General features: G+C 45.8%; 1 protein-coding gene and 1 long non-coding RNA gene across 18 annotated transcripts; one reads left to right on the top strand and one right to left on the bottom strand.

The window, feature by feature from the left end:
- Positions 1-31,794: 31,794 nt before the first annotated feature.
- Positions 31,795-117,980, bottom strand: LOC140395110 (uncharacterized). 16 transcript variants are annotated; one of them, XM_072482554.1, is made up of 79 exons: positions 117,751-117,980; positions 109,071-109,205; positions 107,914-108,057; positions 105,633-105,776; positions 105,250-105,417; positions 104,261-104,422; positions 103,803-103,946; positions 103,427-103,594; positions 102,477-102,638; positions 102,020-102,163; positions 101,644-101,811; positions 100,691-100,852; positions 100,234-100,377; positions 99,858-100,025; positions 99,385-99,546; positions 98,926-99,069; positions 95,414-95,560; positions 94,568-94,717; positions 94,190-94,354; positions 93,726-93,887; positions 92,636-92,782; positions 92,253-92,420; positions 91,781-91,942; positions 91,324-91,467; positions 90,946-91,110; positions 90,475-90,636; positions 89,377-89,520; positions 88,735-88,905; positions 88,291-88,437; positions 87,834-87,977; positions 87,443-87,613; positions 86,971-87,129; positions 86,522-86,665; positions 86,147-86,314; positions 85,809-85,970; positions 84,234-84,395; positions 83,743-83,907; positions 82,649-82,768; positions 81,876-82,034; positions 81,420-81,569; positions 80,913-81,080; positions 80,229-80,387; positions 77,922-78,062; positions 77,118-77,278; positions 76,959-77,026; positions 75,262-75,431; positions 73,807-73,833; positions 70,928-71,085; positions 70,714-70,781; positions 69,297-69,469; positions 69,032-69,058; positions 68,051-68,199; positions 67,892-67,959; positions 66,324-66,493; positions 65,401-65,427; positions 64,225-64,373; positions 64,066-64,133; positions 62,232-62,401; positions 62,026-62,052; positions 61,012-61,160; positions 60,853-60,920; positions 59,326-59,495; positions 59,112-59,138; positions 58,097-58,245; positions 57,938-58,005; positions 57,538-57,707; positions 57,333-57,359; positions 56,339-56,487; positions 54,256-54,323; positions 49,420-49,589; positions 49,224-49,250; positions 47,176-47,336; positions 47,004-47,071; positions 43,866-44,035; positions 42,084-42,256; positions 41,800-41,867; positions 39,893-40,053; positions 35,669-35,781; positions 31,795-33,218 (listed from the first exon to the last, which is right to left on the bottom strand). In XM_072482554.1, the coding sequence occupies exons 1-79, from the start codon at positions 117,827-117,829 to the stop codon at positions 33,126-33,128; spliced, it is 10,533 nt and encodes a 3,510-aa protein (XP_072338655.1). In that variant the 5' UTR covers positions 117,830-117,980; the 3' UTR covers positions 31,795-33,125. The 16 variants fall into 16 exon arrangements, with proteins under 16 accessions (XP_072338655.1, XP_072338656.1, XP_072338643.1 ...); XM_072482555.1 differs by having other exon boundaries at positions 80,229-80,390; positions 81,420-81,566; XM_072482542.1 differs by having other exon boundaries at positions 80,229-80,390; positions 117,751-117,979.
- Positions 48,957-71,051, top strand: LOC140395111 (uncharacterized). Of its 2 annotated transcripts, none has more exons than XR_011936110.1 (5): positions 48,957-49,137; positions 58,867-59,074; positions 61,231-61,306; positions 68,270-68,346; positions 69,174-71,051. It is a non-coding gene; the product is annotated as an uncharacterized lncRNA (long non-coding RNA). The 2 variants fall into 2 exon arrangements; XR_011936111.1 differs by lacking the exon at positions 69,174-71,051 and adding an exon at positions 68,818-69,071.
- Positions 117,981-144,179: the final 26,199 nt, after the last annotated feature.

Raw genomic sequence — 144,179 nt, 5'->3', positions numbered from 1 at the left:
CAACACTTTCAAATGATTAATATTTGAATTGCTGCATAAATGTGATTTTGTGTGCTCACCACTTGTTGATGGGAGTGACGTAGTGTATGTTGACTCTTCAGTTGTTGATCCTTCTGTAGAGCCCACTGTCGATGTTGAGGCTGTTTGACTTGTTTCGAGAGTAGATGATGCAGAGGTCAGTGCTGCTGTGGTTGTCTGTGTGTTTGTAGTTGACGTTTCTGTCGCTACTATTGAAAGAGGTGATGATTTGATTCAGTTAAACAGGAAGCATGGGTAATATATTATCATTTTTCCACATCGCATGACCTTTATATCTTGTTTATACTCATGTCTAACGGGGTTCACTAAGTAATTTCACATGGGTTTGTTTTAACCTGAGGTCCAGCATGCGAGAGATTTTTTCATTGTTTGTTAATGGTACATGGGTATCGCAGGCTGTGCCAGCATTCCATGCCCATCCCTTAATGGGACATTTAAGAGTTAAGCACATTGCTTTGTGTCTGGAGTCACATGTAGGTCAGACCAGGTGAGGACAGCAGAGTCCCTTCCCTGACTGACACTATTGAACCAGATGGGTTTTTTAGACCATCGTTTTGTTGTCATCCTTCGACATTTAATTCCAGATTTTAAAAAATTAACTTCAAATTTCACCATCTGCTGTGGTGGGATTTGAATTTGTGTCCCCAGAAAATTACTCTGTGTATTTGGATTATTGGTCAGTGACAACAGCACTATGCCAATGCCCCCCTGTTTGATATGAGCACCAGATTGTTCCATGTAGAGCTTTTAAAAAAATAAATGTTTTTTATTGGATTTTTGAACAAAGTATATTTGCCGTTATGTACACAGGATATGATATATATATATATATAGAAGAGAAGGGCACACATAAACAAATCACGAAGGAAGAGGAGAAAAAACAGCAACAACACGAGAGAAGTACAAAATCAGATAATGTAACTGGTGGGGTATAATGCACCCGCCCAGCCGCAGCAACTCTGTACACTTGGCAAAATTATTTACACACTTGAGTAGGCATCTGTTTGTGGATGGGAGGGGGGGAGGGGGGGGGAGGGGGGGTAGATATACAATTGGGTGCCGGAGAGACAATTCTGGAGGGCAATCGTCGAATGGGTCTGGTGCTGGTGTTCTCCCTTGCTTCTCCCGGACGGATTTCGCTGCCGTTGTCGTCTCGTGCTCACTACCGCTTCAGCCGGTCCTCCCGTCTTCTGCCTGTATTCTCCTTTTTCTCTGTACCTGTGGATGCCAAGTTCGTTAATGTTTCCCTGCCCCCCCCCCCCACTGCCCCCCCACCCCCACCCCCCCTCAACCTGCCTCCCTGGCTCTACTCTCTTGTTCCCTGTCTCTTCCCTCTTCCCCCCCCCCCCTGTTCGCCTTTCCTTCCTCTTAGATTTAGCTGTGCCCCCCCCCCCCCACACCATCCTCTCCCGGTCTATCTCTCCCTCTCATGCTTTGGCTGCTTTCCCCTGGTTCTTAGCTACCTGGCTATTCTTCTGCTTGTATGTTGGCCACAAACAAGTCCCGGAACAATTGGGTGAATGGCTCCCACGTTCTGTGGAAGCCGGCGTCTGACCCTCGGATGGCGAATTTGATTTTCTCCATTTGGAGAGATTTGGGTGGTGCTGCTGACCGCCAGGCGAACAGGATTCTAAGGTGGGCGATCAGAGAGGCAAAGGCAAGGGCGTCCGCCCTCCTCCCCAGGAATAGATCTGGCTAGTCTGAAACCTCGAAGACCGCCACTTTTGGGCATGGCTCCACCCTCATCCCCACCACTTTGGACATTGCCTCGAAGAAGGTATCCAGTACTCCACAAGTCTGGGGCAAGACCAGAACATGTGGGCGTGGCTGGCCGGGCCTCCTTGGCACCGTTCACATCCATCCTCCACCTCCGGGAAGAACCTATTCATACGGGTTCTTGCTAAGTGGGCTCTATGTACCACTTTTAGTTGCGTCATGCTGAGCCTTGCACACCTGGAGGTGGAGTTGACCCTATGCAGTGCTTCGCTCCAGAGTCCCTGCCCTATTTCGGTCCACAGGTCCTCCCATTTCATTCTTTTTGTGTCCAGTACGGTGTCGGCCCCTTCTACCAGTCGGTCATACATGTCGCTACAGTTTTCTTTCTCTAGTATGCTTGCGTCCAGTAACTCTTCCAGTAATGTCTGTCGTGGCGGTTGTGGGTAAGTCCTTGTCTCCTTCGTAGGAAGTTTTTGAGTTGCAGGTACCTTAACTCGTTTCCCCTGGCTAGCTGGAATTTCTCTGTCAGTTCATCCAGTGTTGCGATCCTGCCGTCCGTGTATAGGTCCCTGACTGTCAGTGTCCCCCCCGCCCTGTCTCAAACCTTTTGAAGGTGGCGTCAGTCAGTGCTGGTGTGAACCTATGGCTGTAGCAGATGGGAGCTTTGTCCAACATTTTGGTCAGGCCAAATTGCTGCCATAGTTGGTTCCAAGACTGGAGGGTGGCTATCACCACCGGGCTGCTGGAGTGTTTTTTGGGTGGGGTTGGGAGTCCCGTCGTGGCGAGGGCCCGGAGGGAGGTCCCCTTGCAGGAGGCCTCCTCCGTGCGCACCTATTCGGCTTCTGGCTCCTTGATCCATCCCCTTATTCGCTCGGCCGTCGCCGCCCAGTGGTAAAGTTGTACGTTTGGGAGGGCTAGCCCTCCCCTTGATTTTGTTTTTTGTAAGACCTTCTTTGTGATCCTAGCATTCTTCCCCCCCCCCCACCTCCCCCCAAACGAAGGCCATGATTAAAAAGTCAACTGCTTTGAAAAAGCCCTTCGGGATGTAGATCAGGATGGATCTGAATAGGAAGAGGTACCTGGGCAGCACGTTCATTTTGATCGTCTGGACTCTCCCCGCGAGGGAGAGTGGGAGTGTGTTCCATCTTTGCAGGTCCTTTTTTACTTCCTCCGTCAGACTGGTAAGGTTCCATTTATGGATCCCTTTCCAGTCATGGGCTATTTGGATCCAGGTAGCGGAATTTGTGTCGGGCTTGTTTAAACGGCAGTCCCGTTAGTGCTGCCCCCCCCTACTTGTGGGTGTACCTGGAAGATCTCGCTTTTGCTCATGTTGAGTTTGTAGCCCGAGAAGGTGCCAAACTCTTTCAGGAGCACGATGATTCTGTCCATGCTGCTTTGTGGGTCCGAAATGTAGAGGAGCAGGTCATCTGCATAGAGTGAGACACTGTGCTCTCTGCCGCCCCTTTGGATCCCCCTCCAGCATTTTGCTGCTCCGAGCGCAATTGCCAGTGGTTCGATCGCTGGAGCGAACAGCAGCGGGGACAGTGGGCATCCTTGTCTGGTGCCCCTGTGCAGCTGGAAGTATCGGGAGTTGGTGTTGTTTGTCCGTACGCTCGCCATGGGAGCGCTGTATAGGAGTTTTACCCAGGAGGTGAATCCTGTTCCAAGCCCGAACTGCTCCAGTACCTCTATGAGGTATTTCCATTTGATTCTGTCGAAGGCCTTTTATGCATCTAGGAAGACAATCACCTCTGGTATTCTCTCCCCGGATGGAGTCATTATCACATTCAGCAGGCGCCTAATGTTGGAGGTAAGCTGTCTACCTTTGACAAAGCTCGTCTGGTCCTCTGCGACCACCTCTGGCACGCAGTCCTCTATCCTTTAGGCTAGAATCTTGGCCAGCATTTTGGCATCTGCGTTCAGCAGTGAGATGGGTCTGTATGACCCACATTCCGTTGGGTCTTTATCTTTCTTAGGTATCAGCGAGATTGAGGCCTGTGCTAGCATGGGTGGCAGTGTGCCCTTAGCCAGCGAGTCTGTGAACATCTCCCGCAGGTGAGACACTGTGCTCTCTGCCAGCTCTTTGGATCCCCCTCCAGCTGTCGCAAATTCTTTGTAGAAATCCGCCGGGAACCCGTCTGGTCCCAGCGCCTTCCCCGCCTGCATGAAGCTAATGCTGTCCATGATCTCTCCCAGTGCTAGTGGTGCTTCCAGGCCCCGTTTTCTGCCCTCCCCCACGACTGGTACGTCCAGTCCATCAAGGAACCGTTTCATCCCGGCCTCTCCCATTGGGGGCTCTGAGGAGTACAGCACTTGGTAGAAGGCCCTGAAGGCTTTGTTGATCTTTTCTGGCTGTTTCTAATGTGCCTCTAGTATCTCTGATTTGTGCAATTTCTCTGGTGGCTGCCTGCTTTCTCAGCTGGTGTGCCAGCAGGCGGCTGGCTTTGTCTCCGTGTTCGTATAGGGTCCCACGTACCTGCAGAGTTGGTGCACTGCTTTCCTGGTGGAGAGCAGATCAAAGTTCCTTTGTATCTCTTTCCTCTCCACCAGGGGCTCTACGGTCAGGGCCTCAGAGTATTTACGGTCTACCTCCAGTGTGGAGTCAACCAGCTGCTGCGTAGCCGCCCTTTCCTCCCTATCTCTTCGCGCTTTGAAAGCGATGATTTCCCCTCTTTGTACGGCCTTTAGCGCTTCCCAGAACGTGGAGGGTGAGACCTCCCCGTTCTGGTTATTCTCTGTGTACTCTGCTATGGTCCACGATATCTTTCCGTTGAAGGCCTTGTCAGCTAGTAGGGCAATGTCCAACCTCCATGTGGGGCGTTGGGCCCTGCCCGTCTCCAGCCTCACGTCCATGTAGTGTGGAGCGTGGTCTGATATCACAATTGCGGAGTATTCCACTTTGTCTATCCCCGGAAGCACCGTTTTCCCCACCACAAAGAAGTCAATTCTGGTGTATACGTTGTGTACTGGGGGGTAGAAGGAAAACTCCTTCTCCCCTGGGTGGGTGAACCTCCAGGGGTCCACCGCTCCCATCTGTTCCATAAAGTGACCGAGTTCCCTTGCCATGTTTGAGGTTTTCCCCGTCTTGGGGTTTGATCTGTCTGTTGTTGGGTCCTGTACACAGTTGAAGTCCCCCCCCATGATTAGCCGGTGCGTCGCTATGTCAGGGGTTTCTGCTTGATGAAGCTCGTGGCGTCCCAGTTGGGCGCGTACACATTAACTAGTACTACCGGTGCCCCATCCAGGGCCCCGCTGACCATGACATACCGCCCCCCCTGGGTCCGTAACCGTCTTTGTCGCCCTAAACATCGTCCATTTGCGATTCAGTATTGCCACCCCACTGGCCCTCGTCCCGTAACAGGAATGGTAGGTCTGTCCCACGCAGCCTTTTCTTACCCGCAGTCGGTCCTGCTCTCTCAGGTGTTCTCTTGGAGGAAGATTATGTCTGCCTTCATGTTTCTTATGTGGTTGAGGACTCTGGGCTGTTGAGTCCCCTTACGTTCCAGGTGACTATCCTGGTGGGGGGCTTCTGTTCCCCCGCTCATGTGGGATTAACCATAATTACCTGGTGGACGCGCCCTGCCCTCCGGGGATCCCCCTTGTTAGGGGGAGTCCAGGATGGCCGCTGTCTCTCCATGCGGTCGGGCCCCTGCGCTCCGGGGTTTCCCTTCGTCCAGAGACCATACTGGGTGGATGCTTGCAGCGATTCCTTGTTCCGAGCCCTAGGTTGTGGCACTTTGTAGCCCTTTTGCTGTTCCTTTTCTGGCCTTGTTTGTCCCTCTGTCCCTGTGTTCCGCCCCCCCCGGTCCCTCCCTTCCTGTGCCCTGCCCCCCCCCGGTCCCTCCCTCCCCTCCCCCTTTCTCCCCCCTCCCGTATATCCCTCCTTAGTCCCTCTTTCCCCTGCTCCTGTCCCCGTTTTCTCTCCCGCCACTTTTGAGTGGTCCCCCCCCCCACCCTGCCTGGCACCATCCCCCCTGTTGGGGGCGTGCTGCGGCCCCGCTTTTTTGCATGTCCCCGGTGCTAGCTTTCTTGCTAGTTGCTAGTGACCCACCTCTCGGGAGTTACTGTCTCGCTTCTCCCCTGCCCAGCCTCTGCGTTTTTCTGCCCGCTCTTCCCCCATCCTACCCTGCGCTCCCCTTGTTTGCTCTCCCTTCTCTGCTACTCTCGTTCCCTCATGCTGGGGCCTGGACTCCCACCTGTGGCGGTCCCTCGGGTAGTGGTTTGCTTTTTGTTCAAGGTGCGCTCGCCATGGTGGGGGTGGGGGCGGGGGTGCCTGGCGTTGCCTCACCCCCCCCCCACCCCGTCGGCGTGTTGTTGCCCCTTGCCAGGGGATCCGGTTTTCTACCCTCGCTCTTGGTTTTCCAGCCCGTGTTCCTCGATAAACTTGTTTGCGCCAGTTGGGGCTGTGAAGTAATATTTTCTTTCTTGGTACGTGACTCAGAGTTTTGCTGGGTACAGCATACCAAAACGCACATTGTTCTTGTGAAGGGCTGCTTTCACTCTATTGAATTTGGCCCGTCTCCTGGCGAGGTCTGCCCCAATGTCCTCGTAAACTCGAATGAAGTGTCCTTCCCATTTACAAGTTCTGTTTTGCCTGGCCCAGCGCAGGATTGTTTCCCTGTCTTGGTACCGGTGCAGTTTAGCTATAATTGCCCTCGGGTGGTCCCCTGCCCTGGGCTTCGGGCGCAGCGACCGGTGTGCTCTGTCCATTTCTGGTGGGTTGGGGAAAGTTTCCCTCCCCACTAAGTTGCCCAGCATCTCGGCCACGTAGGACGTGGGGTTTCTACCCTCGATCTCCTCTGGTAGGCTCACATTTTGTCTTCTTGAGCAGTTTTCCTGGTCGTCCACCCTGCCCTTCAGGCCCCCTGCGTTGTGCCCAGTCTCGCCATCTCTTTCTCCAGGGCCGTGATCCGGTCGCTCATGTCCGTCGCGGCTTTTTCCAGCTCCTTAATGGTCGCCTCTTGGGCTTCCAGTTTCTCCTCTTGGGCTTCCAGTTTCTTCTCTGCTCTGCCCAGGGTGAGCTGCACCTCCGCCAGGGCCTTGCCCATTGCTGCCTGTACTGCGGCCTCTATGTCTGCTATGTCGACTATTCTGTTGCAGAGGTGGAAATGTGTGTGACAGCCTTATAGAGGCATACAACATAACTGTAACAAGATCCGAACATTGTGGTTGAAAATCCACCTTTTTAACATGATATAAAGTGCAACTAACTAATGGCCATGTTGCAAAGCAGAAATCAAAAGTGGCATTTGCATGTTATTCTACTCTGCATATTGATAGCCAAAATCATGCTATATTCTTCTGTTACATTTCCGTTATGTGTACTTGCAGTCGGTGAAACTGTTCAGAATATTATAACAGAACAGAGAGCACTCATACTCACCACTTGTTGAACTTATTGATGTTATTGTTGTTGCTTCAGTTGTCATTGGTTCAATGGAGCTTGCTCCAGATGTTGGTGCTGTTGTACTTGGTGAGGGAGGTGCTGATGTAGATGTTGGAGCTGCAGTGGAAGTCTGTGTACTTCCTATTGATACTGATGGCTCTGTGATTTAAAAAGTGTGCATTGTTACTGAGGGAACTGGAAGGATGGATCAATAAATAAATGTTTTTATTCCTATTTGTCCTATAGTTTTTGTCAAATGACATGTAAATGGAAATATAATGAGCCCCGAAGGACGTGCTTGTTAGGTGAATTAGACATTCTGAATTCTCCCTCAGTGTGCCCGAACAGGTACCAGAGTTGGCGACTAAGGGGTTTTCATAGTAACTTCATTGCAGTATTAATGAAAGCCTAGTTTTTACAGCAATAAAAATTATGAAGATTGCTGATAAAATAGCCTGGAATTGTGGCTACATTATGGCACCAATTGTGTTTTACATATCATTAACCCTGTGCAATTATGGGAAACAACATATTGCTGAAATCTTCTGATGTTTTTTGCCATGTACTTCCATCTTCCAACAGTTTCAAATGATTAATATTTGAATTGCTGCATAAGTGTGATTTTGTGTGCTCACCACTTGTTGATGAGAGTGACGTAGTGTATGTCGACTCTGCAGTTGTTGATCCTTCAGTAGAGCCCACTGTTGATGTTGAAGCTGTTTCATTTATTGTGGGAGTAGATGATGGGGAGGTCAGTGCTGCTGTGGTTGTCTGTGTGCTTGTAGTGGATGATTCTGCAGCTATTATTGAAATAGGTAATGATTACATTCAGTTAAACAGAGAGCATGGTAATATATTATAATCTTTCCACAGTTGTCCTTTATATCATGTTGATACTCATGTATCATGGGCTTTACTGAGTCATTTAACATGGCTTTGTTTTAGTTGAAGGTGCAGCTCCAAGAGATGTGAGCACCCCATTGTTCCATGTATAATTATAGCCAACAGTATAGTCACTAACATAATACTATAATATTTTCATACTTCCTTTCTGTGTTCCTAACTTTGAGTAATTTTACAGGACTGAGAATGGAACAGGTGCAATGAGTGCTGTCGTATTTTCACCACTTGTTGACCTTTTCCTACAGGTCATCAGAAAGGCAAAATGTCCCCAGTTGATTTACATCTCAGAATATGTAAAAATCTAAGACGAAAGCTAAACCGACTGTGTATGTAAGGCATATCCATTTCCCTTTCCTGGGAATACTTCCATAAAATCATTTGAAACTTGCTGCAAGGGGCAGAGCAGAACAACAACAGTTAATCTGTGTCGGTGTCTTGCTGGAGACAAATGTGTTCAAGGAGACAGAGAACAAGCAGCAAAAACAGGTAAGCCTCCTCAATCACTCCTGTAAAGACAAACGGATGATCTCTCCCACTGGGAATCAGCCAACAAGTGCTTGCAACAGACAGCAAAACTGCTATGGGTAGCTCTTGAGTTCTATTGGAATTATCTAACTTAATGTCCACAGTGTACCACCATCTACCCCTTATGGACAAGCCAAAGACTTCTTTGAATATTCATTTTTATGAAGTAAATACATTTACATTGGGATCTGCCGGGGAAGAAGATGAAACAAACCTTTGCAACCTATGCTTACATTAACACTGCCGTGAAGTTATTGTGAAAAGCCCCTCGCTGCCACATTCTGCGCCTGTTCGGGTACACAGAGGGAGAATTCAGAATGTCCAATTCACCTAACGAGCACGTCTTTCTGGACTTGTGGGAGGAAACTGGAGCACCCGGAAGAAAGTCTCGCAGAGATCGTGCAGACTGTGCACAGACAGTGACCCAAGCCGGGAATCGAACCTGGGACCCTGGTGCTGTGAAGCAACAGTGCTACGCACTGTGCTACCATGCGATCCATAAATGGGAGCATTTTTTATCAAGCTAATTTATTTGACCTAAAGGTGTGAAGGCACCGCCGAGATGCAAACTCAGGATTTCATGTTTACTCGACAGGCGCTTTAACCATCTAAGTCTCCCCCCTCATCCAGTCTAGTATCCTTTTGGTCAGAAAACCTGCCATCCTTCCCTGCTCTGGCCTGCATGTGACTTCAGACCAGCAGCAATGTGGTTGATTCTTAAATGCCCTCTGAAATGGCCCAGCATGTTACTCAGTTTAAGACATTTAGGGATAGGCAGCAAATGCTTGCCCAGCCAGCGATGCTCACTTCCCATAACTGAATTACAAAATCAAAACACTGGATTAATCTGGTAGGTAATAGGATTTCTGATGGTGTGTTGTACGTTGACCAAAGTAAAAGCCAATATAAAATGCATATTCCAATCCAAACTTATAAATTCAGTAATGTGAGGATACATTAAGAAAGAGCTAACTTCCTTCGTGCCTCTTTCATGTGCTCTAACATGGTACTTCCTCGGTGGTGGCAGCATGATTGATGGAACTGATCTTGTGTTAATGTGACCGCAGATATCCTTGGTGAACATCTGCATCATCTCAACTGGCAGGCAGCAGTCTGAGCTGGCTGGCTGAAAGGCAACCGCAGGAGGGGGACTACCAGAGTAACATGAGTGGGAGCACAAATTCTGTCACCTTGGAAGAATCATGCAACATGGGCCACTGCCACTCCCCTCCACCTCAGCAGTCCCAGTAATCTGTTGGAGGACAGATTATTGAATGGCTGCGCCACACTTTAAATCATGTGAAGACTGGCCTTCTGAAACATGAAGGCAGCAGCTGGAGCGTGCGTGGCAACTAAGTGAACCTCCACAGGAGCACTCACACTTTTAGTGGATTCTGCACGGCCCTCAGAAGCTATCTTGCGATTGACCCCAAAGGTGTGCTGACATCAAGCGCCCACTTATTCCACATTGAAAAGGATGGGTTTCAAATGCTGCACAACGTCACGTGACAACTGATATTTGGATTCCTCTATCTTCCTGATCCTCAGCCCAGGCTTTTTGGCTGTCTTTCCAGAACAGAAAACATCAGCCTTTGCCTGCAGTCTGGCCCAAAGACGTTCTCATCGGAGTCCTCTGCAGCAGAGTGAGAATTGAGCTCTGCCTTCCCCTGAGCTGGTACCTGCACTATTCTTTTTGCCAGCTCTGCCTTTGGATCCAGTGTCTAACCACATGCCAATCCATTCTCTATCCTAGCTCCTAAAATACATGCAATGAATTGATGCTGGTGTCGATGACCATATCGTCAGGATTAGTGTAAAAGTGCAGCCATGCTAAATATGTAACTGTGAAGTAAAGTATAAGAACATTAGCATTGAGTCCTGATTATTTTTTAAAAATTTAGAGTACCCAATTCATTTTTACCCAATTAAGGGGCAATTTAGCGTGGCCAATCCACCTCCCCTGCACATCTTTGAGTTGTGGGGGCGAAACCCACGGCAACACGGGGAGAATGTGCAAACTTTACTCGGACAGTGACCTACAGCCGTGATTGAACCTGGGACCTCGGCGCCGTGAGAGGGCAATACTAACCACTGCGCCACCCTGCTGCCCTTAGCATTGAATCCTGGCTGAGAGAGATTCTTGGTGGGTGAGAGTGTAGTGAATTAAGAAGTGAATAAGCTAGCGGTGCATTTTGTATGATATTGCATTTCAAGAAGAGCCCATTGATCTTGATATCTTGTGTGAGATCATTGTATTTATTCATAGAATGTGTGTATCAATGTCAAGGCCAGGATTAGTTGTCCATCCCTAATTGCCTTTGTGAAGGTGAACATGAGACAATTTCTTGAACAATTGCTGTTATGTGGAATAGATAACCCACTATGCTCTCAGGGAGGGAGTATCAGAATTTTATCCCTGAGATCATGAAGGAAAACTGATATATTTCCAAATCAAAATGGTGTGTGACTTGGAGGGGGCCTTCAGGTATTGGTGTTCCACATGTCTGCTCTTCTTGTTTTTCTTGGTGGTAGCGGTCATGGTTTTGGAAGGTGCCCATCAAGGAGCTTTAAAGAGTTGCTACATTGTATCTTGTAGATGATGTGCTCTGATGCCACTGTGCGCTGGAGGTAAAGGGAATGAATAAGGGTAAGGCGGTGGATAGGAGACCAATTAAGTAGGCTGATTTAACCTGGATGGTGTCAATATTCTTGAACGTTGTTCGAGATGCACTCATCCAGGCAAGTGGGAAATATTCCATCACACCTCTGACTTGCACCTTGTAGATGGTGAATAGTCTTTGGGACGTTAACAGGAGGGTAACCGGCTGCAGAATTCTCAAGCTCTGGCCTGCTTTTGTAGCCACAGTATTAATGGATGTCAAGCAGTTACGTTTCTGATCAATACAACCCCCAGGATGTTGGTGGTAATGCCGTTGAGTGACAAGAGGAGACAGTTAATTCCCTGGGAGACGGTATACACAAGTATACTTGCCATTTATCAACCCAAGACTAAATGTTGTCCATCGCTGGCATAGGCTACTTTATTGTCTGAAGAGCGATGAACAGAACAGTACACAGAATGGTGAATATCCCCACTTTGGACCTGATAAAGGAGAAAAAGTCATTTGTTGAGCAGCTGAAGATGGTTGGGTCAAGTTTACCACCCTGAGAATTTTCTGCAGTAATGTCCTGGGGCTGAGCAAATTGGCCTTTGTTATGGACAGAGGAGGGATTAAGATAAAACAGCTCCGAGTTCTCCACTCAATACCTGTCCATGAACAGAAAGGTGTTTTTTGATTTCTGATTTTCCACTTTATAATTTGTCGCATAGTTTCCAAAATTTTTCAATTTGGAGTGATCCAATCCTCTATTAATAACCAAACAGCAAACTCAAGATCTGGTGAAATAAGCGGCTTGGTTTACTTCACACACACAAAATGTATAAAAGGGTTTTTGCGAAGTCTGTCCCATTTGTACTCGTACAATAAGGGAGGGATAAGGGGAAGAAAGGGATATAGGACAAAATCATGCTAAAATAAGAGTTATGGTTTCTTGTGAGTCCAGAATCAAAAATCCAATAGAGTATTCCTTCAGAGGTTGTCAAGCTGAAACCTTTGCAGGGTGATCTGTCTTTCCATGCAGAGATGTATTAGTCTATTGGCAGCAGTACAGGAGTTCTGATATCCTAATCGTGCAGAATATAGATGAGGGCACAGCAATTTAGCTGGACAGAGCTCTCTGCTGCAGCCTGTTGGGTGGCAAAATGGTACACTGCCTGGGTCCAGTTCCACATGGCAATATTGCAGGTTCTAGCAGTTTGGGGGAGGGGATGCAAAATACTTCCCTCTTCTTCTCCTGGGTGTTGGATAAAGGATGTATTTTTCTTGGTCTCGAATCTTGAGAAGGTTAAAAGAGGAATCAGGGTCGCTTTTGTCCTTGTAGACATACTGATTGGAATTCTCCTGCCGTTCGCTAGTTCTGGGATTCTCTGGTCCCGCAGCCAGCACACCCCCGCCTGGGGGGTTTCCGGTGACGTGGGGTGGTTTCAGTGGGAATTAGTTTCAATGGGAATTCCCATTGACAGTGGTGGGAGCAGAGAATCCACTGGCGCCGTCAGCGAACGACACACCGCCTTCCGCCACTGAGGGGTTAGAAAACCCAGCCCACTGTCTTCATTGGTCAGGGCCTGGCCTTGGAAAGGTAAAGGGTGTTGGTGCATTCCTACAGCCACATGGGGCATGAATGCCTCTTCAAGGATAACAATGTCCCTGCTAGTTTTCCAGAGGCTAGAAATTCTTCTGGAATGTGTCTTGGCTAGTTAGACATTTCAGGGCAAAGCCTTTGTCCATTTCTAAATTAAACAAATAATTTTATAAAGTAATCAGGTTGCCACAGATGTATATTTTCCTTCCTGCCTTCTGGATGGGACACCTCTAGCAATGACAGCCATCTTTCCTTGGGTTAGGTATAGCCTAGTTCTCAAACACAATTTTTCATCACCGTAGCTGGGACATTGTCAGGACCAATAACCTAGTTTCTTGATATCATGTAAAGTGAATCAAATTGTCTGAAGACTGAAATCTGTGGCAAGTTCAGGAGGAGACTGAGGTGGAATATCCATGTGGCTCAGTGAAGATGACCTCTGCTACTATCTCGACCCAGAGCAGTCTCAATTTGACATCCTGCCTACACCTCAGTGAACAAGGAGGAGTCAACTGCACATTGTCGTTCCTGTGCTTTGGTTAGTGGGGTGCTGGGGGGTATCTTGTTTAGCCATTTATTGGCTGAATTTTCCTGAAGGAGTATGGAAGTGACTTCAGGGTCATTTGTGTGTCCTGAGCCTCCACATTCGTCACCCAATTAAGGTTGTCAGGTGGGACATGGGCATGGGACATGTCTGTTTTGGGGCAGCACGGTGGCACAGTGGTTAGCACTGTTGTTTCACAGCTCCAGGGACCCCGATTCAATTCCGGCCTTGGGTGGCTGGCTGTGTGGAGTTTGCACTTTCTCCCTGTGTCTGCGTGGGTTTCCTCCGGGTGCTCTGGTTTCCTCCCACAGTCACAAAGATGTGTAGGTTGGGTGGATTGGATATAATAAATTGCCCCTTAGTGTCCAAAAGGTTAGGTGGGGTTACTGGGTTATGGGGATAGATTGGAGGCGTGGGCTTAAGTAGGGTGCTCTTTCCAGGGGCTGGTGTGGAGTCCATGGGCCGAATGGCCTCCTTCTGCAATGTAAATTCTATGATTCTATGCCCACAGAGTATTTGCAAAACTGGTAAGTGGGTGTTCATGTGGCAGAACGTGAACATTAGGGCACGTTAGATTGCCGACTCTTTGGAAAGGCTGCATAAACAAAACATGGTCCAGAGCTGTAATAGATAGAACATTACAGTGCAGTACAGGCCCTTCGGCCCTCGATGTTGCGCCGACCTGTGAAACCAATCCAAAGTTCATCTACACCATTCCATTATCATCCATATGTTTATTCAATGACCATTTAAATGCCGTTAATGTTGGCGAGTCCCCTACTGTTGCAGGCAGGGCATTCCACGCCCTTACTACTCTCTGAGTAAAGAACCTACCTCTGTCATCTGTTCTATATCTATCTCCCCTCGATTTAAAGCTATGTCCCCTCGTGCTAGACATCACCATCGAGGAAAAAGGCTCTCACTGTCCACCCTTACTAATCCTCTGATCATCTTGTATGCCTCTATTAAGTCACCTCTTAAGCTTCTTCTCTCTCACGAAAACAGCCTCAAATCCCTCAGCCTTTCCTCCTAAGTTCTTCCCTCAATACCAGGCAACAGCCTGGTAAATCTCCTCTGCACCCTTTCCAATGCTTCCACATCCTTCCTATAATGCAGCGACCAGAACTGCATGCAATACTCCAAATGGGGCCGCACCAGAGTTTTGTACAGCTGCAACATGATCTCATAGCTCCGAAACTCAATCCCTCTACCAATAAAAGCTAACACACCGTACACCTTCTTAACAACCCTATCAACCTGGGTGGCAACTTTCAGGGATCTATGTACATGGACACCGAGATCTCTCTGCTCATCCACACTGCCAAGAATCTTACCATTAGCCAAGTACTCTGTCTTCCTGTTATACCTTCTAAAATGAATCACCTCACATTTTTCTGCATTAAACTCCATTTGCCACCTCTCAGCCCAGCGCTGCAGCTTATCTATGTCCCTCTGTAACCTGCAACACCCTTCTGCACTGTCCACAACTCCACCCACTTTAGTGTCATCCGCAAATTTACTCACCCATCCTTCTACGCCCTCCTCCAGGTCATTTATAAAAATAACAAACAGCAGTGGCCCCAAAACAGATCCTTGTGGTACACCACTAGTAACTGAACTACAGGCTGAACATTTCCCATCAACCACCACCCTCTGTTTTCTTACATCTAGCCAATTTCTGATCCAAACCGCTAAATCACCCTCAATCCCTTGCCTCCGTATTTTCTGCAATAGCCTACCGTGGGGAACCTTATCAAACGCTTTACTGAAATCCATATACACCACATCAACTGCTTTACCCTCATCCACCTATTTGGTCACCTTCTCAAAGAACTCAATAAGGTTTGTGAGGCACGACCTACCCTCACAAAACCGTGTTGACTATCCCTAATCAAATTATTCCTTTCTCGATGATTATAAATCCTATCTCTTATAATCCTTTCCAAGACTTTACCCACAACAGAAGTAAGGCTCACTGGTCTATAGTTACCGGGGTTGTCTCTACTCCCCTTGAACAAGGGGACAACATTTGCTATCCTCCAGTTTTCTGGCACTATTCCTGTAGACAATGACGACATAAAGGTCAAAGCCAAAGGCTCTGCAGTCTCCTCCCTAGCTTCCCAGAGAATCCTAGGATAAATCCCATCCTGCCCAGGGGACTTATCACACTTTCCAGAATTGCTAACACCTCCTCCTTACGAACCTCAATCTCGTCTGGTCTAGTAGCCTGTATCTCAGTATTCTCCTCAACAACATTGTCTTTTTCCTGTGTGAATACTGATGAAAAATACTCATTTAGCACCTGTGCCATCTCCTCGGACTCCACGAACAACTTCCCACTACTGTCCTTGACTGGCCCTACTCTTACCCTAATCATTCTTTTATTCCTGCCATACCTATAGAAAACTTTAGGGTTTTCCTTGATCCTACCTGCCAAGGACTTCTCATGTCCCCTCCTGGCTCTTCTTAGCTCTCTCTTTAGGTCCTTCCTGGCTAACTTGTAAATCTCAAGCGCCCTAACTGAACCTTCACGTCTCATCTTTACATAAGCCTCCTTCTTCCTTTTGGCAAGTGATTCAACTACTTTAGTAAACCACGGTTCCCTCGCTCGACCACTTCCTCCCTGCCTGACAGGTACATCTTTATCAAGGACACGCAGTAGCTGTTCCCTGCAGTTTCCTTCCCCATCCTATGCATCCTAGGTCTTGCCTAATCGCATCATAATTGCCTTTCCTCCAGCTATAACTCTTGCCCTGAGGTATATACCTATCCCGTTCCATCACTAAAGTAAACGTAACCGAATTGTGGTCACTATCACCAAAGTGCTCACCTACATCCAAATCCAACACCTGGCCTGGTTCATTACCCAGTACCAAATCCAATGTGGCCTCGCCTCTTGTTGGCCTATCTACATACTGTGCCAGGAAACCCTCCTGCACACATTGGACAATACCTGACCCATCTAAAGTACTTGAACTGTAGCGTTTCCAGTCAATATTTGGAAAGTTAAAGTCCACCATAACAACTACCCTGTTACTTTTGCTCCTATCCAGAATCATCTTTGCAATCCTTTCCTCTACATCTTTGGAACTTTTCAGAGGCCTATAGAAAACTCCCAACAGGGTGACCTTTCCTTTCCTGTTTCTAACCTCAGCCCATGCTACCTCAGTAGACAAGTCCTCATCAAACGTCCTTTCTGCCACCGTAATACTGTCCTTGACTAACAATGCCACACCTCCTCCTCTTTTACCACCTTCCCTGAGCTTACTGACACATCTAAACCCCGGCACCTGCAACAACCATTCCTGTCCCTGTTCTATCCATGTCTCCGAAATGGCCACAACATCGAAGTCCCAGGTACCAACCCATGCTGCAAGTTCACCCACCTTATTCCGGATGCTCCTGGTGTTGAAGTAGACACACTTCAAACCACCTTCCTGCCTGCCGGTACACTCCTGCGACCTTGAAACTTTACTCATGACCTCACTACTCTCAACCTCCTATACACTGGAGCTACAATTCAGGTTCCCATCCCCCTGCTGAATTAGTTTAAACCCTCCCGAAGAGCATTAGCAATTTCCCCCTCAGGATATTGGTACCCCTCTGGTTCAGGTGTAGACCATCCCGTTTGTAGAGGTCCCACCTACCCCAGAATGAGCCCCAGTTATCCAGGTATTTGAATCCCTCCCTCCTGCACCATCCCTGTAGCCACGTGTTCAACTGTTCTCTCTTCCTATTCCTCGTCTCGATATCATGTGGCACGGGTAATAACCCAGAGATAATAACTCTGTTTGTAATGGCTGTGACTGTGTCCAATTCAGTCTTACGATAGTCTTTCGGGGCATGGAAAACAGACACTCATGGCCCTTTGTTCTATCACCTAAGCCATCACTAGATTGTCATTGAGCTTCGGACCCAGCAGTGGATGACTTTACGGCAGTGGGAAATGTACAGCCTTAAGTGGAGCTTCAATTGTACTGATAGCTGCCTGCTTCTGGGGCAATCCGCCATTTACAGGAAGGAAAGTGTCAGGAAACCACTCCAAAGGAATTGACACAACTTTCCTGCAGCATTTCCACCTCCAAACCCACCATAAGGTGATGAGGAAAATCCAGCATTATGTCTGCACGCCAGGGCAGTTAAATAGTTAGATCCCCATTTTACGCGTAAAGGCATAGCTGGAAAATGATGCATGAATCATGTGGGAGCAAATGTATTTGATTCAAAAATATTAATTGAGCTCATATTAGGCTCATATTGAGCTCCAGCACCACCTATTCTTGTTTTCCCAGTTTCTAAGGGATAAATCAGTGTGTGAACCTTCAGATCCAATTACCCAATCTGCAGTTGTTGGTTCTGTGCTACTATGGCAACCTTGTAAAGGTTATGCACCAAGGTGACAATATACTCCTGCAGACACTGTGAACTCAGAAGTATGATGACCTTTTAAAAATGTGCACATGGTGGAACCACCTAAAGGAGTAATTTACAAAATCAAAGAGGGTTGCAATGGAATTTTCATCATCTGCAAAGGCAATTTCGCAGAACACTATAGAAGCAATAATGTTTTTGACATAAATACGTGTTTTCGATTTGGTTTTATGATCTGCATGTCTGATCACAATATTAGAAAAGAGACTTCCAGTTGTTATTGGAAAATGCATCAATTGGCACAGAGCCCCCAAGTTTCACAATGCAAGTCTTCAGATTTAAGTGAGCTTTTATTATTATATTGCCTTGTCATATATAGAATAGAATATGCCAGCACAGTGGTTAGCACTGCTGCCTCACGGCGTCGAGGACCCGGGTTCAATCCCAGCCCCGGGTCTCTGGGTAGAGTTTACACATTCTCCCCATGTCTGTGTGGGTCTCACCCAACAACCCAAAGATGTGCAGGGTGGATAAATTGGCCATTATAAATTGCCCCTTAATTGGAAAAAAAATTGTTGGGTACTCTAAATTTATTTTAAAAATATATAAAATAGAATAAAATAGTTAGGATTTCAATGATCATCATTCCAGCATGACCGTCATGGTTAAATTTACAACTAGAATTCCAAATTCTATCAATTTCCGATGGTGTTTGGTCATTATTAAACCAGAATGATCCATGTTACGCTTGATCAATATTCAGAAAATGAAACTACTGTCTATAGCAACTTGGTAGTTTCCCTTCCATCCTGATCTTTACCAAGTGTCTTACGTTCTCTGACATGTTACTCAAAGATCAGTTCTAATTAAGATACAGTTTGTGGCATCCAAGATGATTGGGTCATTCTTCAAGAACAATCCAAGTGTTCCACCAATATTTGCTCCTCAATCAACATCACCGAAACACATTGGGTGGAATTTTCCAGCCGTTCCCTCCAGGGGCATCTTTTGCTCCCGCCGACCGCAACCCCCACCCCCCACCCCAATCGTGGGTTTTCCGGAACTGGAGGGCGCAAACAAATGAAAACCACGCTGACAGTGGCGGAACTGGAAGATAATGCTGCCACCTCCACCACCGCAAAACAGGCCGCAAGGAGGTGGGGGAGAAAATCCAACCCAATATCCAGTCATTATCACATTGTGCAGCAATCAGCTGTCCTACATTACACTTCAAAAAGCACTTCATTGGTTGTAAAACATCCGAAAACATCTGGTGGCCATGACAAGCACTATATAAATGCAAATCTTTATATTTCTCTTTTTTTTCTTTTAGACCTGATAAAACAAACAGACCATCAATCAATGACCACTTCTGTGAGAAATCGATATGAATTTTCTAAAAACACCACCCACATGTGCATTTTACTTAAAATCCAGAGAAGATCAATGACGTGCTTAAGGCTTTCCACCAGGGGTTGTCTCAAGCAGAGCCCGTCGGGGAGGTGGATGATATGGATTGGTTTCTCGATGGGTTGGAGTTCCCAGAGTTGGAGGAGGGGAAGAGGCAGGCATTGGAAGAGCCATTGGGGTTAAGGGAGGTGATGGAGTGTATTAGTAGGATGCAGTCAGGGAAGGACCCAGGGCTGAATGGCTTGCCGACGGAGTTTTACAAGCAGTTTGCGACAGAGCTGCCCCCCACCTGGTGGGTATGTTTAATGAGGCAGTGGAAAAGGGGGAGTTGCTGACAACATTAGCGCATGCGTCAATTTCGTTGATCCTGAAAAAGGGAAAGGACCTACTGGAGTGTTGTTCCTACAGGCCCATTTCATTGTTAAACATAGACATGAAAGTCCTGGCGAAGGTGTTGGTGTGTAGGTTGGAGAGGTGTGTCCCGGAGGTGGTTTCTTAAGACCAAACGTGTTTTGTGAAGGGGTGGCAGTTCTCTGGTAATATTAGAAGGTTGCTGATTCCGTCAGGGGCACGGGAGCCAGAGGTAATTGTGTCCATGGATGTGGAGAAGGCATTTGACCAGGTAGAGTGGAGGTACTTGTTTGAATTTCTGGGAAGATTTGGTTTTGGCCTGAAATTGGACTCGCGTGAACGAGACGAGTTTGGGGTATTTTGGGTTGCATTGGGGACAAGGCAGAGGTGCCCACTGTTGCCATTGTTATTTGCATTGGTGATCGAACCCTTGGCGATGGCCATTTGAGCGTCAGCTGAGTGGCGAGGGATTGTGAGGGGGGGGGGGGGGTAGGGAGCACCGGGTATCACTGTATGAGGACGACTTGTTGTTGTTTGTGTCGGAACAATTGGAAAGTATGGGCAGAATTATGGGCTTGTTGGAGAGGTTTGGCACTTTTCCTGGCTATAGGTTGAGCGTAGCAAAGAGTGAGGTGTTCCCAGTGGTGGGGCGGGGGTCAAATCTGGGCAATACCATTTAAAGTGGTAAAGGAACAGTTTAGCTATCTGAGGATTCAGGTAACCCATGATTGGATCACTATAGGTGGAAGTTGATAGGATTAGTGAAAGAGGTTAAGGGGACTTTAAAAGACAGGATTCATTCCACTTGACATTGGCAGGGAGGGTGTAGGTGGTAAAGATGAATGTGCTGTCGAAGTTCCTGTTTGTTTTTCTGTCCCTCCCAATCTTTCTCCCTGAGGCCTTTTTCCGGAGGGTGGAGGCGCTGGTCTCAGAATATGTGTGGGCAGGGAAAGTACCGAGGGTGTAAAGGGATCTGCTACATAGGCAGAGGCAGAGACGGGAGTTGGCGCTCCCGAACCTGATGCACTACTATTGGGCAGCGAATGTGGAGAAGGTGAGGCATTGGTGGGGTATGGGGGAGGGTAGGACCGGGGATATATTTGGGTGGTTGGGAGAGCAGGGTATGACGGTGGTGGAAAGGATTAAACGTAAGTGGGACGGGCAGTTGGGGAGGTAGATAGGATATGGTCTCTGGTGTGAGGCGAAGTGGCGAGTGAACTCAACCTTCCTCTGTGCTACAATGAGCTTGACTCAGTTTAAAGTGGTGCACAGGGTCCACATGCCTCGGGCTCGGGTGAGGGGGTTCTTCCCGGGGGTAACAGATGGATTTGAGAAGTGTGGGTGGGGGCCTGCGATTCATGTTCACATGTTTCCGGGGTGCGAGAAGTTGGAAGTTGGAGAGCTTCTGGGAGGCGGTGTTTGGTACCTTATCGAGGATAGTGGGACCAAGGTGAAGCCGGACACTATGGTGACGATCTTTGGGGATTCGGAGGTGCTGGAGGGGAAGGGGGTGAAGTCACAGCCTTCACCTCTCTAATTGCCAGGCAACGTATTCTTTTGAATTGGAGGTCAGATACGCCACTGGGGGTTGCTGCTTTGCTGGGAGACCTGTCCGTGTTTCTCCAGTTGGAAAAAAATTAAGTTTTCCTTAAAGGGTCAGAAGAGGGCTTTGAGGTGCGGTGGAGATATTTGAGGAGATGTTCCTCAGCGGGGCGGGGGATCCGGATGGGGAGGGAAGAAAGAAAGAAAGTAATCTTTATTCTCACAAGAATTAACACTGCAATGAAGTTACTGTGAAAAGCCCCCGGGCACCACATTCCAGCGCTTGTTCGGGTACAGAGAGGGAGAATTCAGAATGTCCAAATTACCGACAGCATGTCTTTCGGGCCTAGTGGGGGGAAACCGGAGCACCCGGAGGAAACCCACGCAGACACGGGGAGAACGTGCAGAGAAAAATTTACAAACTGTTCACTCTGTTTTGTTGGAATGTGGTTTTGTTGTTATTGTTTACATTTGGAATATAATATCTTAAAAAAAAGATAGTTAATCTAATTGATTTCATAGTCATTACAGAATCAAACCTGTTTTGAAATTACACATTGAGCAGCGAAGGGACAGTGTTCAAAAATATAAAACTACTTTTTCTTGAACAATGAGATGCCACAGCAGTTTTTCTGAATTTAGTTCGCTGTTAAAAATAGGACCTGTTTCAACTAGGCATAACTACACAAAGATAATTTACAGTGAGATCAATAGCGTGCAAGGACAATTTCTTGTCAGTTCAAGGAGAAAAGGATCTCTGACAGCAACTTCTGAATTTCTACATGTGAACTCCAGAGTTTGATGTCAATTTCAGAAGAGTACCCATGGTGAACACTGACAGTTTCACTAACATTACTAGGCAAGATCTGGGCAATCAACATTGGTGATGAAATAATTGCCTGCATTTTTTTTCCTCTGGCAAATTTGAGGCATAATTTTATCAATATTACACAAAGCAATGCTGGCCATTTCCTATTCTTTTGAGACAAACATAGAAGACAGACACAATGCTTTACAGCATTTCCTTCATCACTAATATTACATGAATGAGTCTTAGAAGCCTTTATATTTATTGATTTTGTAATTATCTTAATTTTTCTACCAAATGTATCCTCTCATCACTCTGAAATAAACTATTTTGCAGATTTTATATCTAGCCTAATTTTAGTCATTGAGATTCCAACCAAAAATTCTATTGCAATGTCAGAAACAAATAATTTACCTTAAGCATTCTCGAGAACAAGTATTTATTCATAATAATCTCTGTTTCACCTCAACAATTAAGGAACATTTACAATACAGTAATTTCCCAAAGGAAGTACTTGAGCAAAACTGTGCCAGGTCAGGTTATTACCTAAATATGAATGGGGCTGAATGAAATAGATTGAGTTGCATTCACACCAAATGCACCATCAGGGACTCATGTTACTTTTTTCTAACATTTAACACATAACTCAGTTTTATTTTCTAATTTAGGGGCAATTTAGCGTGGCCAATCCACCTGACCTGCACATCTTTGTGTTGTGAGGGTGAAACCCACACAGCCACAGGGAGAATGTGCATACTCCACAGAGACAGTGACCCAGGGCCGGGATAAAACACGGGACCTCAGCACTGTAGGCAGCAGTGCTAGCCACTGCACCACCGTGCCACCTACTCAATTTGCTGCATGTGTCTGTTCCTGAGGATTTACCTATAATTTAATACATTTTAAACAATTTCCAGCATTATCAAATTGACTTTACCACTTTTAATAGTAAAAATAGCAATAATTTACATATAGCATTCTAATATACAACTCTACACATTGCCAGGATTGGCTAAATTACATTTATTTATCATTTGTATTCTTACCTGACAGACAGAGGCAACACAGAATTATATGCCCAAATAACATCATTGATTTAATTCTTTTGCGATTCATTTTCCACTCATGTAGCCTTCTCATTGCAGGACTTGAGTGTGCACTGTCTCAAGGAGAGTGCCTCAGGAGTATCTGAAACCTTTCTCAATTGAAGCTCATTACACCTCCAAATTGTAAGTGTTTGGACATGCCCGACGTTTCTGAAGACCACACCTTGCTTTGTTTGCTGGGTAGCAGTTCAGGTTCAACATGTAAATAATAGGTATCAACTTTGCAATGGGCTTAAAAGACCATTCACATCCAGGTTCGCTCCTTTAGGTGTGTTTTTTTGTACACACCAAGTTTCATTGCTGACTAATTTTGAGTCATTTTCCTCAGTTCCATACCTGCTCATAGATGAACAATTATTACTTCAATCTGGAGCAAAAAATAAACAGTTTTGTCTGTTGTGATTGAAGCTTTGCAGTCTTGGGTAAGAGCTCACAGTGCAATATTTTGAAAGCCCAACTGCAAGCAGGATGATCCAGTTGGAAATACATATACTGTTCTGATCCCAGGTGGTGTTATTACTGGATGGGAAAGTGCCAGAGTGGAATTCTGGCTCAGAAAGCCGCAATGTTTCACTTTTTTTCACAAAACATGGAGGAGCAGAGTCACAAGCCTGCCAATTAATTTTTAACAGCAAGGAAAAAACAGTTATTAAACAAGAAGAGGAGGGGCGGGGGGGATTTCCGGCTGCATTGCGCCTAGCGCAAATCCCTCTATGTCGGGAAAATTCGTCACAAGGCCAAAAATGGGATTTCCACCGGGCACACAAGGTTTTGCAATCTTCCCAGGCCCTTACTACTGGCGCAAACCAGATCAAGCTGCTTTGCATGCATCTACATGCATTTTCATATGATTCGCAAGTTTAATGTCTGATCTTCCGGCTATAGGTTGAGCGTAGCAAAGAGTGAGGTGTTCCCAGTGAACGCGGCAATTCACCCGGGACCAAATCACTACTGCTCAAGAAAAGCGGGGGCTCTGCTCCCTGCTTGCTTCAAAGGCTTTATGGTTCCCCATGGCATTTAATTTCACATTAACTTTTATATGCCCCAGCTTTAGCAGCTGTTCCCTCATGCAAAGGAGCTTTTCCGATATTGTACCTCACGATCCATTAACCTTGAAATGCTTCCTAGAATGTGCAGCTGTTCTGCTTGAGCTCATTTGTTTTCAACGGGATTTCTTTCAAGCATTTCGGTCTGAAATTCATGCATTTCCTAGAAGCTGGTTTTCACTATAAAAGCAGGTGGCACCACTCAGACATTAGAGTGCAAGGTGTCCTCAATGAGGACCTTCTCATAGCTACCGTTATACTCTACATGAGCGCCAGAGAGCAGAGCATAATATCCCACATGTTGCTGCCAATGGCCTGGGAGATCAGGGCTCCTGATATGGGTGGAAGGGAGCCTTAAGACTGAAAGCTGCCAACCCAAGGGGCTGGCTGTATGTCACTCAGAGAGTGAAGGTTGGACAGTCGTGTTAAGGGTGGAGGAGGGGGGCAATATTTGTCTCCCCAATTTTAAGTCACAGGTCATGCGCTGGCTCCCCAGGTGCATTGCGGTTTAGGGCATGACAGCAATAAGATTGCGAGATGTGCAAGCCTGAGTAAACACGTTGCATATTGGTCTGGCTCTTGTCTGCTTCTGAAAGGACTTGTGCCCTTCCTGTGAGTCACACTCGTCCAACCAATGGCCATCATCATATATCCTTCACCATTCTCAGCTGTTCCACTGTCCAAGTCAGGGTTAGTGGGTTAGTGGATTAATGTTTACATTTTAGCTGTGACAGATGGGACTGATGCCAGGAGGATTCAGAAGGTCTCTCATCCTTGCAACTCGAATGAGGTCATTCACTTTCTTGCACTATTAGATGCCGGTCCTCCCTCTCTGTCTGCTGGCTCTGACTGTTAAAGCCTCCACATCTCAGCCTGGATTAGCCTTGCTGCTTCCGGGTCTTCTACCCACTCGGGGATACAGGGCGACCCGCCTCTCCTCCACTGCGTCTAGACTGATAGTGAGCGCAGAGGAACTGTTTGAATGCAGCTCCCCCATGTTAACTGTGCACAGCTGGGCCTCTGTTCAGGCGAGTCAGATGCCTGGAGACTCCAATTTGGCGTGATTCATGTGGGAGTTCACTAAGTGAGGGAAGATCACAATCAGGTTCTTGTACGACCAGTCGGTACGAATCACACGGGTTTTCCCACCCATATGACACTTTGTCATTTTTAGGGAGAATTGCCTCCAGAAAGTTTCATTATAATATAATGCACCTTCACTACATTCAGATATGTACACATATTTCCTTCTCTTCAGGTATGTATACAGATTTCAAGGATAACACACTAAATGGCAAATGCCACTCAATCTGTAGATCTTTCCTCAAATTGCCCCCAAATGATTGTCACGTGAATGTTTCTAAATTCCTCTCTCAAAAAAGCACACTTTAAAATCTTCTTTTAAACATTGCTTTCCATTTGAGATCCAAACACCGATTGCTCCACAATTATTTCACTTGTCGCTTCATAGTTTGTGGTAAGATATCACGCGCCTTTGAACCACCTCCAATATCTTTCTGGCTTCTCACTAGCCAACTCCTTGTCAGTTTTGTCTGTGGCTTCAGTGAACAGTACCCAGTTCTACTTCCAGTTTCCTCTGTTCATTGAACTTTAGACTTCCTGGAAACTTTACACCAACCCATATAAAAGGACACAGCACACATGAGAGACACTTAGTGAGTACAGACTGGGTTGATTGAAACACATCACACCCACCACGTGGATTGTAGCAGACTGGTTAGTTAGTCTGAGTAGCTATAGCAGGATTAACAGGAGAGTCAAATCCACGTAGGAGAATTGTTAATAGTTTAATAAATGTGTTAAAGCTATCTCCAAGTCTGAACCTTCCTTTGTCAGAGTGCACATCAAGGAAGCAGCTTATGCTATGTCAAGAGCATAACAAATCACTTACTTTAATCTCTGAAGCTACTTTTCTGCACTTTCACCTTGAACAGCTCTTTTGTTTTATTTTCAACTTTCTATTTCAATTAGAAGAACCATTTGGAGCTGCAACTTGTAATCAATTCAACTCAGTACTCTGTATTTGCTTGGATAAAACAAACTTTAAAAAGACTCTGCATTATAAGTGAAAAGTACTGATCAAGAGATATCTGAATCAGCAAAAAGCTCAGTTTCAACATCTGTCGAGTAATATATAAACTGCGGCGACATTTAAAATATATTAACCAATGTACAGACATATCAGGATGTTGATGTGAAAAAAAGGATTTTTATTTCTCCTGGACACTATTTGGAAAAAGAGTTATATTTAAACAAAATATGCTCACACAAATTTTCATAATGTGGAGTTGCTGCCGTTGGACTAGGATGAGTACAGTAAGAAGTCTTACAACATCAGGTTAAAGTCCAACATGTTTGTTTGGAATCACTAGGTTCCGGAGTGTAGCTCCTTCATCAGGTAAATTTTTACAAGCACAGAAGGTGGTTTAAATATCAATGATCATTGAAGTTGTTTCCCCAAAAATCAAGAACGTATCTTAGCAATTAGTGAACCTGAAGTATTTGGCTCCACACCACTGTATGAGTTGTCTGAATAGGCTCATGCTTTCATTTATGAACATTGGATCAAAAACAGCCTCAACATAACTTGAACCCGAACGCACTGACAATCAGGTTTCTTAAGCATTAAGCTGCAAGGATAGGCTTTGCCCAGAAGCAGAAGACCATGGGCGAAATTCTCCTACCCGCCCCGCCACATTTCTGCCCCGACCGGCCGGCGGGAGTCTCCGTAACACCGGCCGGTCAATGGGGTTTCCCATTGTGGGGCAGCCCCACGCCGTCGGGAAACCCCCGGGCGCCGGCAAAACGGAGACTCCCGCCGGCGGAGAATGACGTCCCATGACTCAGGATGGTAGCTAAGAATCAATTGGTTCAAGCAAAGTATGCTCGTTGAACTAAAAGCAAAATACTGCAGATGCTAAAAATCTGAAATAAAGACAGAAAATGCTGGATTGGTTCAGCAGGTCGGGCAGCTTCTGTGGCGAGAGAAACAGAGTTAACGTTTCGAGTCCCTATGACCGTCTGATTGCGAAGACCTTGGTTATGCTATTGCATAGTTTGATATTGGGCACACCCTCCCTCCGCACCCCCCACGCCCCAGCCCTGGCTAATTGTTTCATATGGCATCAATTATGGCAATTAGCAGCACCATTACTGTGCACAAGACTTTGTAACAAGAAAAGTCATAGATTCGATAATGTACTTGTCCACTCATTGGACCAAACGTAATCTGAAGTAACAGCTAGAGAATTGCTGGAATGTATGATATTTGAAAACGTCACATTTATGTTGAGTTTAAAACTGGTTTTAAAATAACTTTAGTGACCTTTAATAAGGTGGTAACTCAGTAAGAACTCACTTCGCTCACCCTAAAGTATCCTGAAAATTGTTTGTTTTCTTTCTTAAATGTCATAAGCTGGTGGGACCATGTGATGTGGGTGCAGGAACAGCATGCTTTTCCATGGGCTCTGGCACCTTTCGCTTTATATCTGCCTTTTACTCTGATGCCTGCCATATGCTTACCTAATCTGAGAGTTATTATTTGGTAGTACGTCCCGGGAAGTTTTTTGGATAAGCATTGGGAAGAAAATTCTGAAAAACATGAAGAAATCTGGCGATGAAATGGCGCAGCCGGATTCTGCGCCTTTTCAAAATGGCGAATGGACCCTCGAGCAGTCTTTCAACCCGGCGCTTTGTGAGATGTGCTCTGAGGTGCTGAAAATGATGATCAAATCAGAATCCAAGTAATAGATCAGAGAAGAAACTTCATGAAACGGAGGAAGGAATCCTGAACATCAAAAGTATTGTGTCTTCAGATGAAGCTCATATTCAATTCTTGGAAAACCAGCTTTGTGGTATGTCAGAAATCATGGAAGATTTGGAGAACTGAGGTCGGAGAGAGAATGGGCGGGTAGAGAATCACGTGTGAACTGAAAATTATGGCCGGGCACCTGCCGTGATATGCTCCATTGCTTCAACAGCAGTGTCAATGTGTTCTACTTTGCACGTATAGTAAACGGCAATGGCATATCATTAACGGGCTCGACCAGGTATTCTCCGGGGCTCCCGCGATGCTCTGCCTCTGCCAGGCGGATTACTGACGGAGAGTTTCACTTTACAAATCGTGAAACAGGCACTGTGGCTGCTGAGGGAGAGAGCTGAGGTAGCTCATATTCCCCGAGGTGTGACTGTGGGCTGTCGGTCCTGCCATTGGCAGGGCTGGCTGAGGCAGGGGGAGATCTTTCAGTGCTTGAGTGGGGACGAAGCTGGGGGGTGACAGGGGGTGACCAGGGAATTAGCAATGACCCCCCCAGTGCGACCAGGCTTGGACCGCCATTGCTGCGGTCTGCAGGGCAGCAATCCTGCTGCACACTCCACTGACCGCCCACCGTGGCTCGTGGTTGCGCAGAGTGACACCGGCCCTATCGGTGGACCCACCCCAAACCCCTCCCTCCGCCCTACCTCCCCCCCTCCTCCTACCCAAGGGCAACATCCATGGTAACCCCTAAAGGAGGGCACCAGACGGGCATGGGTAGGGCCAGCCACTGGTACCCCTTCTGGCCGGGACGGGTGCCAGGACCAGTGGCCAAAGGTGTACTGGGCACCAACAGGGCCAGGGCTGCCGTGTGGAAGGCAGAGTGCCACGGGGAACGGCAAGGGGATGGGAGAGGAAGGTGGAGGGAGTGGTGGTTGAGAGGGACATGCGAGGGCAGGGGCTGCAGTGCAGGCCGGTGCCACCGTGTAGCCCATTGGACCTGGTAGGGCATGGGGGTACCCACCATACTAACATGTCTGCCTTTCACCCTCTGCAGACTATGAACTTTGGAATCCAATCAGGAACAATGGCCTTTATCCTGGCCGATGCAGCTCTAGGGGATGCTCTGAGGTTGTACAAGCAGGAGCTGCTCAGGGAGGAAGCTTCAGTAGTGGAACCTGCCCCAGAGGAACAGGAGGCAGCCATGAGAATGGAGAGCCAGCCGCCCAACAGGCTGAGGAGGCGCCGCATAAGGCCTCGTGTGTACCGGCAGCACCTATTGTTGTGTTATGTACTCTGGGATAACACAGGCTGCAACTCGATGCAGCTTTGACCAAATGATACTGTAGACTTTGAAGTAAGTTCAATGTGATTTATTGAACCACTTGCACAGTTCTCTATGAGTTCAACTCTCCTGCTAATCTTGCAATAGTAACTTAGCCTAACTAACCAGTCTGCTCTAAGCCACGTGGTGGGTGTGATGCTTCTGATCTGCTCCTGTCCTACTCTGTGTTGCCTGTGAAAATAGACAGAGCATGTCCTTATATATGGGTTGTGTAATGCCCCCTTGTGTTAGTGTCATCTCTGCCCATTGGTCGTGTCCTATTTTATGTGTTCATTAGCTGTATGTCTGCATGTCATGACGTCTCTGGTGCTCCCTCTCGTGTTTGCTTAGTCATAGTGTATTTACAGTGATGCATATCACCACACCTATCATTCGAAGACCTGCCTGACTGGGCATGTCGTTCTGGCTGAACAGGGGATTGCATGACATGCCTGCCGGAGAATGGTGCACGTGGAACCGCGGTGGCCGTGAAGGTGATGGATACCATGAACATTTACACCATTGGGCCTTCCAAGCACCGAGTGGGGACTGGTTTGGGATATCACAGACCTTGGTGCACAGTTGCATCGGCACCGTAATGGAGGCCCTGTATGCCTTGTGCTCGGCACAATATATCAAATTCAATGTGGATTGAGCCCTTCAGGATGCCCAGGCTGTGGGCTTCACAGCCATCACTGGGATAACCCAGGTCCAGGGGGTGATCAACCCCCGATGAGCACCGGCCCATGGTTGGCCGATCTTCACAAACCAAAAGGGATTCCACTTGGTGAACGTGCAGCTGGTGTGTGACCATTGCTGCAGATTGTTCATGTCTGCCCCTGGTACCCAGGCAGTGTGCACAACGCCTTCATCCTGGCACACTCGATGGTTCCTTACACCTTCGAGGCACACCCTCGGCTGAGGGGTTGGCTTTTGGATGACAGGGGTTATCCGCTGCAGTCGTGGCTGATGACGCCTATCCGGAGGTCACAGATTGATATGGAGACCCACTACAATGATGCCCATGCCGTGACCAGGGGCACGATCGAGCAGTGCTTCGGCATCCTGAAGATGTGGTTCAGGTGGCGGGACCACACTGGAGGGGTCCTGGTCTGCTGCGTCCTCCACAACATCGCACAGCAGAGGGTGATGTGCTGGATGAGGGGAATGAATGCCAGGCCTCGTCTGATTAGGGGGATGCAGAAAAGGGCCAGGATGGGCAGGGCAGAGGGTACGGATAGGCATAGGAGGCTGCACAACATGTGCGCCTGTGCCGGCATGCATGGGATGCTCTAATCGCCTCCAGAGTCACCGACTAGGGGGATGGCTGACAGCACAAACATCCCATCCCACCCCCATACCACCAACCCCTTGCCGCCCCCCCCACAGCCGACAACCCCCTCCCAAGACCACCCGTCCTACCCACCCCTGCAACCCCCGCCATGATTCTTCCATGACAATGTCTGACTCCTGCCCGTGGTAGCACTTTCCACTGTCCACATGGGAGATCCCTGCATGCAAGACCCACCAAGCCCTTGGGATAGATGGGATGCGGGGTTTGGGCGAGGGTGAAAGGTGGGGTACCAGGGAAATGTACAGGGCCTGGCCCATGACCCCCCCACCATCTGCCCATTGCCCCCCCCCCAACCTGCCCCAGCACCCTGTGTGCACCCAGCCCAGCCCATCCCTCCCACCCTGCTTTTAAAAATCGTGAAACTGGCGTGGCGGCTGTTGAGGGAAAGAGAGGGGGTACGGAAAGTGTCCAACATCACCATATAGCTGTGCCGCTGGCCAGGAGACTTCTGCCATGGCTGGTGGAGTAGTGGGGGTGGCAAGGAGGGGAGGTGTGGCTCATGGTGGACGGGCATGGAACACCATTGCCGCAGCCAGAAAGGCAGCCATGCAGCTTCTGCATACTGCTAACAGCCCACTTTGAACGTAGTGCCACGGGTCGTATAGGTGTCCCCGTTGGGTGGCTTCTGAACCCAGCTGACCTATCAGTGGGATGGACGCGCTCCAGCACAACCAGTGCCATCTTGTTGGCTGGGATAGGTGTGTGTGGGGATTGTAATGCGTATATGCGGCTGCAGCTTGTCAGCGTCCCTAGTGTTAAGCACGGACCCAACGAATCCCGCAACATTTTTCATTAGAATCGATTGTGTCCGAACGGCACTGGTCCTAGCCTTTCAATGGTAGCGAAGTTGGTCCAGGTGTGGTGCCAATTTTTCGTTGTGAAAGTTCACGAATTCTACATTGGCATCAACACTTATTCTCAGAAACGGAGAATCCCACCCATGGGCTTTTATGTATACTTAACTTCAAGTTTGAGTTGTGTAGCACCATCGATCTCACACGAGGCGCGACGTAAAGAACTTCAATCGAGGCTTTATTGAGCAGACTTGTTCCCCAGCAGCTCAGTCACAGAATGCAGCTGCGGGGATTAACCCAGGTTCTTATACCCCGCCTATCTGGGTGGAGCCCAGTAGGCGGCAGATCCAATCGGGACCCAGCATTTGTCCTCCAATAGCTCCTCGGCATTCATGGTGTACCGTATTACCCCTAATACATACCACCACAAGTTGCATTGACATTAATTATTACCTGTTTCACAATCAGGATTGTCCATTTATCTTACAATTAACACTTTATCCTCCAACTTAAAAGTTATATACCTGAACCTACAAGTTATTCTCTAAGACATGTGAATTATGAAATCGATATTTGCAACAAAAGAAAATAAGAAAATGCTACAAATCATAGTTTATTCTTGGATTTCATTATGTCCAATGACTTACAAAAATAGCCATGATGTGGAGATGCCAGCATTGGACTGGGGTGAGCACTGGGGTACAAAAATAGAGCACTTTGTAAATGTTAAGCTCCCAGAAAAATAAAGTTTATAAATACTTTCATCTATTTATGTCATCGAAATTATTTTAAATAGTTTGTTATAAATATATAATTGAGCTAATGGATCACAACATTAATAGTCATTTTCTTTGAAGATTGTGTAAAGATAATAGATAACTATGACATTTCAAATAATGTGGAAGACATCAGACTGGTGGCAATAAGTTAATGCAACTGCTGCACATGAATGAGCTAAAATTCAGAAACATTCAAACATTTGTCACTGTTGACAGTATCTAGCTTAACTTTAAGAATTCTATAATTCCTTGTGTGCTGTACTCCAAGTAAACTTTGAAATGGATCCCTGTAGAACGTAGAAGATCTGAAGTCTGTGTTCTTTTATTGGAATATGCCAAATAAGGAAAGTGAAATGAGCAATGACAGCACAACAATAAAACACCTTAGTTGATTACTTCCTGGTTATAAGGTAGTTTACACTGAGTCAATCAGCAATACATAAAAGAACCAAGACAAATCTTTGAATAGTATAACAAGTGGAACTTTACTTTTGTGAGGCAGAGTTGCATGGGCAGTAAAGCATCATTGAAGCCGCTGAGCCTAATGGTGGGTTTCTCCGCCGTAATGCTAGCAACTGAGAAACAGAATCCAAAGGGTAGGAGGTCCCATAATGTCATGCTGGCAGGGTGGGCACAATTAGAACAACTTAGTTTTTTTAAACATCGAGGCGCCACTTTAAAAAAATATCTTGGTCCACAAAAGTAAAAATAGGAACCCCCAACCTCACGACAACGCCCCCCCCCCTATCCCGGCACTGCCCCCAGTGCCAGGTTACTGCCGGGCATGACCCTCTCCTCCTCCCCCACCCCGAGCGATGCGCTCACCTGTGCTCCTACAGCACGTCTGCCCACCAGGGGCACACTGTGGGAGACCAGTTGTAGTGGATTATGTAACGGGGGTAAATTATCAAGCGCAGAGGCGTGATAATTAGATGTAAGTTTATTCTAATAGAACGTCGGGAATCCCTTTACAACAGTGGTAGCTGGCATGGATAATCGGAACGGGATATCCTGCTGACAGAACTCTGTTTATGTTTTATTGTGCATTTTTCTTTTACATATCCTCAATTTTGAACCTAATACTACATAAAGACGGTCATATTTTTATACTTTAAGCACTCTACATTTTGTATAGGTAATATTTTTTGATCAGTAGTATTTCTGATGTGGTAAGTAGGTTCCAGCAGGGTTTTGTAATGTGTTGTAGGATCCATGATACTTCTTTTTCAGACATAATGCAATCTGAAAGATTGAAATGTTTATGTTAAAATATCAGATATTGTCACTTATTACACAACACTATATAAATTCAATAGATATTATTTTGTGATGGTACAGTTCTTTTTTTAACAAAGATTATTGTGCTGTATTCTGCAGGTCAGATTTTTAAGATTGTATGGTTGAATTTACTGTGACATAGGCGGCATGTAGTGCAGTGGATAGCACTGGGACTGCGGCGCTGAGGACCCGGGTTTGAATCGCGGCCCTGGGTCACTGTCCGTGTGGAGTTTGCATATTCTCCCCATGTCTGCGTGGGTTTCACCCCCACAACCCAAAGATATGCAGGATCGGTGGATTGGCCACGCTAAATTGCCCCTTAATTGGAAAAAATATATATAATTGGGTACTCTAAATTCATTTTTTAAAAAAGTATTTACTGTGACACAAAATACATAGGCTGAATTTTACCATTGCCTTCAGGACCCTGGCATTAGGTGAATAACAGGACCCAAGCTCACATTTGCAGTGGAACCGGCTAAGATTTTAATTAGAGATGATGGACAAGCTCCTGATGCTCCTGACCCGATCAGGGGACCAGCAGTCCTAAATCCTCAGCAGTGCATCCAGGAAAAAAGGGCACTGCTTAAGCAGGCTGGAGGCTTTGGGATGCCTCAAAATAGAGGTGCACTCAGCCATGTGTTGGGGTAAATGCATAGATTTAGTAAAAGGAGGGCTAGAGTTAACAGTAAAGAGTGCATGCTACTTAAATATTTGTACCCTGCGGAAACTTTACACATCCTGAAGCATCTGAGAACAGCTAGAACCCTCCAGCAGGCCTTGGTTGTTTGTGTCACATCATAAGTCTCTAGCTAGTTATATCAGATAGCAGTCCTGCTTTTGGGTTTAATAATAAACCTATGTTGACAAGATCGGAATTTTAAACAGTGTTCTGTGTACTGACTAACTGTATAAACAGTGTGTATCTGTGACTTCGAGGAGAGTGCAGTATTAGAGCACTGTATTAAGGGAGAGTGTTGCTTTTCAGGTTTCTCTGGGGTAGTACACTCCATGCTTGAATCATGAATAAACTATTGTAACCTGTCTCTGAGTCCCCTGTGGTTGGTTGGAAGAGGTCCACCACAACACAGGGAAATAAAAATAAAAATATAGATGGCCAAGGGGGAAGGCCCTGGCAATCACATTACAAACTCTGCTTGGGGGAATCAATAGGGTGGCACTGGCAGAAGGCCCGGTTGCCAGGGTGAGTACCAGGGTTCTACCCTGCCCGGCCCCAACCACCCTGCAGACCCCCTGAGCTGCCAATGTACCTGATCCATGCTTGTGGAAACCACTGCTAATTGGCACTCAGCTGAGGCCTTGTAGGCATGGCTGTTGTCTCCTGGGTGCCAAGTGAATGCGGCAGCAAGATATTTAAATGAGCCTAATGGCTCTTCACTTCTGAAATAAATTTCTTCCTGGAACAAAGACCTTTACTCTTCACAGGCATTGACTGACCTTTTCAGCACTTTCTTTTTGTTTCATATTAAGAACACGCTTTTCTTGACATAACCTGGGGGCGATTCTCTGAGCCCCGCGCCGGAGAGTCGCTGCAACCACGCCACGCCGCCCCGACGCCGGCGCGCGATTCTCCGAGGTGCGGAGAATCGGCACCATTTGCGCTGGCGCGTTTGGCACGCTCTGGTCGCGGGCCGCTCTCCGCGGCTGGGCCGTCGATTTACCGGCCCGAATGGGCCGAACGGCCGCGCAGAAACGGCAGAGACCTGCCGGCGCCGTTCACTCCTGGTCGCTGCCGGCGGGAACTCTGCATGAAGGGTCGGGGGGGGGGGGGGGGCGGCCTGTGGGGCGGGGAAAAGCGCTCCTTCACCGGGGGTGGGGGGCGTCCGATGGGGTCTGGCCCGCGATCGGGGCCCTCCAATCGGTGGGTCGGCCTCTAGCCCCCCCTGGGCTTACTTTGTTGTGCGGCCAGCCCCTGAACCCCCATGCCATGTTGCGTCGCGGCCAGCACACTGAAGAAGTCCCCTGCGCATGCGCGGGTTGGCGCGGCCCAACTGCGTATGCGCGGGTTGGCGCGGCGCCCATTTGGCGCTGGGATGGGAGGCTGGAGTGGCGTGAACTGCTCCAGGACTGTGCTGGCCCCCTGTGGGGGTCAGAATCGCTACTGCCTGCGGCCGCTTCGCGCCGTCGTGAAACGCGACGGCATTCACGACGGCGCGAACACTTAGTCTCCATTTCGGAGAATTCCTTTGTAAGAACAACCAATGGATTGTCATGTATGGAACGCAATGTTCAAGTGTGACCCTCGTGACTAATTTGATCCATGATCTTAAATACCATGGCTCCACACTGGCCTTGGTCATACACTTGATTAAATAGTTTGCATTATCTGTTGCACATGGACCCCAGCACTGCAGTGAGAATCTGCACAATACTGAAAAATCAGATCTACTTACCAATAAACCGAAGACGAAGATCAGAAACAGAACGATCAGTATGCCCAGCACAATCAGTAGGATTCCCCAATATGGTATTTCTATGTTGTCAGTGGAGACAGGTGCTTTAGCTTCTGCAAAAAATAAATATAGAACAGTGAAATATAACTGAATAATCCCTGTGGTGTATCAGAATTTATATTAATGTGCGATCTTTAGCCCAGCTACATAACGATTTGGAAAAACCTGAGGGAGTTCTGCAATCTTGAACTTTCAGCGGGGCCAGTTTAAAGAATTTGGGGTCCGAGACAGAGGGCAGCATTCCCAATTTGGGTCGAGATAACCTCCCAAAGCAAAGATCACAAGCAGGTCCCGACCCTGCACGATGTCGGGAGCAGACATTCAACATTGATTTTGACTGTTTAGCTCAGTGGGCTAGATAGCTGGTTTGTGATGCAGAACAGGGCCAGCAGCGTGGGTTCAATTCCCGTACGGTCGAAGAATTCTGAATTCTCCATCTCTGTCCCCGAACAGGCACCGGAATTTGGCGACTAGGGGCTTTTCACAGTAACTTCATTGCAGCGTTAATGTAAGCCGACTTGTGACAATGAAGATTATTTATTTATTTATTAGTAGTCAGAGAGCTGGCTGCCCATTCAGTCAAGAATACTGGCTGGGCTCTTGAAGCAGGAGGATCAATTGGAGGCCTCTCCATCTTGAGGTGCTGTCTCAGCTCTTCAGAAGTATTTTAATTTAAAAAGCTGCCAAAGTCTAGTCCTGATTCTCTGTGCAACATTTTCCACTGAAAAGTTGGTATTTAATGGAGACGACAGGGATCGCGCAGAGATCCTTGCCACTTCTTTCAAAAAGGTACTCAGGTATTTCCCTGGAATCAAGGACCAAGGCGGTGCAAGTCTCGCCTTCTGAGAGCTGCTACCCAATCAGAGGCCAGCCGCTCTTGCAGGCAGTACCACTGGGGAGGAAGTAGCTGCTGTTGGTATTTCTATTTTTGATATTCGTTCTTGGGATGTGGGCGACACTGGCTAGGCCAGCATTTATTGACCATCTCTAATTGCCCTTGAGAAGCTGGTAGTGAGCTGATTTCTTGAACTGCTGCAGTCCATGTGATGTAGGTACACCCCCAATGCTGTTAGGGTGAGAGTTCCAGGATTTTGACCCAGTGACACTGAAGGAACGGCAATATATTTCCGAGTTAGGATGGTGTGTAGCTTGCAGGTGAACCTCCAGGTGGTGCTATTTCCATGTGGCTGTTGACCTTCTAGAGCATAGCTGCTGTGGGTTTTCAAGGTGTTGTCTCAGAAGCTTTGATGAGTTCCTGCAGTGTAGATGACACTGTGGGCGGGATTCTTTCAGCCCTGGGCCGGGCTGGAGAATCCCCGCGAATGGGCCACGCCGCCCCGAAGCCGGCACGCGATTCTCCGCAGAGCGGTGAATTGGCGCCATTGGCGCCAGCGTGGTTGGCGTGGCGCCGGTCGTGGGCCGCTCTACCCGGCTAGCCCGCGGATTCTCAGCCCGGGATGGGCCAAGCGGCCGTCGTGGAAACGCTGAGTACCGCCAGCGCCATTCTAACCTGCTCTCAGCCGGCGGGAACTCAGCATGGAAGGGTCGTGTGGCGGCCTGTGAGGGGGGGGGGGCTCCGACCCCAGGGATGGGGGGGGGGGGGCTGGGCTCCAATGTGGCCTGACCCATGATCGGGGCCCACCAATTGCGGGCCAGCCTCTCTGGCTGGGGTACTCATTTCCTACATGCCGGCCCCTGTAGCCCTGCGCCATGTTGCGTCAGGGACGGCGAGTTGAAGGAGGCCACTGCGCATGCGTGCATTGGCGCCGCCGCCACTGCGCATGCACGGATCCCGCGACGTCCAGTTTGTGCCTGGATCGGTAGCTGGAGCGGCGTGAACCGCTCCAGCGTTGTGCTGGCCCCCTGTAGGGGCCAGAATTAGTCCTGAGAGCGACCCGTTCATGCCCTTGTAAAATGCGACGGCGTTTATGACGGCGTGGACACTCTGCCGCGGGATGAGAGAATTCCGCCCTGTGTGTTTGTGATGGAAGGAATGAATGTTTGTGGATGGCACGCAAATCAAGCTGCCTGCTTTGTCCTGGATGGTGTCAAGCTTCTTGAGTGTTTTTGTAGCTTCACTCATCCAGACAAGTGGAGAGTATTCCATTAGACTCCTGACTTTTGCCTTGGAGATGGTGGACAGGCTTTGCAGAGTCAGGAGGTGAGTATGGTATTTGCACTTTCTCCCCTGTGTCTGTATGGGTTTCCTCCGGGTGCTCCAGTTTCCTCCCACAGTCCAAAAATGTGCAGTTAGATGGATTTGCCATGCTAAATTTACCCCTAAGTGTCCAGGGATGTACCGGTTAGGTTACAGGAGTAGGACGGGGGTGTGGGCCGAGGCAGGGTGTTCTTTCAGAGGGCCGGTGCAGTCTCAATTGGCTGGTCTGTAGGAATTATATGGTTCTATGGTACTCCCTGCAGATTTCCCAGCCATTGAGGCTGAGGGCAGAATTAGGAAAAAGGGCACGGGGATGGATCTCAGCAGGCCCCACTTCTAAATGCCAGGTCCCTTGATCGTACACTGAGAATCTTTGAATGAGGGACCTTTCTGGATGGCCACAAGCAACCACGGAAAATTTTGGACTCCTCTTATGGTGAGTCACCTGCCCGCAACTGCATTAATAACAGTTGATGCCCTAAGTGGGCATCAATTGCCCACTTAATGGCCTCAACTGGTAGCAGGGCATGAAGGCTGTCCATGGGCCTTCCCGCCATGGGCCTTTATTGGAACAAAGAAGGGGAGGCAGTGGGATTCCTACCTGCCACCCTCCTCCTGCATGATTAAATGTCCCTGCTACTGAACCCACCACAGGGGAAGACGTTAAATTCTGACAAAAGAGCAGGGGGTTCACGAAATATCCTCATGATCTTGCGGGAAGCAAGAAAAGTAAATCTGTGCAGCCTGTTTGTTATCTCCAGAGGGAGTGGTGGCCACCTCCCCAGTGATGCTGCTGAACTAATGGGCTGATGGCAGCTGATTGGCTGGCAGCATTTGGTGGGTGTGACCTCTGCTCCTGGGATCCTGATCCTTGGGGAAGACCTGCCCCTTGTCTATCAACTGCCTGATTAGCTCGTGGTGCCATCCCAAAAGAAGCAAGTGGGTCTCTCACGAGCTCTCCAGCTGGCTGGTTACACCCCCTTAATTCCACAGGATTTAACCTAAGTTTTGTAAAAATTAAGTTACTTTGATGCCATTGTGATTGATTGGCAGTGATGAAGATTTATTGCACCATTAAAAATGAACCTTTTGTTTTTTGCTGAGTGAGTGTCCGTCATGTAAGGACCCCTATGTATTTGAATGCCAAGTTTCTCAATGCGATACCAGCTTGTGGAGGAGCAGGGAGATCGGACTTCTTGATTTCTGCATTTAACTGCACATATGCAACAGCTGTAAGTTGCTGTTTAATGACAGTGTCTGCTAATAGCCTCACCATTGTTTCAAAGCTCAAAATCTGGGCAAAACCCACAAAAGAAAAAAATCATTTTGGTGCAAAGTCAAAGCTAACTGCACCTGATGTGAACCCCGAGTAGCCTCATATTACCTCCTGGATGGGGTTCTCACACTTCTCATTCTCAGTAGGTGAGGAGTTAGATCATCAACCTGACTCCTGCTGTACACTGCTGCTGGATTGCAGATGCTCAGTTTAAAATAATTTTGGATTTGTTTTTCCTCAAAATAGTAGCACGGAAAATACATATTTTCTACTATTAAATGTAATTCAACATTTTGGGCATCCCACCACTGTCAACGGAATTTCCCATTTTTAAAAGCTTGTTGGCAGGCTCGATATTTAAGAGATAAAGAACAAAATTTACAAAATAAATGTTCTTTGCTAATTCCCATGAACCCAAAACTTGAAAAGCTAAAAGATATTTTTACCAATGATTATTGCTGGAATCTTTCCTTAGAATCTCACCCTCAGTGACCAAATGTGCCTGTACGAAGAATCTATAATCATCACCTACGCTGTAAAACTCATTAATCAGGGCCAAACTCAAGATTTGGTCCTCTTGACAGGAACAATCCACTTCAACACCACCACCCCCAAAGAGAAAATGATTTCTGTCCACTTTCTGTACAATAGTGCACCAGCCTTGATTATTATTAGTTAATGTTTGTGATGAAAACTTTGAAAATGAATCCAAGTAAAGTTGATACTTTACCCACTGCCAAACTGTTACTTCGCAACTGGTAGGTGTTTCCAAGCAAGTTTGTCCCATTTGTTCCAGTGGCAAATTCTGTTTTGACTTGTTCTGCCGTCACTGCTTCACTTGCAGCAGTTGGGTCAATGTAACAGTTGCAAATAACTTTAACTGATCCAATTCTATTGGGAAGGAAACCATTCATTATCTAAATGAGCAGTATAACTTGAGCTGACTCATAATGATCCAATGTACGATTTAAGATTCAGGGATTCAATATATGTTACCAATATCTATATATCAAGTTGTGTTTGAATCACCAGAACAGTGGTTAGCACTGTTGCCTCACAGCGGCAGGGACCTGGGTTCAATTCCAGCCTTGGGTGTGGAGTTTGCAGGTTCTTCCCCTGTCTGCATGATTTCCTCCGGTGCTCCGTTTTCCTCCCACAGTCCAAAGATATGCAGGTTAGGTGGATTGGCCTTGCTAAATTGTCCCTTAGTGTCCAAGCAGGTTAGATGGGGTTATGGGTTAAGCGGAAAGGACGGAGGAGTGGACCTAGGTAGGGTGCTCTTTCAGAAGGTCGATGCAGAACCGATGGGCAGCATGACCTCTTTCTGCACTGTAGGGATTCTATGATTCTGTGAACATATCTCATTGATTTGAAAATGTTTGAACATTTTCAAGAAGTATAATAATAATTTATTTGTAATGTGCATAGTTTTATTATGCAGGAATCCAGAACACTACAGCACAGTAAGACATATTCCGGATCTAATTTTGACGATTCATACTACGGCTGGAATTCTCCAGGAATTTGCTGGCGGCGGGATTCCCTGGTCCTTGCCAGCAGTGCACCCACAACCGTGGGTTTCCCCCTGGCGTGGGGTGGCTTCAATGGGAATTCCGATTGACAGCGGTGGGAGCAGAGAATCCCGACGCCAGCGAGAAACAAGCAGCTGGGAGGCCAGAGAATCCCTTCCCACAGTTGACACAGATCACAGGGCATACTGAATCAGAAACTATCTTAAGCTCTATACATCTGTGGAATTGTTTAACTGCAAAAGGTTGTCACTTTGTCATAATCACTATGATTGAATTTAGCTCCACGCTCATGTTCAACAATTGTATAATAAACATAGTTCAGGGGCGGGATTCTTCGCAATCGGCGCGATGTCCGCCGACCGGCGCCAAAAACGGCGCGAATCAGTCCGGCATCACGCCGCCCCAAAGGTGCGGAATCCTCCACATCTTGAGGGGCCGAGCCCTCCATTGAGGGGCTAGGCCCACGCCGGACTGATTTCCGCCCCGCCAGCTGGCGGGAAAGGCCTTTGGTGCCCGCCAGCTGGCGCAAAACTGACTTTGCTCTGCGGCGCATGCGCGGGAGCGTCAGCGGCCGCTCACTGCATCCCCGCGCATGCGCAGTGGAGGGGGTCTCTTCCGCCTCCGCCATAGTGGAGACCATGGCGAAGGCGGAAGGAAAAGAGTGCCCCCACGGCACAGGCCCACCAGCGGATCGGTGGGCCCCAATCGCGGGCCAGGCCACCGTGGGGGCACCCCCCAGGGCCAGATCGCCACTCGCCCCCCCCCCCAGGACCCCGGAGCCCGCCCACGCCGCCTTGTACCGCCGGTAAGAGAGGTGGTTTGATTCTCGCCGGTGGGACAGGCATTCCAGCAGCGAGACTTCGGCCCATCGCGGGCCGGGGAATCGCCGGGGGGGGCGGCCCGCCAACCAGCGCGGCGCGATTCCCACCCCCGCTGAATATCCGGTGCCGGAGAATTCGGCAACCGGCAGGGGTGGGATTCACGCCAGCCCCCGGCAATCTCCGACCCGGCGGGGGGTCGGAGAATCCCGACCCAGATTTGGATTCTGAAAAGGTGCTCAATCCAATTCTCCATAGTGCCTAACAGGCAAAGAACATCATCTCACCTCAGTCCTGTAACTTTACAGATGCGGTAGCTATCCTTTAATGAGCTTTTTCTATACAATTCCTCAAGCTGAAAAACATTAACAATAATAATGTACAGATTGCATGGCTTTCAAAAAATGTGCTATCAATCTAACAAAGCATTGAAGATTCGTAAAGATGATTTTTAAGAAAAATACAGCTATAAAAAAAATAACAGTTCACTCAGAATATACAGTAACTATTGCATTTGGTTTTCTGTACAACAAGTTTAAAGTTCAAGCAGTGACTAGAAACTAATCCTTACCATTTTGGTAACATTGGCACTAATTCTTCGATATTCTGGAGAATTTGGGTCATTTAATGCTTCAGTAAAATTTCTGTTTATTATTGTGAAGTTAAGCTCAAAAAGCAAGTCTCCTTCTCGGACTAAAGGTAAAGGTATAGTTGGTGTTGTAGTTGTTTCCAATTCTTGATAACCTGAAATTAAATGTGAAATGTAAATCTCTTCCCCAGAGTTTCACTTACAATTGAAGATCGTAATTTTTTTTTACATATACTTGCTCGGAGGATGTGGCATTTTCTGTCTGGGCCAGCATTTATTGCCCATCGTAACTGCGCTAAAGGTGGGGCTTGTTTTAAAGCATTGGAGTCCATGTGTTGTAGGAACACCCACAGTGCTATGAGGAAGGGAGTTCCAGGATTTTGACCAGGCACCAGTAAAGGAAAGGCAATATAGTTCCAGGTCAGTGTGTGACTTGAAGGTGAACTTGAACGTCATGGTGTTTCCATGTACCTTCTGCCCTAGTCCTTCTAGGTGCTGTTGAAAGAGCCTTGATGAGTTTCTGCAGTGCATCTTGCAGATGGTACACACTGCTGGCACTAGAGGGAGTGAATCATGAAGGTGGCAGCTGAGGTGGTAGTCAAGCAGGCTGCTGGATGGTGTTTGGCTTCTTGAGTGTGGTTGGAGCTGCACTCATCCAGGCAAGTGGAGAGTATTCCATTACCCTCTTGTCTTGTGCCTTTCAGACGGTGTTCAGATTTTGCGAGTCAGGAGGTGAGTTTACTGTTGCAGAACTCCCACCCTTTGACCTGCTATTGCAGCCACAGTATTCATATGGCTAGTCCAATTCAGGTTCTTGTCAATGGTGAACCGCCAGGGTGTTGATAGTGCAGGTTTCAGTGATGGTAATACCATTGAATGTCAAGGGGCAATGGTTAGATCCTCTCTTGTTGGAGATGGTCATTGCCTGGCACTTGTGTAGTATGAAAGTAACATGCTAGTTGTCAGCCCAAGCCTGAATATTGTCCTGAATTTGCTGAATATGGACATGGACTGCTTCAGTATCTAAGGAGTCATGAATAAGGCTGAACATTGTGCAATCATCAGTGAACATCCCCACTTCTGATTTTATGATGGAAGAAAAGTCATTGATGAAACAGCTGAAGGTTGGGCCTTGGACATAATCCTGAGGAACTACTGCAAAGATGTCCCGGGACTGAGATGATTGACCTTCAACCACCACAACCGTCTTCCTTCGTGCTAGGCGTGACTCCAACCAATGGAGAATTTCCCCTCATTCCCGTTGACTTCACTTTTGGTAGGGCTCCTTCATGCCATACTCAGTCAAATGCTGCCTTTACATCAAAGGCAGTCGCTCTCACCTCATCTCTTGAGTTCATCTCTTTTGTCCACGTTTGGACCAAGGCTGAATTGAGATCATGAGTTGAGTGGCCCTTGTGCACCAAAACTGAGCATCAGTGAGCAGATTATTGTATTGCTTTCAAGATTACAAATGAATTCACAATGAATTCACTTTTCCAAAAGTGGGAAACTGACTGTCTTTTTATTTTCCAAATGTAACATAACCTTTATTTTTCTGCTCTCATGATAATCAAGATGCAAATTCATTAAAATATTGAGGATTTTCTTCTGCTTTTGTCACATTGGTGGCTACGGGCTTTGCATGTGTCATAACTATTGAAAACTATTTGGATGCAACTAATTTTAAGTTTAAACTGTGAATAAATTGCAGTGTTTGTTTTGCTTTTCAAGTTCAATCATCTCTTGGTTTGAATCAGTGCATACCATTCACATAAAGGCTGTTTTTGTTCAGTGCATATGGTCCTAATGCAGAGATTTTCGCAGTATTGTCTCTGAACTCATTGTAAGCAGTGACTTTATCAATTTCAGGAGTAGTCAGATTATTTTTAAAGGAACACCGTGTTTCAACTTTAGTACTTCCTTGATTTGCAGGGCTGTTGAAAGAAAATAGAAAGTGAAAATCATTACAAATACATCACTAATATATTAGCACTGAAATATTAGTTTTTCTACCCATTTTGCATTAAGAATACATAGAGATCTTTTGAAAAGTATCGAAGATGACAAATTGTCATGAAGATTACAGAAAAATGCTGAAGAAAATGTAGATAGATTAAAAATGGCCTGTTGAAGTGAGTATTGTCTACTTTTCTATTGAATTTTCAATTGCATATGAATTGCAAATTGTGTCCTCTGCTCGTTGGTCCAAGGGCATAATTCTCGCTTAGGGTCTTTTGTTGAGTTCGTTTTTGAGAGTTCCTGGGTTCCAATCCCAGACGAGCCTTCATTTGCCATCTGAGACCCCGTTAACATTTTTCTTCTTTGCTCGGCGTTTTGGCTAAAATCAAGCATCAGATCAAACCCAAAATAAGGTTCAATGCCTTTGATCTTGTACGTCTCTCTTGTGGAGAACATGGGCGGGATTCTCCACTCCCGCGCCGAAATGCCCACGCTGTCGTGAACGCCGTTGAGGTTCACGACGGCGCGAAACGGCCCCGATCCCGAACGATTCAGGCCCCGACAATGGGCTAGGATCGGGGCCGTGTCATCTACACGCGCCAGGCCTTGTCGCCGTGTAAAGGCGGCGCATAGATGACACGGCCGGCGCCGCATAACTGGCATCACCCGCGCATGCGCGGGTTGGCCGGTGCCAACCCGCGAATGCGTGGCTGCCATCCTCTCTATGTCCGCCCCGCAAGAAGATGGCGGACGGATCTTGCGGGGCCGCGGAAGGAAGGAGGTCCTCCTTCAGAGAGGATGGCCCGACAATCGGTGGGCACCGATCGCGGGCCACCCCACATTTGAGGTACCCCCGGTGCAGGATCCCCCCTCGCCCCCCCGCATGCAGCCCCCCCCCAGCGTTTGCGCGCTGTTCCCGACGGCAGCGACCAGGTGTGGACGGCGCCGGGGGGAACCCGCCGTTTTGGCCTGGCCGCTCGGCCCATCCGGGCCTGAGAATAGCGGGGGTGCCGGAGAATCGCCATTTTGGGTGTCTCCGGCGATTCGCCAGCCTGCGGCCCGTGGAACTCGACCGGGCCATTCCCGCCGCTTGGGAGAGTCACGGGAGGGCGTCGGACCGGCGTCCCGGGAAATTTTGGTGGCCCAGGCGATTCTCCCAACCGGCGCGGGAGTGGAGAATCTCGCCCCATGTATTGGTTTTTGGAGCTAGCAATGAGTTGGATTAATGGTTTGCCCTGTCCACTCTGCGCATTAGCTTTATAACTTTAAGAATGGGATAAAAAATGTAAATACAAATCGCTATGATGAAGTGATCTTCCCCTGAGGTAGAATTGGGAAAAACGAGCAAAAGTTAACATAATTTGCAGCTTCAAGAGTAGAAACTAAATCAGCCGTTCAGCTACATCAGCAGTCTTATTACAATTTCTCTGTTAAACATTAAGATGCATACAATTTCTTTTCATATATTTGAACAGTTTAGGTAGCAAGAGGAAAGTTGCTTTGAAAATCTTTTCCTGACACTGGCTTAAGGATTCTTTCCAAAGATACAGTCCTGAAAACCCACAAATGTTCCTTCCAGCAGACTCCCACATAAGACTTTGCATTTACCCGTATCAGGCCACCAATGTAAGGGTGTGGTTAATTAGGACAGAGGATCCCTAAGGTAGGAACTTCAGGGGTGGCACAATAGCATAATGGTTAGCACTGCTGCCTCACGGTGCCGAGGACCTGGGTTCAATCCCAGCCCCAGGTCACTGTCCGTGTGGAGTTTGCACATTCCCCCATGTCTGCTTGGGTCTCACCCCCACAACCCAAAGATGTGCACCTTAAATTACCCCGTAATTGGAAATTTCTTTTAAAAAAAAAAGAAATTGCCTTCATTTGGAACCTGGTGTAACATTAACAGAGTATGCAATTTTCACTCGCACAAATTCTTGTCAGGGTTAGCTGCAGGGTTAGTGGCAGGCATAAGTGTCATAAGCATATCTTCATAGATCTTCAAAACCTATATTCATCATTAGATGGATACATTACACATGTGGCTACATATGATGCAGTTGCCATTCAAACAATTACACTTATGTTGAAGGAACATTCATTGCTGAGAATACTAAACAGCAGATGAACTCTACATCATTTTAACCAAAAATATCTCTTGTGCGGATTTTATGGCACAGTAAGCAACTCAGTATGATATACACTCAAATCTGATTGTGAAAGGCAAATAACCAACATTAATTTTCTAAACGATAGTCCCGGACTGTTTTTATTGGGAACATTTAAAAATCTAGTAAATTGAAACTTTCAATTGTAGGTGATCATGTTGCTGAGCACTTCCATTCTGTGGAGTGTATCTCTGAGATTCCTGTCCCATATCATGTCCCTTCTTCTTCCTGACCTCACAGCTCTGTGCAGTTGGCTTTTTTCACTCCCAGTGAAGCTCCACATAAGTTTGAAAAGCACACTTTAATCTCCTGCTCGGCTTTTTACAGCAATCAAGACTTTAGTACCTTTGAGATTTGATAAATATACCTCTTGCTTTCACATTTCCTGTATTTTGTAAATGTGTTTAATTTCTTTTGTTACTTTCATAATTGCTCCTACTGTCTCATGTTAATGATGTTTCAGTTATTTAACCATCTTTTGTTTATCTCTTGAGCACTTCTCAAGTTATTCCACTTCTCTTGTTTGTTTGCGTGTTTCTGTGTATCTTTTAAAGGCTGTTCATCTGTGATATATTATGTCTGACTTAGTCTTTCCACCTTAACGACCAACCTATATCTGTCTTTGTAATATAATGACTACCCTCCTAACTTCCAGAATTTTCTGTTTTTTCCATTTAAACATTTTGAAATGTTAATTAAAGGAACCGCAGTCCTCAAAATATGTCCCTTCAGAAACATCCTGTGCAGGCAATGGGCAGTCAATAGAAAATTGTCTTACCTGAAAGATACAAGTTCACAATTAGTAAACGTTTCCTTTATCTTGCTGTTTCGGTACAGATTGTTGAGCTACAGGAAGAAAATCCACAGTAACTTTTTTAGATGGAGGAGCACATGATCAAAACTTTCTGATTCATATCAATCAATAATACATGATTCTGCTGTAGACTTACCGAACTAATGATATTGCCCGATGCAGTTGTATACTCAGGGGAATTGAGATTTTGTAAATTTGGTGTAAATGCCAGATTATCTACGGTAAAAGTGACATTAAAATCACTGGGTTTTGTCCTTTCATTTGGTTGTAGTGTTACCACCACAATGGGTGCTTCCGCTGTAAGAAAGAGCAAATAATTACACCGGGAATACAATACATGGTTATAAAACATTTCCTAACTTTACAAATTACTTGTAAAACAAATAGTTGTGTCATTAAAATCAGAGATCTTCTCAATTAACCTGTAGCATTGCCCTGCAAACTATTGTGTTAAAAATCTAATTTTGCTTAATCCATCCATCGGAGGATGTGAGAAAAGACAACTTCCCGGAATGCATTTAGTTAAAGTTAAAATATGGGTTTTGCTTTATTTTAAATTTGGACACCTTGGTTGTTATTTATTTTACTAAATAACACAGCATCATTGAGTTTTATGCAAATATCCACAAGGACATGCACACAAACATATGCACATACAGAATTATTGCTCCAGTAGTGAAAGAACAATGATTATACAAAGAGCTGCATAATTTTTATTCCTGATTCTATTAAATCATCTGGGAAGTAGGATAGTTATTAATGAATTTGGAAACACAGTCATTTAATCTAGACTGTTAATAAATCTGGCTTCTTTGTGGATTCTGTTAAATCCATGACCCTCAGCCTGCAGAGGTTTATGATAAACTGCAGCGCATAGAATCTCCTCAGTCTGTTGAAGCTGGGTGAGGCATCAGCAGAACATCTGTTAAGCAATTTAAAGTAGCACAAAGCCAGATTTCTCTTCAATTTTGTAGTGGAACACAGATAGGTTGAGGAACCATTCTTCCCCTCAACCAATGCCACTTTCGGGATTTTCAAGCAGAGGTGCCGTCCGTCCATTTTGGGTGGAGTCAGAAAGAAAAATAGGCACAAACAAAACTTCCAGTCTCTGTGCCTCAGCATCACTGGGCGCAAGGGACGCAATGCTTTTTTAGTGTCCAGGATTGCGAGAGGTGATTTATAAATGAAAGGACTGCTTTGTCCAGTGCAATAGATCGTGGATCAGATGTCTGAAATAAGTTGAGACAGGTCATCTACTGGTATTGGACAAGGGCTGGACAGGGGCTAGGGGCTGTTTAGCACAGGGCTAAATCGCTGGCTTTGAAAGCAGACCAGGGCAGGCCAGCAGCACGGTTCAATTCCCGTAACAGCCTCCCCTAACAGGCGCCGGAATGTGGCGACTAGGGGCGTTTCATAGTAACTTCATTGAAGCCTACTTGTGACAATAAGCGATTTTCATTTTCATTTCACATGTGGCCAGAGCAGGCAAATTAATGAAATTACTTGGGGTCGAGATTGCAGGATGATGGTAGATAGAGGTCCTGCCCCACTAAAGTCCTACTGTCATTGATTTTCACATTTGAATCTCAGTGGATATATGCCAGAATTTTAAAAGAAATGAAGATAAAATAGCAAAAGTTCATGTGAATGTTTAAAGGACCTGCAGTAACATTGAAGTTATACCCACAATTAGCAACAAAAACCCAATCATCTATAACCGTGGCTCAATTAACTTGCCAACACTTTGTGAAATACCATTGATGATAGTCTAAAGGGAGGGCAGGAGGAGTATTCATGAGAACATATCAAAAATGAATTGGAACCGACCAGCATCATATGCATTAATAATTATCCTCTAAGCTTGCAATATTTAACACCACCTTTGTTAAAAGATCATTTTCATTTAATCCAGTGGCATAACATTATGAGGCCTCAGAATAAATAAAAGCAAGATCACAAGGCTATCAAGTGGATAAAAAAGTGGTCTGTACAGATGGCTTCCAGCTCCTGACACTATTGCAACAATTCACTTCCAGGTCTAAGTACTAACCAATTGGATAGTTCATCAACAAATGGCTGGCTCTGAACAACTAATAAGGTGAACGCATTTTACTACTTATGAATGGTGCTCCGTAAATATTTGCAATGTTACTACGACTGTAATGAAACAGAATTCATACTCACTGACTAAAGGAGCTGATTCATGGTAACCTGAAAAATCAAAAATATGTTTTAAATCAAATGAGCCAGATGGAAAGTCATTATTAAATAGTGGAATAAAATTATTTGTTTGCTTAAATCTTTTTGATTCAATAGGATCAATGCATTCAATTAAAATTAAATCGATTGGAATAGAACATATCCTTTAAATGTTAAATACCATTCACGTAGAGGCTGTTGCTATACAGTGAATATGTCCCTAAAGTGGAAATGTCCTTTGTGTTGTCCTTGAACTCATGGTACACAGTAACGTTATTAACCTCCTGAGGTGTAGAATCATTTCCAAATGTGCAGATTGAGTACACGCTGGTGCTGTCAACATTTGCTGATCTGAAAAACAAACAAATGGTTCATTAAATGAGTTAGAAAACATTGGAGTAGAAATAAATTTCGGATGATGCTGCCAAATAAGCATTATTGGATCAGCCACCTGTAATACTCAGCATCTGATGATCAGGACTATTGCAGTCAATGGAATTATATATCAGATGTTACGTATAATGAGTGGATGACCTGATACCACCCATTTTGCAGCACTGCCTCAGGCAGGTTTTTATCCCATCATGTCAAAATTAGGTTAGCAGACATCAGTTTTCAGGTCTTACTGGCATCAATTTATGATACTGGGGATTGGGGTAAAATTGTGATGTGTTGCAGCTGAAATCAATGCCAGCTGAGAGTTCTTGATGAAAAATACAACAACTGCAGTATACATTATGATCTGCAGGAAGCAACTGATTTCTGAGCATCCTCCAATTGATTGCTTGTCCCATCAGATTGGCAAATTTGAAGCAAATGGAAAGGTTTAATCTCATGGTTAGTCTTCAATCTTCCTGAGCTGTATGCTTTATGGCGGTTTAGATAATTCCAATACATGGGGTCTTCCAAAAACATGCGATGTAAAATTATATGTTCATGATTGGAAGAAATGATAACTCCGATTTAAGGCACTGCCTGAGAGCAAGAACAATTTCAACTTGCATGATCTGTGTTGAGATAATAAAACAGCATCACAGAGCATTACATTATCCTTCCCTCCAGTTTTGTACAGTTTGTTGCTCTCTTCACATTTTAATCTTTCTCTATCTTTTTTGATGCAAGCTGAGGTATTTAGCACTGGGCAATGGAACCCCCACATTTTAAGCACTGACTATATCTTTCAGTTATTCCCAAATCATTTATAATATAAAACCTCCCTCTGTTCTGGTCCACAAATATTCCTCAAGCCCAACATCAGAATAACAACATCCACATGTTCCCTGAAGTATGATCTTGCTTCGAGTTTTACGGTGAGAATGCTATAGAAGGCAGACAGGAATTTTTGTAGACCAACGAGTATATAAATTTCAAATCCTCAAATATATTTTAAAAATATTGGTCATAACAATTTATCTCCGTGAACATATCAATTGGCTCGTTATCGATTTCAGGAAATTGTTTTCGGTATGTGCACAGTAAAACTTCTTCTACTGCTCCAGAGAATGAAGTGTCGGCAGGAAAACGGGATCGGTGCCGGAGGGCAGACACATCCCCAGTAGGCGCTCCCATACTGCCTCCCACAGCGGGCTATTCGTCCCGGCGGGAAAATGCTAATTACTAATTGATCAGCATGCAATTAATGGGCTGGAAGCCTGATTTTACCCCCCTCTTCACCCCCCACGGGTTGCAGCGACCTCCACAGTGGAAATCCACTGCTAGCTTTGGTGTAGATATGGCCAAGCGCAGCTCTGGCATGGTGGACCACAAGGGGTCTCAAGAGGGTTATCAAGGGTGAAGAATCAATGCAGGAATACTTTCCCTTCACGAACATTTTTTCCTTCAGCTATATGCCTTTAAAACTGCAGCATTTTGAAGTGACAGAAGCTTCCTCAAAAGCCTCATGGCACTGAGATCCCCTGAGATCCTTTGAAATTCAAAGCATCCATTCAATTTCACAGAGACCCTTTCACTGGCCTGTAATTGATAGCTTAATAGTTCAGACACAGCTGTTAGGGGGCTTGCTTATTTATCTTTTCCCTCAGGCTTGAATACATTTCAAGTACCCTGCTTTGATGCTAACCCCAATGTTTACAAATGTTCTTGCTATGGTTGACAGCTCCTGACTACATCAAAGCAGCTAAGTGCTTTCTGCTGTTAGAAAAGAGGAAGTGAAACCACTTAGCTGAGTTGACTTTTCACTGGACTGCCTGGACTGCTCATCAGCAGTCATGATGTGGCGATGCCAGCTTTTGACTGGGGTGGGCACAGTAAGAAGTCTTGCAACACCAAGTTAAAGTCCAACAGGTTTATTTGGAATCACTAGCTTTCGGAGCGCAGCTCCTTCATCAGCAGTCATACAGAGCAGTTCAGGGTGAGGAGGCCACTTCAGAGTTTAAAAAGTCAGATCAGGAGGTTGTTTTTGAGCAGAGGACTGCCTGAGATCACCATGCCAAGGATGATGTTCAGATTGCCCAGGGCTGGAAGGGAAAGTCCAGACACGGGATCCCCATTCCGATGGAGGGTCCAAGGTACAAACCCTCACTCATAACCCAAACCCACCCAACCCCTTTTGGGGGTCACCTTTGGCAGCAGCAGAGGGGCACATTAGCTGTGGATTGACCCCTTTGACCCCCCTCAGAGCCCACCATGCCAGTCAAGGGTGCCACTAATAGGTTGTAGGTGCCATGGGTCAGGGTGCACTTGCGGTGTTGGGCCGAGTCACCCTCATGCATGCGAGGTGTAGCGGTGGTGCCCCATTATTACTGTGGTGGAATAGCGAATGCCCCTCCTTGATGAAGGGTTGGGGGTTCCCTCCTTCTCATGGGGGTGTTGGGGAGGGTCGACTTGCATTGTGGGGGGGGGGGGGGGCTTTCGCTGGATGCTGGACTCGGGTTGCCCGCTCAAACTGACGGCCCGAAATTGACACTTTGATAGATACCAGCGATCTCTCCGTCCTGCATAAATTTGCATGGCCAAGGATTGTGACCCGCACATGAGCACCTCTCTTAGCACCAGCAGGAACCAATCTCGAGTATCCGCTGGTGGACGCACTTACTCTGGTATGGAGAATCCCAGCCCATGTTTTCCTGGAAATGTTGGAAGAGAAGAAACTAAAATGTCCAAGGAGATCTAACACTATACTAGAAGTACTGTTAGATCGCACAGGGTGGCACAATGGCTAGCACTGCTGCATCACAGCTCCAAAGACCCAAGTTGAATTCCGGCCTCAGGTGACTGTCTGTGTGAAGTTTTCACATTCTTCCCATGTCTGCATGGGTTTCCACTGGTACCCTGGTTTCCTCCCACAGTCCAAAGACGTGCAGGTTAGGTGGATTAGCTATGCTAAATTGCCTCTAGGTGGGGTTACGGGGATAGGGTGGGGGATAGGATGATCTATAAGAGGGTCGGTGCAGACGCGATGGGCTGAATATCTTCCTACTGCACTGTTAGCATTCTATGATAACACTACCCCATGTGACAGAACAACCTGAACTCACATTTGTTGCATGAGGTGGTTCTGTCAAAGAAGCCACAGGGAAACTGAACCTTCTCTAGGATGATAAACTATTAGTAGGAAAGATAATTGTGGATATATTGGTCCTTTTGCCACATGAACTGTCAGGACACTCAGCAAAGAATAGTAGATTGTGGCTACAACTCCAACATCCTAGTCACAAATTGACTGGCTTATGAATGTAATGATATCTGTGTCAGTTTGGAGGCAACAAAGTGGTTATCAGAAATTTCAATATTTTTCCAGGACATGGGTTCCATTGTCCTGTCTTGTCATTCATGCATCTGTGCAAAGTCCTAACATTTTAAAGAACAGAAAAGATTTCAAGGAAAGAATAATTGACGCATATCCATGCGTCAGTACCTGAACTTCCAGAAAGTGCATGAGAAACAATTCATGAGTTTACAAAAATGGCAGAAGCTGAGACTTCTTCTTAATTGGCTGTTTATGTGTAAGCCTTATTCCACTCACAATCTGTTTGTTTTCATAAGATATATTGCTACATTAACAGTCACTATAGTATTCATGATTCAGAGTTTGAAAATTCATACATTGTTTAAACTTTCTGTAACCTTTAGGTGAGGGATTTTAGTACTGGCGAAGCAAATTTCCAATAATCAAATGCAATTTATATTCAAGCATAGTTAGATGCTGAGGTTACCTCTCTTTAATCTGCGGCACCGATGTGGCTCAAACCCAACCTTAGAATAACATCATGCACACATTCACTAAATACATACAAGAAGCAGCTTGCTCAATGTTTAAAAGGGAGTCTATTAAAGAAATAATCCACTGTTAATTGTATCATTAAAGTTAAGGATATACAGGTGGAAGGCATTGATTGATTGATTCAGTACATTGAGCATTTATAAAGCGAGACTTCCATTTAAGGGGCTGTCAGTTGGTTAAATAGTCTACTTTATTTTGTTTCTATACTTAAAAGAGTATAGAATAGCCTGGGACATTCTGGGACATTGTGTTTTGGGTTGAACGGAGGCCAGCAATGTTGTATTCTGTAAAGAAAATCTAGCATGAAGTCAGAAGATTGGCATTTGGCTTCCTGCTTCACCAGCTAAGTTAAGAATGAATTAACGTATTTTCTGTCATCTTACACAAGCGGACAAGGAGCGTAAAAATGACACATTCTCAAACATATAGGACAAATATCAGTCACAGTTATCGAACCACTTTAATCTTCAGTAAATATATCAATGGGATCAAAACATTTTCTTCAGACTGTTTGCAGGAAAATCTGTCCCATTAAACTATTAATTGATTTTAGGTCTCAGATCCCAAAAAATTGACAAGAAATCCGAGCTAGTTGTGGCAGCAGAATATCGAACATTAATGATCTGAGCACTTAAGCAATAATAAAAATTCTGAAGATTACCTAGAAGCTTTAACCATTTTGTAATAACAAATATTTTAATAAACCTAGAAATAATAAATTTTGAAATAATCTTGAAACAGATACGGATTGTGTTTAATGTCAACGTTCCTTACCTAAAAGAAAGAACTTTGCAGCCTGAGAATGTTCTGTTGATATTGCTGTTCCTAAACGAGTTGTTCAGCTGAAGGAAAGGAACAACCACAGTATTAGAGAGAATGTTCTAGAATTAACAAAAGAAAATATTTGTATTTTTAAAAAAATATATTTTTATTCTCCTCCTTTTTCACATTTTCTCCCGCATTTACACCCACCAACAATAAACAATAACCAGCAACAGATATGTCAATCCCCATAACAATAACAACGATCCTATCCTCCCACCAACCCCCAAACATCAGCCCGCATGTTTACATAAACAAATGACAAAAGGAATCAAGGATTACCCATAGTCACCCTTAATAAGCACAGCCCCCCCCAACCCTCCCACCCACCCCACCCCCAACTAATGTTCGATGTTATCCAGTTCTTGAAAGCGCATAATAAATAGTGCCCATGACTTGTAGAACCCCTCCGAGCTTCCCCTCAGTTCGAACTTAACCTTCTCAAGGGTCAAGTATTCCAACAGATCCCCCCGCCACGCCAGGGCACTGGGTGGAGAGGCTGCTCTCCATCCCAGCAGGATCCGCCTTCGGACAATCAACGAGGCGAAGGCTATGATATCTGCCTCTGCACCCATTTCCAACCCTGGCTGGTCCGACACCCCGAATATGGCCGCCCGGGGACCCGGGTCCAGTTTCATGCGCACCACCTTGGAAATTACCCTAAACACCTCCTTCCAGTACTCCCCTAGCTTTGGACAGGACCGAAAAATATGAACGTGATTAGCGGGCCTCCCGCCACAACGCTCACACACATCCTCTACTCCTTCAAAAAATCGGCTCATCCTCGCCCTCGTGAGGTGCGCTCTATATACCACCTTCAGCTGTATCAGCCCCAACCTCGCACATGAGGTGGAGGCATTCACGATCCGGAGCACCTCTCACCAGACCCTCTCCTCTATAACCTCTCCCAGCTCTTCCTCCCACTTTGCTTTGATCACTTCCAGTGGTGCCTTATCCTCTTCCAAAATAGCTCCGTACACCGCTGACACTGCCCCCTTCTCCAGTCCCCTTGTCGTCAGCACCCCCTCCAGCACTGTGGAGGCCGGTTCTTCTGGGAAGCTGTGTATCTCCTTCCTGGTAAAATCCTGAACCTGCATGTACCTAAACACTTTTCCCTGCTCCAGCCGATACTTCGCTTCCAGCTCCCTCAATCTTGCAAACCAACCCCGAAGAAACAAAACTTTTAGCGTCTTAATCCCCCTCTCTTCCCATTTCTAAAAACTTCCATCCCACCTCCCTGGCTCAAATCTGTGGTTCCCCCGAATCGGTATTTTCCTTGACCCTGCCCCCAACCCGAAGTGTTGGCGAAACTGCCTCCAGATTTTCAATGAAGCTATTATTACCGGACTCCCTGAGTATTTCCCCGGAGCTATCGGGAGCGGCGCTGTTGCTAGTGCTTTCAGCCCCGACCCCCTGCACAAACTCTCCTCCATTCTGACCCACTGGGAATCAACCCCTCTGACCCAGCTCCGCACCTTCTCCACATTCACCGCCCAGTAGTAGTACAACAGGTTCGGGAGACGCAAACCCCCTGCCTGCCTTCCTCTCTGTAGCAGCACCTTTCTCACTCTGGCCACCTCCCCATCCCATATGAACGAGGTAATCCTTCCCTCAATCTCCCTGAAAAAAGACTTTGGCAGGAAAATCGGTATACATTGAAAAATAAACAGAAATCGCAGCAACACATTCATTTTAACCGCCTGTACCCGACCCACCAGTGGCAGAGGAAGGCCATCCCACTTTGCCAGATCGGCTTTCACTCTCCCCACCAAACTAGTGATGTTGTACCTGCGAAGCCTCCCCCACTCCCGGGCAACCTGCACCCCCAGATACCTAAAGTGAGTCCCTGCCCTACGGAATGGCAGCCCCCCACCCCTGCCCCCACCCCCGGCCGAGACAACACAAAATACTCACTCTTGTCCAGGTTCAGCTTGTACCCCGAGAAAGACCCAAATACCCGCAGTAGCTCCAATATTCCTCCTATCGACGCACTCGGTAGAAAATATTTGTATTAATAATTAAACTGTCAACTCACCTGGTAAGCGATAATAATTGATGCAGAATTGAACAGTGCAGAACTGGAAGATAGGAGACTTGCTGTCGGGACCAGGTTAGTGATAATGAAGGTCACATTAAAGTCAAAGGGCTTTGTTTGCAGGTTTGGCGTTGTGGCCACAAATGGTGCTGCAATGAAAAATTAGATAAACAATGACCGGAGAAGAAATAATCTCTAATTGCATCATTTGCATTCCAGAGTGACGGCAAACTAAACCATGAATATTGAAACCACAGCAGAATATTTCATAGTGGTTTTTGATTTGCTATGAAAAGATAAAAATTAGCTTCTTTTCCCAAGGAACAATTATTCCTATCATATGTGCAATTGAGACACTTAACTACCCTAACAAGTGATCCTGTAACTGACTGCTCCTCTGTTTAGAAGGTTCTCCCAATTTTGTTGAGTCTGTTACTGACTTGCTTATGTCTAAACTCAAATGACAGATCGAAATTCAGATGCTGTTAGCTGCTTCTTACAGGTTACTCGCACTATGCTATCAACATCTGAATGCATGCCTCAAATGAAGGAGAGGAGATAATATAACACATACAATATCGCCGTTAAAAATGCACCATTAATTCATAGACATTCCCAATTTGAGAATTTACCTGAAGGTCAATCAATAAAAATAAGTGTGTGCCATTTCTAAAGGGGACACATTGCATCTCTACCGCAGTAGGCACATTTGACATTATATAAATAGAGTTTAATAAAGATTGATTTTGTTATTTCCCAATGCAATAAAAGGAAATCTTAAGAAAAAATAGATTAAATTTTCCGGCTATTCATGCCGGCGGGATTATCCGGCCCCGCTGATGGCGCAGCCATGCCGCGATGGGTGCATTCCACAGGAAACCCGTTTACAATGGTGGGACCAGAAGATCCCATCTCCCACGATGATGCCTCCGCTAGAAAACACAATGTGGGTTGCTCAGTAAATCCCACTCATAGAAACAGAAACCATACTCACGGGATGAAGGAGCTGGTTCATGGTACCCTGAAAAATGACAGATGTATCTTAAATAAAATGAGTCAGGGGGAAATTCATCATTAAATAAAGAAATAAGACAGGTGATAGGGTTGGCTGAATTTTCCTCAATTTGATCACACAGACACAGTTAAGATGATTAAATGAAAAGCAATAGAACAGAACATGTTCTTTAAATGATAAATACCATTCACGTAGAGACTGTTGTTATCCAGTGTATATGTTCCCAAAATGGAAATGTCCTTTGTGTTGTCCCTGAACTCACGGTACACAGTAACTTTATTAACATCCTGAGGCGAAGAATCATTTCCAAATGTGCAGACTGAGTACACGTTGGTGCTGCTAGCATTTGCCGGACTGGAAAATAAAGAGTTTTTTAATGAGGAAACGTTATGGTTTAACTGGCAGATCACTACTGTTATGTGCATCAGTTTATAGTATAGGGGCTAAAATTCAACATGTTGGAGCTAAAATCAATGCTGGCTGAGAATGATTGTTTAATAACACTTCCCACCCATCACTGATGGTTTGCATTTGAAATAATATTGAAGCACGTACTGCTTATGACTAATATAAGTTTTCCATACCTGAAAGAAAGAACTTTGCAGCCTGAGAATGTCCTGTTGATATTGCTGTTCATAAATGAGTTATTCAGCTGAACGAAAGGAACAGGCACAGTATTAGAGAGAATATTTTAGAATTAGCAAGCAGAAATATTTGTGTTAATAATGAAATTGTCAACTGACCTGGTAAGCGATAATAATTGATGCAGATTTGAACAGTGCAGAACTGGAAGATTGGAGACTTGCTGTCGGGATCAGGTTAGTGATACTGAAGGTCACATTAAAATCAAAGGGTGATGTTTGTAGGTTTGGGCTTGTGGCCACAAATGGTGCTGTTATGAAAAGTTAGATAAGCATTAAACGGAGAATAAATAATCTCTAATTGCATCATTTGTATTCCTAAGTGACGGCAAAATAAACCATGAATATTGAAACCACAACAATATTTCATAGTGGTTTTTTGAGGTTGGATGAAACGTTAAGAATTAGCTTCTTTTCCCAATGAATAGTTATTGTTATCCAATATGCAATTAAGGCACAAACTACCCTCACCAGTGATCCTGTAACTGAATGCTTCTCTGTTTAGAAAGTTCTCCCAATTTTGTTGAGTCTGTTACTGTCTTGACGTCTTATGCTTATGTCTAAACTCAGGCGGCAGATCTAAATTCAGATGCTGTTAGATGCTTCTTACAGGTTACTCGCACTATGTTATCAACCTCTTAATGCTTGCCTCACATGAAGTAGAGGAGATAACACCGCACATGCAAAATCCCCGTTAGAAATTATGCGTTACGTCATAGACTTTCCCAATTTGAGAATTTACCTGAAGGTCAATCAAGCAAAATAACTGTGCCATTTCTAAAGGGGACACATTGCATCTCGAAGGCAGTAGGTGCATTTGACAAAACATAAATAGAGTTTAATGAAGATTCCTCTTGTTGTTCCCTCTGCAGTAAAGGAAATCTTAAAAAAACATAGGCTGAAATTGTCCGGCTGTTCATGCCGGCGGGTTCTACGGGTAATACTGACGGCGCCGCCCTGCCACGGGATTCCCAATGGCAAGGGATACATTCAACAGGAAACCCATTGACAACGGCGGGACAAGAAGATCCCACCTCCCGCAATGACGCCTCCGATACAAAACACAAAGCAGGTTGCTCGGTAAATTCCACTCATAGAAACATGATTCCATACTCACGGGATGAAGGAGCTGGTTCATGGTACCCTGAAAAATGAAAGTTGTGTCTTAAATAAAATGAGTCAGGTGGAAATTCATCTTAAATAGTGGAAAAATAAAGAAATAAGACAGGTGATAGGTTTGGCTTAATTTTCTCAATTTGATCACACAGACACAGTCAAGTGGATTACATGAAACGTAATAGAACAGAACATGTTCTTTAAATGATAAATACCATTCACGTAGAGACTGTTGTTATCCAGTGTATATGTTCCCAAAGTGGAAATGTCCTTTGTGTTGTCCCTGAACTCACGGTACACAGTAACTTTATTAACATCCTGAGGAGAAGAATCATTTCCAAATGTGCAGACTGAGTACACGTTGGTGCTGCTAGCATTTGTTGGACTGGAAAATAAAGAGTTTTTTTAATGAGGAAATTTTATGGTGAAACTGGCAGATCACTGCTGTTATGGGCATAATTTTATAGTATAGGGGCTGAGATTCAACGTGTTAAAGCTAAAATCATTGCCGGTTGAGAATGATGCTTAATAACTTTTACCACTCCATCACTGACAGTTTACAATTGGCTCTGCAGGGGGCAGAATGAAGTTGACTTGATGCCTGCATTATATTGGGTTGGCTATGACTTCATCACATGTTGAAATGTTGCGATCCATGTTTGGAACCACACTTTAGGAAAGAGGAAATGGTTGCAGGGATAGAAGTTCTCAGTTATGTGGCGGGGGTGTGGGGGACCAGAGAAACTGCATTACTCTCCTCAGAGCAGAGGAATTTGAGGAGAAATATGATGGAGGTGCTCCAAATCACGAAAGGTTTTGGCAGAAGGGTCGCAATACAGATTTAATGTAATTAGCCAAATAATTAGTGGTGATATGAGAATAATTTTTTTAAATATTCTGGAATGCATTGAAAGGTCAATGGCATCAGATCCTATAATAACTTTCAAAAGGAAATATTGAGTTGGACAAATTTACAGGGCTATAGGAAAGAGGAAGTAAGGGATTAATCAAATAACTGTTCCAAAGGGCTGCCACAGGTCAGTTGAGCTGAATGATCTTCTCTGTGCTGAATCGTTCTATGGTTCAATGACTACTGTACAATTTTAGTGCCATTACACTATTTTTGGCTTCAGAGTCATGCTGTTTGTTAATTAATAGTTTTATTTGTGACACATTAAAGCTCAAGTTGAGTGATTTTATTACTGGGCCATTATATCCCGGGCGGCTTATCAGCCTTTAGTCCCATTTGTTTTCACAGCACATTTTCTCTAGTGATCAAGATTGCTTAAGTTCCTCCCTCTCTCCCTATTTCCCCCTGCTTTTATACTATTCTGGGAATGTTTTTTGTCTCTGCTACTGTGAAGACAGATACAAAGTACTTGTCCAAATACTTGGCCATTATCTTGTTTCATTATTAATTTCCCAATCTCATCCTCCAAAGGACCAACACTCATGTTGGCACTCTTTTCCTTTTTAGGTATTTGTAGAGGTTTTTAACCAACTGTTTTTATATTTCTTGCTTATTTTCTCTCATATTGTATTTCCTTTTTTTTGCTAAATCATCAACAACTAACTTAGAAGAATCTCCAATTGCAATTATAATGCTCTGTGTTTGAACCAGTGATCAAAATTGTATAGAACATGTGGGAATTATCAACATTTATTCAACATTAAGTACTTACGCTAAACCTGAAATAATATTGAAGAACATACTGATTAGAATTAAAATTATCTTTCCATACCTGAAAGAAAGAACTTTGCAACCTGAGAATGTTCTGTTGATATTGCTGTTCATAAACGAGTTATTCAGCTGAAGGAAAGGAACAACCACAGTATTAGAGAGAATGTTCTAGAGTTAGCAAACAGAAATATTTATGTTAATAATTAAATTGACAACTGACCTGGTAAGCGATAATAATTGATGCAGATCTGGACAGTGCAGAACTGGAAGATAGTAGGCTTGCTGTTGGGACCAGGTTAGTGATAATGAAGGTCACATTAAAGTCAAAGGGCTTCGTTTGCAGGTTTGGGGTTGTGGCCACAAATGGCGCTGTTTTGAAAAATTAAATAAACATTAAATGGAGAATAAATAGTCTCCAATTGCACTTTTTGTATTCCAGAGTGACCACAAAGTAAACCATGAATATTGAAACCATAGCAGAATATTTAATGCTGGATTCGATGTGCGATGAAATGGTAAGAATTGGCTTCTTTTCCTAAGGAATAATTATTACTATCATATATGCAATTGAGACACAAACTACCTTAACCAGTGCTCCTGTAACTGACTGCTTCTCTATTTAGAAGGTTGTCCCGATTTTTCTGAGTCTGTTACTGACTTTGCAGTCTTGTGCTTTTGTCTAAACTCAGGTGGCAGATCTAAATGTAGATGCTGTTAGATGCTTATTATAGGTTACTCGCAGTATGTTATCAACCTCTCAATGCATGCCTCACATGAAGGAGAGGAGATAACATAACACATACAAAATCCACATTAAAAATTACCAATTAGGTCATATACATTCCCAATTTGAGAATGTACCTGATGGTCAACCATTAAAAAACCAGTGTGCCATTTCTAAAGGGGACAAATTGCATCTCTAACATAGTAGGTGCAGTTGACAATATATAAATAGAGCTTAATAAAACTATATAGTTGTTTCCACTGCATTAAAGGAAATCTTAAGAAAACATAGACTGAAATTATCCGGCTTTTAATGCCAGCAGGATTATCCGGCTCCTTTGCCGGCGCCGTCCTGCTGCGAGATACCCAGTGGCAAGCGGTGCATTCAATAGGAAACCCATTGACAATGGTGGGACCAGAAGATCCCACCTCTAGCGATGACGCCTCCGCTACAAAACACAAAGCGAGTTGCTCTGTAAATCCCACTTATAGAAACAGAAAGCATACTCACGGGATGAAGGAGCTGGTTCATGGTACCCTGCAAAATGAAAGATGTGTCTTAAATAAAATGAGTCCGATGGAAATTCATCATTAAATAGTGGAATAAAACAGATTAACAGGTTTGCCTTAATTTTCCTCAATTTGATCACACAGACACAAGCAAGCTGATAAAATGAAAAGTAATAGAACAGAACATTTCCTTTAAATGATAAATACCATTCACGTAGAGACTGTTGTTATCCAGTGCATATGTTCCCAAAGTGGAAATGTCCTTTGTGTTGTCCCTGAACTCACGGTACACAGTAACTTTATTAACATCCAGAGGAGAAGAATCATTTCCAAATGTGCAGACTGAGTACACGTTGGTGCTGCTAGCATTTGCCGGACTGGAAAATAAAGAGTTATTTAATTAGGAAACTTGATGGTGAAACTGGCAGATCACTGCTGTTGTGGGCATCAGTTTATAGTATAGGTGCCAAAATTCAATGTGTTGTAGTTAAAATCAATGCCTGGTTAGAATGATGCTTAATACCTTTTTCCCCCCAATCATGATAGTTTGCATTTGGCTCTGCAGGGGCAGAATGAAGTTGACTTGCTGCCTGCATTACATTGGGTTGGCTATAACTTCATCACATGTTGAAATGTTGCGATCCATTTTGGGCACCACACTTTAGGAAAGAAATCAACGCCTCAGAAAGAGGGCAGAGAAAATGGCGGCAGGGATAAAAGATTTCATTTATGTGGCGGGGACCAGAGAAACTGCATTGTTCTCCTCAGAGCAGAGGAATGTGAACAAAATGTGATTGAAGTGATCCAAATCATGAAGGGTTTTGCCAAAGTAAATAAGGAGAATCTGTTTCCAGTGGCAAAAGGGTGGCAATACAGATTTAATGTAATTAGCCAAATAATCAATGGTGATATGAGAATGCATTATTTTTAATATTCTGGAATGCATTGAAAGGACAGTGGCATGAGATCCTATAATATCTTCCAAAAGGAAATATTGAGTTGGACAAATTTACATGGTTGTAGGAACGAGAAAGTAAGGGATTAATCAGATAACTGTTCGAAAGAGCTGCCACAGGTCAGTTGAGCTATGTGATGAATCGTTCTATGGTTCAATGACTACTGTAAAATTATAGGACCATGACACAATTTCTGGCTTCAGTCATACTGTTTACTAATTAATAGCTTTATTTGGGACACATTAAAGCTCAAATTGAGGGATTTTATTACTGGGCCATTATACGTTCCTCCCTCTCTCCCTTTTGCCCCCCTGCTTTTCTACTATCGGGGAATGTTTTTTGTCTCTTCTACTGTGAAGACAGATACAAAGTACTTGTCCAAATACTTGGCCATTTTCTTGTTTCCCATTATTAAATTCCCAGTCTCATGCTCTAAAGAACTAACACTCAGACTGGCAGTCTTTCCCATTTTATGTATTTGCAGAGGTTATTACCAACTGTTTTTATATTTCTTGCTTATTTTCTCTGATATTGTATTTCCATTTTTTGGTTAAATCATTCTTAGAAGAATCTCCAATTGCAATTATAATGATCTGTGTTTGAATCAATGATCAAAATTATATAGAACATGTGGGGTAGCACGGTAGCACAGTGGTTAGCACAGTTGCCTCACATTTCCAGGGTCACAGGTTCGATTCCCGCCTTGGGTCACTGTCTGTGTGGGGTCTGCACGTTCTCCCTGTGTCTGCGTGGGTTTCCTCCGGATGCTCCAGTTTCCTCCCACAGTCCAAAGATGTGCAACGCAGATGGATTTGCCATGCTACATTTGCCCTTAGTGTCCAAAAAAGGTTAGGTGGGGTTACTGGGTTATGGGGATAGGGTTGCGACGTGGCTTAAGTAGGGTGCTCTTGCTAAGTGCTGGTGCAGACTCAATGGTTCGAATGGCCTCTTGCTGCACTGTAAATGTTATGATTCCATGGTTCTATGTGAGAATTATCACCATTTATTCAACATTAAGCATTTACACTAAACGTGAAATAATATTGAAGCCCATACTGATTAGGATTAATATTATCTTTCCATACCTGAAAGAAAGAACTTTACAGCCTGAGAATGTTCTGTTGATATTGCTGTTCATAAACGAGTTATTCAGCTGAAGGAAAGGAACAGCCACAGTATTAGAGAGAATATTCTAGAGTTAGCAAACAGAAATATTTATGTTAATAATTAAATTGACAACTGACCTGGTGAGTGATAATAATTGATGCAGATCTGGACAGTGCAGAACTGGAAGATAGTAGGCTTGCTGTTGGGACCAGGTTAGTGATAATGAAGGTCACATTAAAGTCAAAGGGCTTTGTTTGCAGGTTTGGGGTTGTGGCCACAAATGGTGCTGTTATGAAAAATTAAATATACATTAAACAGAGAATAAATGATCTCTAATGCCATCATTTGTATTCCAGAGTGATGCCAAAATAAACCCTGACTATGAAAAAAAAATGAAAATCGCTTATTGTCACAAGTAGGCTTCAAATGAAGTGACTGTGAAAAGCCCCTAGTCGCCACATTCCGGCGCCTGTTCAGGGAGGCTGGTACGGGAATTGAACTGTGCTGCTGGCCTGCCTTGGTCTGCTTTCAAAGCCAGCGATTTAGCCCTGTGCTAAACCAGCCCCTATTGTAACCACAGCAGAATATTTCATACTAGTTTTTGATGTGCGATGAAGTGGTAAGAATTGGCTTCTTTTCCCAAAGAATAATTATTACTATCATATATTCAATTGAGACACAAACTACCTTCACCAGTGATCCTGTAACTGACTGCTTCTCTATTCAGGAGGTTGTCCCAATTTTTCAGAGTCTGTTACTGACTTGCTGTCTTGTGCTTATGTCTAAACTCAGGCGGCAGATCTAAATTCAGATGCTGTTAGATGCTTATTATAGGTTACTCGCAGTATGTTATCAACCTCTCAATGCATGCCTCACATGAAGGAGAGGAGATAACATAACACATGCAAAATCCACATTAAAAATTACCCATTAAGTCATAGACGTTCCCAATTTGAAAATTTACCTGAAGGTCAATCAATAAAAATAACTGTGTGCCATTTCTAAAGGGGAAAATTGCATCTCTAACACAGTCGGGGCATTTGACAATATATTAACAGAGGTTAATAAAGATATATTTTGTTGATTACCACTGCAATAAAGGATATCCTAAGAAAACATAGACTGAAATTAACCGGCTATTCATGCCGGCGGGATTATCCGGCCCCATGCCGGCGGCGAACTGCCGCAGGGTTCCCAGTGGCGAGGGGTGCATTCAACAGGAAACCCATTGACAACGGCGAGACCAGAAGATCCCAAAACATAAAGCGGGTTGCTCGCTAAATCCCACTTATAGAAGCAGAAATCATACTCACGGGATGAAGGAGCTGGTTCATGGTATCCTGAAAAATGAAAGATGTGTCTTAAATAAAATGAGTCAGGTGGAAATTCATTATTAAATAGTGGAATAAGACACATGGGGCTGGATTCTCCGCAATCGGCGCGATGTCCGCCGACCGGCGCCAAAAACGGCGCGAATCAGCCTGGCATCACGCCACCCCAAAGGTGCGGAATTCTCCGCATCTTGAGGGGCCGAGCCCTCACCTTGAGGGGCTAGGCCTGCGCTGGACTGATTTCCGCCCCGTCAGCTGGTGGGAAAGGCATTTGATGCCCCGCCAGCTGGCGCGGAAATGACTTCGCCGTGCGTCGCATGCGCGGGAACGTCAGCGGCCGCTCACGGCATCCCCGCGCATGCGCAGTGGAGGGGGTCTCTTCCGCCTCCGCCGTAGTGGAGACCATGGCAAAGGCGGAAGGAAAAGAGTGCCCCCATGGCACAGGCCCACCCGCGGATCGGTGGGCCCCGATCACGGGCCAGGCCACCGTGGGGGCACCCCCCGGGGCCAGATCGGCCCGCGCCCCCCCCCCGGACCCTGGAGCCCGCCCGCGCCGCCTTGTCCCGCCGGTAAGAGAGGTGCTTTGATTCTCGCCGGCAGGACAAGCATTCCAGCAGCGGGACTTCTGCCCATCGCGGGCCGGAGAATTGCCGGGAGGGGGGAGGGGGGGGGCCGCCAACCGGCGCGGCGCGATTCCCACCCCCGCCGAATATCCGGTGCCGGAGAATTCGGCAACCGGCAGGGGCAGGATTCACGCCAGCCCCCGGCGATTCTCCGACCCGGCGGGGGGTCGGAGAATCCCGCCCATGATAGGTTTGCCATAATTTTCCAGAATTTGATCAATCACAATCATGTTAAAAAATAAAAAGTAATGGAACAGAACATGTTCTTTAAATGATAAATACCATTCACGTAGAGACTGTTGTTATCCAGTGTATATGTTCCCAAAGTGGAAATGTCCTTTGTGTTGTCCCTGAACTCACGGTACACAGTAACTTTATTAACATCCTGAGGAGAAGAATCATTTCCAAATGTGCAGACTGAGTACACATTGGTGCTGCTAGCATTTGCCAGACTGGAAAATAAAGAGTTATTTAATTAGGAAACTTGATGGTGAAACTGGCAGATCACTGCTGTTGTGGGCATCAGTTTATAGTATAGGGGCTAAAATTCAACGTGTTGTAGCTAAAATCAATGCTGGTTGAGAATGATTGTTTAATAACTCTTTTCACCCCATCACTAACAGTTTGCATTCTGCAGGGCGGTAGCATGAAGTTGACTTGCTGCCTGCGTTACTTTGGGTTGGCCATAACTTCATTGCATGTTGAAATGTTGCGATCTATGTTGGGCACCACACTTTAGGAAAGGAATCAAAGCCTCAGAAAAAGGGCAAAGGAAATGGCGGCAGGGATAAAATATTTCATTTATGTGGCAGGGGACCAGAGATACTGCATTGTTCTCCTCAGAGCAGAGGAATTTGAACGAAATGTGATTGAGGTGATCCAAATCATGAAGGGTTTTGCTGAAGTAAATAAGGAGAATCTGTTTCCAGTGGCAAAAGGGTCACAATACAGATTTAATGTAATTGGCTAAATAATCAATGGTGATGTGAGAATAAAAAATATTTCAAAATATTGTGGAATGCATTGGAAGGACAGTGGCATCATAGCCCATAAAAACTTTCAAAAGGAAATATTGAGTTGGTCAAATTTACAGTGCTGTAGGAAAGAGGAATTAAGGGATTAATGGGACAACTGTTCCAAAGGGCTGCCACAGGTCATCTGAGCTGAATGATCGTCTCTGTGCTGAATCATTCTATGGTTCAATGACTACTGTACAATTCTAGTACCATTACACTATTTCTGGCTTCAGAGTCATACTGTTTATTAATTAATAGCTTTATTTGTGACACATTATAGCTCAAGTTGAGGGATTTTATTACAGGGTCATTATATCTGTGGGGGTTATCAGCCTTTAGTCCCATTCGTCTTCACAGTACTTTTTCTCTAGTGATCAAGATTGCTTAAGTCCCTCACTCTCTTCCTATTGCTACCTGCTTTTATACTCTTCTGGGAATGTTTTTTGTCTTTTCTACTGTGAAGACAGATACAAAGTACTTTGCCATTTTCTTGTTGCTCATTATTAATTTCCCAGTCTCATCCTCTAAAGGACCAACACATATGTTGGCACTTTTTTCCTTTTTATTCATTTGTCGAGGTTTTTAACCAACTGTTTTTATATTTTCTGCTAATGTTCTCTCATATTCTATCTCCTTCTTTGTCTTGCTAAATCATCAACAACTATCTGAGAAGAATCTCCAATTTCAATTATAATGATCTGAGTTTGAACTTGTGATCAAAATTGTATAGAACATGTGGGAATTATCACCATTTATTCAGTATTAAGCCTTTACACTAAACTTGAAATAATATTGAAGCACATACTGATTAGAATTAATATTATCATTCCATACCTGAAAGAAAGAACTTTGCAGCCTGAGAATGTTCTGTTGATATTGCTGTTCATAAACGAGTTATTAAGCTGAAGGAAAGGAACAGCCGCAGTATTAGAGAGAATATTCTAGAATTAGCAAACAGAAATATTTATATTCATAATTAAATTGTCAACAGACCTGGTGAGCGATAATAATTGACGCAGATCTGGACAGTGCAGAACTGGAAGATAGTAGGTTTGCTGTCGGGACCAGGTTAGTGATAATGAAGGTCACATTAAAGTCAAAGGGCTTTGTTTGCAGGTTTGGGCTTGTGGCCACAAATGGTGCTGTTATGACAAATTAGATAAACATTAAACAGAGAATAAATGATCTCTAATGCCATCATTTGTATTCCAGAGTGACAGCAAAATAAACCATGAAAATTGAAACCACAGCAGAATATCTCATACTGCTTTTTGATGTGTGATGAAATGGTAAGAATTGCCTTCTTTTCCCAAGGAATAATAATTATTATCCTATATGCAACTGAGACACAAACTACCCTCACCAGTGATCGTGTAACTGACTGCATCTCTGTTTCGAAGGTTGTCCCAATTTTGTTGAGATTGTTACTGACTTGCAGCCTTGTGCTTATGTCTAAACTCAGGCAGCACTTTTAAATTCAGATGCTGTTTCTTAAAGGTTACTCACACTATCAACCTCTTAATGCATGCCTCACACGAAGTAGAGGAGATAACACCGCACATACAAAATCCTGGTTAAGAATTCCCCATTAATTCATGGGCATTCCAAATTGAGAATTTACCTGAATGGTCAAACAATGAAAATAACTGTGTACCATTTCTGCAGGGGACGAATTGCATCTCTAAGACAGCAGACGCATTTTGCAACATATGAATAGTGCTTAATAAAGGTTTATTTTGTTGTTTCCCACTGCAATAAAGGAAATCTTAACAAAACATAGGCTGAAATTATCCAGTGGTGGGATCTTCCGGCCCCATTGATGATGCAGCCCTGCCACGAGACACGCGTTCAACGGGAAACCCCAATGACAACGGTGGGACCAGAAGATCCCGCCACCCGCGAAAGATGCCTCCGCTACAAAACACAGCGGGCTGCTCGGTAAATCTCACTCATAGAAACAGAAAGCATACTCACGGGATGAAGGAGCTGGTTCATGGTACCCTGAAAAATAAAAGTTGTGGCTTAAATAAAATGAGTCAGGCGGAAATTCATCATTAAATAAAGAAATAAGACAGGTGATAGGGTTGGCTGAATTTTCCTCAATTTGATCACACAGATCAAGTGACACAATCAAGTTGATTGAATGAAAAGTAATAGAACAGCACATCTCCTTTAAATGATAAATGCCATCAAGAATGAAATTCGATGGGACGGATTATTTCCTTTAAATAATATGTACCGTTTACATAGAGGCTGTTATTGTCCAGTGAATATGTTCTTAAGATGGAGATGCTCCTTGTGTTGTCTCTGAACTCGCCGTACACAATAACTCTATCAACCTCCTGAGGTGCAGTGGAATCATTTCGGAAAGTGCAGATTGCATACACACTGATCCTACCAATATTTGCTGGACTGTTGAAAACAAAGTAATAAGAGGATTAACTAAATGACAAATGTTGACATATCAAGGTTACTGGTCATTGTATTTATCATTGCGATTTTCATCAATTCTGTACATAATTAACCAAAGTTGCAATCAGCCTGTGCCCTGGTAATTCAAATACAGTACAATTAAATTAAAGTTGATTGAAATGCATCAGTGTAAAAAACAAGTATGAAACAATAGAATCAGGAAATAGTCATCAGCACACACAAGATTTAACCACTCAACAGTTATTTGTTATATGACCAGTTGCTATTGAAAACATAGAAACACAGAACCATTAAAAAGTTACAGCACAGGAGGAGGCCATTTAGTCCATCTTGCATTCATGCCTGAGGACGCCCAGGTGCCTTTCGAATCCCACCTTCCTGCGCCCAGCCCATAGCCCTGTAGCGTACAACACTTAAGTTGCAGATCCATGTACTTCTTAAAAGAGTTTTGGGTCTCTATCTCCACCACCAACTTGGGCAGCGAATTCCAGACACCCACCAACCTCTGTGGAAAAACATTTCTTCCTCAAGTCCCCTGTTACCGAGCCGACTTTTTATCCAGTTTGGTACATTACCCTGAATCCTTTCACTTTAATGATCAACTTGTCAAATGCCTTGCTAAAATCCATGTACACAACATCCACTGCATTACCTTCATCAACCCTTCTTGCCACTTCCACAAATAATTCAATCAAATTTATGAGGCAAAACCTTCCTTTAACAAATCCCTACTGACCATTCCTGACAGGTTCATGCCTTTCTATGTGACAGTTAATTTGATCTCTCAGGATTGATTCTGCTAACGTGCCCACCACCAACATAAAACTAACTGGCCTATAATTGTTTGGCATTTCCTTTGAACACTTTTTAAACAATGGAACTACCTTTGCATTTCTCCAGCATCCCGCTACTTCCCCTGTATCTAGTGGATATTGGGAAATCATCCTCAGAGGATCTTCTATCTTCTCCCTGACCTCCTTCAGCAGTCTCGGAAACTTTCTATCTGGCTCTGACAACTTACCATCTTCGAAGGATTCCATCCCTTTGAGTACTTTCTCTCTCTTTATGATTATCCTGTCCAATATGTCACAGCTTTCCTCCTGGATTATGTACATCTTACTTCATTTCAATCATTATTACCTTCTAACCTTTAATAATGCCGTATTTTATCTTCAATTAACCTTCATACTTTTCACTATATATACTGTAAAAACATCACTGACCTGAAGGAAACAGTTTTGCAAGCTGAAAATGTTGCATTGATTTTGCTTTTGTTGTACAGATCTGTGAGCTGCAAATAAATTCACAATTGCGCTGTTAAAGGAAAAAGTTCTCAATGATAGGAAATATGTTTCTGTTAATCACATACTTCAGTGAATATCATAACATTTCTGAAAAGTAACTATTATTGGTATACTATTGTAATCTATTTGTTACCTGGTGAGAAATACCAAATGATACAGATTTGTACAGTGAGGAGTTGGAATCTTGTAGAGGCTGTGTGAACTCCAGGTTTGTTATAATAAAGGTCACATTGAATTCAATGGGCTTCTCTTCCCGACTTGGTGCTTGTGTTGTCACTGTTGGTGTTATAGCTATCATGAGATAGAAGGAGAGATACAATAAACATTAATATTTTTGTATGAACATAATTTATGAGCCTGAATTAGTCTCCTTGGAGCAAAGGAGATTGCTGGATGATTTGATAGAGATTATGACAAAGAAAAGAGGCTCCATTATCTTATGGCACATGGAATAGGGGATATCAATTTAAAGTTTTAGGCAAGAGTTGCACAGGGAACATGAAGAAGAGCATTTTTACGCAGCAAGCGGTCATGACCTGGAAACCACTGCCTCGGAGTGTGGCAGAAGTGAAGATGATTTCAAAAGGAAATTAGGGGCTGGATTCTTCACCAGCAGGGCAATTTGCAATCGGGCGTAGATTCCAGATTGGGTGAAAAATGGGCTCGCTGCCTGTTCTGATGCTCCAATCCCCCGCAGGCATCGGGATAGAAGTTCGCATCCCATACCAGTGGGAGGCTGCAAATGAATCATTAAGACTCATTTGCATCCTATTCATGGGCCCACGTGATTCTCCGGTTCGCTGGGCCGGGAATCGCGTGGGCGCGAATTGGTGCAGGTTTTGACAAACGTGGCGCTGATGCGGTGGACCTCATGGTGGGTCAATAGGGTAACTCTTTAAGGCATTTTCCCCCAAAATCCATTGGAGGACCACGTTCCCTCCCAAAATGCAAGACCTGCCCACTCCACCCCCACCAGACACCCCCCACCGTCTGCCCCCATCAGAGGCCCCCTAAACTAATGGAAAGCACTTAACTCTGTTTGGTGTGGTTCAGGAGCTATCAATCATAGCTCGATGTTTAGAAACATTGTTGTTAGTTTAAAACCTGAGTTCTTCAAAGCCACTGAAGCATGAAGGGAGATGAATGAAACCATGCAGACAGCTGGTGTGTGTGGAAGTTGTAAATTACAGCTTAGTGAAAGCAATTTCACAGAGAAATCAATGAAAGGCTTGCAGATCAAAGATCTGAGGGGATTTAAACCCAGCTGACTGGTTTTCTCTTTCCAGGAGTTGACAGGTGCTACATCCTCTGCCTGAGCCAGCAGGTGTATTGCATAGGTCAGTTTTAAAGCAGTGATTTTTTTTTTCCTTACCTCTGCCGGACTGTTCTTTAGCTTCTTTTATGGGGGGTTTCCAGGCAAGGATTCTCTTATTGGGGGATTCCATACAGGAGCCTCTCTTATGGGGGGCTTCCAGGCAGTGGTATCTCTTATGGGGCCTTCCAGACAGGGTCTCTCTTATGGCGGGTTTCCAGGAAGAGGACCCTCTTACAAGAGGGGAGGGTCTCTGGTGGGGTCTCTCTAACTAGGTGGTCTCTGGTGGGAATCTCTCTAATTAGGGGGTCTCTGGTGGGAGTCTCTCTAATTGTGGGGTATCATTAATTAGGAGCTCTCTGGTGGGGGTCTCTCTAATTGGGGAGTCTCGACTGGGGTCTCTCTAATTTTGGGATCTCTGATTGGGGGTCTCTAATTCTGGGGGTCTCTCTATGTGGAGGGTCTGTCTGTTGGGATTTTATATAATTAGACAGTCTCTGGCGGGGCTTCTGTAATTAGTGGAACTCTGGTGGGGCATCTGTAATTAGGGGTCTCTGGTGGTGGTGGTGGTGGGGGTAGGGGGCGGGGTTGGTTACGAGGGGGGTAACTGTGGCGATAGCTGGACCTCAATATCGGGCTGTCCGCTCAAAATAGTGGCCCGATAGTGGGAATCCCTCACAATCCTTGCCATGCATAAATTTGCATGGCAAATGATTGGGACTCGCTTCCTGATTTGCACTCTCAGCATGAGCGCAAATTAGGTGCGATTCAGCTCCGACGGGAGAAGACAGTCTCCCAAACAGAGAATCATGCCCCAGATATGCACTTGCAGGAAATAAAGTTGCACGATGAATGCAACACATTGGGGACGCTATTCTCCCCCCCGGGGCACCGCGCGAATCGCGCCACGCCGCCCCACCCCCCGCACACGATTCTCCCACCCCCCCACCCACCGGAAACCAGCGGTGCGCGATTCGCACCGGGCCGCTCGGAGAACCGGCGAGCGGCGATTCTCCGGCCGGATGGGCCGAGCGGCCGCTACGACATGAAAGGTTCCCCCCGGCGCCGTCCACCCCTGGTCGCTGCCAGCTGGAACTCTGCGGGCCTGTGGGGGGAGGGGGAGGGGGGCTCCTTCACCGGGATGGCCTCCGATGGGGTCTGGCCCGCGATTGGGGCCCACCGATCGGCGAGCCGGCCTCTCCCCCCCCCGGGCCTACCTCCTTCCGCGCGTGGCCCCAGAACACCGGCTCCATGTTGGTGAGGGGCCGGCATGCGTAAAACGTTCCCCGCGCATGCGCAGGATGACACGGCCCAACTGCGCATGCGCAGGATTGGATTCCCAACTGCGCATGCACGGGTTGGCGGGGTGCCGGCGTGAACCGCGCCAGCGCCGTGCTGGCCCCCTATGGGGCCAGAATAGGTCATGTACAGGCCCTGTTTGCGCCGTCGTGAAACGCAACGGCATTCGTGACGGCGCGAACACTTGGTCTCAATATCGGCGAATCGCCCCCTGGATTTTTCTACAGGGAGCTGGCGTGTATTGATGGCAGAATGTGTGCCATAATGACTCTGTGGGCTAAATTTATTTGTTGGGGTTTTGGCATGATCCACAGCAGGAGAACCAGTTGCAACTGCCCCAACAATATTTAAATATGAAAGAACAGTATTAACTGATTTGAGAGATCAACTATTATACTTACTTGTTAAAACAACTGATTCATGATAATCTGCAAAACAAATATATTAGGAAAAGATGACTTAAGCTTATTCAAAAACATTATGATCATCTAGAATTAATTACGAGTTTGAAATAAGTGCTGTTACCAGTGTAGCATATAAGTAATCACATAAGATGTTCCACATTTAATCAGAAATTGAAGATTTTAGAATGTTAAAATGGAGTCAAATGAGTAGGATTCTTATTAAAAATGAAAGTTTCAATAAAATGGTGTTGAGCAGGAGCCATAAGATGAGGGATAAATGAGGAAGAATCCGTTGGGAAAGATAAATCAACAGACCAGGAGTGAACATTAGTCAGCAGGTCAGGGATGTGAGGCTGGAGATCAGGGCCGCAAGAGAGGTAGCCATCCAGGGATGAATGAACAAGAGCCAGCAGAATAAAAGCAAGAGAAATCACTGCAGCAGGAGTAAGTCAGAAGCTTAGGAGCAGGATTCTCTGACCCCCTGCCGGGTTAGAGAATCCCCGGGGGGGGAACGTGAATCCCGCCCCACCACTCTGACACCAACTGCCGTATTCTCCGGCGCCGGATTTTGGGTGGGAGCGGGGATCACGCCACACCGGTCGGTTGGTAGTGCCCCCCCCACCCCACCCCCCCTCCCCCCCCGGCAATTCTCCGGGTCCCGATGGGCCAAGCGACCGTCAGTTTCTGGCCAGTCCCACTGGCGTGGATTGGACATGGTCCCACATGGCGGGACCTGGCAGGTACGTTGGCTGGTGCGGTCCTCGGGGGGGTGCGGGAGGATCCGCCCCTGGGGGGGGGGGGGGGCCAAGGTGGCCTGGCCTGCGATCGGGCCCCACCGATCTGCGGGCGAGCCTGTGCCGTGGGGGCGCCAAAAGGAATGCGTGAGTTAGCGCATATACAGAACCGCCGGCGTGGTTCAGCGCATGCGCAGACTGGCCGGCGTATTCTGGCGCATGCGCAGGAGGATGTCTTCTCCCTCCCCGGCCATGACTGAGCCCTACAGGGGCCGGCGCAGAGAAGACACCCTCCTGCGCATGCGGCAGAATACGCCGGCCGGTCTGCGCATGCGCTGAAGCACGCCGGCGGTTCTGTATATGCGCTAACCCGCGCAGTCCCTTCGCCACTGGCCGGCATGGCGCCAACCCCTCCGGCGTCGGCCTAGCCCCCGGAAGTGCGGAGAATTCCGCTACTTCTGGTCGGCCCTACGCCGGAGTGGTTTGCGCCGTTTTTTATGCCGGTGTCGGACCATCACACCGATTCGGGAAAATCCCGCCTCCGGAATGTGAAAGGGAGTAGTCCACGAATGGCTGGCAACTAGCAGTGAACACAGTGTGACAGAGAAACACTTGTTTGAAAGATAGTGGCAGGATCATAGTGGAACTGGCAAATGCCTGTAAAATAAAGGTTACAGTGTATAGAAAAATAATTTTTTTAATGGAAGTGAATATATACCATTCACAAAGAGGCTGTTGCTGTCCAGTGAATATGATCCCAAGGTTGTGATGCCATTTGTGTTGTTTTGAAATTCACGATAAAGTAGAGCTCTATCAACTTGCTGGGCACTAGCACTCTTTGTGAAATCACAGAATGCTTCAACTGTACTGTTACCATCACTTGAAGGTCTGTCATATACAAATAGCAGGTGGTTAATTTGTTGTAAAATAGAAACATAGAAAGTAGGTTCAGGAGTAGCCATTTGGCCCTTTGAGTTTGCTCTGCCATTCATTATGATCATGGTTGATCATCCAACTTAGTAACCTGTTCCCGCACCATTAACATAATACTGAACATCTGGTGACATTAATTTAACCTGATTGAAGAACTGGGGCGAAATTCTCCCCCAACGGCGCGATGTCCGCCGACTGGCGCCAAAAACGGCGCCAATCAGACGGGCATCGCGCCGGCCCAAAGGTGCGGAATGCTCCGCATCTTTGGGGGCCGAGCCCCAACATTGAGGGGCTAGGCCGGCGCCGGAGGGATTTCCGCCCCGCCAGCTGGCGGAAATGGCGTTTGTTGCCCCGCCAGCTGGTGCGGAAATGCGGCGCATGCGCGGGAGCGTCAGCGGCCGCTGACAGTTTCCCGGCGCATGCGCGGGAGCGTCAGCGGCCGCTGAAAGTTTCCCGCGCATGCGCAGTGGGGAGAGTCTCTTCCGCCTCCGCCATGGTGGAGGCTGTGGCGGAGGCGGAAGGGAAAGAGTGCCCCCAGGGCACAGGCCCGCCCGCGGATCGGTGGGCCCCGATCGCGGGCCAGGCCACCGTGGGGGCACCCCCTGGGGTCAGATCGCCCCACGCCCCCCCCCCCCCCCAGGACCCCGGAGCCCGCCCACGCCGCCTGGTCCCGCTGGTAAATACCAGGTTTAATTTACGCCGGCGGGACAGGCAATTTCTGGGCGGGACTTCGGCCCATCTGGGCCGGAGAATTGAGCGGGGGGTCCCGCCAACCGGCGCGGCCCGATTCCCACCCCCGCCCAATCTCCGGTACGGGAGACTTAGGCGGGGGCAGGGGTGTGATTCACGGCGGCCAACGGCCATTCTCCGACCCGGCGGGGGGTCGGAGAATGACGCCCCTGATTTCTCAAATCAACTGTGTGGATACCGCTTTTTCTTTCTTGGATTAGACTGCATGCCATTCACCCAGTATTACACACAATTCTGTACATTTCAAGTTAAGGTTGTTCGATGACAGGACGTTTACTCCAGAACTCAATGTCAATGATGCCCACATCCAATGAATGAGTGAAAGGAAAGGTGAGAAGTTTGGATAATTCTAATCTTTATTAGTGTCACAAGTGGGCTTACGCTAACACTGCAATGAAGTTACTGTGAAAATCCCCTAGTCGTCGCACTCCAGCGCCTGCTCGGGTACACTGAGGGAGAATTTATAATATCTAATTTATCTAACAAGCACGTCTTTTGGGACTTGTGGGAGGAAACCGGCGCACCCGGAGGAAACCCACGCAGACACGGCGAGAATATTTGGGGGTTACAACAATGCGGTTAAGGAATTACCTCAACAGCATACATCAACAGGGCTTTATTTATGTAATTAGATTTTTTTATGTAATGGAACAAAGTACAAGTCAATTGAAGTTGATATACATTGTGCATTAATTTTAACTAGGGAATCCATTGTAAGATCTAATTTCTTACCTGAAAGAGACAGATCGGCATTTTAAGAATGTTGAATTTACTTTGCTGTTGGTATAGAGTTTATTGAGCTGCAGAAGATTAAAGTGCAACATTTTATGACAAGAAGTGCAATGAAATGTAACATTTTTGTTCCTATTCAGTTAGATATATCATGATTACCTCGTCAAGAATGTTGCTCGAATTGTTCAAGTACGATGGGGAAGTGAGATTTTGTAGATTTGAATTGAATGGAAGTAAGAGCACAGTGAAGGTTACGTTGACATTTTCTGTTTGAGTTTCTTGAACTGGATTGTTAGTTACAGGCACAATAGGGGGTTCAACTGTAATATAAAGAAGAGTAAAGCAAAATGGGATTAAAGCACTTAGATCCATCCAAATAAGGATGACAACATATTAAGAGAGATCTTTCTGCAAGGCCTCTTAGGTACGCTGAATATCAGAAACTGGATTACTTGGAGCATATGCCCATAGAGATCCTGCCTTCTAAATGCCCTGGAAATGACATGATTGGAGATACATTTCTGTCCCCTCCAGGATCTACAAAACCAGCAAGTGCCTTTGCCGCATTGGCTACCTCTGCTAAGGTAAAGACCCTTATACACACCCAGCTCAGAGGATGACTGGATCATACGATATTGAGACTGCCTAGAGTAGATGGGTTGGCCGACTGCTCCCCCAGCTAACTGACCGAGTGCAAATGAGGACCAACCCCAAAATGCTCCAGGTTCATTCGGCACTAAATGCATTCCATCAACTAGATGCACTTGGTCTTCCTAGGGAACACATCAATCCCCATCTCTCTATATGAGCAAACATCAGGGATATTTCAGTGTGCATTTAAAATGATAGTAGATAAATATACCTTTAAAGCCTAAAGATCAAGAGATTTGACAGAATTTCTGTACACACATAAATGGTAATCAATGTTTTTATTAATTATCCCTCAAATATTTTTGTCTGTACCTGTCAGAAGTCTGGTTGTTCTTGTGGTGGACGCTTCACTGGAGGTCATGAATGTGACTGTGCCTGTAGCAGGGGTATTTATGGAGGTTTGAATCAATGTCGGAGTTTCTGTTGCTGATGGTGTAGGACTTGACGATGATTCTGTTGCACAAAATAGAACATTTAGACTATTACACCCGTGTTCCTGGAATAATCTTTACTTTGTTGATAGATTTCATATGATGTTATCCAGGATTTAGTGATATTTATTGCCAAGATGACTCCTGGACATCACTCCATGTTGTATCATCATTGTGTTGCTTAGCACAACCTCAGCCTCCTCCATTAGGTTAACAATCATTTTCACCTTGGATTTGTTGTTGTTTGTTATCTAAAGCAAGGGTACTGGTGCATTAGGTGAGTGTGTGGTATAATTTTGATGTTGGCACAATGCACTGGAGTGAAGCACACTCCAGCTCAGCGAAATTCAGACACAGTAAACTCAGGGAGGGGGATAGGGATGGATTTATCAGGGGGAGTAAGGGTGTGTTTCTGATACTGTGTACCGATCAGCATGTCCTGACTTCAACCTAGGCTGCACTGAAATCCTGCTAGATATGCAAGTGTGCTAATCTGAGCTACAAACCAGCACCACAAAGAACTGATTGGATGGTATTTGGCTTGGGAGCATGTTTACAGAGTGTGGCAGCACTATTCTCCAGACCTCAGGTTCTCTGTCACAGACCAACAGCTACTAAAATCATACCAGATATGCTGGGTGGGTGCCTCTATAGAACCACTGCCCAATAGCTGCCCCATCAACTAACTATTAAAGTAGTTGATGTTAGCAATCCAAACAGCACATTTCTAACAGGTAGTATGATTTGTGCATTCAAGGTAATCTGTGATGTTAATGTTTAGCCATAATGCTTATCTTAATAAGATAATGTTGCAACAACAACAAATGTTATGCCACATGTTTCTCTCCTGCAGAATTGTAGCCGACTCAAAGAAAGAACAATTTCAATGATCATGGATGTGATTTAATGCTCTCATCGCGCCCAACTTGGTGTCGTGACGAGGCCATTGAACCTCGTGAGAGACGTCTCGCAACGTTCTGGATGTCTCACGTGATTTATCCTAACCAACAGTGTAGGGGGGGGGCGAGGGGCGGGGGCCAGGGACCCTCCCATAGTGCATTCGGGCTTGGGGGGGGGGGGGGCGGTCAGGGGTCGCTTTTGGGACCTCGGAGATCAGGACTCCATTTAAAAAGGGCATCCTGGGCGGGATTCTCCCAGTTCTGGGCAGGGCCGAGAGAATCATCGCAAGCGGGCCACGCCGCCCAAACGCCGGCATGCGATTCTCCGCAGAGCGGAGAATCGGCACCATTGGCGCCAGTGTGGTTGGCGCGGCGCTGATCGCGGGCCGCTCTATGCGGCCGGCCCGCCGATTCTCCAGCCCGCATCGGCCGAATGGCAGTCAGAAAAAAAACGATTTCCGCTGGCACCGTTCTAACCTGCTCTGAGCTGGCAGGACCCCGGCGTTGAAGGGTTGGGTGGCGGGCTGTGGGGGGGGTGAAGGGGGAGTCCGACCCCGGGGGGGGGGCCTCCTATGTATCTGGCCCGCGATTGGGGCTCACCGATCGGCGGGCCGGCCTCTCTGGCTGGGGGCCTCCATTCCTACGCGCCGGCCCCTGTAGTCCTGTGGCATGCTGCGTCGGGGCCGGCAGGTTGAAGGAGGCCACTGTGCATGCGCGGGTTTGCGCCGGTGCCACTGCGCATGTGCAGTGGCGCAGGCGCCAACATGCACATGTGCAGTGGCGCCGGCGCCAACGCGCGCATGCACAGTGGCCTCCTTCAACCTGCCGGCCCCGACGGTGCCCAGTTCACGCTGGGATCAGCAGCTGGAGCAGCGTGAACCGCTCCAGCACTGTGCTGGTCCCCTGTAGGGGCCAGAATTAGGCCTGGCAGCTGCCCGTTCACGCCGTTGTAAAACGCGACGGCATTTACGACAGCGTGGACACTCTGCTGCGGGATTAGAGAATCCTGCCCCCACATTCTCTCACTACACTGGGGTGGTCCGGTGAGGAGAGTTCCCAGTGTACAATATGGGGCTATTTGTAGCCTCTGCCACGGTTTTCCTGCTGAGGCCCCTTATACAACACATGTCGCGTTGTATAGTCATGTGTTCCTCGGGTGCTGCAAATGCATGATTGTATTTGTATCAATAAAACTAAAAGATTATTATTGCATTACATATTCATAATCTTGCATTAAATGTAAGGAATCAGAGTTGAATTGCTGATAACAAATGTAGTAGGAGACTCACCACTTGTAATGAATTGTGTAGTTGTGATTGTCACTGATTCAGCTGTAGATGCTAGAGCAAAGTTGCTTGTTATTATTGCTCCTGTTGTTGATGCGAAAGTTGATGTGGAAGTTGGTCCTGCAGTACTGGTCTGTGTGCTTGCCAACAAGGTTCCATTTGCTGCTGTGAAGGTAGTTAAAAGCATAATGAGGCTAACCAAAAATTCTGAACATCAAGCTGAGAAATCTGTATTAAAATGTGATTTTCTATGTTTTTCCATCACTTTGGTAATACTCAAAAACCTCAGTAGGATAAATGTGTTCATCTTGAAACGGCAAGAAAGTTACACTTGATATTTCCACATGGCCCGCCCCAGCATTATTGCAGGTGATGATGTACCATGTGATCCTATTTTGTGATATGTTTCTAATCCGGTTTTGGATTGAAAACATTCAGAATTGAATATTCACATTGAAGGCATGTTGGGGTGGGAGGGGTTGCCTGCCAGCTGGAGAGCCAGCAGGAGCACCGCACTGCCTCCTTTGGGGAAGGCCTACCATAATAAATGCCAACCTGACATTATTATAGACATTAGAAAGGAACAGGAAAACAAATGAAGCTCATTTCAGTGTGTAGTTATAATCCTGGTTTAAATGGGAAGCAATTACATTGGAGTAACAGGTAAAATTTTACTCGGATAATCACCATTTGTAATAGCTTGCGCAGTCGCGATTGCCGTTGATCCGGCTGTCAATGTTGGAGTGGAGTTGCTTGTCATTGTTTGTGCTGTTGGATTTGATGATGTGGTAGTTGATGTTGAGCTCACTGCTGCGGAGGTGGTCTGTGCACTTGCAGTCGAGGTTTCAGATGTTGCTGAGAAAAGAATTATTGTCATCACCACGACAAACAGGTGAACTCGAATCAAAAACAGAGATTCAAATGCAAACTTACATGTTAAATGTTAACATTTTGTAAGAACACAAATTATTTAGTCAGCTAAATATATCTTTGAAAAAGCAACAAAGCAGCGCCAAGAGACATTTGCACATGATTCTCTGCTGCATTATAATGAGTGGTGAGGTAGGAGTACGATATCTTGAGGCTATTTCCTGATTTGGTTGAAATACTGCGCTGGATTGAAAAGAATCATAATGAAATGCTTTAAATTTCAAGGCATCAGATTGGAAAATAAGAATGTTGGTTAATTCTCACCACTTGTAATACCTTGTGGTGATACGATTGTTGTTGATTCAGTTATTGATGCTGAACTGGAGCTGCCTGTAGTTGTTGATTCTGTTATGATTGTAGATGCAGAGCTCGATGCTGCGTTGTTGGTCTGTGCACTTGCAGTTAATATTTCTGCTGTTTTGGCGAAAATAAATAATGGCACCTTTGAATCAAACCGGTAACATTCAATATTATACTCAGAAATGTACATTAATATACAAATGTCTCTGGTTTGTTTACAAATCCCCCAAAACTCAGCACAAGCATGTTGTAGCTGAAGCAAAGCAGAGGTTAAATTCACAAATATTTCTCTGCATTGTTATAGACATAATCGGTAAAACTTCAAGACTTGGACTTTATTTTAGTGTGCTGCCAAACACATGATTAAAATTGAGAACAATTACATTGAAAGACCAGATGAAAGTGTGCTTTGATACTCACCACTTGTTGCAAAGCCTTGAGTTGTGATTGTCGTTGATTCAGTTATCGACACAGGGTTGGAGCTACCTGTTGTTGTTTCTGCTACTGGACTTGTTGACATTGTTGTTGATGTAGAGCTCACTGCTGCTGTGATGCTCTGTACACTTGCAGACGATGTTGCTGTGAAAGCGAAACATGGTGTTACAGAGAGAAAAAGGCCACTTAGAATAGAATAGAATCAGTACAATGTAGAAGGAGGCCATTCAGCTCATCGAGTCTGCACCGACCCTTCGAAAGACCACCCTACATAGGCCCAATTCCCCACCCTATTCCTGCAATCCCACCCTCAAGGGCAATTTGGCATGGCCAATCCACCAAACCTGCACATCTTTGGACTGTGCGAGGAAACTGTTGCACCTGGAGGAAACCCACGCAGACACGGGGAGAAAGTGCAAACTCCACACAGACAGTTGCCCGAAGTTGGAATCAAACCCGGATCCCTGGCACTGTGAGGCAGCAGTGCCAGCCACTAGGAATGAGATACACAGAAATCTAAATTAAAATACTAACTGCAGTGTTCTGTTAACACTTTGTTGGAACTAAATTACTCAGTTGGTTAAATGTTTCCATGTGAAAACAGCAAATAAACACCAGTTAACATTCACACAAGGTGGGCAAGGAAGTATGAGTATGATAGCTCGTCACTTAAATTTCCTGATGTGGATCTGATGTTGCATCGGATTTAAAAAGAAACACAAATGAAACGGATGATCAATGTTTACTCGGATACTCACCACTTGTTGTAGTGAGTGGCGATGTTGAGATGCTTGTTGATGCTGGAGCAGAGCTTGTTGTGGTTGTTGCTTCTGATGCAGGGGCTGGTATTACAATGCTGTTGCTGGCATTCAAGATTTCTGTTTTTGCAAAACAATTATGGAATATTACATAATAATTAATGACATATATCATGCAAACTAGCAATTGTGAATACCACACGCAGAAATTTGAATGAAAAAAACAAACTTCTATGACCAGAGGGCGCAAAATAATAGTAAGGGATCACCCATTTAAGACAAAGATGAGGAGGAATTTCTTCTCTCAGAGGGTAATGAGTCTGTGGTACCACAGATGGGCAGCATGGTGGCATAGTTGTTAACACTGCTGCCTCAGAGCACCAGAGACCCGGGTTCAATTCCGGCCTTGGGTGACAGTCTGTGCGGAGTTTGCACTTTCTCCCTGTGTCTGCGTGGGTTTCCTCTGGGTGCTCTGATTTCCTCCCACCGTCCAAAGAAGTGCAAGTTACGTGGGTTGGCCATGCTAGATTGCTCCTTAGTGTACAAAGATGTGTAGGTTAGGTGGACTTGTGGGGTTGCAGGGATGGGACGGGGGGGACATGGGGGGGGGGGGGGGTGCTCTTTCAGAGGGTCGGTGCAGACCCGATGGGCCGAACGGCCTCCTTCTGCACTGGAGGAATTCTATGATTCTAGGGCTGTAGAGGCTGGGTCGTTAATTATGTGCAAGGCTGTGATAGACAGATTTTTAATCAGTAAGGGAATCAAATGTTATGGGGTAAAGGTGGGAAAGTGAAGTTGAGGATTGTCATATTGAATCAGTCATGATCTCATTGAATAGCAGAGCAGATTCCATGGGCTGAATTGCCCTCCGGTCCTATGGATTTGTTAACAATTGGAACATATTACAAATCACCCACAAATATTTGCAAAAGACACAAATCAGCAGATTAATTTTGCAAATGTTTCCCCCATGCATTATTCTAATTATAACCAGAACAACTGCAATATTTTCCATTTGCTTCAGTCGTGAGTCACAATTCTGTTTTAAATTCGACGGAATAAGGTTGGAACATAAAAAGAACTAAGTTACTTACCACCTGTTGTAATGCCTTGTGTAGTTGCAATTGTCACGAATTCAGCTGTTGATGCTGGACTGGAGCTGCTTGTGGTTGTTGACCCTGGCGTACCTGTTGAGGTGGGAGTTGCTGCGAAGCTGGTTACTGCAGTAGTGGTCTGTGCACCAGCAGTTGAGGTTTCCGCTGTTTCAGTCAAAACAAAAATTTGCATATTTAAGTCCAACCAACAACTTGCAACAACATACTCCAAAATGAGCATTAATATACTGGTTTGTTAACAAACTTCCCCAAAATACGTCACGGGCATGTGGCAGCAGGCGAAAAGCAGAAGGGAAAGATTACCTGCTGCGTTATTATAAACATTAAAACTGTAATACTTGGAGTTAATTTTAGTATGTGGCCATTCTTCTGAGCGATTACATTGGAACAGCAGATAAAAGAGTGCTTGGACCCTCACCCCTTTAGATTTGAAGGAATCTGAGTGGAAAAATATCTACCAATGTACTCACCATTTATTGTAATGCCTTGTGTTGTGATTGTTGTTGATTGAGTTGTTGATGCTGGAGTGGAGATGCCTGTAGTTGTTAATTCTGTTGCACTTGTTGATGTGAGAGTTGAGGCAGAGTTCGGTGCTGCACTGGTGATCGGTTCAGATGCTGTTGATGATTCCGCTGTGTCAGTGAAAATAAATAATGACACAATCGAGTCAAACCAGCAACTTAACATACGCAACAACATGGAATATACAAATGGCTGTTATTTGTTATCAAGTTCACAAACAATACAACATAGGCATGTGGCAGTTCAGGCAAAGCAGAAGGTGAAATTAGCAAATGATTCTCCCCTACATTTCTATGAATTTAAACCATAAAACGTCAATCTTAGTTTTAGTATGTGGTCAAACTCATGAGGTGCGAATTAACGGGACAAGTTCAGAGTGCGGTAGCGTGCAAGGTTTCCCATGAGCTCCTCGACTCCGCGTTGGCGAGCTCACCACTTGATGCAGTGATTAGTACTGTTGCAATTGTGCTTGATTAAGCTATCAGTGCAGGAGTGAAGCTGCTGGTTGGCATGAGCATTGATGGCAAGATCACTGCTGTAGTGGTGGTCTGTCTACTTGCAGATGAGGGGCGGAATTCTCCGACCCCCGCCGGGTCGGTGAAACGCCGGGGCCGTGCGAATTGCGCCATGCTGCCCCGATGCCGGGACGCGATTCTCCGCAGAGCGGCGTATTGGCGCCACTGGGGCCGGCGTGGTCGGCGCGGTGCCGGTCAGGGTATGCGCCGATTCTCTGGCCTGGTTGGGCCGAGCGGCCGTCAACAAAAAGCCAAGACCTGCCGATGCCGTTCTAACATCCTCTGAGCCGGCAGGACCTCGGCATTGAAGGGTCTGGGGGCGGCCTGTTGGGGGGGGAGGGGGCCGACCCTGGGGGGGGGCCTCCGTAATGGCCTGGCCCGCGATCGGGGCCAACCGATCGGTGGGCCGGCCTCTCTGTCGGGGGGCCTCCTTTCCTCCACGCCGGCCCCTGTAGCCCTGCGCCATTTGGCGTCAGGGCCGGCGCAGGGAAGAAGGCCATTGCGCATGCACTAGTTGGCGCCAGGCCAACTGCGCATGCGCGGACCCCACGGCGCCGGGTTCACGCAGGGATCGTGCTACCCCACTGTGGCCCGGAGAATCGGGTCTCGGAACGGGCGATGACGCCGAAGTAAAACACTCCCGTTTTTACGCCGGCTTCGGCACTTAGCAGCCCGATGGGAGAATCCCGCTCGAGGTTTCTGTTGTTGCAGTGAAAATAATTAATGATATATACGAGTTAAACTAGCAACTTTGAATTCCGTAATTCGAAATGTGAACTAAAACGCAAACTTCTGTGATTTGTTAAAAATGCAACATCATCCAAATTATCCACAATCATATGAAATAGACACTAAGCCGCACGTGAATTTTACAAATGATTCTCCCTTGCATTTTGTAAGTGTGACCAGCAAAATGTGAATATGTTTGAATGACAGTATATAGTCATACGTCTGCTTTAAATTTAAAGGAATCATATTAGGTTCAGAAAAATGTACAATTATATTTACCATTTGTTATCATGCCTTGTGTAGGAATTGTTGTTGATTCAGTTGTTGTTGCTGGAGTGGCGATGCCTGGAGTTATTGATTCTGTTGCACTTGATGATGTGGGAGTTGATGCTGAGTTTGATGCTGCACTGGTGGTCTGAGCAGATGCAGTTGATGATTCTGCTATTACAGTGTAAATCAATCAAGACATAATTGAGTCAAACCAGCAACTTGCAACACCATACTCAAAAATGCGCATTAACATACAAACGGCTCTGGTCTGTTCACAAATGCTCCCATGATTTAAATTGAGAGCAATTACATTGGAGCATCTGATAAACATGTTCCTGAATACTCACCACTTATTGTAGAAGCTTGTGTTGTGACTGAAGAAGATTCAGTTATCGGTGCAGGAGTGGAGCTGCTTGTTGCTGTTTTGGCTACTGGACTTGTTGACATGGGAGTTGAAGTTGAACTCACTGCTGCAGTCGTGCTCTGTGGGCTTGCAGTCAAGGTTTCAGATGTTGCTGTGAAAGTGAAGAATGACATTACTGAGAGAAAGTGGCAACTTGCAGGGAAATACACAGAATTTTAAATGAAAATAGAAAGTGCTGTCTTTTGTTTACACTTTAGTGGAATACAAATTACTCCCTTGATGAAATGTAACAAACAGTGGAATAGCAAAGGTATAAATAAACATTAGATTGGAACATTAATTTCACAATGATACTCACCACTTGGTGAAGTGAGTGTTGACATTGAGTTGCTTGTTGATGCTGGAGTGGAGCTTTCTGTGGTTGTTGCTCCTGATGATCTTGTTGATACAGGAGTTGGTGAAGAGGCTGATATTGCAGCACTGCTACTTGTGGTTGAGATTTCTGTTGTTGCAGTGAAAATTATCAATGATATGTACGAGATAAACTAGCAACTTTCAATTCAGTATTCAGAAATGTGAATTAAAATATAATCTTCTTTGATTTGTTTAAAATTAAACATCATCCAAATTACCCACATATATTTGCAGTAGACACAAAGCAGCAGGTGAGTTTTACAAATGATTCTCCCATGCACTTTTGTAAGTGAAACCAGCAAAATTATAATATTTTGTTTGAATTTCAGTCTGAAGCCACTCGCCTGCTTTAAATGTCTAGGAATTATATTGGGACAATAAAATTATACTTGCCACTTGTTATAGTGCCTTGTGTTGGGATTGTTGGTGATTCGGTTGTTGGTGCTGGAGTGGAGATGCCTGTACTTGTTGATTCTGTTGCACTTGTTGATGTGGGAGTTGATGCAGAGTTTGATGCTGCAGATGTGGTCTGTACAGATGCAGTTGATGATTCTGCCGTTTTAATGAAAATAAATAATGACATAATCGAGTCAAACCAGCAACCGGCGATACCATACTCAAAAATGTGTATTAACATACAAACAGCTCTGGTCTGTTCACAAATGCTCCCAAAATACAGCACAGGCATTTTTCAGCAGACTCAAAGCAGAAGGTGAAATTGCAGATTGGTTCACCCCTGTATTAATATGATATTGAACTATTAAAACTGCTATATTTTATTTTTAACTTATTATGTCATCTAACACATTTTGAATTGAGAGCAATTACATTGGAACATCTAATAAATATGTTCCTGAATACTCACCACTTATTGTGGAGGCTTGTGTTGTTGCGATTGTCGTCGATTCAGTTATCGGTGCAGGAGTGGAGATGCTTGTTGCTGTTTCGGCTACTGGACTTGTTGACATGGGAGTTGATGTTGAGCTCACTGCTGCAGTGGTGCTCTGTGAACCTGCAGTCGAGGTTTCAGATGTTGCTGTGAAAGTGAAGAATGACATTACTGAAAGAAAGAGGCAACCTGGAGGGAAATGCCCAGAATCTCAATTTAAAATAGAAAGAGCTGTCTTCTGTTAACGCTTTGATAGAATAGAAATTACTCAGTTCATTAAATGTATCAAACAATGCAATAGGAACAAGTACCAAGGATCATTTACACATGAATTAGATTGGAACATTAATTTCACGATGATACTCACCACTTGGTGAAGTGAGCGTTGACATTGAGATGCCTGTTGATGCTGGAGTGGAGCTTTCTGTGGTTGTTACGCCTGATGAACTTGTAGATACAGGAGTTGATGAAGAGGCTGATATTGTAGCACTGCTACTTGTGGTTGAGATTTCTGTTGTTGCAGTGAAAATAATTAATGCTATGTACGAGGTTAACTAGCAACTTTCAATTCCGTCTTCAGAAGTGTGAATTAAAATACAAACTTCTTTGATTTGTTAAAAATTAAACATCATCCAAATTACCCACAAATATTTGCAATAGACACAAAGCAGCAGGTGAATTTTGCAATGAATCCTCCCATGCACTTTTGAAGAGTAACCAGCAAAATGGGAATATCCTGTTTAAATTTCAGTATATAGTCGTATGTCTCACTTTAAATTTCAACGAATCAGATCGGAATGAGAAAAATGTACAATTATACTCACCACTTTTTGCAATGCCTTGGGTCGTGATTGTTGTTGATTCAATTAATGGCGCTGGAGTGGAGATGCCTGTAGTTGTTGATTCTGTTGAACTTGTTGATGTGGGAGTTGATGCGGAGTTCAATGCGGAAGTGGTGGTCTGTGCTGATACTGTTTCAGTGAAAACAAATAATGACATAATCGAGTCAAACCAGCAACTTGCAATACTACACTTGAAAATGTGCATTAATATACAAATGACTCTATCTGTTCACAAATTCCTGAGAACAGGGCACAGGAATTTTGAAGCAGACTCAAAGCTGAGGGTGAGATTACTAATTCGACCCCCCTGTATTAATATGACTGTAAACCATAAAACCGTGTTTACCTTATTTTATCGTAAACTGGTGATTTAAATTGAGAGCAATTACTATGGAGCAATCGATAAATATGTTCTTGAATACTCACCACTTACTGTCGAAACTTGTGTTGTGATTGTCGAAGATTCAGTTATCGGTGCAGGAGTGGAGCTGCTTGTTGCTGTTTCTGCAACTGAACTTGTTGACATGGGAGTTATGGGAGTTGATGTTGAGCTCACTGCTGCAGTGGTGCTCTGTGTACCTGTAGTCGAGGTTTCAGCTGTGAAAGCGAAGAATGACATTATTGAGAGGAAGAGGCAAATACACAGAAATCTAAATGAAAATAAAAGCTGCTTTTTCTGTCAACAGTTGTTAGAATACAAATTACTCAGTTCATTAAATGTATCAATATTGGTTAAGCAAAAAGTATCAAGTATTATTTACATATGAATTAGATTGAATTTCTTTTCTTTTAAAAATTGAATGCACCCAATTCTTTTTTTCTGATTAAGGGGCAATTTAGCTTGGCCAATCACCTACTCTGCACATCTTTTGGGTTGTGGAGCAGACAACTTGGAGGGAAATACACAGAAATCGAAATGAAAATACAAAGTGCTATCTTCCGTTCACACTTTAATTGAATAGAAATTACTCAGTTCATTAAATGTATCAAATACTGGAATAGGAACAAGTACTAAGTATCATTTACACATGAATTAGATTGGAACATTAATTTTACGATGATACTCACCACTTGGTGAAGTGAGTGTTGACGTTGAGATGCTTGTTGATGGTGGAATGGAGCTTTCTGTGGTTGTTGCTCCTGATGAACCTGTTGATATGGGAGTTGATGAAGAGGCTGATACTGTAGCGCTGCTACTTGCAGTTGACGTTTCTGTTGTTGCAGTGACAATAGTTAAAGATATATATGAGGTAAACTAGCAACTTTCAATTCCGTCTTCAGAAATGTGAATTAAAATACAAACTTCTAGGATTTATTAAAAATGAAACATGATCGTAATTATCCACAGATATTTGCAACAGGCACAAAGCAGCAGATGAGTTTTAAAATTGATCCTCCCATGCATTTTGTAAAGTGTAACCAGCAAAATGGAAATTTTGGGGGGAATTTCAGTGTATAATCATACTCCCATTTTAAATTTCAAGGAATCATGGGCGGGAATCTCCCCTCCCGCGGCAGAGTGCCCATGCTGTCGTAAACACCGTCGCGTTTTACGGCGGCATGAACGGGCCGCTGCCAAGAGTAATTCTGGCCCCTACAGGGGGTTAGCAGGGTGCTGGAGCGGTTCGCGCCACTCCAGCGGCCGATCCCGGCGCGAACTGGGCGCCGCAGGATCTGTGCATGCGCAGTGGCATCCTTCAACGCCGGCCCCGACACAACATGGTGCAGGACTACAGGGGCCGGCGCGGAGGTAAAGAGACCGGGGGACAGAGAAGCCTGCCCGCCGATCGGTGGGCCCCGATCGCAGGCCAGGCCGCATCAGTGGCCCCCCCGGGGACGGAGCCCCCCCTACATCCCCCCCCAACAGCCCGCCACCTTACCCTTGCACCCAGAGTTCACGCCGGCTGCGAGAAGGTGTGGTCGGCGCCGGCGGGACTCAGCGTTTTAACTACGGCCGCTTGGTCCATCCCGAGAATCGGCGGCCGCGTACAGCGGCCCGCGACCAGCGCCACGCCAACCACGCCGGCACCAATTCTCTGCTCCGCGGAGAATCGCATGCCAGCATCGGGGGGGGCGTGGTCCGGTCGCGGCATGTCACCGGCCTGGCCCCGGGCTGAGAGAATCCCACCTCATATTGGGATGAGAAAAATGTCCAATTTTACATACCACTTGTTGCAATGCCTTGTGTTGCGATTGTTGTTGCTTCAGGTGTTGGTGCTGGAGTGGAGATGCCTGTAGTTGTTGATTCTGTTGCACTTGTTGATGTGGGAGTTGATGCAGAGTTTGATGCTGCACTGGTGTTCAGTGCAGATGCAGTTGATGATTCTGCTGTTTCCGTGAAAATAAATAAAGACATAATTGAGTCAAACCAGCAACCGGCGATACCGTACTCAAAGATGTGTATTAACATACAAATGGCTCTGGTCTGTTAACATATTCTCTCAAAATACGGCACAGGCATTTGCAGCTGACTCAAAGCAGAGGGTGAAATTGCTGATTGGTGCACCCCTGTATTAATATAATGTAAACCATAAAACTGCCATATTTTGTGTTTATCTCATCATGTCGACAAACACATGATTTAAAATGAGAGCAATTATATTGGACCATGTGATAAACGTGTTCCTGAATACTCACCACTTGTTGTAGAGGCTTGTGTTGTTGTGATTGTCGAAGACTGAGTTATCGGTGCAGGAGTGGAGCTGCTTGTTGCTGTTTCGGCTACTGGACTTGTTGACATGGGGGTTGATGTTGAGCTCACTGCTGCAGTGGTGCTCTGTGAACCTGCAGTCGAGGTTTCAGCTGTGGAAGTGAAGAATGACATTACTGAGAGAAAGAGGCAACTTGGCAGGAAATATACAGAAATCCAAATGAGAATAGAAAGTGTTGTCTTCTGCTAACACTTTGGTAGAATAGAAATTACTCAGCTAACTAAATGTACCAAATATTGGAATAGTACCAAGTAACATTTACACATGAATTCGATTGGAGCGTTAATTTCACAATGACACTAACCGCTTGGTGAAGTGAGTGTTGACGTTGAGATGCTTGTTGATGCTGGAATGGAGCTTTCTGTGGTTGTTGCTCCTGATGAACTTGTTGATACAAAAGTTGATGAAGAGGCTGATATTGCAGGGCTGCTACTTGCGGTTGAGGTTTCTATTGTTGCAGTGACAATAATTAATGATATAAAAGAGGTAAACTTGTACATTTCAATTCCGTATTCAGAAATGTGAATTGAAATATAGACTTCTTTGATTTGTTAAAAATAAAATGTAATCCAAATTACCCACAAATATTTGCAATAGACACCAAGCAGCAGGTGAATTTTACAAATGATCCTCCCATGCACTTTTGTAAGTGCAAACAGAACAATGAGAATAGTTATTTGGAATTTCAGTATATAGTCATACGGCTGCATTAACTTTGAAGGAATTGTATTGGAATGAGTTAAATATATAATTATATTTACCACTTGTTAACGTGCCTTGTGTTGGGATTGTTGTTGATTCAGTTGTTGGTGCTGGAGTGGAGATGCCTGTAGTTGTTGATCCTGTTGCAGCTGTTGATGTGGGAGTTGATGCAGAGTTTGATGCTGCAGATGTGGTCTTTGCAGATGCAGTTGATGATTCTGCTGTTTCCGTGTAAATAAATCAAGACATAATTGAGTTAAACCAGCAACCGTCGATCCAATACTCAAAAATGTGCATTAACATACAAATGTCTCTGGTCTGTTAACAAATTCTCTCAAAATTCGGCACAGCCATTTTGCAGCTGACTAGAAGCAGAAGGTAAAATTTGTGATTGGTTCACCCCTGTATTAATATGATATTAAACCATAAAACTGCCATATTTTGTGTTTACCTTCTTATGTCGTCAAACACACAATTTAAATGAGAGCAATCACATTGGAGCATCTGGTAAACCTGATCCTGAATACTCACCACTTGTTGTAGAGGCTTGTGTTGTTGCGATTGTCGTCGATTCAGTTATCGGTGCAGGAGTGGAGCTGCCTGTTGTTTCTGCGACTGGGCTTGTTGACATGGGGGTTGATGTTGAGCTCACTGCTGCAGTGGTGCTCTGTGGACCTGCAGTTGAGGTTTCAGATGTTGCTGTGAAAGTGGAGAATGACATTACTGAGAAAAAGCTGCAACTTGGAGGGAAAGACAAAGAAATCCAAATGAAAATACAAAGTCTTCTGTTAACACTTTGATGGAATACAAATTACTCAGTTCATTAAATAGGTCAAATATTGCCATAGGAACAAGTACCAAGTAACATTTACACATGAATTTGATTGGAACATTAATTTCACGATGATACTCACCACTTGTTGAAGTGTGTGTTGATGTTGAGATGCTTGTTGATGGTGGAATGGAGCTTTCTGTAGTTGTTGCTCCTGATGAACCTGTTGATATGGGAGTTGGTGAAGAGGCTGATACTGTAGCGCTGCTACTTGCAGTTGATGTTTCTGCTGTTGCAGTGACAATAATTAATGATATATACGCGGTAAACTAGCAACTTTCAATTCCGTCTTCAGAAATGAGAATTAAAAGGCAAACTTCTCGGATTTATTAAAAATGCAACATGATCCTAATTATCCACAGATATTTGCAACAGACACAAAGCAGCAGGTGAGTTTTAAAATTGATCCTCCCATGGACTTTTGTAAAGTGTAACCAGCGAAATGGGAATATTTATTTGGAATTTCAGTGTATAATCGTACTCCCGCTTAAAATTTCAAGGAAGCATGGGCGGTATTCTCCCATCCCGCGGCAGTGTCCACGCCGTCGTAAACGCTGTCGCGTTTTACGACGGCATGAACGGGCCACTGCCAGGAGTAATTCTAGCCCCCATAGGGGGCTAGCACGGTGCTGGAGCGGTTCGCGCCACTCCAGCTGCCGATCCCGGTGCGAACTGTACACCGCGGGATCCGTGCATGCGCAGTGTGGCCTCCTTCAACGCCGGCCCGGATGCAACATGGCCCAGGACTACAAGGGCCGGCGCATAGGAAAAGAGGCCAGGGGACAGAGGGGCTGGCCCGCCGATTGATGGGCCCCGATCGCAGGCCAGGCCGCATCGGAGGCCCCCACCGGGGCAGGAGCCCCCCCCCCCCCCCGCCCCACATGCCGCCACCCGACCCTTGCACCCAGAGTTCATGCCGACTGTGAGCAGGTGTCGTCGGCGCCAGCGGGATTCAGCGTTTTAACTACGGCCGCTGGGTCCATCCCAAGAATAGGCGTGCCCGGTGCCACGCCAACCATGCTGGCGCCAATGGCGCCGATTCTCTGTTCCGTGCAGGATCGCATGCCACCGTCGGGAGGGTGTGGTCCGGTCGCGGGAATTCACAGGCCCGGCCCCGGGCTGAGAGAATCCCGCCCCATATTGGGATGAGAAAAATGTGCAAATTTACATACCGCTTGTTGCAATGCCTTGTGTTGCGATTGTTGTTGATTCAGTTGTTGGTGCTGGAGTGGATATTTCCGTAGTTGTTGATTCTGTTGCACTTGTTGATGTGGGAGTTGATGCAGAGTTTGATGCTGTACTGGTGATCAGTGCAGATGCAGTTGATGATTCTGCTGTTTATAAATAAAGACATAATTGAGTCAAACCAGCAACCGGCGATACCATACTCAAAGATGTGCATCAACATACAAATGACTCTGGTCTGTTCAGAAATTCTCCCAAAATATGGCACAGGCATTTGCAGCTGACTCAAAGCAGAGGGTGAAATTGCTGATTGGTGCACCCCTGTATTAATATAATGTTAAACCATAAAACTGCCATATTTTGTGTTTATCTCATCATGTCGACAAACACATGATTTAAAATGAGAGTAATTATATTGGACCATGTGATAAACGTGTTCCTGAATACTCACCACTTGTTGTAGAGGCTTGTGTTGTTGTGATTGTCGAAGACTGAGTTATCGGTGCAGGAGTGGAGCTGCTTGTTGCTGTTTCGGCTACTGGACTTGTTGACATGGGGGTTGATGTTGAGCTCACTGCTGCAGTGGTGCTCTGTGAACCTGCAGTCGAGGTTTCAGCTGTGGAAGTGAAGAATGACATTACTGAGAGAAAGAGGCAACTTGGCAGGAAATATACAGAAATCCAAATGAGAATAGAAAGTGTTGTCTTCTGCTAACACTTTGGTAGAATAGAAATTACTCAGCTCACTAAATGTACCAAATATTGGAATAGTGCCAAGTAACATTTACTCATGAATTCGATTGGAACATTAATTTCACGATGATACGAACCGCTTGGTGAAGTGAGTGTTGACGTTAAGATGCTTGTTGATGTTGATGTTGGAATGGAGCTTTCTGTGGTTGTTGCTCCTGATGAACTTGTTGACACAGGAGTTGATGAAGAGGCTGATATTGCAGTGCTGCTACTTGCGGTTGAGGTTTCTGTTGTTGAAGTGACAATAATTAATGATATTTACGAGGTAAAGTAGCAAATTTGAATTCCGTATTAGAACATAGAACATAGAATTTACAGTGCAGAAGGAGGCCATTCGGCCCATCGAGTCTGCACCGGCTCTTGGAAAGAGCACCCTACCCAAGGTCAACACCGCCACCCTATCCCCATAACCCAGTAACCCCACCCACCACTAAGGGCAATTTTGGACACTAAGGGGAATTTATCATGGCCAATCCACCTAACCTGCACATCTTTGGACTGTGGGAGGAAACCGGAGCACCCGGAGGAAACCCACGCAGACACGGGGAGGATGTGCAGACTCCGCACAGACAGTGACCCAAGCCAGAATCGAACCTGGGACCCTGGCGCTGTGAAGCAATTGTGCTATCCACAAGGCTACCGTGCTGCCCGAAATGTATTCAGAAATGTGAATTAAAATATAAACTTTTTTGATATGTTAAAAATGAAATGTAATCCAAATTACCCACAAATATTTGCAATAGACACAAAGCAGCAGGTAAATTTTACAAATGATCCTCCCATGCACTTTTGTAAGTGCAAACAGAAAAATGGGAATAGTTTTGATGGAATTTCAGTATGTAGTCATACTGCTGCATTAAATTTGAAGGAATTGTATTGGAATGAGTTAAATATACAATTATATTTACCACTTATTGTAATACCTTGTGTTGCGATTGTTGTTGATTCAGGTGTTGGTGCTGGAGTGGAGATGCCTGTAGTTGTTGATTCTGTTGCACTTGTTGATGTGGGAGTTGATGCAGAGTTTGATGCTGCAGACGTGGTCTGTGCAGATGCAGTTGATGATTCTACTGTTTCCGTGTAAATAAATCAAGACATAATTGAGTCAAACCAGCAACCGGCGATACCATACTCAAAGATGTGCATCAACATACAAATGACTCTGGTCTGTTCAGAAATTCTCCCAAAATATGGCACAGGCATTTTGCAGCTGACTCAAAGCTGAAGGTGAAATCTGTGATTTGTTCATCACTGTATTAGTATGATATTAAATCATAAAATAGCCATATTCTGTGTTTACCTGCTTTTGTCGTCAAACACACAATTTAAATGAGAGCAATCACATTGGAGCATCTGATAAACCTGATCCTGAATACTCACCACTTGTTGTCGAGACTTCTGTTGTTGCGATTGTCATCAATTCAGTTATCTGTGCAGGAGTGGAGCTGCTTGTTGCTGTTGCGGGTGGGGGGGGTTGCTGGGGGAGGTCTGTATGAAGGGTTTGCCGCGATCCCCCATGGGGGGGGGAGGGGGCTGGAGGTGGCATGGGGAGGGAAGGTGGATGTGGTTGGGGGAGGGGAGGGGAGTGGGGAAGGGTGACGTGGTTGGGGGGGTGGAGGGGGAAGGTTGGACGTGGTTGGGGGGATGGGGTGGGGGGGGAGTGGGGAAGGGTGGACGTGGCTGGGGGGGGAGGGGTGGAGTGGGGAAGGGTGGACATGTTTGGGGCGGGGCTGTGGAGGGAGTAGGGAAGGGTGGATGTGGTTGGGGGAGGGGGGGTCTGGGATGGGCGACGACAGGGCTAAGGAGGATGGGTTGTGTAAAGGAGTACAGGGAAGGGGGGATGGCGTGGGAGAAGGGGTCGGGGGTGGGGGATTGAGAAGCGGGGAGGAGGGAGCGGGGCAAATGATGCCACCATCCTGCCGGGTTGGGGGGGTGGGCCCTTCACGGTTGCCCGCGGGACCGAGACCCCCAGCTGGAGTGCAGTGGCAAAAAGGTGCCGAAGACACCCTTCCAAATCGAGGGCATGGTGAAGGGCTGTGTCTGCTGGCGCTGCAATGAGGAGGGGCGGGTAGAACTGTGCGGGATACGGATACTGTGGGCTGGTTGCATGGTGCAAGCTTGAATGAACAGTGACCAGGCAGCCGGGGCACCCATTCATCCAAAGGGTCCTGGCTGCCTACGTGCCAAAGCACCCTCCTAACAAATCTCGTTGCCTCTCCCTCCCAAACCAACCTTCAAGTTCATGATATATTCGCAGCAGCCATCGACGATCACCGCCATGGCAGCAGCGGCACGGTGGCTCAGGGAGGGTGCTGCAGAGGGAGTGGCTGCGGAGGGCCCCGTGCCAGCCGCTGCTGCTGCAGGCCATCACGCCCAGACAAGTCCAAGAGGGGGCAGAGGGTGCGGATCACCTCCACGTCATTGGCCAGGAAGAGGGCGACGACACCGATCCTGATGGGTCACCAGGGGATGAGCACGAGCAGTTGGTCGTGCCAAGAGGGCGGAGGTGTCCCATGCATCACCGTGTGTACAGGGACCGCATTTCCTTCAAGGACCTAACAGAGGCGGCATGCAGGAGGAGACTCCGATTGAGCCGTGAGACAGTTGGCCATATATGCCACCTGATGGCGCACCTGGAACCACGTGGAACTGGGGGAGGACATGCCCTCCCAGTGAGGGTGAAGGTGACGGTTGCCCTGAATTTCTTCGCGACCGGCTCCTTCCAGTCGCCGAGCGGGGACCTTTGCGGTATCAGTCAGGCCTCGGTGCACCGGTGCATCCAGGCAGTCACCGGTGGCCTTTATGCAGTCGCGGCACGATACATCAATTTCCCAGAGGACCACGTGCACCAGGCTGCCAGGGCATCGCAATTCGCCTCAGTGGCTGGCATCCCGATGGTACAGGGCATCGCGGATGGTGTGCACGTCAACCTGCGTGCACCAATGCGGGACAGCGACATCTTCCTAAACAGGAAGGGGACATATTCGATGAACGTCCAGGTGGTGTGAAACCAGGGAATGAGAATAATGCACGTGTGCACCCAGTACCCGGGAAGCGTGCATGACAGCTTTATACTGGTGCAGTCCTACATCCCCGCAATTTTCGAGGGTCACTCATCCCGGAGGAGAGGCTGGTTGCTGGGCGACAGGGGTTATCCGTTGTGGCCGTGGCTGATGATGCCCATGCTGAGGCCACAGACCAACGCGGAGCGCCGGTACAATGAGGCCCTTGCAGCAACCAGGGGTGTAGCGGAGAGGTGCTTAGGCCTCCTTAAAATGAGGTTCTGGTACCTGGACCGCTCAGGGAGCCACTCTGCAGTACGACCCTGATAGGGTCGAAAGGATCGTCGTCGCCTGTTGCGTGCTGCACAACATCGTCCAACAGAGGGGCGATGTGATGGAGGAGGAAGAATCAGGTGAGGCTGAAGAGGCCAGCGACTCTGAACAGGAGGATGAAGAGGAGGAGGAGGGGGAGAAGGAGGAGGAGGGGGAGGATGGGAGGGCGGCGGAGTAAAGACACCATCGGGGCGCAGGATATGGCCGGGAGGCCGCACGACACCACCGTTTGGGACAGCGGGCATGCGATGCGTTGATCGCCGCATGATTTGCACACTAGGGGGAGGGCATCATTGTTCAGGGCACTCGCACCATTGACCGCGCGCACTGGCACCACCCAGCACCCCCCTCACCCACCTCCTGTACCATCGCACAACCCTACTAGACACAGCACACACCTTGTTACTGTCGGTACACTGTTACTTCCGTAAGCGGTGTGAACAGTGCCATGTTGGATGATAACAGCCCGCTCTGCGATGCGCTGTGAGCTACTGATCGCTACTGACTGTCTGACTCATGGCCAGATCTGAACACACCTACCTTGGTGCCCCCTCTGTGCGTCACGGACACTCCATCACATGTCCATGTGGGGCAGCAGGCATCGGAGCACTGAGGACAAGGCGTGTTTGGTGTCGGGGAGGGGGGCACCCCCGGCCTCACCCTTGCGATGATCCTCGAACACCACCGTCACGTGCTCTCAGCGATAGCCTGCTGAGACTGGGCCAGAGCCCAGAGCACGGCAGTAATGTCCTTGTGGCTCTGGAGCATGGCTGCTTGTGAGAGGGCAGCCCTGTCATAGGCCACGGATGATGCGTGCACACTAAGCCCCACACCCTGAAGAACCTGAGCCATGGCTGAAACCGTTTCCCCTATTGCCTCCATCGCAGACGCCACCCGTGCAGTGTCAGCCTGGGTTGCAGCCATGACCGGCAACACTCCCTGCTTGTGGACGCCGATGGAAATGCGACGGCGTTCGCAACGGCGCGGGCACTTAGTCCCGCGATCGGAGAATCACCCCCCAAATATTGCAATAGGATCAAGGATCAAGTAACACCTACACAAGAATTTGATTGGAACATTAATTTCACGATGATACTCACCACTTGGTGAAGTGAGTGTTGACGTTGAGATGCTTGTTGATGCTGGAATGGAGCTTTCTGTGGTTGTTGCACCTGATGAACTTGTTGATATGGGAGTTGGTGAAGAGGCTGATACTGTAGCGCTGCTACTTGCAGTTGAGGTTTCTGTTGTTGCAGAGGCAATAATTAATGATATATGCGAGGTAAAGTAGCAACTTTCAGTTCCGTTTTCAGAAATGTGAATTAAAATACAGCAAACTTTTTTGGCTCCTCAAAAATGAAACGTGATCCAAATTATCCACAGATATTTGCAATAGACACAAAGCAGCAGGTGAGTTTTACAATTGATTTTCGAATACACTTTTATAAGTGTAACCAGCAAAATGGGAATATTTTGATGGAATTCCAATGTATAATCATACGCCACTTTAAATTTCAAGGAATCATATTAGGATGAGAAAAATGTGCAATTTTACATACCACTTGTTGCAATGCCTTGTGTTGTAATTGTTGTTGCTTCAGTTGTTGGTGCTGGAGTGGAGATGCCTGGAGCTATTGATCCTGTTGCACTTGTTGATGTGGGTGTTGATGCAGTGTTTGATGCTGCACTGGTGGTCTGTGCAGATGCAGTTGATGATTCTGCTGTTTCCATGAAAATACATCCAGACATAATTGAGTCAAACCAGCAACCGGCAATACCATACTCAAAAATATGTTTACATACAAATGGTTCGGGTCTGTTCAGAAATTCTCCCAAAGTACGGCACAGGCATTTTGCAGCTGACTCAAAGCAGAATGTGAAAAAATTTGTGATTGCTTCACCCCTGTATCAATATGATATTAAACCATAAAACAGCCATATTTTGTGTTGACCTTCTTATGTCGTCAAACACACAATTTAAATGAGAGCAATCACATTGGATCATCTGGTAAACCTGACCCTGAATACTCACCACTTGTTGTAGAGGCTTGTGTTGTTGCGATTGTTGTCGATTCAGTTATCGGTGCAGGAGTGGAGCTGCCTGTTGTTTCTGCGACTGGGCTTGTTGACATGGGGGTTGATGTTGAGCTCACTGCTGCAGTGGTGCTCTGTGGACCTGCAGTCGAGGTTTCAGATGTTGCTGTGAAAGTGGAGAATGACATTACTGAGAAAAAGCTGCAACTTGGAGAGAAACATACAGAAATCCAAATGAAAATACAAAGTCTTCTGTTAACACTTCAATGGAATACAAATTACTCAGTTCATTATATATATCAAATGTTGGAATAGTATCAAGTGACATCTACATATGAATTTGATTGGAACATTAATTTCACGATGATACTCACCACTTGGTGAAGTGAGTGTTGACGTTGAAATGCTTGTTGATGCTGGAATGGAGCTTTCTGTGGTTGTTGCTCCTGATGAACTAGTTGTTCCTGGAGTCGATGAAGAGGCTGATATTGCAGTGCTGCTACTTGCAGTTGAGGTTCCTGTTGTTGCAGTGACAATAATTAATGATATAAAAGAGGTAAACAAGCAAATTTCAATTCCGTATTCAGAAATGTGAATTAAAATACAAACTACTTTGATTTGTTAAAAATGAAACGTAATCCAAATTACCCACAAATATTTGCAGTAGACACAAAGCAGCAGGTGAATTTTACAAATGATCCTCCCATGCACTTTTGTAAGTGTAGACAGAAAAATGGGAACATCTTGATGAAATTTAAGTATATAGTCATACGGCTGCATTAAATTTGAAGGAATTGTATTGGAATGAGTTAAATATACAGTTATATTTACCACTTGTTATAGTGCCTTGTGTTGGGATTGTTGTTGATTCAGTTGTTGGTGCTGGAGTGGAGATGCCTGTACTTGTTGATTCTGTTGCAGTTGTTGATGTGGGAGTTGATGCAGAGTTTGATGCTGCAGATGTGGTCTTTGCAGATGCAGTTGATGATTCTGCTGTTTCCGTGTAAATAAATCAAGACATAATTGAGTCAAACCAGCAACCGGCGATACCATACTCAAAGATGTTCATTAACATACAAATGGCTCGGGTCTTGTGGTGATATATATCACTTTAAGTACACAAAGGGTTAATGTACATACACTACACCTAGCTAGACACTAGAGGGAGCACCAGAGACATGACACACAGACATTCAACCAATAGGTCAGTAAGATGGGACACGACCAATAGGCATTCACGATACACACAGAGGTGACACTACCACAGGAGGGCATTACACCAACCCATATAAAAGGACACATCACACATGCTCAGTCTCTTTCCAGTGGGGACACTCAGTGAGTACAGACACAGGGTTGATTGAACATCACACCCACCACGTGGATTGTAGTAGACTGGTTCATCAGCCTGAGTAGCTATAGCAGGATTAACAGTACCGTCAAATCCAAGTAGGAGGATTGTTAATAGTTTAATAAACGTGTTAAAGCTATCTCCAAGTCTGAACCTTCCTTTGTCAGAGTGCACATCAAGGAAGCAGCTTATGCTACGTCAAGAGCATAACAAAACAGGTCTGTTCAGAAATTCTCTCAAAATACGGCACAGGCATTTCGCAGCTGACTCAAAGCAGAAGGTAAAATTTGTGATTGCTTCACGCCTGTATTAATATGATATTAAACCATAAAACAGCCATATTTTGTGTTGACCTTCTTATGTCGTCAAACACACAATTTAAATGAGAGCAATCACATTGGAGCATCTGGTAAACCTGATCCTGAATGCTCACCACTTATTGTAGAGGCTTGTGTTGTTGCGATTGTCGTCGATTCAGTTATCGGTGCAGGAGTGGAGCTGCCTGTTGTTTCTGCGACTGGGCTTGTTGACATGTGGGTTGATGTTGAGATCACTGCTGCAGTGGTGCTCTGTGAACCTGCAGTCGAGGTTTCAGATGTTGCTGTGAAAGTGAAGAATGACATTACTGAGAAAAAGATGCAACTTGGAGAGAAACACACAGAAATCCAAATGAAAATACAAAGTCTTCTGTTAACACTTCGATGGAATACAAATTACTCAGTTCATTATATATATCAAATGTTGGAATAGTATCAAGTGACATCTACATATGAATTTGATTGGAACATTAATTTCACAATGATACTCACCACTTGGTGAAGTGAGTGTTGACGTTGAGATGCTTGTTGATGCTGGAATGGAGCTTTCTGTGGTTGTTGCTCCTGATGAACTAGTTGTTACAGGAGTTGATGAGGAGGCTGATATTGCAGCGCTGCTACTTGCAGTTGAGGTTCCTGTTGTTGCAGTGACAATAATTAATGATATAAAAGAGGTAAACAAGCAAATTTCAATTCCGTATTCAGAAATGTGAATTAAAATACAAACTACTTTGATTTGTTAAAAATGAAACGTAATCCAAATTACCCACAAATATTTGCAGTAGACACAAAGCAGCAGGTGAATTTTACAAATGATCCTCCCATGCACTTTTGTAAGTGTAGACAGAAAAATGGGAACATCTTGATGAAATTTAAGTATATAGTCATACGGCTGCATTAAATTTGAAGGAATTGTATTGGAATGAGTTAAATATACAGTTATATTTACCACTTGTTATAGTGCCTTGTGTTGGGATTGTTGTTGATTCAGTTGTTGGTGCTGGAGTGGAGATGCCTGTACTTGTTGATTCTGTTGCAGTTGTTGATGTGGGAGTTGATGCAGAGTTTGATGCTGCAGATGTTGTCTTTGCAGATGCAGTTGATGATTCTGCTGTTTCCGTGAAAATAAATAATGACATAATTGAGTCAAACCAGCCACCGGCGATACCATACTCAAAGATAGGCATTAACATACAAATGGCTCGGGTCTTGTGGTGATATATATCACTTTAAGTACACAAAGGGTTAATGTACATACACTACACCTAGCTAGACACTAGAGGGAGCACCAGAGACATGACACACAGACATTCAACCAATAGGTCAGTAAGATGGGACACGACCAATAGGCATTCACGATACACACAGAGGTGACATTACCACAGGAGGGCATTACACCAACCCATATAAAAGGACACATCACACATGTTCAGTCTCTTTCCAGTGGAGACACTCAGTGAGTACAGACACAGGGTTGATTGAACATCACACCCACCACGTGGATTGTAGCAGACTGGTTCGTCAGCCTGAGTAGCTATAGCAGGATTAACAGTACCGTCGAATCCAAGTAGGAGAGTTGTTGATAGTTTAATAAATGTGTTAAAGCTATCTCCAAGTCTGAACCTTCCTTTGTCAGAGTGCACATCAAGAAAGCAGCTTATGCTACGTCATGAGCATAACAAAACAGGTCTGTTCAGAAATTCTCTCAAAATACGGTACAGGCCTTTTGCAGCTGACTCAAAGCAGAGGGTAAAATTTGTGATTGCTTCACGCCTGTATTAATATGACATTAAACCATAAAACAGCCATATGTGTTTACCTTCTTATGTCGTCAGACGCACAATTTAAATGAGAGCAATCACATTGGAGCATCTAATAAACCTCTTCCTGAATACTCACCACTTATTGTCGAGGCTTGTGTTGTTGCGATTGTCGTCGATTCTGTTATCGGTGCAGGAGTGGAGCTGCCTGTTGTTTCTGTGACTGGGCTTGTTGACATGGGGGTTGATGTTGAGATCACTGCTGCAGTGGTGCTCTGTGAACCTGCAGTCGAGGTTTCAGATGTTGCTGTGAAAGTGAAGAATGACATTACTGAGAAAAAGATGCAACTTGGAGGGAAACACACAGAAATCCAAATGAAAATACAAAGTCGTCTGTTAACACTTTGATGGAATACAAATTACTCAGTTCATTATATATATCAAATGTTGGAATAGTAGCAGGTGACATCTACATATGAATTTGATTGGAACATTAATTTCACGAAGATACTCACCACTTGGTGAAGTGAGTGTTGACGTTGAAATGCTTGTTGATGCTGGAATGGAGCTTTCTGTGGTTGTTGCTCCTGATGAACTAGTTGTTACAGGAGTTGATGAAGAGGCTGATATTGCAGGGCTGCTACTTGCAGCTGAGGTTTCTGTTGTTGCAGTGACAATAATTAATGATATAAAAGAGGTAAACAAGCAAATTTCAATTCCGTATTCAGAAATGTGAATTAAAATACAAACTACTTTGATTTGTTAAAAATGAAACGTAATCCAAATTACCCACAAATATTTGCAGTAGACACAAAGCAGCAGGTGACTTTTTACAAATCATCCTCCCATGCACTTTTGTAAGTGTTGACAGAAAAATGGGAACATCTTGATGAAATTTAAATATATAAATTTAATTTTGCATTAAATTTGAAGGAATTGTATTGGAATGAGTTAAATATACATTTATATTTACCACTTGTTATAGTGCCTTGTGTTGGGATTGTTGTTGATTCAGTTGTTGGTGCTGGAGTGGAGATGCCTGTACTTGTTGATTCTGTTGCAGTTGTTGATGTGGGAGTTGATGCAGAGTTTGATGCTGCAGATGTGGTCTTTGCAGATGCAGTTGATGATTCTGCTGTTCCCGTGAAAATAAAAAATGACATAATTGAGTCAAACCAGCAACCGGCGATACCATACTCAAAGATGTTCATTAACATACAAATGGCTCGGGTCTTGTGGTGATATACATCACTTTAAGTACATAAAGGGTTAATGTACATATACTACACCTAGCTAGACACTAGAAGGAGCACCAGAGACATGACACACAGGCATTCAACCAATAGGTCAGTAAGATGGGACACGACCAATGGGCATTCACGATATACACAGAGGTGGCACTATCACAGGTGGACATTACACCAACCCATATGAAAGGACTAACTCAAAGCAGAACGTGAAATTTGTGATTGGTTCACGCCTGTATTAGATCATAGAATTTACAGTGCAGAAGAAGACCATTCGGCCCATCGAGTCTGCACAGGCTCTTGGAAAGAGCACCCTACCCAAGGTTCACAGCTCCACCCTATCCCCATAACCCAGTAACCCCACCCAACACTAAGGGCAATTTTGGACACTATGGGCAATTTAGTATGGCCAATCCACCTAACCCGCACATCTTTGGACTGTGGGAGGAAACCGGAGCACCCGGAGGAAACCCACGCACACACGGGGAGGATGTGCAGACTCGGCACAGACACTGTGTCAAGTCAGGAATCGAATCTGGGACCCTGGAACTGTAAAGCAATTGTGCTGACCATAATGCTACCGTGCTGACCATAATATGATATGAAACCATAAAACTGCCATATTTTGTGTTTACCTCATTATGTCGTCAAAAACACAATTTAATTGAGAGCAATTGCATTGGTGCATCTGATAAACCTGTTCCTGAATACTCACCACTTATTGTAGAGGCTTGTGTTGTTGCGATTGTTGTCGATTCAGTTATCGGTGCAGGAGTGGAGCTGCCTGTTGTTTCTGCGACTGGGCTTGTTGACATGGGGGTTGATGTTGAGCTCACTGCTGCAGTGGTGCTCTGTGGACCTGCAGTCGAGGTTTCAGATGTTGCTGTGAAAGTGGAGAATGACATTACTGAGAAAAAGCTGCAACTTGGAGTGAAACACACAGAAATCCTAATGAAAATACAAAGTCTTCTGTTAACACTTTGATGGAATACAAATTACTTAGTTCATTATATATATCAAATATTGCAATAGGAACAATGATCAAGTGACATCTACACATGAATTCGATTGGAACATTAATTTCACGATGATACTCACCACTTGGTGAAGTGAGTGTTGACGTTGAGATGCTTGTTGATGCTGGAATGGAGCTTTCTGTCGTTGTTGCTCCTGATGAACTAGTTGTTACAGGAGTTGATGAAGAGGCTGATACTGTAGCGCTGCTACTTGCAGTTGAGGTTTCTGTTGTTGCAGTGACAATAATTAATGATATATACTAGCAACTTTCAATTCCGTATTCAGAAATATGAATTAAGCAATACAAACTTCATAGATCATCATAGAATTTACAGTGCAGAAGGAGGCCATTCGGCCCATCGAGTCTGCACCGGCTCTTGGAAAGAGCACCCTACCCAAGGGCAACACCTCTCCCCTATCCCCATAACCCAGTAACCCCACCCAACACTAAGTGCAATTTTGGACACTAAGGGCAATTTATCATGGCCAATCCACCTAACCTGCACATCTTTGGACTGTGGGAGGAAACCGGAGCACCCGGAGGAAACCCACGCACACACGGGGAGGATGTGCAGACTCCGCACAGACAGTGACCCAAGCCAGAATCGAACCTGGGACCCTGGAGCTGTGAAGCAATTGTGCTATCCACAATGCTACCGTGCTGCCCCGTGGCTTCTGAAAAATTAAACGTGATCCAAATTATCCACAGATATTTGCAATAGACACAAAGCGGCAGGTGAGTTTTACAATTGATTCTCCCATACACTTTTGTAAGTGTAACCAGCAAAATGGGAATATTTTGATGGAATTTCAGTGTCTAATTGTGTGCCCACTTTAAATTTCAAGGAATCATATTGGGATGAGAAAAATGTGCAATTTTACATAGCACTTATTGTAATGTCTTGAGTTGGATTTGTTGTTGATTCAATTGTTGGCGCATGCAATTGTCTCTACTTTTACGTGGCCCATGCACTTTGCTGCTTTTACAATTCAGGATGGGGTAAAATGTCCAGAATGAAATTGGATAACATGTTAGAGGGTTGAGGTGTTTTGCTGCCAGTTGCATGCCAGAGAGAATTTGCGGCATTTCTTTGGTGCAAATGTTATTGGAACAATATTGCAGCTCCCTGAGGCAGCTGTCAACCTTCAGGGAGCTCGTTGGAAATGCCTGCCTCTTCTCTAGTGGCCCACCCTTTCCCCACCCTCCCCAGCAGCACTAAGCTTTCAGAGAGCTTGTTTTAAACTGAATTCTGAGGCCGATCATGGCCGCTTCCGTGACCACTGAGTGCGCGTGCCCAGTGCGTGAAAAATTCAGGCCAGTATCTTTGTTTGCACAATTTTACCGCTGTTTTATGGGTTATCTGAGACTTTGGTGGTGCTATCAGCAGTAAGGAAATCCTTGGCCTTTGAGATTAAAGCATTTCAAGACTGACTTCTCTGTTTCTTGTTAAATATGTTTTGCATTTTGCTTTTTCTTTGAAAAACATTTTATGGGAGGCATTTTCAGGGGCTGTTTAGCACAGGGCTAAATCGCTGGCTTTGAAAGCAGACCAAGGCAGGCCAGCAGCACGGTTCGATTCCCGTAACAGCCCCCCCGAACAGACGCTGGAATGTGGCGACTAGGGGCTTCTCACAGTAACTTCATTTGAAGCCTACTTGTGACAATAAGCGATTTTCATTTCATTTCATTTTCAATTATATACATAACAAAGAAGGAAAAAAGACAAGAAACAACAGCAAACAGCCAAAGCATCCTCACCCCCCCTCCGCCCCCCGGCCCCCACCTATCTCCCCCCACTTTACCTGCTGCCACCCTGGCGCCTGTCCCCCTTTTAACGTTTCACCCAAAACAAACAGAACCCCCCCCCCCAAATGTTTTTCATTTTACTTAATTTACTGCTTAATTTACAAATACTAGGCATTTGTAACTTGTTAGATCAAGTGCAACTAATGATCGCTTTGCTTTGGATTAAACATTCAAACTCGTAGTTTTATTTCCAAGGGTTTTATACGTCGAACGCCTACATCTTACAGAGAACATGGGCGAGATCTTCCGGCTGTTCAAGCTAATGGGAACTTCCGGTCCCATCGACGGCGCATCCCTGCCACGGCGGAACCAGAAAATACCGCCGTCAGCTAACGGCAGGCCGCCTCCAGCTGCTGTGAAGCACGCCACGGGGAGGCCAGGGAATCTCGCCCCTCATGTATGTTGCAACATCGTCCATGCCCCAAATGCGAGGAAATCTGATTCCTTCTGCACCATTTATTTGACACAATGACACTAGGTTTTTAAAATTAATTTTTAATCTTGTGTCAGATTCAAAGGAAGCGGAATGAAACAGCAAATGAAGGTTTAACTCACCACCTGTTGTTGTGGGTGTTGTTAATTCTGTTGCCATTGTTGGAGTAGAAGTGCTTGTAGCTGTTACCCCTGTCGAACCTGTTGGCGTGATTAATGAAGTCATCAGTGTTGCAGTGCTGGACTGTGTACTTGATGTTGCGATTTCTGTTGTGGTGAAGGTAGATCAATGGCATATTTAAGGCCAACCAGCAACTCAGAATAACATATGCAGAAATATGCATGAAAATACGAACTCCTGCAGTTTGTTAACAATTAGAATTACCCAAATTCCCAAAGATAAAATCAACATATTACAACAGAAGGAATTGCAGGAAATGAAATCGACAGATGATTTTTCTATGTATATCATAAATGTGAATAGCATCCTCTCATTAAAACGCGGTGATGTCTGCAACGGTTCAGCCACTTTCAATGGATAGATGACGATCATGTACCCAAAAACCTCCTGTACCGTCAATTGGTCACTGGATCATGACCTCCGGGTTGTCTATATCACCACTACAAGGGCACCTGCAAGTGAGATATGAAGATGGCAGACATCGACACTGACAGCCAGAGCGGCAAAGTGGTTAGCACTGCTGCCTATGGCGCTGAGGACCAGGGTTCGATCCCGGCCCTGGGTCACTGTCTGTGTGGAGTTTGCACATTCGCCCCATGTCTGAGTAGATTTCATCCCACAACCTAAAGATATGCAGGTTAGGTTGATTGGCCACACTAAATTGCCCCTTAATTGGAAGAAAAAATAATTGGGTACTCTTAAAAAAAAAAATTTTTTAAATGGACACTGACAGCCAGGAGACAGGCACGATCTCTGGAAGATGATTGTTTGCAAGGACATTAGAAGAAGTGAGCAGGAGCTGATTACCCATAAGAGGGCATGGAGAAAACAGAGGCCAGGAAATCATTCACCTTCGCAACAAGTGCAACAGAGATTGACATGCCAGAGTGCAACAGAGATTGACATGTCAGTCTCCTGAGCCACACCAGGTGATAACATAGATTTGATCACCATGGCGCACACCATTGCCTTACAGATGGAAGGCTGCCAGTACCAAAGAGCAAAACTGCAATATTTTGTTTTTATTTTAGTCACAACCTGCCTTGAACTGAAAGGAATGAAATGGGAATTGGTGATAAAAATATATCATGATACTCACCAACTGTTGTTATGAGTTGTGTTGTTGCATTTCCGGTTGGTTCAGCTGTCGATGCAAGAGTACTTGTGGATGTAGGAGCAGATGTAAAGTTCAGCGCTGCAGCGGTAGTCTGTGCACTTGTAGTTGAGTTTTCTGCTGTTGTTATGAAAGATATTAATGGCATGACTGAGATAAGTATGCAACTTGCAATAAAGTACAGAGGAATCTAAATTTTAAAATTATCTGAAAAGAAGAGAAAGAAGAAAGATATGTCTGCCTTGATTCAAGGAACTCTAATAATAATAATTGCTTATTGTCACAAGTAGGCTTCAATGAAATTACTGAAAAAAGCCCCTAGTCGCCACATTCCGGCGTCTGTTCGAGAAGTCCGGTATGGGAATTGAACCTGCGCTGCTGGCATTGTCCTGTATTACAAGCCAGCTGTTTTAGCCCACTGTGCTAAAACTAGTCTCTGAGCCTTAGTGTTCCTGGTTCAAGTTTTACTCAAGGGTTTTCAGTACTGAGGGAGTGCTGCATTGTTCCAGGTGCCATCTTTCGGATGAGGCATATTTCTGAATCCTCACCTGCCTGCCCGGGTGCATTATTTTGAAGAAGATTAAGGAAGTTATCCCAGTGTCCTTGCTAATCAATATGTATTCCTTACTAAACATGACCAAAACAGATTATTTGATGATTGCCAAATTGTTTTTTGTGAGACCTTGTTGTGTTCAAATTGGTTGTTGTGCTTCCTACATCCTGCACCACAACGGTGACTACATTAAAAAAAATCTTCAATAGCTCGTACGTTCTCAGATGAAAATGGAATCTTTAATAATGTGACATCCTGTCAGGAGTGCACTGAAATGTCAGCCTCAATTATGTGCTGATGTTTCTGTAATGGTGCTGGATCCCATGGTGTTCTGACTCCATTGATAGTACCACCAATGGGGCAAAGCAGACTCGAAAAGGCAAAGATCATCTGAAAGCTGCAGACACACTATTAATACATGTCTGGCAATCAAAACTGTTCCGACAACATGTTACCTAGTGTTCAGATTTCAAGCAAATCTCCTCAGAATTTGGACTTGCTACATGTGAAAAGCAAAATAGATTTCAATATGATTTTGACGTATAGAATAAACTAGTAAGCGGCAAGTGCAGCATGACTGCTGTGTGATTTAAACTTTAATAACAGATTGTTAATTAATTATTTGTGCTGATTAGTCATTATTGAGCCAGAACACTCTAATGATCACTGGCACATATTATGGTTGACTAGTAGTGCAGCAAATCAAGGGGCATGGTTCCCCCGCCTCCCAGCCACATGGTTCTCAGCCGTGGGAGACGGTATGTGGCTCGCTGATGGCGGGATTCTCTGCTCCCGCCGCCTCTGTTGGAGGTATTGCTTTATGAATGAGAAGTAAAATCAAGGCCACTGATTAACTACTTACTTACCTTGCAGGTCAGCTGTTTAGTTCGGGAGTGAGAGCCGGGACCTTAGAAACAGCGCGGGAATTTGAAAAAGCGTGGGAGCTGCGAGGCAGTGGGGACCGTTTAAAAGGTCGCTGCCTGGGTGAGGTAAGTACTGATTAACTTACTTACCTTGCAGGTCAGCTGTTTAGTTCGGGAGTGAGAGCCGGGACCTTAGAAACAGCGCGGGAATTTGAAAAAGCGCGGGAGCTGCGAGGCAGAGGGGACCGTTTAAAAGGTCGCTGCCTGGGTGAGGTAAGTACTGATTAACTTACTTACCTTGCAGGTCAGCTGTTTAGTTCGGGAGTGAGAGCCGGGACCTTAGAAACAGCGCGGGAATTTGAAAAAGCGCGGGAGCAGCTAGGCAGAGGGGACCGTTTAAAAGGTCGCTGCCTGGGTGAGGTAAGTACTGATTAACTTACTTACCTTGCAGGTCAGCTGTTTAGTTCGGGAGTGAGAGCCGGGACCTTAGAAACAGCGCGGGAATTTGAAAAAGCGCGGGAGCTGCGAGGCAGAGGGGACCGTTTAAAAGGTCGCTGCCTGGGGTGAGGTAAGTACTGATTAACTTACTTACCTTGTAGGTCAGCTGTTTAGTTCGGGAGTGAGAGCCGGGACCTTAGAATCAGCGCGGGAATTTGAAAAAGCGCGGGAGCTGCGAGGCAGAGGGGACCGTTTAAAAGGTCGCTGCCTGGGTGAGGTAAGTACTGATTAACTTACTTACCTTGCAGGTCAGTTGTTTAGTTCGGGAGTGAGAGCCGGGACCTTAGAAACAGCGCGGGAATTTGAAAAAGCGCGGGAGCTGCGAGGCAGAGGGGACCGTTTAAAAGGTCGCTGCCTGGGGTGAGGTAAGTACTGATTAACTTACTTACCTTGCAGGTCAGCTGTTTAGTTCGGGAGTGAGAGCCGGGACCTTAGAATCAGCGCGGGAATTTGAAAAAGCGCGGGAGCTGCGAGGCAGAGGGGACCGTTTAAAAGGTCGCTGCCTGGGTGAGGTAAGTACTGATTAACTTACTTACCTTGCAGGTCAGCTGTTTAGTTCGGGAGTGAGAGCCGGGACCTTAGAAACAGCGCGGGAATTTGAAAAAGCGCGGGAGCTGCGAGGCAGAGGGGACCGTTTAAAAGGTCGCTGCCTGGGTGAGGTAAGTACTGATTAACAACTTACTTACCTTGCAGGCCAAGTCGATTTCAGCAGGAGCGGAGCAGGCTAGTCCATTTCAGCGGGGGCAGTGCGGAAGTGATTTCTGGGAGGTAAGTCTCTCCTTTAAATTTTTTATTTTTTTTTTATTTTAATGTTTAAGGTGGGAACAGGAAGTCGACCCGCGGACTTCTGGGAAGAACCTCACCAATAAATTCTGGTGGAGAGGAAACCCGAGACACTACACGTGTAGTGTCTCCCACCCGCCCTCCTCCTCTAACCTAATAATAAAACCCTTTGGTGTGAGGTAAGTACCATATTTTATTATTGTTATTAATATTTTTTTTTTATATAAAAAATTTAATTTAGTTGTTAGCCAGATCTTGGTAGAAAGTTAGAGGGATGGCAGGGAAGGGAGTGCAATGTTCCTCCTGCAGGATGTTTGAGGTGAGGGATGCCGTTAGTGTCCCTGCTGATTTTACCTGCAGGAAGTGCTGCAATCTCCAGCTCCTCCAAGACCGAGTTAGGGAACTGGAGCTGGAGTTGGAAGAACTTCGGATCATTCGGGAGGCAGAGGGGGTCATAGATAGCAGCTTCAGGGAATTAGTTACACCAAAGATTGGAGATAGATGGGTAACTGTAAGAGGGACTGGGAAAAAGCAGTCAGTGCAGGGATCCCCTGCGGTCGTTCCCCTGAGAAACAAGTATACCGCTTTGGAGACTTGTGGGGGGGGGGACTTACCAGGGGTAAGCCATGGGGTACGGGCCTCTGGCACGGAGTCTGTCCCTGTTGCTCAGAAGGGAAGGGGGGAGAGGAGCAGAGCATTAGTAATTGGGGACTCGATAGTCAGGGGCACAGATAGGAGATTTTGTGGGAGCGTGAGAGACTCACGTTTGGTATGTTGCCTCCCAGGTGCAAGGGTACGTGATGTCTCGGATCGTGTTTTCCGGGTCCTTAAGGGGAAGGGGGAGCAGCCCCAAGTCGTGGTTCACATTGGCACTAACGACATAGGTAGGAAAGGGGATAAGGATGTCAGGCAGGCTTTCAGGGAGCTAGGATGGAAGCTCAGAACTAGAACAAACAGAGTTGTTATCTCTGGGTTGTTGCCCGTGCCACGTGATAATGAGATGAGGAATAGGGAGAGAGAGCAATTAAACACGTGGCTACAGGTATGGTGCAGGCGGGCGGGATTCAGATTTCTGGATAACTGGGGCTCTTTCTGGGGAAGGTGGGACCTCTACAGACAGGATGGTCTACATCTGAACCTGCGGGGCACAAATATCCTGGGGGGGAGATTTGTTAGTGCTCTTTGGGGGGGTTTAAACTAATGCAGCAGGGGCATGGGAACCTGGATTGTAGTTTTAGGGTAAGGGAGAATGAGAGTATAGAGGTCAGGAGCTCAGATTTGACGTCGCAGGAGGGGGCCAGTGTTCAGGTAGGTGGTTTGAAGTGTGTCTACTTCAGTGCCAGGAGTATACGAAATAAGGTAGGGGAACTGACAGCATGGGTTGGTACCTGGGACTTCGATGTTGTGGCCATTTCGGAGACATGGATAGAGCAGGGACAGGAATGGATGTTGCAGGTTCCGGGGTTTAGGTGTTTTAGTAAGCTCAGAGAAGGAGGCAAAAGAGGGGGAGGTGTGGCGCTGCTAGTCAAGAGCAGTATTACGGTGGCGGAGAGGATGCTAGATGGAGACTCATCTTCCGAGGTAGTATGGGCTGAGGTTAGAAACAGGAAAGGAGAGGTCACCCTGTTGGGAGTTTTCTATAGGCCTCCAAATAGTTCTAGGGATGTAGAGGAAAGGATGGCGAGGATGATCCTGGATAAGAGCGAAAGTAACAGGGTAGTTATTATGGGAGACTTTAACTTTCCAAATATTGACTGGAAAAGATATAGTTCGAGTACATTAGATGGGTCATTTTTTGTACAGTGTGTGCAGGAGGGTTTCCTGACACAGTTTGTTGACAGGCCAACAAGAGGCGAGGCCACATTGGATTTGGTTTTGGGTAATGAACCAGGCCAGGTGTTGGATTTGGAGGTAGGTGAGCACTTTGGGGACAGTGACCACAATTCGGTGACGTTTACGTTAAGGGTGGAAAGGGATAAGTATACACCGCAGGGCAAGAGTTATAGCTGGGGGAAGGGAAATTATGATGCCATTAGACGTGACTTGGGGGGGATAAGGTGGAGAAGTAGGCTGCAAGTGTTGGACACACTGGATAAGTGGAGCTTGTTCAAGGATCAGCTACTGCGTGTTCTTGATAAGTATGTACCGGTCAGGCAGGGAGGAAGGTGCCGAGCGAGGGAACCGTGGTTTACCAAAGAAGTGGAATCTCTTGTTAAGAGGAAGAAGGAGGCCTATGTGAAGATGAGGTGTGAAGTTTCAGTTGGGGCGATGGATAGTTACAAGGTAGCGAGGAAGAATCTAAAGAGAGAGCTAAGACGAGCAAGGAGGGGACATGAGAAGTATTTGGCAGGAAGGATCAAGGAAAACCCAAAAGCTTTCTATAGGTATGTCAGGAATAAGCGAATGACTAGGGAAAGAGTAGGACCAGTCAAGGACAGGGATGGGAAGTTGTGTGTAGAGTCTGAAGAGATAGGCGAGATACTAAATGAATATTTTTCGTCAGTATTCACTCAGGAAAAAGATAATGTTGTGGAGGAGAATGCTGAGCTCCAGGTAAATAGATTAGATGGCATTTAGGTACGGAGGGAAGAGGTGTTGGCAATTCTGGACAGGCTGAAAATAGATAAGTCCCCGGGACCTGATGGGATTTATCCTAGGATTCTCTGGGAGGCCAGGGAAGAGATTGCTGGACCTTTGGCTTTGATTTTTATGTCATCATTGGCTACAGGAATAGTGCCAGAGGACTGGGGGATAGCAAATGTGGTCCCTTTGTTCAAAAAGGGGAGCAGAGACAACCCCGGCAACTATAGACCGGTGAGCCTCACGCCTGTAGTGGGTAAAGTCTTAGAGGGGATTATAAGAGACAAGATTTATAATCATCTAGATAGGAATAATATGATCAGGGATAGTCAGCATGGCTTTGTGAAGGGTAGGTCATGCCTCACAAACCTTATCGAGTTCTTTGAGAAGGTGACTGAACAGGTAGACGAGGGTAGAGCAGTTGATGTGGTGTATATGGATTTCAGCAAAGCGTTTCATAAGGTTCCCCACGGTAGGCTATTGCAGAAAATACAGAGGCTGGGGATTGAGGGTGATTTAGAGATGTGGATCAGAAATTGGCTAGCTGAAAGAAGACAGAGGGTGGTGGTTGATGGGAAATGTTCAGAATGGAGTTCAGTCACAAGTGGTGTACCACAAGGATCTGTTCTGGGGCCGTTGCTGTTTGTCATTTTTATCAATGACCTAGAGGAAGGCGCAGAAGGGTGGGTGAGTAAATTTGCAGACGATACTAAAGTCGGTGGTGTTGTCGATAGTGTGGAAGGAAGTAGCAGGTTACAGAGGGATATAGATAAGCTGCAGAGCTGGGCTGAGAGGTGGCAAATGGAGTTTAATGTAGAGAAGTGTGAGGTGATTCACTTTGGAAGGAATAACAGGAATGCGGAATATTTGGCTAATGGTAAAGTTCTTGGAAGTGTGGATGAGCAGAGGGATCTAGGTGTCCATGTACATAGATACCTGAAAGTTGCCACCCAGGTTGATAGGGTGGTGAAGAAGGCCTATGGAGTGTTGGCCTTTATTAGTAGAGGGATTGAGTTCCGGAGTCAGGAGGTCATGTTGCAGCTGTACAGAACTCTGGTACGGCCGCATTTGGAGTATTGCGTACAGTTCTGGTCACCGCATTATAGGAAGGACGTGGAGGCTTTGGAGCGGGTGCAGAGGAGAATTACCAGGATGTTGCCTGGTATGGAGGGAAAATCTTATGAGGAAAGGCTGATGGACTTGAGGTTGTTTTCGTTGGAGAGAAGAAGGTTAAGAGGAGACTTAATAGAGGCATACAAAATGATCAGGGGGTTGGATAGGGTGGACAGTGAGAGCCTTCTCCCGCGGATGGAAATGGCTGGCACGAGGGGACATAACTTTAAACTGAGGGGTAATAGATATAGGACAGAGGTCAGAGGTAGGTTCTTTACGCAAAGAGTAGTGAGGCCGTAGAATGCCCTACCTGCTACAGTAGTGAACTCGCCAACATTGAGGGCATTTAAAAGTTTATTGGATAAACATATGGATGATAATGGTATAGTGTAGGTTAGATGGCTTTTGTTTTGGTGCAACATCGAGGGCCGAAGGGCCTGTACTGCGCTGTATTGTTCTATGTTCTATGTTCTATCTATCTGATGGGTGGATATAAAATATCTCACGACAGCATTCAAAGAAGAGCTGGACAGTAATGCTCGGTGTCCTCGCAAATATGATTCCCTCAATCAACATCATAAAAATGGATGAATTTAAAACATGTTTGTGGGAGTTAGCTGGGTGCAAATAGCTGGAACATTTCCCACATTACAGCAGTGACTCAACATAAAAAGTACTTCATTAGCTGTAAAATGCTTTGAGTTGTCTAGTGGTCCTGGGAAGCACTATAAATATTTTCTTTTTCCAAATTAAACATTATTTGGCACTTTGTAACACTAACAGTGAGGCCAAAATTCTCCGGTTGTTGCGATTCACTTTTCCTGCCGGCAGTGCACCCACACCAGCATGTTCCCCGGTTGTGTGAGGTGGGTACAATGAAAAATTCCATTGACAAGCAGCGGGAGTACAGAATCCCGCGTCAGGGAACGACGCGCAGCCGAGAAACACACGGCTGGGGGACCGGGGAATCCAGCCCTGAATGTCACCACCTTTGAGGCATTTATAGCAGCCCTACATTATTCATTTGACAAGCTACTTCATGGAATTATTCCAATCCCAGTTCAACATCTGACCATTATTTTCTTTAGCCACATTAAAATGTATCACAAATTCCATACTCAGCAAGGAATATAGGGCGGGATTTACCGACCACCACGCCGCATGTTTTCCGCAGAGGCAGCCGCCAGTGGGAACTACCGACCCTGCCGTTGTCAACAGGATTTCCTGTTGACAGCCCCCCCCCCCCCCCGTCACCTGGAAACCCATGCGCCAGAGTGGGACCGAAATTTCTCGCCGGTGTGAACAGCCTGTAAATCCCGCCCTATGAAAGACTTGAAAGGGTTTCCAGGTGACGGGGGGGGGGGGGGGGGGGGCAACAAAGAAAAAAAACACATTTTCACTAATAAAAACAATTTAATTTTTTCCTCAACAACCTGAACATCAACCGATTTTATCAACATTAAATAAAGCATGACTGATCATTTCTTATGTTCATAAACAAGATAATATTGTGCACCATACTGTAGAATATTTTATTTGTTACTGTATTGCATGATTTAGTTTTATACGTATTTATTGACTATCTAATTTAATTTATTTTGAGGCAAATTATATACTTTGGATCATTCACATTTAAACTAGTTTATAATACATACACCCTGTAGAACTTAACACACTGATTAAAATAGTTTGAACTAAATTCAGCCTGCACCTTCTGGAACTCATAACATCTGTCATGTTTTATAACATTTAGTGCTTAACTCGATTTGTTATCTCTTTCTATTCCTGAAGTTTACCGAAAATGTAATTTAAACCAGCTCTTCAGCTGAATCAAGATTTCAAAGTAAGAAACTGAAAAGGACTTATGTTGAAACAAAAATGCATTCACTCAACTTTGCATTTGCTCTGTCAGATTCGGGGTGTCGCGTCAATGTTTTGCAAAAATCTATAATTCAGTCAATGTAGTTGAACCGGTTCAGTACTTTTGCAATGAATATTAAAATATACACATTTCTTCATGCACCAGCACCTCTCTTCATAATACAGGCTCTAAATATAGGCCTGACACCAGACATAAAAGTCAGATTTTGCCCATATTTCACAGGATGAATATATTTCATTATACTAAATACCTCCATCTTATCAACTTAGGAAGGTTGAGGGACTAAATCTATGAAGATTAAATTAATTATACCACTGAAGAAAGTTGAAAACTATAATAATCATTCTACATGTTGTCAGAAGCAGCTAATTTTCATTTTCTTTGAATTCTTACCTGAAAGGCAGAGGCTACACACAATCACAAGCCAAAATAACACCATTGAATTAAACTTTTTACGATTCATTTTTCCCATGGAAGAAGTTCGATAGATGCAGGGAACCAATCTGCACTGTCTCAAGTAAAGTAGTTCAGTAGTGTTTCAAACCTGTCTCATTTCAAATATATCTTTGAGTTACGAAGTGATTTGTTATGGCTGACGTCTTCAGATGCCACACCTTGCTTTTATTCACCAGGTTCAACGCGTAATAATATGTGTAATCTTTGCAGCATCCAAGAATGAGATACCGCCCAAATTGCTTTATTGTTCTTTTTTGTTTCTTCCCTAAATTCCGATAGCTGATGTACGAAGTCTTACAACACCAGGTTAAAGTCCAACAGGTTTGTTTCAATGTCACTAGCTTTCGGAGCGCCGCTCCTTCCTCCGGTGAATGATAGCTGATGGCCCTGCCTCCCCACACATGAAGGAAATTTCAGTCATCAGCATGCGCACATTTATGAGTATTGCAGTCATCAGTCCAATGCAAAACACACAATAATATTGTCAGTTGCTAAAGAAACTGTGCAGCATCTCCCATACTTCAAACAGAACAGAGAGGAGAGGGTTTTCAACACTGGGCGGGATTCTCGGGTCGGAGAATCACCGGGGGGGCGGTGTGAATCCCACCCCGCTGGCTGCTGAATTCTCCGGCGCCGAGGATTTGGCGGGGGCGGGAATCGCGCCATGCCGGTCGGCAGACGCTGGTAGTGCCCACCCTGGCGATTCTCCAACCCGCGATGGGCCGGGTCGCCGCCCGTTTTCGCCGGGTCCCGCTGGCGTATGTTACAACAGGTATTTGCCGGCGGGACCTGGCTCCGCGGGCGGCCTCGGGGGGACGCGGGGGGATCCACGGTGGCCTGGCCCGCGATCGGGGCCCACCGATCTGTGGGCGGGTCTGTGCTGTGGGGGCACTCTGTTCCTCCGCACCGGCCATCGCGGACCGTTACACCGGCCGGCGTAACCCCACCCTGCGCATGCGCTGGGATGATGCCAGCACATGCTGGCGCTCCCGCGCATGCGCCAACTCACGCCGGCCAGCGGAGGCCCTTCGGTGGCGGTTGGGCGCCAAGCCCCTTCCACGCCGGTGCAGCGCAAACCACTCCGGCGCCGGCCTAGCCCCTGAAGGTGGAGAGGATTCTGCACCTTCGAGGCGGCCCAACGCCAGGGTGGTTCACTCCACTCCTTCACACCCGAGTTGACCACCCCGCCGGTTTCCGAAGAATTACACCCTATATATTAGTGTATATAGAAAACCAACGCCTCAATGTACTGATCAGTGCATCTCTAATGTAACGTTTATTTCCATTTCCAGTTGGTAGCGATGTTTTATTCTCTTGTTCAGAATACAAACAAGGCGTGGTCGTTGTTTTCTAACTTTAAAGACTTTCAATCCCCATAAAAATGTCATGCAAGTTTTTGCTTTCTAATGAGCCTAACTCATGGTCAGTTTCTTTACGGGGGAGAAAATAAGGGTTCGCATAGTAAATATTTTCTTTTTCAGGATTTTGCCTTCCTCATTGGGATAATTACTTTTGTCTTCTTAGATTTAGTCCCTTAATCATCCTGTTGGATGACATTGGTTGTTCTCCGGAAAACGCTTTGAGAATGAATTGTTTTGAGTGTTTTCCTTCCTAAAAATCTGCTGTTTTATTATCAAACATCTAAGTACCTTAATACAGTCAACAGGCTTTTGCTTCCTTGGTCCTGACGGTAACTCAGAGATGAGGGTGATGGCCCAATCTTGCTCAGGAAATCTGGAAGAAATTTCAATGCGTTCCCCTGTGACATTTTAACACAACTACCTGTACCTCTTCGGTAGTTTACATCCTGTACTGGCACACATTGCGTGGCAATGGGAGTCATCTGGACTCACATGCTGTGACCTCGACTGCAGAATTTGAAGAACTAGAGATGGAAATTGGAGAAGTTAAAAGTTTTACATAGAAGCTTGGAAAATAGGAGCAGAAGTGGGCCATTTGGCCCTTCGAGCCTACTCCACCATTTGTTATGATCATGGCTGATCATCCAACTCAGTGACCCGTTTCCATTTCTCCCCCATATCCTTTGGTCTCTTTTGGCCCAAGTGCCATATCTAACTCCTGTTTTGGCCTCAACTGCTTTCTGCTGCAGCAAATTCCACAGGCTCACCACTCTTTGGGTGATGACATTTCTCTTCATCTCAGTCTTAAATGGTCAACCCATATCCTCAGACTGTGACCCCTGGTTCTGGACTTCCCCACCATCAGGAACATCCTTTCTGCATCTACCCTGTCCAGCCCTGTTAAAGTTTTATAGGTTTCTACGAGACTCCCCCTCGTTCTTCTCAACTCCAGTAAATATAATCCTAACCCGACTCAATCTCTCCTCATATGTCAATCTGGCTATCCCAGGAATCCATCTGATAAACCTTTGCTGCATTCCCTCCATAGCAAAAACATCCTTCCTCAGATAAAGAGACCAAAACTGCGCACAATACTCCAGGTGTGGTCTCATCAAGGCCCTGCATAACTGCAGAAAGACATTCCTGCTCCTGTACTCGAATCCTCTCGCTATGAAGGTCAACATACCATTTGCCTTCTTCACCGTCTGCTGCACCTGTATGCTTGCTTTTAGTAACTGGTGTACAAGTGCAGCCAAGTCTCATTGCACATTCCCTTCTCTCAATCTCTAGCCATTCAGTGAATAATCTGCCTTCCTATTTTTCTACCAATGTGCGTAACCTCACATTTATCCACATTATACTCCATCTGCCATGCATTTGCCCATTCACTCAATTTGTCTAAATCATATTAAGACATCTCGGCATCCTTCTCACAGCTCACCCTTCCACCCAGCTTTGTGTCATCTGCAAATTTGCAGATTTGATCTAAATCGTTAAATATATATTGTGAAAAGCTGGATGCTAGCACTGATCCCTTCATTACCCCTCTTGTCACAGCCTGCCACTTTAAAAAGGCCCATTTATTCCTATCTTTGGGTATGATTCTGCAGGTCTCTTAGCCATGGGCGCAAATCAAGTAATGGCCAGAAAATCTCACGAAAAGCCAAAACGGGATTTGCGCTGGTGAGATTTTGGTATGCAATGTTTCCGGGCCATTCCCAATAGGAGCTGAGAACTTCTCGCCACCTTATCCAGGGTGTACAAAGGGACAGTGTCCACTGCGCTGGTGGCTGGTTCAAGGCTGTTTCTGTGTGTGTGTAGGGGGGGGGGGGGGGGCTTTGGGGTGAGAGGGGTGGGAGAGGATCCTCTGCTGGAATGGAATTCGTGGCTGAAATGTGCTGTCTTGAAGGCTTCAGCCCATCTGTTCTGGAAAGTGTTCACAGCTCTGAATGATGCTGGAGCTTGCCTGGTTTATTAACTGTACACAGCCCTGAAAGAGACGTCTGTCTGCGTGGTTAAGGAAGTGAAAATGGGTGCTTAGTTCACAGCTCTTAGGAGTATTAGACGTCTGTGGGGGTGGGTCTAATGAGCTGGGGGGAAAAGTGTGATGAGACAGAAGGAAGACAGCCTAAAGGGCTGAAACAGAAGATGAAATGGTAACCAACCTGGGGCGGGCGGATGGGGGGTTTCTGGGTAAACATTTAGAGATAATGCAGTGGCTGCTCAGGAATTTTAAGTGCAAGAGCATGACAGCAAAGAGATCTCAGGGTGATAGCCTGATTATGAATGGTGCCTATTAGTGTTGCCTATGTCAGCTACAGAGAGTAATTGTGCCCTCTAACATTCCTGAGGGTCATGCTTGTCAAACTAATTGGCCACCAATAGTTGAGTCTTAACAGTGTCAGCTGTCCACATTCTCAAAGTCAAGGATTCCCAACATAGTTCAAAGTCAAGGAAAGCGGTGCCAACTCGTGTACCAAGGATTAAAGGGTGGGTTTGGGGAAGCGAGAGGGAATATGTTTGCTTAGTAGTTTGAACACAGTGCCTGCCAAAGAGGAGAAAAAAGCCCTCAATGTATACACTGGCGTCGAGTTGACCCTGCCCATGAGGGATCGAAACAGCCAGTCTGAACCGCCAGTGGTTTGGATATTTAGGGGCGGTGCAACTCTACGGCCACAGGTGACTCTGCAGGGGTGAGGGCATTGACCAGGGCCGGTCAAGCGATGAAGTTCAAAGGGCAACAAAAAGGAGTTTGTGCAGTGGTCGCTGAAGAAGGTGAAGGAATGGCACTGCGGGCCATGAGTACAAGGGATGCTGAGAGGGTTGTGGTTATATGGCTGTGGGCTATATCATAGATGGATGGTGTGCAACCTCCAACCAGCAGTGGCGGTACAGACACCCCATGCTGTTTCTAGACCAAGATCAGGTGACCTGTGACTCCGATATAAGGGGAGACACATCTGGCCATCTTCAGAAGAAGATTGCGAGGGTAATAAGACATACATGTGAATGGTCAGTGCTAGGTTTAGTTCCAGTGGAGTAGTTAGCAGACTCCATGATAACATGCTCTGTAACAGATGGCTGTCTTACCACACAAGACTCAATAAAAGATTCTGATTTGGACCAAACACAATATGGTACCATAAGTGATGAAAATGTAAAGAGAGCGACGGCAGTGACAATGTTAGGCATTCGGCTGGAAGACTGATCTGGTGAACTGCAGCCTGAGATGACTCAACACACTAGAAGATGCTGGAGCTACAGGTGGACTTGGTCAGGCGACCCTGCCAGCTCCAGTTCACGGGTAATGTAGAATATAATTGGCGCTTCATCTTTTGGCCTTAGGCCTGCAGCCACAGCCTGAACACAGGCTTCTCGTGTTGCTGTTAGAGGCGGCAGGTCCTCAGGCAGCAGAACTATATAATACATTTGTCTGTGGTGCCAACGAGCAGAACAGAACCTATGATGAAGCGTTGAAATTCTTCGAACGGTATTGCTCTGCAAAGAATGCCGAAGCATTTGAATGTAGTATAGTTAGTACGTGTACCCAGAAAGAAGGGCTGCAATCAGAAAGCCAGCTTTCAATGTATCTTGCGAACGAGGTGCTTGCACAGCGAAGCAGTGCACTTAGCTCAAAAAACATTGGTGCCAACGTGGAAGGAGAAGCCAGTGCCATGAGTGCTGTGACGCACATTATGAAGAAACGTGGTCTCAGTGCAGGCGGCCAATTTAAGCGGCCGACAGGAGCCACCGCCACCATTTTGTGCCTGAAGTGTGGCAACTGGCATGGGTCAAGGCAATGTCCAGCATACGGAATAGGATGTGCCAGGTGGGGCAGGCTCAACCACTTTGCGAAACAACGTCTTTTATGTCCTGCAATGGACAACACAAGATCAGTAAATGCAATCGATGAGATGTCCCTCAATGGATTGTTTTTCGTGGACTTCATCTCAACCGAGGACACTGGCAGGCCGGATATGGAAGCCCAAGAAGTGTTCCTTACCAGTTCCAGGATTGTGGATGATACAGCTGAGACAGTCGAATATTGATGGACAATTCCGGTACTATTGAATGACACACTGATTAAGTGCAAGCACGACACGGGTGCGAGAGCCATTTTCCTCAGCCTGTCCAATTTGAACTGCCTGAGAGTTCAACCAACAGATTATGATTGACCAAAACGGCTGATCGACTATGCGCCGAATGCGATTGAAATATTGCAGATATGTGAGAGCTCGAAGCTTGGGTACACAACCAGTGTCAGATCATGCAATTCGTCATTGTGGACACAAAGCGGGAGTCCATATTAGGAGCGGGTGCCTGTAGGCCCTAAACCTGGTTACAGACCACGAATTGTCCAGCGATTACTGCGCCTCTCAATGTGATGTAGTGCTGAAACTCATTGATCGAAAATAAATAAACCTGCACGCATGCGATAACAAAGTGAAGGAAGAAATGCAGCGGCCGAACGAAATTCCAGACTTTTGGTTAACAGTCTTCAGGAATGTGGGCATACTCTGTGGCATGATACAGGAGCACAATGTGCCCATACTAAAGCATCTACGAGATGTAAACCTTAAATGTTCAGAGCTTGATCAGCCAAGAAGCTTCACTCTGGAGTTTAACTTTGAGCCAAATGAGTATTTCACCAATGAAGTCATTACGAAATAATACCAGATGGAAAGTCGCAGCCTGACCAGTTTGAATTCGTTGACGAACCAGAAATCCCGGGTTGCACGGGATGCCAGATTAACTGGAAGAAAGGGAAAAATGTCACTCTGAAATCCATTAAGACAAAACCGAAGCATCAGAGCAGGAGTACTCGTAAAACGATTGCGAGAACAATACTAAATGGTTCGTTCTTCAATTTCTTCAGTCCTCCTAAAATTTCACAGTATGGACTGTTAAATATAAGTTCGGCAGCAAAATTGGTAGCTGAGTTTGAACTGGGTCGCCTCCTGAGTGACTATGTAATTCCATGTGCAAATTCGTACATCACAGAAGAAGTCTGCAGATGATGAGTGCTACGCTGATGTCCACGGAGGCATTGAGTATGCTGAGGAATGCACGAGCGCAGAGGGTGAACCAGATGAGTACAGCTCTCAAATGTTAGTCAAGTTATTTCGCAGAGAAAATGGCGAGCTAGACGCAAACGCCCGCGAAACCCAGATGTTTCGGCAGGAATGCCGATGTGGTCACCGACGACCAATCAACGCAGCAATCTGAGAAGTCTGGAAGTCTTGAGATGGCGCATGCAGAAAATGATAACGATGGAGCAGGGCCAGATTCCACAGAAGAGAAGCAGTTAACTGAGAACAAGCTAGTCACTGAAGACATTGTTCCGATTCTGGAGATGTTGACTCCAGAGGCAGACGGTGACTTCCATCATACATACAAGTTGATTCCAGTAGTGGACCCCCCACTACATGAGGCCAGCCCACTGTACGATGAGCTTGAAGAGCAAATGACCATTTCAGAATTCAGTTCCACAGCTATGGATGACACGTTCATCTTGCCGCAGGATGAAGATGAGCTGTTACCACCTTCTCCAGATGCAGATGACCCAGGAATCATCAGTCTCGACTCGAGTGATGAGAGTCCATCACCTGCAGCTCAAGTACAAGATACGGGGACAGCACCCAATGCTGCAGGTGAGGTGGAGTCGACAGAGACACCACAGCCAGGGTTTGAGGCGCTGCAGTTAGTTGCTGAAGCTGAAAGGTTCAGCAGACCTGAACAGCCAACCATGTCTGCACTACATGTTCAAGAGAGAGGAAACCGGAGCACCCGGAGGAAACCCACTCTGACACAGGGAGAACGTGCAGACTCCACACAGACAGTGACCCAAGCCGGGATTCAAGCTTGGAACCCTGGTGCTGTGAAGCAACAGTGCTAACCACTGTGCTACACGTGCCCTGTATCAGATTGCTATCTTACCACATGAGACTCAATCAATAAAAGATTCTGGTTTGGACAAGTCGCAGTGTTTGGTGGATTCCTTTGTGAAGTACAAAGGACCAAACACAACAAGGGGCTGAAGGCAAACGACTGGAATACAGACCTGATTGTCGAAGAGACCATGCCAGACAGAACCCAGTGCCAAACGGCCAGGGAGGGAGCTCGAAGGTGACGACAAAGGAGACCGAAGGCTTACAGTGTCCTTCATGGAGCTGTCAGAGTACATGTGCCTCCAGAGACTATGCCTCACAAGGGGGACTTTCAGCACCTGTGCAGCATGCTTTGAAATCTGGCACCACGCGGAGGAGCAGGGCACCCATTCCCCATTTCCGTGAAGTTCACGGCAGCCCTCAACTTTCGACTCGGCCCGGCCCATTGGGACGAGAGGGCTGTGCGATTCGTTTCCGTCGCTGATCTGCCACAGGTACAGGGGGCCATCAATGACACTCATGTGGCCCTGTGACCCCATGGCATCAGGGAGTCCCGTACATAAACAGAAACGGGTTACACTCCCTTAATGTGCAACTGGTGTGTGATCACCAGATAAAGATCATGTATGTCTGTGCACATTTCCCAGGGAGCGTACATGAGAATTTTATCTTTGGACAGTCTCAAATCCCAGGGATATTTGAGGCCACCCAGGTTGCAGAGATGGCTCATTGGGGGATAAGGGATACCCGCTGGGAACATGGATGATGACATCTGTGCGGAGGCCTGATACCGAAGCAGAGTCCCATTACAACTCGGCTCTCAGTGCCACCCAGTCTGTGATACAGTGGGCATCGGGCTGCACGTCTGCTGTCTCGGCAGGTCTGCTGTGGCCCTGCAGTATAGTCTCCAGAGGGTCTCTCATATCATCATGGTCTGCTGTGTCCTCCACAACTTACTGCAATAGTGGGCGGCGTGTCCGATGAAGAAGGCCAGGAAAAGGCGGACGTTTCCTCTGATGGGTAGGATGTTCAGGAGGGAGTGGAGGGACAGGCCAGAGATGAACTGGAGGATGGAGGCCAGGTGGGTGTGAGTGTTCGCATGGGCAGGAGGACCAGGGATTCCCTCATTGCTTCACTGGTTCTCTGGAAGATCTAGAACCCCCAACCCCTCTGAGACCTTTGTGTCCCCCTCCACGAACAATGGTGGACATCTGCAACAAAAACATCTCATCGGGATGTTGGGCCTAGGGAGTCCGTGTGCATGCTTAGCCTGTCAATGTAGGAGGGTGATGATGATTCGCAGTGAGGAAAGCTCTGATGCTCCTCAGCTTCTGCTTATGTTTGATTCATGTCCGTCTGCAGCCAGTTTATGTGCGGTGATGTCGGGGCTACATCCTTTTCTCCCATTATTCTAGGGGGGGCTAAGAGGCTAGTGTCTAGGGTTCACTGAATAATTGGAGAGTCTTTCCCGGATGCCTATTACTCACCGTTTGAATGGGACTAACCGTTTACCTCACATTGAGTGACTGTTCGAAAGGGGTGAGGATCAATCCCAGTGGGAGGAGGGTCAAAGAGAGGTCTTAAGATTTTAAACAACGAAGGATTTTGACAAGTGCAAATTTGACCCACAACACCCAGTGCCTAATTTCACCAGTGCCCACTCTGTACCCCTAAAACACCTTCATTTTGTGATCCTCCCACGACGTCTAGGTGTATTTCCAGGATGCACATCAGAAGTGGAGGCAGCCTGCTGCCTTCCACACCATGTTGCTTGAGATACCCTTGATGGGTGCCTTATGGACCTGGAGGACCCCATCTGAGTTTTGGGTCACATTGATGTTGTCATATCACCATGTTTTGTCCGCTGCCCTGTCTGATCAAGAAGGGCAGGATTCAGAAGGCATGGTCGCTTCCAGGGTCTCCTGGGTGAAAGGTTCCAGGATGTGCTCGAGTGTTTCCTCCTCTCTCTGGGTGCGCATGTGCCCCTGGGTTGCTCCAGGGGATGGAGTGAGCTTGAGAAACCTCAACGTCATCTGGCGCGGCCAGTCCTGGAGGCCAGCCAGCCTATGCAACATGGTGTCAAACCGCTCAGCAGTAATTCTCTGTGTCTGCACCATGGTCTCAAAGAACTTTGCCATGGTTTCCAGGGACTAAGCCATGCTTTAGGGTTCAACGGTCATGGCTCTGACATCTGACCTGTAGGCTTTCCATTGCAGCCGCCACCTTTGCCATGCAGCGCTGGCAACATCTCCTGCGACTGAAGGCTTTGAGTCCCCTCCATTCAGCCTTGCAGTTGCAGGAATATCACTGACAACCTCTCCTGAAATTCCCAGCTCTACTCTTGCATCTCCAACAGCTGAGGGGCATGTGTGACCAGAGGCATGGCACCTGGCAGGGGCTCAGTAGAGTCCTGGGATCCAGCAGACTTCCGAATCTCAGATCCTGGGATGCTCCTGTCTCCACCTGATGTGCATTGGATGCAGTGTTGTGCTCACCAGAAAGTGACGGAGAAACATGCCTGCAAGGTTCGCCTACTGAGATGCTTGTGTCTGGGATGGTGAATGGTGTGACTGATTGCTGTGATGCGTCATTTGTGTCCTTTGAGATGCTGTCAAGGGTGGCCAGGGGCCACTCCTTGTTGACCAGCCAGGCTCTTTGTTTGATGTTCCTGCAAGGCAAGCGAGATGGTTTTAATGCATGGCCTGGTCAAGTGTCTGGACAACAAATGCCTCACTTGAGACTGGTCCTATGGATAAAGGTACAGTGGCTCCTCACTTTTCAGTTGCAGGCCAATCTCGGTGTCTTTGCAGGATCATTCCTGATCCTCCTCGCGAGCTCCATGGCCCTCCCTTGAAAAGGAGTCAAGATCCTTAGTTTGGGCATACCTCCGCCCGTCTTAGAAAAAAGAACAAAGAACAAAGAAATGTACAGCACAGGAACAGGCCCTTCGGCCCTCCAAGCCCGTGCCGACTATGCTGCCTGACTAAACTACAATCTTCTACACTTCCTGGGTCCGTATCCCTCTATTCCCATCCTATTCATGTATTTGTCAAGATGCCCCTTAAATGTCACTATCGTCCCTGCGTCCACCACCTCCTCCGGTAGCGAGTTCCAGGCACCCACTACCCTCTGTGTAAAACATTTGCCTCGTACATCTACTCTAAACCTTGCCCCTCTCACCTTAAACCTATGCCCTCTAGTAATTGACCCCTCTACCCTGGGGAAAAGCCTCTGACTATCCACTCTGTCTATGCCCCTCATAATTTTGTAGACCTCTATCAGGTCGCCCCTCAACCTCCGTCGTTCCAGTGAGAACAAACCAAGTTTATTCAACCGCTCCTCATAGCTAATGCCTTTACCAACATTCTGGTAAATCTCTTCTGCACCCTCTCTAAAGCCTCCACATCCTTCTGGTAGTGTGGCGACCAGAATTGAACACTCTACTCCAAGTGTGGCCTAACTAAGGTTCTATACAGCTGCAACATGACTTGCTAATTCTTATACTCAATGCCCCGGCCAATGAAGGCAAGCATGCCATATGCCTTCTTGACTACCTTCTCCACCCATGTTGCCCCTTTCAGTGACCTGTGGACCTGTACTCCTAGATCTCTCTGACTTTCAATACTCTTGAGGGTTCTACCATTCACTGTATATTCCCTACCTGCATTAGACCTTCCAAAATGCATTACCTCACATTTGGCTGGATTAAACTCCATCTGCCATCTCTCCACCCAAGTCTCCAAACAATCTAAATCCTGCTGTATCCTCTGACAGTCCTCGTCGCTATCCGCAATTCCACCAACCTTTGTGTTGTCTGCAAACTTACTAATCAGACCAGTTACATTTTCCTCCAAATCATTTATATATACTACAAACAGCAAAGGTCCCAGCACTGATCCCTGCGGAACACCACTGGTCACAGCCCTCCAATTAGAAAAGCATCCTTCCATTGCTACTCTCTGCCTTCTATGACCTAGCCAGTTCTGTATCCACCTTGCCAGCTCACCCCTGATCCCGTGTGACTTCACCTTTTGTACTAGTCTACCATGAGGGACCTTGCCAAAGGCCTTACTGAAGTCCATATGGACAACATCTACTGCCCTACCTGCATCAATCATCTTTGTGACCTCCTCGGAAAACTCTATCAAGTTAGTGAGACACGACCTCCCCTTCACAAAACCATGCTGCCTCTCACTAATATGTCCATTTGCTTCCAAATGGGAGTAGATCCTGTCTCGAAGAATTCTCTCCAGTAATTTCCCTACCACTGAAGTAAGGCTCACCGGCCTGTAGTTCCCTGGATTATCCTTGCTACCCTTCTTAAACAGAGGAACAACATTGGCTATTCTCCAGTCCTCCGGGACATCCCCTGAAGACAGCGAGGATCCAAAGATTTCTGTCAAGGCCTCTGCAATTTCCTCTCCAGCCTCCTTCAGTATTCTGGGGTAGATCCCATCAGGCCCTGGGGACTTATCTACCTTAATATTTTTTAAGACGCCCAACACCTCGTCTTTTTGGATCTTAATGTGACCCAGGCTATCTACACACCCTTCTCCAGACTCAACATAGAACATAGAACATAGAACGATACAGCGCAGTACAGGCCCTTCAGCCCACGATGTTGCACCGAAACAAAAGCCATCTAACCTACACTATGCCATTATCATCCATATGTTTATCTAATAAACTTTTAAATGCCCTCAATGTTGGCGAATTCACTACTGTTGCAGGTAGGGCATTCCACGGCCTCACTATTCTTTGCGTAAAGAACCTACCTCTGACCTCTGTCCTATATCTATTACCCATCAGTTTAAAGCTATTTCCATCCGCGGGAGAAGGCTCTCACTGTCCACCCTATCTAACCCCCTGATCATTTTGTATGCCTCTATTAAGTCTCCTCTTAACCTTCTTCTCTCCCACGAAAACAACCTCAAGTCCTTTTCTCTGCCTTTTCTATGCCTTTTCTCATAAGATTTTCCCTCCATACCAGGCAACATCCTGGTAAATCTCCTCTGCACCCGCTCCAAGGCCTCCACGTCCTTCCTATACTGCGGTGACCAGAACTGTACGCAATACTCCAAATGCGGCCGAACCAGAGTTTTGTACAGCTGCAACATGACCTCCTGACTCCGGAACTCAATCCCTCTACCAATAAAGGCCAACACTCCATAGGCCTTCTTCACAACCCTATCAACCTGGGTGGCAACTTTCAGGGATCTATGTACATGGACACCTAGATCCCTCTGTTCATCCACACTTCCAAGAACTTTACCATTAGCCAAATATTCCGCATTCCTGTTATTCCTTCCAAAGTGAATCACCTCACACTTCTCTACATTAAACTCCATTTGCCACCTCTCAGCCCAGCTCTGCAGCTTATCTATATCCCTCTGTAACCTGCTACATCCTTCCACACTGTCGACATCACCACCAACTTTAGTGTCGTCTGCAAATTTACTCACCCACCCTTCTGCGCCTTCCTCTAGGTCATTGATAAGAATGACAAACAGCAACGGCCCCAGAACAGATCCTTGTGGTACGCCACTTGTAACTGAACTCCATTCTGAACATTTCCCATCAACCACCACCCTCTGTCTTCTTTCAGCTAGCCAATTTCTGATCCACATCTCTAAATCACCCTCAATCCCCAGCCTCCGTATTTTCTGCAATAGCCTACCGTGGGGAACCTTATCAAACGCTTTACTGAAATCCATATACACCACATCAACTGCTCTACCCTTGTCTACCTGTTCAGTCACCTTCTCGAAGAACTCAATAAGGTTTGTGAGGCATGACCTACCCTTCACAAAGCCATGCTGACTATCACTGATCATATTATTCCTATCTAGACGATTATAAATCTTGTCTCTTATAATCCCCTCCAAGACTTTACCCACTACAGACGTGAGGCTCACCGGTCTATAGTTGCCGGGGTTGTCTCTGCTCCCCTTTTTGAACAAAGGGACCACATTTGCTATCCTCCAGTCCTCGGGCACTATTCCTGGCATCAACCAATTCCTTCTCTTTGATGAATACTGATGCAAAGTATTCATTTCGTACCTTGCCCATTTCCTCTGGCTCCGCACATAGATTCCCTAGCCTATCCTTCAGTGGGCCAACCCTTTCCCTGGCTACCCTCTTGCTTTTTATGTACGTGTAAAAAGCCTTGGGATTTTCCTTAACCCTATTTGCCAATGACTTTTCGTGACCCCTTCTAGCCCTCCTGACTCCTTGCTTAAGTTCCTGCCTACTTTCCTTATGTTCCCAGCCTTTTAGCCCTGACAAATGCCTCCTTTTTCTTTTTGACGAGGCCTACAATATCTCTCGTTATCCAAGGTTCCTGAAAATTGCCATATTTATCCTTCTTCCTCACAGGAACATGCCGGTCCTGAATTCCTTTCAACTGACACTTGAAAGCCTCCCACATGTCAGATGTTGATTTGCCCTCAAACATCCACCCCCAATCTAGGTTCTTCAGTTCCCGCTTAATATTGTTATAATTAGCCTTCCCCCAATTTAGCACATTCATCCTAGGACCACTCTTATCCTTGTCCACCAGCACTTTAAAACTTACTGAATTGTGGTCACTGTTCCCGAAATGCTTCCCTACTGAAACTTCTACCACCTGGCCGGGCTCATTCCCCAATACCAGTTCCAGTACCGCCCCTTCCCTAGTTGGACTGTCTACATATTGTTTTAAGAAGCCCTCCTGGATGCTCCTTACAAACTCTGCCCGTCTAAGCCCCTGGCACTAAGTGAGTCCCAGTCAATATTGGGGAAGTTGAAGTCTCCCATCACCACAACCCTGTCGTTTTTACTATTTTCCAAAATCTGTCTACCTATCTGCTCCTCTATCTCCCGCTGGCTGTTGGGAGATAGATAAACCCCCAACATTGTGACTGCACCCTTCTTATTCCTCATCTCTACCAATATAGCCTCACTGCCCTCTGAGGTGTCCTCCCGTAGTACAGCTGTGATATTCTCCCTAACCAGTAGCACAACTCCGCCACCCCTTTTACATCCCCCTCTATCCCGCCTGAAACATCTAAATCCTGGAACGTTTAGCTGCCAATCCTGCCCTTCCCTCAACCAGGTCTCTGTAATGGCAACAACATCATAGTTCCAAGTACTAATCCAAGCTCTAAGTTCATCTGCCTTCCCCGTAATACATCTTGCATTGAAACATATGCACTTCAGGCCACCAGACCCGCTGTGTTCAGCAACTTCTCCCTGTCTGCTCTGCCTCAGAGCCACACTGTCCCTATTCCCTAGTTCTCCCTCAATGCTCTCACCTTCTGACCTATTGCTCCCGTGCCCACCCCCCTGCCATACTAGTTTAAACCCTCCCGTGTGACACTAGCAAACCTCATGGCCAGGATATTTATGCCTCTCCAGTTTAGATGCAACCCGTCCTTCTTATACAGGTCACACCTGCCCCGGAAGAGCTCCCAGTGGTTCAGATAACGGAAACCCTCCCTCCTACACCAGCTTTTTAGTCACATGTTCAGCTGCTCTATCTTCCTATTTCTAGCCTCACTGGCACGTGGCACAGGGAGTAATCCCGAGATTACAACCCTAGAGGTCCTGTCTTTTAACTTTCTGCCTAGCTCCCTGTACTCCTGCTGCAGGACCTCATGCCCCTTCCTGCCTATGTCGCTAGTACCAATATGTACAACAACCTCTGCCTGTTTGCCCTCCTCCTTCAGGATGCCCTCTACCCGTTCGGTGACATCCTGGACCCTGGCACCAGGGAGGCAACATACCATCCTGGAGTCTCTTTCACGTCCACAGAAGCGCCTATCTGTGCCCCTGACTATAGAGTCCCCTATTACTATTGCGCTTCTGTGCTTTGACCCTCCATTCTGAATATCAGAGCCAGCCGTGGTGCCACTGCTCTGGCTGGTGCTGTTTTCCCCTGATAGGCTATCCCCCCCGACAGTATCCAAAGGGGTATACCTGTTCGAGAGGGGGACAACCACAGGGGATTCCTGCACTGTCTGCCTGCCCTTTCTGGTGGTCACCCATTTCTCTGCCTGCACCTTGGGTGTGACCACATTTACATAACTGCGATCTATGACGCTTTCCGCCACCTGCATGATCCTAAGTGCATCCAATTGCTGCTCCAACCGAACCATGCGGTCTGTGAGGAGCTCCAGTTGGGTGCACTTTCTGCAGATGAAACCATCCGGGACGCTGGACGCCTCCCGGACCTGCCACATCTCACAGTCAGAGCACTGCTCCCCTCTAACTGACATTGCGTCAATTAATCAGTAAATTAAAATTTAAAAGTTTTTTTTTAATTTTAAGTTACTGTTAATTATCTGTTTCCTAGCACTAGATTTCTACTATAAATGTGAAAGCTAAATATAGTACTCTCCGATCTCTGGCTTAGATACCCCTCTAAATTAAAATTAAGTAATTATGTTTAATTAGTTACCAATGCTTAATTTTTTTAATTTAGTGTAGATTCTCAACCAGCCACTCAGGTCACAGCTTTTCTGTGATGTCACTTCAGTTCCCCCCCCCCCCCCCCCACACACACAATTTGAAAAGGTAATAAAAGTAAAAATGAGTAAAAATCACTTACTTACCTTCTTACCTTCTGAGGGTCTTAGATGTTCTCAGGTTCTCTCACTTACAGAGACTGCTCCTTCCCCGAACGGCTCCCGAAACTAGGCCGCGATCCTTTTAAATCTCCGTCTTCTCTCTCTCTCTCCGGTTATGGGCTATCTTCACCTTCAGGGACACAAAATGTTCAAAGATGTGCAGGTTAAGTGGATTGGCCATGCTAAATTTCCCCTTAGTGTCCAAAAGCTTAGGTGCTGAAACTGGATTATGAGGATAGGGCGGGGGCGGTGGGCCCAGATAGGTTGCTCTTTCTAAGGGTTGGTGCAGACTGGCTGGACCATATAGCCTCCTTCTACACTGTAGGAATTCTATGAAAAGGGGCTATTGTTAGCCTCATACCTAGTGGGCCAGAGGTCAAGGACAATTGGCATGTATGGGCACTACCCTGAAGCAGGGAGGTAGTGTGATGTATAGTGCCAGGGGTGGGGTTTGAGGAAGATGTTGGGAGGTTGGGTGCTCAGAATTTGCGAGGTGGCGGTGTGTGAGATCATGGTGACAGAAGGAGGGTTGACTGAGGTGCAGATTTCCAAGGAGAGATAGGGGCACTTGCCCTTGCAGGTCGTAGAAAGTCTTTAAACTTTTTTCTGCATTGGCCTTGATCAGTCTGGTGGCACTGACCACTGCTGCTACCATTTTTCCCAGGTGGAATTGGTGACCTTGCCGGAGGTTCTCCTGTCAACTGGTGTGGGTAGATTGTGGCCTGCTTCTTCTCCATGGTATCTAGCAATCGAGTCAGGGCCCATCTCGGAAATCTGGGAGCTGATCTTCGAGCTGCAATCCTCCTGGCTTGAATGAGAGTGAGTGTCGTGCAGTCACTTAAATACAAGGCCCTCTTTGTTGAAGTGCTCAGATCACCCTGGGATGGGGGAATCAGATACATTGCGCTTCAGGCTTGGTGTTTTTCTTGTGGAGAAAAGAAAATTCCTTAGTAGCTGAAGATTGCGATATGGATCGCGCCACCGAGGCCAGTGGGATTCTTATTGATTTTCGTGCCGGAAATTACATTTTGACATTTTTTCAGAAGATTTGGCCCTTTGCTTAGCTACCCTCCAATAGGAGGAACTGCTCTAGAGCCTATAGAATCTTGGGAGCTGACCACCAATGCATCCACTATTTCTAGGGATACTTGCTGAAGTACTCTGGGATGTAGATTATCAGGCCCTGGGGAGTTATCAGCTTTCAATGCTATCAATTTCCCCAATAGCATGGTAGCACAGTAGTACAAGTGGATAGCACTGTGGCTTCACAGCTCCAGGGTCCCAGGTTCGATTCCCCGCTGGGCCACTGTCTGTGCGGAGTCTGCACATTCTCCCCTTGTTTGCGTGGGTTTCCTCCGGGTGCTCTGGTTTCCTCCCACAGTCCAAAGACTTGCAGGTTAGGTGGATTGGCCATGATAAATTGCCCTTGGTGTCCAAAAAGGTTAGATGGGGTTATTGGGTTCCGGGGATAGGTTGGAAGTGAGGGGTTAAGTGGGTCGGTGCAGACTCGATGGGCCGAATGGCCTCCTTCTGCACTGTATGTTCTATGTTCTAACACCATTTCCATACTAATGCTGATTTTCTTCAGTTCCTCTGCTACGTTATTTGTGTCTTCCGTTATGAAGACAGTACCGAATATATTTAGTTGGTCAGTCACTTCTTTGTTCCCCATTGTAAATTCTCCTGTTTCTGAATGTAAGGGTCCTATATTTATTTTCACCAATATGTTTCCTCTTCACATGCCTACAGAAGATTTTACACTCAGTTTTGATGTTGCCAACAAGCTTACTCTTGTATTCTATTTTTCCCTTCTGAATCAATCCCTTTGACCTCCTTTACTGAATTCCAAACTGCTCCCAATCCTCACATCTGCTGTTTTTCCTGGCCAATGTGTATGCCTCGTCCTTGGATCCAATGCTATCCCTAATTTCCCGAATAAGCCATGGTTTTGGCCACATTTCCCATTTTATTATTGCGCCAGACAGGAATGAACAATTGTTGCAATTCAACCATGCGCTCTTAGAATGTTTGCCATCGATTGTCCATGGAGAAAGAGAGAGAGAAAAGTTTCATGGTGGGTTCTGAATGGTCAGTTTAATGAAGCATTGCTTGATGTATTGCTGGGGTGAGTGAGGAGAAGGAGAGGAATACTTTTCCAAACCTAGAGAAGAAAAATAAAACTGCTGCTACTATGAGAAATGAGTGGCCCAGGAGGTCAGCAACAGGAACATCATGACGCACTTCTGTACTCAGCGCAGAAGCATTTCAATTTCCTACCAAGTGAGAAAGGGTGAGCACAATTACACATTCATAAACACCCTTTTGAGCACATTGCCTCACTCCCTCTTTTTGCTTTGTCAAGCTTACTGTATCAACATTTCATACGCACTTCACACTCACAGCCGCACCTACCTCTGCCATTCGTTGTCATCCTTACCTAATTTTATGCCCCTCCCTGGTAGTTACCCTCATCAAGTGCACTGCATTTATCAGCTCACCCAATGATCTGTTATTTTCCCTGTTGCAGCGAGGGCAGCACACGAGGGAAGTGGAAGAGAACCGGAGATGATACTCGACAGATTTCACAGTGGGGAGAAAGCACTGGAGAGTAGATTTCTACATCTCTTGCTGCTGGAGGTGAACAGATAAGGAAATTCCTCAGCTCCCTGATGATGCAATTAAATATCAGCAATCCACAAACCACAAAAAAATCAGTCACGTTGATTTTATTTCCATAGCAAGTGAAATATAACCGCCTTCTTATTAGTAGGTTGCAACATTTTTATCTTGTCAGTGAAAATTAATAGTTTTTCTCCTCCAGGACCTTCACACATGCAGTTGGCGTCCATGAACCTTGAGGACAATGCTACCTAGAGGCACCGATTCCTCTTGAGGGTGCACCAACTCAGATACTTGCAGTTCGATGGGATCAGTTAGACAGACAGTTGAGCTTCCAACTGGTACCTCACACATAGATGTAGTGCAGTTGGATTTCCAAAAGCCATTCGATAAGGCGCATTTGGAAAGTTACTGCAGAAGATAAGAACCAGTGTTGTTGGGGGTGATATATTAGCATGGGTAGAGGATTGGCTAACTAACGGGAAACAGAGGGTGGAATTTTAACCATGGAGTGACGTTCCCAATGGTGGAACAGGAACTGGGTCCCACTTCTGCTGTCCTTCTTTCACTGGTGCTCATGTACATAGTACATGTGTACATTGAACATAGAGTGCAGAAGGAGGCCATTCGGCCCATCAAGTCTGCACCGATCCACTTAAGCCCTCACCTCCACCCTATCCCCATAACCCAAACCCAATAACCCCTCCTAATCTTTTTGGTCATGAAGGGCAATTTATCATGGCCAATCCACCTAACCTGCACATTTTTGAACTGTGGGAGGAAACCGGAGCACCCGGAGGAAACCCACGGAGACACGGGGAGATGGTGCAGACTCCGCACAGACAGTGACCCAAGCCGGGAATCAAACCTGGGACCCTGGCTCTGTGAAGCCACAGTGCTATCCACTTGTGCTACCATGCTGCCCGATATTTTGTAATGTGATTACAAAAAAAGTTTAAAGAGCCAGTGGAATGAACGGGAGACACATACAATAACACGGCTGGGGAAGTGTTCCAGTGGTCAAACCTAACATCAACTGACAATGCCGCAAGTATGGGTGGGCAAACAATGAGCCTCCTGGACAAAGACGGAGGCTTTTCACCTCAGCCCCAACTTTCCTGCCCAATCCTGCCTATTAATGTGTGATTTATTGAGGGCACAAAGGTGGCACAGATGTTTTTAAAATTTGAACTTAACTTGTTAATATTTCACATTACATTGGTTTCACTTTGTTCATGTATGCATCATTGTTATGTTGAGACTGTCTTCCTCTGAAAGCTAAACGCCTTCACGCTCTCATGGTTGGCACGCATTGCAGAGGAACTTGGGATATTTTGTTATTGTGGACGAAACAATGACGTGTTTTGAATTAATTCTTTACTGGATGTTCGTGTTACTGTGCAGTACTGAACTCACCACTCCGAGGGTCATGGCACAACTTGCAGGCTCAGCTGGTCCTCTGTTCCATGTGTAAAGGACATTGTCCGAGATCACTCTCAGCAGCTATGGCACTGCCCTGCCTCTGCTCACCTGGGGCCAACAAAGCCCACCAAGTCTCCCAGCATGGTCATCACGCCGATCCAGAGAATTCAACAGTGGCTGCGAGTAGGTCCTCTTTGAGGAACCCTTGTGCCTTAATGTCTGAGTGGTGACAGCTGCTTTGGTGGTCAAAAGGTAGCTCCAGTGCAGGCATGCTGTTCAGGCATCAGAAAAATCACTCAGACAGAACTCCTGGTCTTCATACGAAGCACTTCAGAGTAGAAAAAAAACCACAATGAAAAACAGCATTCAGACAGAGCAACTGCTCTTTCTAGGAAGCACTTCACAGTAGAAAAAACACACAGCCGTCATGATTGGCAAGTGGCAGGAAGACAGAATGGCAGCTGCGGCTGGGGAACCAGAGAACCCAGCCCTTGGTCTCTTATACAATCAAAGAATAATAATGGTAATAGTCTTTATTATTGTCACCAGTAGGCTTACATTAACAATACAATGAAGTTACTGCAAAAAGCCCCTAGTAGCCACATTCCGGTGCCTGTTTGGGTACACTGAGGGAGAATTCAGAATGTCCAATTCACCTGACAAGCACGTTTTTTGGGACTTGTGGGAGGAAACCGGAGCACCCGGAGGAAACCCACGCAGACACGGGGAGAACGTGCAGACTCTACACAGACAGTGACCCAAGCCGGGAATCGAACCTGGGACCCTGGAGCTGTGAAGCAACAGTGCTAACCACTGTGCTGCCGTGCTGCAGGAAAATTGAGTTGAGGCAGAAGATCAGCCATGGGCATGTTGAATGACTGAGCAGGTTTGAGGGGCAGCATTTACTGCAGCTAACCTTTAATGTTTGCGTCCATTCGAACCTCCTGTGGATGCACCTTTTGTTTCTTTACGTATTCTATTACTATGCCCTTTATTCTTGCACCATTAAATCTTTCATGTCTCCTGCCCTTCACGCAATCACAGACCTTTTTTTTGTTTTTCTTCCCTCCCCCATTCAATTGCACAAAACCAATTACATTTCTATCTTTTCCAGTTCTTCTGAAAGGTCACAGATCTGAAACATTAACTCTTTTTTTTTTTCTCCCTCTGACAAATACTGCCGGACGAGCTGAGTATCTCCAGCATTTTCTGCTTTGAGTCAGTGATTCATAGCTCCTTTATCGCATCTGTCATATCCTAAACGTCAGTTTGGCTCATACATTTAAAAAAAAAACCAACAAGTTACAACTGGGTCATCTGTAAGGATTAAAAAAAAACTTACAGACTGAAAAATGAATCAATTTTGTCTGCTGCTGTTTGCCTGAGCTGAGGGAGTTTGGGGACAACGAGAGGAGCAGAATAAAAGTCATGGCAAATCAACAATAATTAAGTTTAAATAATTCCAAAAGCCTGTTACACCGGTTTCCACAGGAGTGAGGGGAACACGCAGTGGCCTGAAAGCAACAGACCAGTTTAGCATCTAAACATAATGTGAATGGCCCAAACCCCCTGGCTGCCCCCTCACCAACATCATAATAAATCAGCTGTATGTGCCAAACAGCTATTTGTCATGTTCCAGGTGGGGCATTACAGAAACAAAACAATCGAAAGATAGGAAAAACAGGTTATAGCCAATTCATCTTGGCTTTGTATGAGCTGGAGGGCAAAATCTCAACAATTGAGGAGCATAAAGATTCCCCCAATAATCTACGGTGACGGTTCAGGTTCTTAATGAACTCTTAAGGAACTAATTTTTCTTTGCCACGCTCCCATGTCACATGATAGCACAGTAGATAGCACGGTAGCATTGTGGGGGCAGCACAGTAGCATTGTGGTTAGCACAATTGCTTTACAGCTCCAGGGTCCCAGGTTCGATTCCCAGCTTGGGTCACTGTCTGTGCAGAGTCTGCACGTTCTCCACGTGCGTGCGTGGGTTTCCTCCGGGTGCTCCGGTTTCCTCCCACAGTCCAAAGATGTGCAGGACAGGTGGATTGGCCATGATAAATTGCCCTTAGTGTCCAAAATTGCCCTTAGTGTTGGGTGGAGTTACTGGGTTATGGGGGTAGGGTGGAAGTGTGGACCTTGGGTAGGGTGCTCTTTCCAAGAGCCGGTGCAGACTCGATGGGCCGAATGGCCTCCTTCTGCTCTGTAAATTCTATGATTCTATGATTCTATGATTATTGCTTCACAGCGCCAGGGTCCCAGGTTCGATTCCCAGCTCGGGTCACTGTCCGTGCGGAGTCTACACGTTCTCCCCGTGTCTGCGACGGTCTCCTCCAGGTGCTCCGGTTTCCTCCCACAAGTCCCGAAAGACGTGCTGTTAGGTAATTTGGACATTCTGAATTCTCCCTCTGTGTACCCGAACAGGCGCCGGAATGTGACTAGGGGCTTTTCACAGTAACTTCATTGCAGTGTTAATGTAAGCCTACTTGTGACAATAAAGATTATTCAATTAAATTAAATTAAAATGTTCAATGTGCAAGAAAAACGAGCAAGGCTGAAGATGGTGCAGCAAAGTACATTTGATGTGAATGAATAGCAGAAGCCTCTGCACAAACGTTCACTAGTGCAGGTCAGGGGACAAACTGCACTCACAAAAGCCCTCACACCAGTGGTGTCAGCTCTGGATCAGTCAGCAACACAAACTGAGTCAGAGGGTTGAGAGTTAAAGTTGCCTCTAAAGACTTAAGCGTCCGATGCTGGCACTCCAGTAAAGCATTGAGAGATACCTGCACTTTTGAAATGCTTTTTCATTTTGCGTGAAACATTAAACCGAAGTCCCATATACCATGGCACTATTTTGAGGTGGAAAAGGGGAGTTCACCCTGATCAACATTTCTCACTCAACCGACACCTTAAACCAGATTATCTAGTCTTTGTAATATAACCATCATTATACTTTTCATTATTATCAGATTGTTTGTCTGACATGCAGTTCTGGTTTAGCAGAAATTTCCTCCAAGTAACCATTGGAAAGACTGAAGTCATTGTTCCCAGTTGCCATTCCAATCTCTATTCCCAAATTGCTGACTCTTCTCCCTGGCAACCATCTGAAATTAAGCCAATCTGTGCAATTTTGGTGTCACATTTAATCCTGAGGTGAGCTTCCAAATGAATGTTCATACAAAGACTGCCTATTTCCACTTCCATCACATTGTCCAACTCTGCCCCTCGTTTGTGCCTTCATCACCTTAAGGCTCGACTATTCCAACACTCTCCTGCTTCAGTTCTCACATTTTACCCTCTGTAAACCTGAATCCAAAGGTTTGCTGGCCATGTCTTAACTTGCAGCAAATGTTGTTCCCCTCTCACTCCTGTGCACGCTGATCTATATCAGCTTCCAATCAAATAACAACTTGATTTTAACATTTTCAACCATGTTTTCAAATCCCTCCATGGCTTCACCATCACGCTCTGGACTCGATTCTCCCCAAAAAATGACTATTTGGGGCGGGTTTCGCGGGGTGATTCTGCCAGGTGTTTGGACACGATCCAGATCTATTCACCCACACTTAAGTCATTTTTTGGAGCTTCTCACTGAAGCATTGCACACTTAGGGGAACTATAGATGCTGGCAAGACCGGCTCCTCAGAGATCAGGGCGTCTTTTTTAACGGGTGCCCAGATCTCAAAGTTAGGTTGAGGTTCCTCCACGCCACCCCCCCCCCCCCCCAACCCCCCCCCCCCCCCCCCCCCCCCCCACCCCACTGACATCGCAATCCCTGAAATCGAGGGACAACCCCATTAATAAATGTCCACATTTCAGGACCCCTCCTTTCATGTACCTCCCATAAATCCGCCTCAGGGCCCCCATCACTCCCTTCACCCACCCCCACCCTTCATACCCCTCTTCACCCCCCCCCAACCTTCATACCCACTTCAAGCCCCCACCCTTCATACACCCCTTCAGACTTCCCCATTCAGGTCACCCTTTATGCACGCCCTTCAGCCCCTACCCCTTGGAACCGTAGCACTGTCCCCTGGCACTGCCCTGGTACCTGGGAAGGGCCGAAATGGCAACCAGGGTGCAAGGGTGTGTAGAAGCTCGCTGTTTCCTAATACATCTAATAGGTTAAAGTGGTAGTTCAAAAGATAGCTATTTAGTATTAAGCCCCTGGTCTATTGAATCACTCATAACCTCAGGTCATTTAAAAACACACATTCAGCATTTCAAGAACAGAAGAGCAAACAGAAATTCCTATGCAGCTAGCAAAATACATTTGGGCAAGATAAAATAACCCAAGGACAAGGCAAGCATGTGATAAGAAAGCCAAATCGCATTCCTAGCTTATACAAGAATACATTTTAGGTTCATGTTGCATATTAAAGATAGACAGATTACCATCAAATCAAATGTATTTGACTCTAACCCAAACCAATTAGGATTACATAGGGGTGTAATTAGATGGCTGAAGACAGATATGATACAGTATTACTGTGAGGTTTCATTCGGCCATTTTTATCTGGATCAATCTCTCTCTCTCTCTTTCATGAATCATCTCTACTTTGACTTACTATTCGCTGTCTCCCTGTCTTTCATATTTCATTTTCAGACTTTAACTTTTAAAGTTATTGCGAGCTGTTTGCCTAAGCAAGAAAATCATTTCTGTGATTGTTTCAAAGTTCAATTGTCTACAAATTGCCTCTCTGTGAGTCCTCTGCTGGCTGGACTTATTAGAGAATAAGACTTTTAAATGATTCTCAATTGTAATCAATAGAGACAAATAAAACAGATTCTTATTTGCATCTGAGAAGTTTTAACTTAAATTTCTACTGAGTTTTAGTAATCGCAAAGTGCTGCTAAAACCGCATGGTAGATCAACAGGGTGCCAGGTTGACATTGCCAGGGTGCCAAGTTGATATTGACAGGGTGCAAAGGCACTGTCTGGATGTCAGGTTGGAATTGTCCTGCCCTATCCCCCACCATCTGGGGGCTCCAATGGCTTCTGTGCCCTCCCCGGTGTAGCCATCACGTTGTTTGGAGGCCAGTACTAATATGTGCTCTTGCACTGCGCCGGTGGTGCCGGTGATCTCCGAGAGTCGGCAGACTCCGGCCTTGAACGGGCTGTCCAAATTTAAATGATATTAATGGCTCATTTAAATATGCTGGTCTAGATTACGCCCACCGAGAGCATGATCCCGATCGCGTTGTGTGCAGTGGGTCAGCTGCATCACACTTGGCTCGGCGCGTGACGCAAAACCAGTTTCTGGCCTCTCCCATTATTCACCGGGAACAGCGTGATCAGCGCTGGCTGCAACACGGTGGGAAAATCGTGCCCTCTATCTCTTTAATCTCCTCCATCACCAAAACCCTTCAAGACATTTGTGCTCCTCTAATTCTGGCTTCAGGTTGCTTTCCCAATTTTCTCCATCATTGATTGTCACGCCTTCAGTTGCCTCGGCATCAAGCCTTGAAATGGCCTCTCTATATCACTCTACCTCTCTGCCTTGTTTTACTCTTTATAGACACTCTTTAAAACCTGTCCCTTTGAACAAGCTTTTGGTCTTCTGATCTAAAATCTCTTTATGTGGCTCAGGGTCATATTTTTCTCTCATACTGGTCATGTGAAGCACCTTGGGACAGCTCATTACATTAAAAGCATGATATAAATATAAGTTATTGTTGTCTTCTTATCATATGAGATTATTGGCTTCATAAATAAAGGCATTGGGTGAGATTTTCCACGGGCCTCCATGGTGTGTTTCGTGGCGGGCAAGGAGCATATAAGAACATAAGAACATAAGAACTAGGAGCAGGAGTAGGCCATCTGGCCCCTTGAGCCTGCTCCACCATTCAATGAGATCATGGCTGATCTTTTGTGGACTCAGCTCCACTTTCCAGCCCGAACACCATAACGCTTAATCCCTTTATTCTTCAAAAAACTATCTATCTTTATCTTAAAAACATTTAATGAAGGAGCCTTTACTGCTTCACTGGGCAAGGAATTCCATAGATTCACAAACCTTTGGGTGAAGAAGTTCCTCCTAAACTCAGTCCTAAATCTACTTCCCCTTATTTTGAGGCTATGCCCCCCTAGTTCTGCTTTCACCCGCCAGTGGAAACAACCTGCCTGCATCTATCCTATCTATTCCCTTCATAATCTTATATGTTTCTATAAGATCCCCCCTCATCCTTCTAAATTCCAACGAGTACAGTCCCAGTCTACTCAACCTCTCCTCGTAATCCAACCCCTTCAGCTCTGGGATTAACCTAGTGAATCTCCTCTGCACACCCTCCAGTGCCAGTACGTCCTTTCTCAAGTAAGGAGACCAAAACTGAACACAATACTCAAGGTGAAGCCTCACTAACACCTTATACAATTGCAGCAGAACCTCCCTAGTCTTAAACTCCATCCCTCTAGCAAGGAAGGACAAAATTCCATTTGCCTTCTTAATCACCTGTTGCACCTG

The sequence above is a fragment of the Scyliorhinus torazame genome, chromosome 18 (genome assembly GCF_047496885.1).
Source record: "Scyliorhinus torazame isolate Kashiwa2021f chromosome 18, sScyTor2.1, whole genome shotgun sequence".
Lineage (NCBI taxonomy): Eukaryota > Metazoa > Chordata > Chondrichthyes > Carcharhiniformes > Scyliorhinidae > Scyliorhinus > Scyliorhinus torazame.
This window is presented reverse-complemented; position numbering and strand designations above follow the sequence as displayed.

Excerpts from the sequence above, each read along its gene's own strand:
- LOC140395110 (XM_072482542.1), bottom strand. The coding sequence starts at position 117,829 with ATGGGAAAAATGAATCGTAAAAAGTTTAATTCAATGGTGTTATTTTGG. Across the intron at positions 71,086-73,806 it reads TGAATCAGTTGTTTTAACAA|CTATAACACCAACAGTGACA; the intron begins GTAAGTATAATA and ends ATCTCATGATAG. Across the intron at positions 49,590-54,255 it reads TGCAAAGTTCTTTCTTTTAG|ATCAGCAAATGTTGACAGCA; the intron begins GTAAGGAACGTT and ends TTTGTTTTTCAG.